Source organism: Meriones unguiculatus, chromosome 5, assembly GCF_030254825.1.
Source record: "Meriones unguiculatus strain TT.TT164.6M chromosome 5, Bangor_MerUng_6.1, whole genome shotgun sequence".
Classification (NCBI taxonomy): Eukaryota; Metazoa; Chordata; class Mammalia; order Rodentia; family Muridae; genus Meriones; species Meriones unguiculatus.
In genome coordinates, this window is record NC_083353.1 from 74,711,658 (window position 1) to 74,855,836 (window position 144,179).

Below are 144,179 nucleotides of genomic sequence, written 5' to 3' on the forward strand. Positions count from 1 at the left end.
CGTTGAAAACGAATATTTGTGTTCCCAGGTGATTTCATTGGAAGCGAATTTTTTGTCTTCTGGGGTAATATCGTTGGAAGAGAATTTTTTGTGTTCTCCGGTTTTTTCGATGGAAGCAAATTTTTGAAATACGGGGTCATTTCGTTGGAAGCGTATTTTCTGTGCTCTGGAGTCACTTCGTTGGAAGCGAATTTTTTGTGCTCTGGGGTGATTTCGTTGAAAGGGAATTTTTGCGTTCTAGGGTGATTTCGTTGGAAGCGAATATTTTGTGCTCTGGGATGATATTTTTGGAAGCGAAAATTTGTGTTCTCAGGAGATTTCGTTGTAAAAGAATTTTTTGTCTTCTGGGGTAATATCGTTGGAAGAGAATTTTTTGTGTTCTCCGGTTTTTTCGATGGAAGCAAATTTTTGAAGAAGGGGTCATTTCGTTTGTAGCGTGTTTTCTGTGCTCTGGAGTCGTTTCTTTGGAAGCGAATTTTTTGTGTTCTGGGGTGATTTCTTTGGAAGCGAATTTTTTGTGTTCTGTGGTAATTTCGTTGGAAGCGAATTTTTTGTGCTTTGGGGTGATTTCGTTGGAAGCGAATTTCTTGTGTTCTGGGGTATTTTAGTTGGAAGCTATTTTTTGTGTTTTAAGGTGATTTCGATGGAAGCAAATTTTTGAAGTATGGGTAATTTCATTGGAAGCGAATTTTTTTGTGTTCTCGGGTGATTTCGGTGGTCCCGAATTTCTTGTGTTCTGGGTAGATGTCGTTGGAAGCAATTTTTTTGTGTTCTGGGTTAAGTACGTTGGAAGCAAATTTTTTGTGTTTTGGGGTGATTTCTTTGTAAGCATGTTTTCTGTGCATTGGAGTCATTTCCTTGGAAGCAAATTTTTTGTGTTCTGGGGTGATTTTGTTGGAAGCGAATTTTTTGTGTTCTAGGGTGATTTCTTTGGAAGCAATATTTTGTGCTCTGCGGGAATTTCGTTGGAAGCGAATTTTTTGTGTTCTGGGGGATTTCGATGGAAGTAAAAATTTTCCATTCTGGGGTAATTTCGTTGGAAGCCAATATTTGTGTTCTCGGGTGATTTTTTTGGAAGGGAATTTTTCGTTCTCTGGCTTGATTTGGGTGGAAGTAAATTTATCTATTCTGGGGTAATTTCTTTGAAAGCGAATTTTTTCTGTTCTCGGGTGATTTGCATAGAAGCACATTTTTTGTGTTCTGGGTTGATTTTGTTGGAAGCGAATTTTTTGTGCTCTTGGGTGATTTCATTGGAAGCGTGTTTTCTGTGTTTTGGAGTCATTTCGTTGGAAGGGAAATATTTATGTTCTGTGTGATTTCTTTGGATGCGAATTTTTTGTGTTCTGGGTCGATTTCGTTGGACGCGAATTTTTTGTGTTCTCCGGTGATTTCGTTGAAAGTGAATTTTTTTTTTGCCTTGGGTAAATTCGTTGGAAGCGAATTTTTTGTGCTCTGGGTTGATTTCTTTGGAAGGGAATATTTGTGTTCTCAGGAGATTTCGTTGGAAGCAAATTTTTTGTGCTTTAGGATGATTTCATTGGAAGCTAATATTTGTGTTCCCGGGTGATTTCGTTAGAAACGAATTTTTTCTGTTCTCGGGTGATTTCGATGGAAGCAAATTTTTTGTGTTCTGGGTTGATTTCGTTGGAAGCAAATTTTTTGTGTTCTGGGGCAATTTAGTTGGAAGCGAATTTTTTTGAAGTATGGGGTGATTTCATTGGAAGCGTGTTTTCTGTGCTCTGGAATCATTTCTTTGGAATCAAATTTTTTGTGTTCTGGGGTGATTTCGTTGGAAGCGAATTTTTTGTGTTCTTAGGTGATTTCGATGGAAGCAAATTTTTGAAGTATGGGCTCATTTCGTTGAAAGCAAATTTTTTGTGCTTGGTGTGATTTTGTTGGAAGCGAATTTTTTGTGCTCTGGGGTGATTTCTTTGGAAGCGAATATTTGTCTTCTCAGGACATTTCTTTGCAAGCGAATTTTTTGTGTTCTGGGGTAATTTCGTGGAAGTGAATTTTTTGTGTTCTGGGGTGATTTTGATGGAAGCGAATATTTTGTGTTCTGGGTTGATTTCGTTGGAAGATAATTTTTTGTGTTCTGGGGCAATTTTTTGAAAGCGAATTTTTTTGAATTATGGGGTGATTTTGTTGGAAGCGTATTTTCTGTGCATTGGAGTCATTTCTTTGGAAGCAAATTTTTTGTGTTCTGGGGTGATTTTGTTGGAAGCGAATTTTTTGTGTTCTAGGGTGATTTCTTTGGAAGCAATTTTTTTTGTGCTCTGCGGGGATTTCTATGGAAGCGAATTTTTTGTATTCTGGGGTAATTTCTTTGGAAGCGCATTTTTTCTGTTCTCAGGTGATTTGGATAGAAGCAAATTTTTTGTGTTCTAGTTTGATTTCGTTGGAAGCGAATTTTTTGTGCTCTGGGGTGATTTCATTGGAAGCGTGTTTTCTGTGTTTTGGAGTCATTTTGTTGGAAGGGAAATTTTTGTGTTCTGAGTGATTTCTTTGGATGCGAATTTTTTGTGTTCTGGGTTGATTTCATTGGACACGAATTTTTTGTGTTCTCAGGTGATTTCGTTGAAAGTGAAATTTTTTTCCTTAGGGTTATTTCGTTGGAAGTGAATTTTTGGTGCTCTGGAGTGATTTCTTTGGAAGCGAATATTTGTGTTCTCAGGAGATTTCGTTGGAAAAGAATTTTTTGATTTTAGGGTGATTTCATTGGAAGCTAATATTTGTGTTCCCGGGTGATTTCGTTAGAAGCGATTTTTTTCTGTTCTCGGGTGATTTCGATGGAAGCAATTTTTTTGTGTTCTGGGTTGATTTCGTTGGAAGCGAATTTTTTGTGTTCTGGGGCAATTTAGTTGGAAGTGAATTTTTCTGAAGTATGAGGTGATTTCATTGGAAGCATGTTTTCTGTGCTCTGGAGTCATTTCTTTGGAAGCAAATTTTTTGTGTTCTGGGGTGATTTCCTTGGAAGCGAATTTTTGTGTTCTGGAGTAATTTTTTTGGAAGCGAATTTTTTGTGTTCTCGGGTGATTTCGATGAAGCAAATTTTTCAAGTATGGGCTCATTTCATTGAAAGCGAATTTTTTGTGCTTGGGGTGATTTCGTTGGAAGCGAATATTTGTCTTCTCAGGAGATTTCTTTGCAAGCGAATTTTTTGTGTTCTGGGGTAATTTCGTTGGAAGCGAATTTTCTGTGTTCTCAGGTAATTTCGATGGAAGCAAATTTTTGAAGTATAGGGACATTTCGTTGGAAGCGAATTTTTTATGTTCCTGGGTGATTTCGTTGGATGCAAATATTTGTGTTCCCTGGTGATTTCGTTGGAAGCTAATATTTCATGTTCTGGGGTATTTTTGTTGGAAGCGAATTTTTTTCTGTTCTCGGGTGATTTCAATAGAAGCAAATTTTTCGTGTTCTGGGTTGATTTCTTTGGAAGTAAATTTTTTGTGTGTTGGGGTGATTTCGTTGGAAGCGATTTTTTTGTGTTCTGGGGTGATTTCGATGGAAGCAAACTTTTTCCTTTCTGGGGTAATTTCGTGGGAAGCCAATATTTGTGTTCTCGGGTGATTTTGTTGGAAGGGAATTTTTTGTGCTCTAGGTTGATTTGGTTGGAAGTAAATTTTTTCAATTCTCGGGTAATTTCGTTGTATGTGAATTTTTTGTGTTCTTGGGTGATTTCGTTGAAAGTGAATTTTTTTTGCTTTAGGGTGATTTCGTTGAAAGCGAATTTTTTGTGCTCTGTGGTGATTTCTTTGGAAGCGAATTTTTTGTGTTCTGGGGTGATTTTATTGGAAGCGAATTTTTTTGTGTTCTAGGGTGATTTCGTTGGAAGCGAATTTTTTGTGTTCTCTGGTTTTTTCGATGGAAGCAAATTTTTGAAGTAGGGGGTCATTTCATTGGAAGCGTGTTTTCTATACTCTGGAGCCATTTCGTTGGAAGGGAATTTCTTCTGTTCTGAGGTAATTTCGTTGGAAGCGAATTTTTTTGTTTTCTCGGGTGATTTCGATGGAAGCGATTTTTTTTATGTTGTAGCGTGATTTCGTTGGAAGCTAATATTTTTGTTCTCGTGTGATTTCATTGGATGCGAATTTTTGTTGGTCTGGCGTAATTTCTTTGGAAGCGAATTTTTTCTGTTCTCGGGTGATTTCGATGTAAGCAAATTTTTTGTGTTATGGGTTCATGTCGTTGGTAGCGTATTTTTTGTGTTCTGGGGTAATTTCGTTGGAAGCGAATTTTTGGTGTTCTTGGGTGATTTCGATGGAAGCAAATTTTTGAAGTATGGGATCATTTCTTTGGAAGTGTGTTTTCTGTACTCTGAAGACTTTTCGTTGGCAGCTAATTTTTTGGGCTCTGCGGTGATTTCTTTGGAAGCGAATATTTTGTGTTCTCGGGTGATTTCGTTGAAAGCGAATTTTTTATGTTCTAGGGTAATTTCGTAAAAGCGAATTTTTTGAGCTCTGAGGTGATTTGGTTGGAAGTGAATTTTTTGTCTTCTGTGGTGATTTCGATGGAAGCGAATTTTTTATGTTCTAGGGTGATTTCGTTGGAAGCGAATTTTTTGTGTTCTGGGGTAATTTCATTTGAAGCTTCTTTTCTGTGCTCTGGAGTCATTTCGTTGGAAGCGAATTTTTTGTGCTCTGCGGTGATTTCGTTGGAAGCGCATTTTTTGTGTTCTCTGGGGATTTCGATGGAAGCGTATTTTTGAAATATGGGGTCATTTCATTGGAATCATATTTTCTGTGCTCTGGAGTCTTTTCATTGGAAGTGAATTTTTTTGCTCTGTGGTGATTTCGTTGGAAGCGAATTTTTTGTGTTCTCGGGTGATTTCGTTGAAAGGGAATTTTTGTGTTCTAGGGTGATTTAATTGGAAGCAATTTTTTTCTGATCTGGGATGATATCTTTGGAAGTGAATATTGGTGTTCTCAGGAGATTTCCTTGGAAAAGATTTTTTTCTCTTCTATGGTAATATCTTTAAAAGAGAATTTTTTGTGTACTACGGTCTTTTCGATGGAAGCAAATTTTTGAAGTAGGGGGTCATTTCATTGGAAGCGTGTTTTCGGTGCTCTGGAGTCATTTCGTTGGAAGCGAATTTTTTGTGCTCTGCGGTGATTTCGTTGGAAGCGAATTTTGTGTTCTCAGGAGATTTCATTGCAAGTGAATTTTTTGTGTTCTGGGGTAATATCGTTGGAAGAGAACTTTTGTGTTCTCCGTTTTTTTCAATGGGAGTAAATTTTTGAAGTAGGTGGTCATTTCGTTGGAAGCATGTTTTCTGTGCTCTGGAGTCTTTTCGTTGGAAGCAAATTTTTTGTGCTCTGGGTTGGTTTCATTGGAAGCGAATTTTTTGGGATCTGTGGAGATTTAGTTGGAAGCGAATATTTGTGTTCTCAGAAGATTTCGTTACGAGCGAATTATTTTTTCTGGGGCAATTTCATTGCAAGCGACTTATTTGTGTTCTCCGTTTTTTTCGATGGAAGCAAATTTTTGAAGTAGGGGGTCATTTCGTTGGAAGCGTGTTTTCTGTGCTCTGGAGCCATTTCATTGGAAGCGAATTTTTTCTGCTCTGCGGTGATTTCGTTGGAAGCGAATATTTGTGTTCTCAGGAGATTTCATTGCAAGCGAATTTTTTGTGTTCTGGGGTGATTTCTTTGGAAGCGAATTTTTTGTGTTCTCGGGTGATTTCGATGGAAGCAAATTTTTGAAGTATGGGGTCTTTTCTTTGGAAGCATGTTTTCTGTGGTCTGGAGTCATTTAGTTGGAAGCGAATTTTTTGTGTTCTGGTGTGATTCCGTTGGAAGCGAATATATGTGTTCTCAGACGATTTTGTTGCAAGCGAATTTTTTGGGTTCTGGGGTAATTTCGTTGGAAGCAAATTTTTTATGTTCTCGGATGATTTCAATGGAAGCAAATTTTTGAAGTTTGGGGTCATTTTGTTGGAAACGTGTTTTCTGTGCTCTGGAGTCATTTCGTTGGCAGCGAATTTTTTATGTTTAAGAGTGATTCCTTTGGAAGCGAATTTTTTGTGCTCTGGGGTGATTTCCTTGGAAGCGAATATTTTCTTCTAAGGAGATTTTGTTGCAAGCAAATTTTTTGTGTTCTCAGGTGATTTCGTTGGCAGCGAATATTTGTGTTCTATGAAGATTTCGTTGCAAGCGAATTTTTTATGTTCTCTGGTTTTTTCGATGGAAGTAAATTTTTGAAGTATGGGGTCATTTCTTTTGAAGCATGTTTTCTGTGCTCTGGAGTCATTTCGTTGGAAGGGAATTCTTTTTGCTCTGGGGTGAATTCGTTTGAAGCGAATATTTGTGTTCTTAGGAGATTTCATTGCAAGCGAATTATTTGTGTTCTAAGGTGATTTCGTTGAAAGGGAATTTTTTGTGTTCTCGGGTGATTTCGTTGAAAGGGAATTTTTTGTGTTCTAGGGAGATTTCGTTGGAAGCGAATTTTTTTGTGCTCTGCGATGATTTCTGTGGAAGCGAATATATGTGTGCTCAGAAGATTTCGTTACAAGCGAATTTTTTGTGTTCTGGGGTAATTTCGTTGGAAGCGAATTTTTTGTGTTCTTGGGTGATTTCGATGGAAGCAAATTTTTGAAGTATGGGGTCATTTCGTTGGAAGCGTGTTTTCTGTGCTCTGGAGTAATTTCGTTGGCAGCGAATTTTTTGTGCTCTGGGGTGATTTCGTTGGAAGCGAATATTTTGTGTTCTCGGGTGATTTTGTTGAATGCGATTTTTTTACGTTCTAGGGAAATTTCGTAAAAGCAAATTTTTTGAGCTCTGGGGTGATTTGGTTGGAAGCGAATTTTTTGTCTTTTGTGGTGATTTCGAAGGAAGCGAATTTTTTATGTTCTAGGGTGATTTCGTTGGAAGCGAATTTTTTGTGTTCTGGGGTAATTTCATTTGAAGCTTGTTTTCTGTGCTCTGGAGTCATTTCGTTGGAAGCGAATTCTTTGTGCTCTGGGGTGATTTAATTGGAAACGAATTTTTTGTCTTCTGTGGTGATTTCCATGGAAGCGAATTTTTTATGTACTAGGGTGATTTCGTTGGAATAATTTTTGTGTTCTGTATTCATTTTTTTGGAAGCGTGTTTTCTGTGCTTTGGAGTCATTTCGGTGGAAGCAAATTTTTTCTGCTCTGGGGTGATTTCTTTGGAAGGGAATTTTTTTGTTCTAAGGTGATTTCGTTGGGAGCAAAATTTTGTGCTCTGTGATGATATCTTTGGAAGAGAATATTTGTGTTCTCAGGAGATTTAGTTGGAAAAGTATATTTCGTCTTCTGGGGTAATATGGTTGGAAGCGAATTTTTTGTGTTCCATGGTTTTTTCGATGGACGCAAATTTTTGAAGTAGGGGGTCATTTTGTTGGAAGCATGTTTTCTGTGCTCTGGAGTCATTTCATTGGAAGCGAAATTTTTGTGCTCCGCGGTGATTTCGTTTGAAGCGAATATTTGTGTTCTCAGGAGATTTCGTTGCAAGCGAATTTTTTGTGTTCTAGGGTAATTTCGTTGGAAGCGAATTTTTTGTGTTCTCGGGTGATTTCGTTGAAAGCGAATTTTTTATGTTCTATGGTGATTTCTTTGGAAGCGAATTTTTTGTCTTCTGGGGTCCTTTCATTGGAAGCGTGTTTTCTGTGCTCTGCAGTTATTTCATTGGAACCAAATTTTTTGTGTTCTGGGGTGATTTCGTTGGAAGTGAATTTTTTGTGTTCTGGGTTGATTTCTTTGGAAGCGAATTTTTTTGTGTTCTGGGGTAATTTCGTTGGAAGAGAATATTTTGTATTCTCAGGTGATTTTGATGGAAGCAAATTTTTGAAGTATGGTATCATTTCGTTCGAAACGTGTTTTCTGTGCTCTGGAGTCAGTTCTTTGGAAGCGAATTTTTTGTGTTCTCGGGTGATTTATTTGAAAGCGAATTTTTTATGTTCTAGGGTGATTTTGTTGGAAGCGAATTTTTTGTGCTCAGGAGGTCTTTAGTTGGAAGCGTGTTTTCTTGTGCTCTGGAGTCATTTTGTTGGAAGCAAATTTTTTGTGCTCTGGGGTGATTTTGTTGGAAGCGAATTTTTTGTGTTCTGGGGTAATTTCGTTGGAAGGAAATTTTTTGTTTTCTGGGTTGATTTCGTTGGACACGAATTTTTTTTGTTCTGGGGTGATTTCGTTGAAAGCGAATTTTGAGTGCTCTAGGTTGATTTCTTTGGAAGGGAATTTTTTGTGCTCTGGGTTGATTTCGTTGGAAGCAAATTTTTTCTGTTCTGGGGTAATTTTGTTGGAAGTGATTTTGAAGTATGGGGTGATTTCGTTAGTAGCTTGTTTTCTGTGTTCTGGAGTCATTTTGTTGGAAGCGAATATTTGTGTTCCGGGTGATTTTGTTGGAAGCGAATTTTTTGTGTTCTGTGGTAATTACGTTGGAAGCAAATTTTTTGTGTTCTGGGGTCATTTCCTTGGAAGCGTCTTTTCTGTGCTCTGGAGTCATTTCGTTGGTAGAGAATATTTTGTGCTCTGGAATTGTTTCATTGGAAGCGAATTTTTTTTGTGTTCCTGGGTGACTGTTTGAAGTGTGTTTTCTGTGTTAAGGAGTCATTTCGTTGAAAGCGAATTTTTTGTGCTCTGGGGTGATTTCTTTGGAAGCAAATATTTGTGTTTTCTGGAGCTTTCGTTGGAATCGAATTTTTTGTCTTCTGGGGTAATATCGTTGGAAGAGATTTTTTTGTGTTCTGGGGTGATTTCGTTGGAAGTGAAATTTTTGTGTTCTGGGGTGATTTCGATGGAAGCAAATTTTTTCTGTTCTGGGGTAATTTCGTTGTTAGCAAATATTTGCGTACTCGGGTGATTTTATTGGAAGGCAATTTTTTGTGCTCTGGATTGATATGGTTGGAAGTAAATTTTCTCTATCGTGGGGTAATTTCGTTGGACGCGAATTTTTTGTGTTCTCGGGTGATTTCGTTGAAGGGAATTTTTTGTGTTCTATGGTGAATTCGTTGGAAACGAATTTTTTGTGCTCTGGGATGATTTCTTTGGAAGCGAATATTTGTGTTCTCAGGAGATTTTGTTGGAAGCTATTTTTTTTTGTTCTGGGGTAATTTCTTTGGAAGCGAATTTTTTGTGTTCTTGGGTGATCTCGATGGAAGCAATTTTTTGAAGTATGGGGTCATGTCGTTGGAAGCGTGTTTTCTGTGACCTGGAGTCATTTTGTTGGAACCGAATTTTTTGTGTTCTGTGGAGATTTAGTTGGAAGCGAATATTTGTGTTCTCAGAAGATTTTGTTACGAGCGAATTATTTTTTCTGGGGCAATTTCATTGCAAGCGACTTTTTTGTGTTCTCCGGTTTTTTCGATGGAAGCAAATTTTTGAAGTAGGGGGTCATTTCTTTGGAAGCGTGTTTTCTGTGCTCTGGAGCCATTTCATTGGAAGCGAATTTTTTGTGCTCTAGGATAATTTCGTTGGAAACGAAGTTTTTGTGTTCTCAGGTGATTTCGTTGAAAGGGAATCTTTTGTGTTCTAGGGCGATTTCGTTGGAAGCGATTTTTTTGTGCTCTGGGATGATATCTTTGAAAGCGAATATTTGTGTTCTCAGGAGATTTCGTTGAAAATGAATTTTTTTTGGTCTGGGGTAATATCTTTGGAAGCGAATTTTTTGTGTTCTCGGGTGATTTCGATGGAAGCAAGTTTTTGAAGTATGGGGTCATTTCGTTGGAAGCGTGTTTTCTGTGCCCTGGAGTCATTTCGCTGGAAACGTGTTTTTTGTGCTCTGGGGTGATTTCGTTGGATGCGAATATTTGTGTTCTCAGGAGATTTTGTTAGAAAAGAATTTTTTGTCTTCTGGGGTAATTTCGTTGAAAGAGAATTTTTGTGTTCTCCGGTTTTTTCGATGGAAGCAAATTTTTGAAGTAGGGGGTCATTTCGTTGGAAGTGTGTTTTCTGTGCTCTGGAGTCATTTAGTTGGAAGCGAATTTTTTGTGTTCTGGGGTGATTTCGTTGGAAGCGAATTTTTTGTGTTCTCTGGTTTTTTCGATTGAAGCAAATTTTTGAAGTAGGGGGTCATTTCGTTGGAAGCATGTTTTCATTGCTCTGGAGTCATTCGTTGGAAGCCAATTTTTTGTGCTCTGGGGTGATTTCTTTGGAAGCAAATTTTTTGTGTTCTCGGGTGATTTCGTTGAAAGCGAATATTTGTGTTCCCAGGTGATTTCATTGGAAGCGAATTTTTTGTCTTCTGGGGTAATATCGTTGGAAGAGAATTTTTGTGTTCTCTGTTTTTTTCGATGGAAGCATATTTTTGAAATACGGGGTCATTTCGTTGGAAGCGTGTTTTCTGTGCTCTGGAGTCATTTCGTTGGAAGCGAATTTTTGTGTTCTGGGGTGATTTCGTTGGTAGCAAATTTTTTGTGTTCTCGGGTGATTTCGTTGAAAGGGAATTTTTGCGTTCTAGGGTGATTTCGTTGGAAGCGAATTTTTTGTGCTCTGGGATGATATTTTTGGAAGCGAATATTTGTGTTCTCAGGAGATTTAGTTGGAAGTGAATTTTTTGTCTTCTGGGGTAATATCGTTGGAAGAGAATTTTTTGTTTTCTCCTTTTTTTTCGATGGAAGCAAGTTTTTGAAGTAGTAGGTCATTTTGTTGGAAGCGTGTTTTTTGTGCTCTGGAGTCATTTCGTTGGATGCAAAATTTTTGTGTTCTGTGGTGATTTCTTTGGAAGCAAATTTTTTGTGTTCTGGGGTAATTTCAATAGAAGCAATTTTTGTGTTCTGGGGTAATTACTTTGGAATCGAATTTTTTGTTTTCTGGGGTGATTTCGATGGAAACGAATTTTTTGTGTTCTGGGGTGATTTTGATGGAAGCGAATATTTTGTGTTCTGGGTTGATTTCGTTAGAAGAGAATTTTTTGTGTTCTGGGGCAATTTTGTTGAAAGTGATTTTTTTTTTTGAAGTATGGGGTGATTTCGTTGGAAGCATGTTTTCTGTGTATTGGAGTCATTTCCTTGGAAGCAAATTTTTTGTGTTCTGAGGTGATTTTGTTGGAAGCGAATTTTTTGTGTTCTAGGGTGATTTCTTTGGAAGCAATTTTTTTGTGCTGTGCGGGAATTTCGTTGGAAGCGAATTTTTTTGTGTTCTGGGGGATTTCGATGGAAGTAAAAGTTTTCCGTTCTGGGGTAATTTCTTTGGAAGCAAATTTTTTCTGTTCTCGGGTGATTTGGGTAGAAGCACATTTTTTGTGTTCTGGGTTGATTTTGTTGGAAGCGAATTTTTTGTGCTCTGGGGTGATTTCATTGGAAGCGTGTTTTCTGTGTTTTGGAGTCATTTCGTTGGAAGGGAAATTTTTGTGTTCTGGGTGATTTCTTTGGATGCGAATTTTTTGTGTTCTGGGTTGATTTCGTTGGACGTTAATTTTTTGTGTTCTCAGGTGATTTCGTTGAAAGTGAATTTTTTTTTTGCCTTAGGGTAAATTCGTTGGATGCGAATTTTTTTGTGCTTTAGGATGATTTCATTGGAAGCTAATATTTGTGTTCGCTGGTGATTCCGTTAGAAACGAATTTTTTCTGTTCTCGGGTGATTTCGATGGAAGCAAAGTTTTTGTGTTCTGGGTTGATTTCGTTGGAAGCAAATTTTTTGTGTTCTGGGGCAATTTAGTTGGAAGCGAATTTTTTTGAAGTATGGGGTTATTTCATTGGAAGCGTGTTTTCTGTGCTCTGGAGTCATTTCTTTGGAATCAAATTTTTTGTGTTCTGGGGTGATTTCGTTGGAAGCGAATTTTTGTGTTCTGGGGTAATTTCGTTGGAAGCGAATTTTTTGTGTTCTTAGGTGATTTCGATGGAAGCAAATTTTTGAAGTATGGGCTCATTTCGTTGAAAGCGAATTTTTTGTGCTTGGTGTGATTATGTTGGAAGCGAATTTTTTGTGCTCTGGGGTGATTTCTTTGGAAGCGAATATTTGTCTTCTCAGGACATTTCTTTTCGAGCGAATTTTTTGTGTTCTGGGGTAATTTCGTGGAAGTGAATTTTTTGTGTTCTGGGGTGATTTTGATGGAAGCGAATATTTTGTGTTCTGGGGTGATTTCGTTGAAAGCGAATTTTTTGTGCTTGGTGTGATTTTGTTGGAAGCGAATTTTTTGTGCTCTGGGGTGATTTCTTTGGAAGCGAATATTTGTCTTCTCAGGACATTTCTTTGCAAGCGAATTTTTTGTGTTCTGGGGTAATTTTGTTGGAAGCGAATTTTTGTATCTGGGATGATATCTTTGAAAGCGAATATTTGTGTACTCAGGAGATTTCGTTGGAAAAGAATTTTATGTATTCTGGGGTAATATCGTTGGAAGAGAATTTTTTGTTTTCTCCTTTTTTTTTCGATGGAAGCAAGTTTTTGAAGTAGTAGGTCATTTTGTTGGAAGCGTGTTTTCTGTGCTCTGGAGTCATTTCGTTGGATGCAAAATTTTTGTGTTCTGTGGTGATTTCTTTGGAAGTGAATTTTTTGTGTTCTGGGGTAATTTCAATAGAAGCAATTTTTGTGTTCTGGGATAATTACTTTGGAATCGAATTTTTTGTTTCCTGTGGTGATTTCGATGGAAGCGAATTTTTTGTGTTCTGGGGTGATTTTGATGGAAGCGAATATTTTGTGTTCTGGGTTGATTTTGTTGGAGAGAATTTTTTGTGTTCTGGGGCAATTTTGTTGAAAGTGATTTTTTTGAAGTATGGGGTGATTTCGTTGAAAGCATGTTTTCTGTGTATTGGAGTCATTTCCTTGGAAGAAAATTTTTTGTGTTCTGGGGTGATTTTGTTGGAAGCGAATTTTTTGTGTTCTAGGGTGATTTCTTTGGAAGCAATTTTTTTTGTGCTCTGCGGGGATTTCGATGGAAGCGAATTTTTTGTATTCTGGGGTAATTTCTTTGGAAGCGAATTTTTTCTGTTCTCAGGGGATTTGGATAGAAGCAAATTTTTTGTGTTCTAGGTTGATTTCATTGGAAGCGAATTTTTTGTGCTCTGGGGTGATTTCATTGGAAGCGTGTTTTCTGTGTTTTGGAGTCATTTCGTTGGAAGGGAAATTTTTGTGTTCTGAGTGATTTCTTTGGATGCGAATTTTTTGTGTTCTGGGTTGATTTCATTGGACACGAATTTTTTGTGTTCTCAGGTGATTTCGTTGAAAGTGAAATTTTTTTTCTTAGGGTAATTACGTTGGAAGCGAATTTTTGGTGCTCTGGGGTGATTTCTTTGGAAGCGAATATTTGTGTTCTCAGGAGATTTCGTTGGAAAAGAATTTTTTGGTTTTAGGGTGATTTCATTGGAAGCTAATATTTGTGTTCCCGGGTGATTTCGTTAGAAGCAAATTTTTTCTGTTCTCGGGTGATTTCGATGGAAGCAAATTTTTTGTGTTCTTGGATGATTTCGTTGGAAGCGAATTTTTTGTATTCTGGGGCAATTTAGTTGGAAGTGAATTTTTCTGAAGTATGGGGTGATTTCATTGGAAGCGTGTTTTCTGTGCTCTGGAGTCATTTCTTTGGAAGCAAATTTTTGTGTTCTGGGGTAATTTCGTTGGAAGCGAATTTTTTGTGTTCTCGGGTGATTTCGATGAAACAAATTTTTCAAGTATGGGCTCATTTCATTGAAAGCGAATTTTTTGTGCTTGGGGTGATTTCGTTGGAAGCGAATTTTTTGTGCTCAGGGGTGATTTCGTTGGAAGCGAATTTTTTTGTGTTCTCGGGTGATTTCGATGGAAGCGAATTTTTCATGTTCCTGGGTGATTTCGTTGGAAGCAAATATTTGTGTTCCCTGGTGATTTCTTTGGAAGCTAATTTTTTATGTTCTGGGGTATTTTTTTGAAGCGAATTTTTTTCTGTTCTCGGGTGATTTCGATAGAAGCAAATTTTTCGTGTTCTGGGTTGATTTCTTTGGAAGTAAATTTTTTGTGTGTTGGGGTGATGTCGTTGGAAGCGAATTTTTTGTGCTCTGGGATGATATCTTTGGAAGCGAATATTTTTGTTCTCAGGAGATTTAGTTGGAAAAGAATTTTTTGTCTTCTGGGGTAATCTCGTTGGAAGAGAATTTTTTGTGTTCTCCGGTATTTCGATAGAAGCAAATTTTTGAAATAGGGGGTCATTGCCTTGGAAGCGTGTTTTTGTGCTCTGGAGTCATTTCGTTGGAAGCAAATTTTTTGTGTTCTGGGGTAACTTCGTTAGAAGGGAATTTTTTGTGTTCTGGGGTGATTTCGACTGTAGGAAATTTTTGAAGTATGGGATCATTTCGTTGGAAGTGTGTTTTCTGTGCTCTGGAGTCATTTCTTTTGAAGCGAATTTTTTGTGTTCTGGGGTGAGTTCGATGGAAGCAAATATTTGTGTTCTCAGAAGATTTCGTTGCAAGCGACTTTTTTGTGTTCTGGGGTAATTGGTTTGGAAGCGAATTTTTTGTGTCCTCATGTGATTTCAATGGAAGCAAATTTTTGAAGTATACGGTCATTTCTTTGGAAGCAAATTTTTTCTGCTTTGGGGTGATTTTGTTGGAAGCGAATTTATTGTGCTCTGGGGTGATTTGGTTGGAAGCAAATTTTTTGTCTCTGTGGTGATTTCGATGGAAGCAATTTTTTTATGTTCTAGGGTGTTTTCTATGTTCTGGAGTCATTTCTTTGGAAGCAAATTTTTGGTGTTCTGGGGTCATTTCATTGGAAGCGTATTTTCTGTGCTCTGGAGTCATTTTGTCGGAATCGAATTTTTTGTGCTCTGGGTTGATTATGTTGGAGGCGAATTTTTTGTATTCTCGGGTGATTTCGTTGAAAGGGAATTTTTTGTGTTCGAGGGTGATTTCGTTGGAAGCGAATTTTTTGTGTTCTGGTGTAATTTCGTTGGAATAGAAATTTTTGTGCTCTCAGGATTTTTCGATGGAAGCAAATTTTTGAAGTAGGGAGTCATTTCGTTGGAAGCGTGTTTTCTGTGCTCTGGAGTCATTTCGATGGAAGCGAATTTTTTTGTGCTCTGGGGTGATTTCGTTGGAAGCGCATTTTTTGTGTTCTGGGATAATTTCGTTGGAAGTGAATTTTTTGTGTTCTTGGGTGATTTAGATGGAAGCCAATTTTTGAAGTATGGGATCATTTCCTTGGAAGCGTGTTTTCGGTGCTCTGGAGTCATTTCGTTGGAAGACAATTTTTTGTGCTATGGGGTGATTTTGTTGGAAGCGAAATTTTTGTCTTCTGTGGTGATTTCGATTGAAGCGAATTTTTTATGTTTTAGGGTGATTTCGTTGGAAGCGAATTTTTTGTGCTCTGGGATGATATCTTTGGAAGCGAATATTTGTGTTCTCAGGAGATTTCGTTGGAAAAGAATTTTTTCTTCTGGGGTAATATCGTTGGAAGAGAATTTTTTGTGTTCTCCTTTTTCTTCGATGGAAGCAAATTTTTGAAGTAGGGGGTCATTTCGTTGGAAGCGTGTTTTCTGTGCTCTGGAGTCACTTCGTTGGAAGGGAATTTTTGGTGCTCAGGCGTGATTTCGTTGGAAGCACATTTTTTGTGTTCTCGGGTGATTTCTTTTAAAGAGAATTTTTTGTGTTCTAGGGTGATTTCGTTGGAAGCGAATTTTTTGTGTTCTCGGGTGATTTCGTGGGAAAACAATTTTTTGTCTTCTTGTGTAATATCTTTGGAAGAGAATTTTCTGTGTTCTTATATTATTTCAATGGAAGCAAATTTTTGAAATATGGGGTCATTTCGTTGGAAGAGTGTATTCTGTGCTCTAGAGGGATTTCTTTGGAAGTGAATTTTTTTTGTTCTGGGGTAATATCGTTGGAATAGAAATTTTTGTGTTCTCAGGATTTTTCGATGGAAGCAAATTTTTGAAGTAGGGAGTCATTTCGTTGGAAGCGTGTTTTCTCTACTCTGGAGTCACTTCGTTGGAAGCAAATTTTTTGTGCTCTGGGGTGATTTCGTTGGAGGCGCATTTTTTGTTTTCAGGGATAATTTCGTTGGAAGTGAATTTTTTGTGTTCTCGGGTGATTTCGATGGAAGCCAATTTTTGAAGTATTGGATCATTTCCTTGAAAGCGTGTTTTCTGTGCTCTGGAGTCATTTCGTTGTAATCGAATTTTTTGTGCTCTGCGGTGATTTTGTTGGAAGCGAAATTTTTGTGTTCTCGGGTAATTTTTTTGGAAGCGATTTTCTTGTGTTCTCGGGTAATTTCGTTGGACGTGAATTTTTTGTGTTCTAGGGTGATTTTTTTTGGAAGCGAATTTTTTTGTGCTCTGGGATGATTTCTTTGGAAGCGAATATTTGTTTTCTCAGAAGATTTCCTTGCAAGCGAATTTTTTGTGTTCTGGGGTGATATCGTTGGAAGCGAATATTTTGTGTTCTCGGGTGATTTCAATGGAAACAAATTTTTGAAGTATGGTATCATTTCGTTCGAAGCGTGTTTTCTGTGCTCTGGAGTCATTTTGTTGGAAGCGAATTTTTTGTGTTCTTGGGTGACTTCCTGGAAGCGAATATTCGTGTTCTCAGAAGATTTCGTTGCAAGCGAATTTTTTTGTGTTCTGGGGTAATGTTGTTGGAAGCGAATTTTTTGTGTTCTCAGGTTTTTTCGATGGAAGCAAATTTTTGATGTAGGGGGTCATTTCGTTAGAAGCGTGTTTTCTGTGCTCTGGAGTCACTTCGTTGGAAGGGAATTTTTGTTGCTCTGGGGTGATTTCGTTGGAAGCGAATTTTTTGTGTTCTCGGGAGATTTCGTTAAAAGGGAATTTTTTGTGTTCTGGGGTCATTTCGTTGGAAGCCTGTTTTCTGTGCTCTGGAGTCATTTTGTTGGAAGCGAATTTTTTGTGTTCTCGGGTGATTTCGATGGAACAAATTTTTGAAGTATGGTATCATTTCATTGGAAGGGTGTTTTCTGTGCTCTGGAGTCATTTCGTTGGAATCGAATTTTTTGTGCTCTGGGGTGATTTTGTTGGAAGCGCAATTTTTGTGTTCTCGGGTAATTTCGTTGGAAGCGATTTTCTTGTGTTCTGGGGTAATTTCGTTGGACGTGAATTTTTTGTGTTCTAGGGTGATTTTTTTGGAAGCGAATTTTTTTGTGCTCTGGGATGATTTCTTTGGAAGCAAATATTTGTGTTCTCAGAAGATTTCCTTGCAAGCGAATTTTTTGTGTTCTGGGGTAATTTCATTGGAAGCGAATTTTTTGTGTTCTGGGGTGATTTCCTTGGAAGCGAATTTTTTGTGTTCTGGGGTGATTTTGTTGGAAGTGAATATTTTGTGTTCTCGGGTGATTTCAATGGAAACAAATTTTTGAAGTATGGTATCATTTGTTCGAAGCGTGTTTTCTGTGCTCTGGAGTCATTTCGTTGGAAGCGAATTTTTTGTGTTCTGGGGAGATTTCGTTGGAAGCGAATATTTGTGTTCTCAGAAGATTTCGTTGCAATCGAATTTTTTCTGTTCTCCGGTTTTTCGATGGAAGTAAATTTTTGAAGTAGGAGGTCATTTCGTTGGAAGCATGTTTTCGGTGCTCTGGAGTCATTTCGTTGGAAGCGAATTTTTTGTGCTCTGGGTTGATTTCGTTGGAAGCGAATTTTTTGTGTTCTCGGGTGATTTCTTTGAAAGGGAATTATTTGTGTTCTAGGGTGATTTCGTTGGAAGCGAATTTTTTTGTGCTCTGGGATGATTTCTTTCAAAGCGAATATTTGTGTTCTCAGGAGATTTCGTTGGAAGCGAATATTTTGTGTTCTCGGGTGATTTCAATGGAAGCAAATTTTTGAAATATGGGGTCATTTCGTTGGAAGCCTGTTTTCTGTGCTCTGGAGTCATTTCGTTGGAAGCGAATTTTTTGTGTTCTCGGGTGATTTCGATGGAACAAATTTTTGAAGTATGGTATCATTTCATTGGAAGGGTGTTTTCTGTGCTCTGGAGTCATTTCGTTGGAATCGAATTTTTTGTGCTCTGGGGTGATTTTGTGGGAAGCGCAATTTTTGTGTTCTCGGGTAATTTCGTTGGAAGCGATTTTCTTGTGTTCTGGGGTAATTTCGTTGGACGTGAATTTTTTGTGTTCTAGGGTGATTTTTTTGGAAGCGAATTTTTTTGTGCTCTGGGATGATTTCTTTGGAAGCAAATATTTGTGTTCTCAGAAGTTTTCCTTGCAAGCGAATTTTTTGTTTTCTGGGGTAATTTCATTGGAAGCGAATTTTTTGTGTTCTGGGGTGATTTCCTTGGAAGCGAATTTTTTGTGTTCTGGAGTCATTTCGTTGGAAGCGAATTTTTTGTGTTCTCGGGTGATTTCAATGGAAACAAATTTTTGAAGTATGGTATCATTTCGTTCGAAGCGTGTTTTCTGTGCTCTGGAGTCATTTTGTTGGAAGCGAATTTTTTGTGTTCTTGGGTGACTTCCTGGAAGCGAATATTCGTGTTCTCAGAAGATTTCGTTGCAAGCGAATTTTTTTGTGTTCTGGGGTAATGTTGTTGGAAGCGAATTTTTTGTGTTCTCAGGTTTTTTCGATGGAAGCAAATTTTTGATGTAGGGGGTCATTTCGTTAGAAGCGTGTTTTCTGTGCTCTGGAGTCACTTCGTTGGAAGGGAATTTTTGTTGCTCTGGGGTGATTTCGTTGGAAGCGAATTTTTTGTGTTCTCGGGAGATTTCGTTAAAAGGGAATTTTTTGTGTTCTGGGGTCATTTCGTTGGAAGCCTGTTTTCTGTGCTCTGGAGTCATTTTGTTGGAAGCGAATTTTTTGTGTTCTCGGGTGATTTCGATGGAACAAATTTTTGAAGTATGGTATCATTTCATTGGAAGGGTGTTTTCTGTGCTCTGGAGTCATTTCGTTGGAATCGAATTTTTTGTGCTCTGGGGTGATTTTGTTGGAAGCGCAATTTTTGTGTTCTCGGGTAATTTCGTTGGAAGCGATTTTCTTGTGTTCTGGGGTAATTTCGTTGGACGTGAATTTTTTGTGTTCTAGGGTGATTTTTTTGGAAGCGAATTTTTTTGTGCTCTGGGATGATTTCTTTGGAAGCAAATATTTGTGTTCTCAGAAGATTTCCTTGCAAGCGAATTTTTTGTGTTCTGGGGTAATTTCATTGGAAGCGAATTTTTTGTGTTCTGGGGTGATTTCCTTGGAAGCGAATTTTTTGTGTTCTGGGGTGATTTCGTTGGAAGTGAATATTTTGTGTTCTCGGGTGATTTCAATGGAAACAAATTTTTGAAGTATGGTATCATTTGTTCGAAGCGTGTTTTCTGTGCTCTGGAGTCATTTCGTTGGAAGCGAATTTTTTGTGTTCTGGGGAGATTTCGTTGGAAGCGAATATTTGTGTTCTCAGAAGATTTCGTTGCAATCGAATTTTTTCTGTTCTCCGGTTTTTCGATGGAAGTAAATTTTTGAAGTAGGAGGTCATTTCGTTGGAAGCATGTTTTCGGTGCTCTGGAGTCATTTCGTTGGAAGCGAATTTTTTGTGCTCTGGGTTGATTTCGTTGGAAGCGAATTTTTTGTGTTCTCGGGTGATTTCTTTGAAAGGGAATTATTTGTGTTCTAGGGTGATTTCGTTGGAAGCGAATTTTTTTGTGCTCTGGGATGATTTCTTTCAAAGCGAATATTTGTGTTCTCAGGAGATTTCGTTGGAAGCGAATATTTTGTGTTCTCGGGTGATTTCAATGGAAGCAAATTTTTGAAATATGGGGTCATTTCGTTGGAAGCCTGTTTTCTGTGCTCTGGAGTCATTTCGTTGGAAGCGAATTTTTTGTGTTCTCGGGTGATTTCGAAGGAACAAATTTTTGAAGTATGGTATCATTTCATTGGAAGGGTGTTTTCTGTGCTCTGGAGTCATTTCGTTGGAATCGAATTTTTTGTGCTCTGGGGTGATTTTGTTGGAAGCGCAATTTTTGTGTTCTCGGGTAATTTCGTTGGAAGCGATTTTCTTGTGTTCTGGGGTAATTTCGTTGGACGTGAATTTTTTGTGTTCTAGGGTGATATTTTTGGAAGCGAATTTTTTTGTGCTCTGGGATGATTTCTTTGGAAGCAAATATTTGTGTTCTCAGAAGATTTCCTTGCAAGCGAATTTTTTGTGTTCTGGGGTAATTTCATTGGAAGCGAATTTTTTGTGTTCTGGGGTGATTTCCTTGGAAGCGAATTTTTTGTGTTCTGGGGTGATTTCGTTGGAAGTGAATATTTTGTGTTCTCGGGTGATTTCAATGGAAACAAATTTTTGAAGTATGGTATCATTTGTTCGAAGCGTGTTTTCTGTGCTCTGGAGTCATTTCGTTGGAAGCGAATTTTTTGTGTTCTGGGGAGATTTCGTTGGAAGCGAATATTTGTGTTCTCAGAAGATTTCGTTGCAATCGAATTTTTTCTGTTCTCTGGTTTTTTCGATGGAAGTAAATTTTTGAAGTAGGAGGTCATTTCGTTGGAAGCATGTTTTCGGTGCTCTGGAGTCATTTCATTGGAAGCGAATTTTTTGTGCTCTGGGTTGATTTTGTTGGAAGCGAATTTTTTGTGTTCTCGGGTGATTTCTTTGAAAGGGAATTATTTGTTTTCTAGGGTGATTTCGTTGGAAGCGAATTTTTTTGTGCTCTGGGATGATTTCTTTCGAAGCGAATATTTGTGTTCTCAGGAGATTTCGTTGGAAGCGAATATTTTGTGTTCTGGGGTAATTTCGTTGAAAGCTAATTTTTTGTGTTCTCGGGTGATTTCAATGGAAGCAAATTTTTGAAATATGGGGTCATTTCGTTGGAAGCCTGTTTTCTGTGCTCTGGAGTCATTTCGTTGGAAGCAATTTTTTTGTGTCCCGGGGTGATTTCTTTGGAAGCGAATTTTTTGTGTTCTAAGGTAATTTCATTGGAAGCGAATTTTTTGTGTTCTCCGGTTTTTTCGATGGTAGCAAATTTTTGAAGTAGGGGGACACTTCGTTGGAAGCGTGTTTTCTGTGCTCTGGAGTCATTTCGTTGGAAGCGAATTTTTTGTTCTCTGTGGTGATTTCTTTGGACGTGAATATTTTGTGTTCTCGGGTGATTTCGTTGAAAGGAAATGTTTTGTGTTCTAGGGTGATTTCGTTGGAAGCGAATTTTTTGTGTTCAGGGGTGATTTCGATGTAAGCAAATTTTTTCTGTTCTGTGGTAATTTCGTTGGAAGTGAATTTTTTGTGTTCTCGGGTGTTTTCGATGAAAGGGATTTTTTTGTGTTCCAGGGTGATTTCGGTGGAAGCGAATTTTTTTGTGCTCTGGGATGATTTCTTTGGAAGCAAATATTTGTGTTCTCAGAGATTTCGTTGGAAGCAAATTTTTTGTGTTCTTGGGTAAATTTGTTGGAAGCGAATTTTTTGTGTTCTCGGGTGATTTCGATGGAACTAAATTTTTGAAATATGGGGTCATTTCATTGGAAGCGTGGTTTCTCTGCTCTCGAGTCATTATGTTGGAAGCGAATTTTTTGTGTTCTGGGGTGATTTCGTTGGAAGCGAATATATGTGTTCTCAGAAGATTTCGTTGCAAGCGAATATTTTGTGTTCTGGCGTAATTTCGTTGGAAGTGAATTTTGTGTGTTTTCGGGTGATTTCGATGGAAGCAAATTTTTGAAGATTGGGATCATTTCGTTTGGAGCGTGTTTTCTGTGCTCTGGAGTCATTGCGTTGAAAGCGAATTTTTTTGTGTTCTGGGGTAATTTCCTTTGAAGGGAATTTTTTGTTTTCTCCGTTTTTTTCCAATGAAGCAAATTTTTGAAGCAGGGGGTCATTTCATTGCAAGCGTGTTTTCTGTGCTCTGGAGTCATTTCCTTGGAAGCGAAATATTTGTGTTCTGGGGTGATTTCGTTGGAAGCAAATTTTTTGTGTTCTGGGGCAATTTCGTTGGAAGCGAATTTTTTGTCTTCTGGGGTGATTTCGTTGGAAGCGAATTTTTGGTGGTCTGGGGTGATTTCGTTGGAAGCGTGTTTTCTGTGGTCTGGAGTGATTACTTTGGAAGCGAATATTTGTGTTCTCAGGAGATTTCGTTGGAAGCGAATTTTTTTGTGTTCTGGGGTGATATTGTTGGAAGCAAATTTTTTGTGTTCTGGGGTGATTTCGTTGGAAGCGAATTTTTTGTGTTCTGGGGTAATGTCCTTGGAAGCAGATTTTATGTCCTTTGGAGTAATTTCGTTAGAAGCGAATTTTTCTCTGTTCTGGTGTGATTTCGTTGGAAATGAAGTTTTTGTGATCTGCGGTGATTTCGTTGGAAACGAATTTTTTTGTGCTCTGGGGTGATTTTGAAGGAAGCGAATTTTTTGTGGTCTGGGATGATATTGTTGTTAGCGAATTTTTTGAAGTATGGGGTGATTTATTTGGAAGCGTGTTTCCTGTGCTCTGGAGTCATTTTGATGGAAGCGAATTTTTTGTGTTCTAGGGTGTTTTCATTGTAAACGAATTTTTTGTGCTCTGGGGTGATTTTGTTGGAAGCGAATATTTTGTGTTCCTCGGGTGATTTTGATGGAAGTGAATTTTATGTTTTCTGGGGTAATTTCGTTGGAAGCGAATTTTTTGTGGTCTGGGTTTATTTCGTTGTTAGCTAATTTTTTGAAGTATGGGGTGATTACGTTGGAAGCGTGTTTTCTGTGCTCTGGGGTGATTTCGTTGGAAACAAATTTTTTGTGATCTCGGGTGATTTCGAAGGAAGCGAATTTTTTGTGGTCTGGGATGATATCGTTGTTAGCGAATTTTTTGAAGTATGGGGTGATTTATTTGGAAGCGTGTTTCCTGTGCTCTGGAGTCATTTTGATGGAAGCGAATTTTTTGTGTTCTGGGTTGATTTCTATCGAAGCGATTTTTTTGTGTTCTGGGGAGATTTCCGTGGGAGCGAATTTTTGGCGTTCTGGGGTAATTTTGTTGGAAGAGGGTTTTATGTCCTTTGTAGTCATTTCATTGGAAGCGAATTTTTCTCTGTTCTGGTGTGATTTTGTTGGAAACGCATTTTTTTTGCTCTGGAATGTTTTTGTTGTAAGAGAATGTTTTGCGTTCTGGGGTAATTTCATTGGAAGCGAATTTTTTTGTGTGTGTGTTCTGTGGTGATTTCATTGGAAGGGAATTTTTTGTGATCTGGGGTAATTTTGTTGGAAGCGGGTTTTATGTCCTTTGGAGTCATTTCGCTAAAAGCGAATTTTTCTCTGTTCTGGTGTGATTTCGTTGGAAATGAAGATTTTGTGATCTGGGGTGATTTCGTTGGTAGCGAATTTTTTGTGGTCTGGTATGATTTCTTTGGAAACAAACTATTTGTGTTCTAGGGTGATTTTGATGGAAGCGAATTTTTTGTGTTCTGGGGTCATTTCGTTGGTAGCGTGTTTTCTATGCTCAGGAGTCATTTCGTTGGAAGCGAATTTTTTGTGTTCTCGGTTGATTTCAATGGAAGCAAATTTTTGAAGTATGGTATCATTTTGTTCGAAGTTTGTTTTCTGTGCTCTGGAGTCATTTTGTTGGAAGCGAATTTTTTGTGTTCCAGGGTGATTTCGAGGAAGTGAATTTTTTTGTGCTCTGGGATGATTTCTTTGGAAGCGAATATTTGTGTTCTCAGGATAGTTCGTTGGAAGCTAATTTTTTGTGTTCTTGGGTAATTTCGTTGGAAGCAAATTTTTTGTGTTCTAGGGTGATTTTGATGGAAGCAAATTTTTGAAGTAGGGGGCCATTTTGTTGGAAGCGTGTTTTCTGTGCTCTGGAGTCATTTCATTGGAAGTTAATTTTTTGTGCTCTGGGGCAATTTCGTTGGAAGCGATTATTTTGTGTTCTCGGGTGATTTCGTTGGAAGCCAATTTTTTGTGTTCTCGGGTGTTTTCGATGGAAGCAAATTTTTGAAGTATGGGATCATTTCGTTGGAAGCCTGTTTTCTGTGCTCTAGAGTCATTTCGTTGGAAGCGAATTTTTTGTGTTCTTGGGTGATTTCGTTGGAAGCGAATATTCATGTTCTCTGAAGATTTCATTGCAAGCGAATTTTTTTGTGTTCTGGGGTAATTTCGTTGGAAGCGAATTTTTTGTGTTCTCCGGTTTTTTCGATGAAAGCAAATTTTTGAAGTAGGGGGTCATTTCGTTGGAAGCGTGTTTTCTGTGCTCTGGAGTCACTTCATTGGAAGGGAATTTTTGGTGCTTTGGTGTGATTTCTTTGGAAGCGAATTTTTTGTTTTCTGGGGTAATTACGTTGGAAGCGAATTTTTTGTGTTCTAGGGTGATTTCGTTGAAAGGGAATTTTTAGTGTTCTGGTGTCATTTCGTTGGAAGCGTGTTTTCTGTGCTCTGGATTCATTTCTTTGGAAGCGAATTTTTTGTGTTCTGGGGTGATTTTGTTAGAAGCGAATTTTTGGTGGTCTGGGGTGATTTCGTTGGAAGCGTGTTTTCTGTGGTCTGGGGTGATTACTTTGGAAGCGAATATTTGTGTTCTCAGGAGATTTCGTTGGAAGCGAATTTTTTGTGTTCCTGGGGTGATATTGTTGGAAGCGAATTTTTTGTGTTCTGTGGTGATATAGTTGAAAGTGAATTTTTTGTTTTCTGGGGTAATATTCTTGGAAGCGGGTTTTATGTCTTTTGGAGTCATTTTGTTAGAAGCGAATTTTTCTCTGTTCTGGTGTGATTTCTTTGGAAATGAAGTTTTTGAGATCTGGGGTGATTTCACTGGAAGCGAATATTTTGTGTTCTGGGGTAATTTCTTTGGAAGCAAATTTTTTGTGTTCTGTGGTGATTTCGTTGAAAGGGAATTTTTTGTGTTCTGGGGTCATTTCTTTGGAAGCGTGTTTTCTGTGCTCTGGAGTCATTTCTTTGGAAGCAAATTTTTTGTGTTCTGGGTTGATTTCATTGGAAGCAAATTTTTTGTGTTCTGGGGTGATTTCGTTGGAAGCGTGTTTTCTGTGCTCTGGAGTCTTTTCGTTGGAAGCAAATTTTTTGTGTTCTGCGGTGATTTCAATGGAAGGAAATTTTTTCCATTCTGGGGTAATTTTGTGGGAAGCCAATATTTTTGTTCTCAGGTGATTTATTGGAAGGGAATTTTTTGTGCTCTGGGGTGATTTCGTTGGAAGCAAATTTTTTCTATTCTGGGGTAATTTCGTTGGACGTGAATTTTTTTGTTCTCAGGTGATTTATTGGAAGGGAATTTTTTGTCTTCTGTGGTTATTTTAATGGAAGCCAATTTTTTATGTTCTAGGGTGATTTCTTTGGAAGCGAATTTTTTGTGTTCTCGGGTCATTTCATTGGTAAATTGTTTTCTGTGCTCTGGAGTCATTTCGTTGGAAGCGAATTTTTTGTGCTCTCGGGTGATTTCATTGGAAGCGATATTTTTGTGTTCTCGGGTGATTTCGTTGAAACGGAATTTTTTGTGCTCTGGGATGATATCTTTGGAAGCGAATATTTGTGTTCTCAGGAGTTTTCGTTGGAAAAGAATTTTTTGTCTTCTGGGGTAATATCGTTGGAAGAGAATTTTTTCTGTTCTCCGGTCTTTTCGATGGAAGCAAATTTTGAAATAGTGTGTCATTTCGTTGGAAGCATGTTTTCTGTATTCTGGAGTCATTTTGTTGGAAGCAAATTTTTGGTACTCTGTGGTGATTTCGTTGGAAGTGAATTTTTTGTGTTCTCGGGTGATTTCGTTGAAAGGGAATTTTTTGTGTTCTGTGGTCATTTCTTTGGCCGCGAATTTTTAGTGTTCTGGGGTCATTTAGTTGGAAGCGTGTTTTCTGTGCTCTGGAGTCATTCCGTTGGAAGCGAATATTTGTGTTCTCAGACGATTTCGTTGCAAGCGAATTTTTTGTGTTCTCCTGTTTTATTGATGGAAGCAAAATTTTGAAGTAGGTGGTCATTTCGTTGGAAGCTTGTTTTCTGTGCTCTGGAGTAATTTCGTTGAAAGGGAATTTTTTGTGCTTTGGGCTGATTTCGTTGGAAGTGAATTTTTTGTGTTCTAGTGTGATTTCGTTGAAAGGGAATTTTTTGTGTTCTAGGGTGATTTTGTTGGAAGCGAATTTTTTGTGTTCTGTGGTGATTTCGATGAAAGCGAATTTTTGTGTTGGGGGGTAATTTCGTTGGAAGCGAATTTTTTGTGTTTTCAGGTGATTTCGATGGAAGCAAATTTTTGAAGTATGGTATCATTTCGTTCGAAGCAGGTTTCCTGTGCTCTGGAGTCATTTCGTTGGAGCGAATTTTTTGTGTTCCTGGGTGATTTCGTTGGAAGCGAATTTTTGGTGTTCTGCCGTGATTTCGATGGAAGCAAACTTTTTCTGTTCTCTGGTAATTTCGTTGGAGGTGAATTTTTTTTGTTCTCGTGTGATTTCTTTGAAAGGGAATTATTAGTGTTCTAGGGTGATTTCCTTGGAAGCGAATTTTTTTGTGCTCTGGGATGATTTCTTTTGAAGCAAATATTTGTGTTCTCAGGAGATTTCGTTGGAAGCGAATATTTTGTGTCTGGGGTAATTTCGTTGAAAGCGATTTTTTGTGTTCTCCGGTGATTTCAATGGAAGCAAATTTTTGAAATATGGGGTCATTTCGTTGGAAGTTCGTTTTCTGTGCTCTGGAGTCATTTCGTTGGAAGCAAATTTTTGGTGCTCGGGGGTGATTTCGTTTGAAGTGAATTTTTTGTGCTCTTGGGTGATTTCGTTGAAAGTGAATTTTTTGTACTCTGGAGTCATTTCCTTGGAAGCGATTTTTTTGTGTTCTGGGGAGATTTCGTTGAAAGTGAATTTTTTGTGCTCTGGAGTCATTTCGTTGGAAGCGAATTTTTTGTTTTCTCGGGTGATTTTGTTAAAAGGGAATTTTTTGTGTTCTGTGGTCATTTCGTTGGAAGCCTGTTTTCTGTGCTCTGGAGTCATTTGGTTGGAAGCGAATTTTTTGTGTTCTGGGGTGATTTCGTTGCAGGCGAAGTTTTTGTGTTCTGGGGAAATTTTGTTTGAAGCGAATTTTTTTGTTTTCTCGGGTGATTTCGATGGAAGCATATTTTTGAAATATGGTATCATTTCGTTCGAAGTGTGTTTTCTGTGCTCTGGAGTCATTTCGTTGGAAGCGAATTTTTTGTGTTCTTGGGTGATTTCGTTGAAAGGGAATGTTTTGTATTCTATGGTGATTTCGTTGGAAGCGAATTTTTTGTGTTCTGGGTTGATTTCGTTGGAAGCAAATTTTTTGTGTTCTGGGTTGATTTCGTTGGAAGCAAATTTTTTGTGTTCTGGGGTGATTTCATTGGAAGCGTCTTTTCTGTGCTCTGGAGTCATTTCGTTGGAAGCGAATTTTTTGTGTTCTGCGGTGATTTTGATGGAAGGAAATTTTTTCCGTTCTGGGGTAATTTTGTGGGAAGCCAATATTTTTGTTCTCAGGTGATTTATTGGAAGGGAATTTTTTGTGCTCTGGGGTGATTTCGTTGGAAGCAATTTTTTTCCGTTCTGGGATAATTTCTTTAGAAGCCAATATTTTTGTTCACGGGTGATTTTGTTGGAAGGGAATTTTTTGTGCTCTGGGTTGATTTGGTTGAAAGTAAATTTTTTCTATTCTGGGGTAATTTCGTTGGACGTGAATTTTTTTGGTCTCAGGTGATTTCGTTGAAAGTGAATTTTTTTTGCTTTAGGGTGATTTCATTGGATGCGGATTTTTTGTGCTCTGGGGTGATTTCTTTGGAAGCGAATATTTGTGTTCTCCGGAGATTTTGTTGGAAGCGAATTTTTTTGTGTTATGGGGTAATTTCGTTGGAAGCGAATTTTTTTGTGTTCTCTGGTTTTTTTGATGGAAGCAAATTTTTGAAGTAGGGGGTCATACCGTTGGAAGCGAAATTTTTTGTGTTCAGGGGTGATTTCGTTGGAAGCGAATGTTTTGTGATCTGGGGTAATTTCGTTGGAAGCGAATTATTTTGTGTTCTCAGGTGATTTCGATGGAAGCAAATTTTTGAAGTATGGGGACATTTCGTTGGAAGCTATTTTATGTGCTTTGGGGTGATTTCGTTGGAAGCGAATTTCTTGTGTTCAGGGGTAATTTCGTTTGAAACAAATTTTTTGTGTTCTCGGGTGATTTCGTTGAAAGAGAAGTTTTTGTTTTCGAGGGTGATTTCGTTGGAATAGAATTTTCTGTGTTCTGGGGTGACTTCGATGGAAGTGAATTTTTTGTGTTCTCCAGTTTTTTTGATGTAAGCAAATTTTTGAAGTAGGGGGTCATTTCGTTATAATCGTGGTTTCTGTGCTTTGGAGTCATTTCGTTGGAAGGTAATTTTTTGTGCTCTGGGGTGATTTCGTTGTAAGCGAACTTGTTTGGGCTCTGGGATGATTTCTTTGGAAGCGACTATTTGTGTTCTCAGGAGATTTCATTGGAAGAGAATTTTTTGTGTTCTGTGGTGATTTCTATGGAAGCAAATTTTTTCTGTTCTGTGGTAATTTCGTTGGACGTGAATTTTTTGTTTTCTCTGGTTTTATTGATGGAAGCAAATTTTTGAAGGAGGGTGTCATTTCGTTGGAAGCGTGTTTTCTGTGCTCTGGAGTCATTTCATTGGAAGGGAATTTTTTGTGCTCTGGGGTGATTTCGATGGAAGCGAATTTTTTGTGTTCTGGGGTAATTACGTTGGATGCGAATTTTTTGTGTTCTCGGGTGATTTCGTTGGCCGCGAATTTTTAGTGTTCTGGGTTCATTTCGTTGGAAGCCTGTTTTCTGTGCTATGGAGTCACTTTGTTGGAAGCCAATTTTTTGTACTCTGTGTTGATTTCGTTGGAAGTAAACGTTTTGTGTTCTCGGGTGATTTCGTTGGCCACGAATTTTTAGTGTTCTAGGTTCATTTCGTTGGAAGCCTATTTTCTGTGCGATGGAGTCATTTTGTTGGAAGCGAATTTTTTGTGTTCTGGGGTAATTACGTTGGAAGCGAATTTTTTGTGTTCTCGGGTGATTTCTTTGGCCGCGAATTTTTAGTTTTCTGCGGTCATTTAGTTGGAAGCGTGTTTTCTGTGCTCTGGAGTCATTTCGCAGGAAGCGAATTTTTTTGTGATCTGGGGTGATTTCGTTGGTAGCAAATTTTTTGTGTTCTGGGGTGATTTCGTTGGCAGCGAATTTTTTGTGTTCAGGGGTGATTTCGATGGAAGCAAAATTTTTCTGTTCTGTGGTAATTTCGTTGGACGTGAATTTTTTGTGTTCTCGGGTGATTTGGTTGAAAGGGAATTTTTTGTGTTCCAGGGTGATTTCATTGGAAGCGAATTTTTTTGTGCTCTGGGATGATTTTTTTGGAAGCAAATATTTGTGTTCTCAGGAGGTATCGTTGGAAGCAAATTTATTGTGTTCTGGGGTAATTTCGTTAGAAGTGAATTTTTTGTGTTTTCGATGGAAGCAAATTTTTGAAATATGGGGTCATTTCGTTGGAATCGTCTTTGCTCTGGAGTCATTATGTTGGAAGCTAATTTTTTGTGTTCTGTGGTTATTTCGTTGGAAGCAAATATTCGTGTTCTCAGAAGATTTCGTTGCAAGCGAATTTTTTTGTGTTTTGGGGTAATTTCGTTGGAAGCGAATATTTTGTTTTCTCCGGTTTTTTCGATGGAAGCAAATTTTTGAAGCAGGGGGTCATTTCATTGGAAGTGTGTTTTCTCTGCTCTGGAATCATTTCGTTGGAAGCGAATTTTTTGTGTTCTGGGGTGATTTCATGGAAGCGAATTTTTTCTATTCTCGGGTGATTATGTTGAAAGCGAATTTTTTATGTTCTAGGGTTATTTCGTTGGAAGCGAATTTTTTGTGCTCTGGGGTGATTTGATTGGAAGCTAATATTTGTGTTCTTAGGATATTTCGTTGCAAGCGAATTTTTATGTTCTGGGGTAATTTCGTTGGAAGCGAATTTTTTGTGTTCTCCGGTTTTTCTATGGAAGCAATTTTTTTAAGTAGAGGGTCATTTCATTGGAAGTGTGTTTTCTGTGCTCTGGAGTCATTTCTTTGGCAGTGAATTTTTTGTGCTCTGGGGTGATTTAGTTGGAAGCGAATTTTTTCTATTCTCGGGTGATTTCGTTGAAAGCGAATTTTTTATGTTCTAGGGTTATTTCGTTGGAAGCGAATTTTTTTGTGCTCTGGGATGATATCTTTGGAAGCGAATATTTGTGTTCTCAGGAGTTTTCGTTCGAAAAGAATTTTTTGTCTTCTGGGGTAATATCGTTGGAAGAGAATTTTTTGCGTTCTCCGGTCTTTTTGATGGAAGCAAATTTTGAAATAGTGTGTCAATTCGTTGGAAGTATGTTTTCTGTGCTATGGAGTCATTTCGTTGGAAGTGAATTTTTTGTGTTCTCGGGTGATTCGTTGAAAGGGAATTTTTTGTGTTCTGGGGTCATTTATTTGGAAGCCTGTTTTCTGTGCTCTGGAGTCATTTCGTTGGAAGCGAATTTTTTGTGTTCTGGGGTGATTTCGTTGAAAGCGAATTTTTTGTGGTCTGTGGAAATTTTGTTGGAAGCGAATTTTTTGTGATCTCCGGTTTTTTCGATGGAAGCAAATTTTTGAAGTAGGGGGTCATTTTTTTGGAAGCATGTTTTCTGTGCTCTGGAGTCACTTGGTTGGAAGAGAATTTTTGGTGCTCTGGAGTGATTTCGTTGGAAGCAAATTTTTTGTGTTCTCGGGTGATTTCATTTAAAGGGAATTTTTTGTGTTCTAGGGTGATTTCGTTGGAAGCGCATTTTTTGTTTTCTGGGGTAATTACTTTGGAAGCGAATTTTTTGTGTTCTCGGGTGATTTAATTGAAAGGAAATTTTTAGTGTTCTGGCATCATTTCATTCGAAGCGTGTTTTCTGTGCGCTGGAATCATTTCGTTGGAAGCTAATTTTTTGTGCTCTTGGGTGATTTCGTTGGAAGCAATTTTTTTGGGTTCTAGGGTGATTTCGTTGAAAGGGAATTTTTTGTGTTCTGGGGTCATTTCGTTGGAAGGAATTTTTTTGTGTTCTGGGGTGACTGCGTTGGAAGCGTGTTTTCTGTGCTCTGGAATCATTTCGTTGGAAGCGAATTTTTTCTGTTCTGCGGTGATTTCGATGGAAAGAAATTTTTTCCGTTCTGGGGTAATTTTGTGGGAAGCGAATATTTTTGTTCTCAGTTGATTTATTGGAAGGGAATTTTTTTGTGCTCTGGGGTGATTTCGTCGGAAGTAATTTTTTTCTATACTGGGGTAATTTCGTTGGACGTGAATTTTTTTGTTCTCAGGTGATTTCATTGAAAGTGAATTTTTTGTGTTCTCGGGTCATTTCATTGCTACATTGTTTTCTGTGCTCTGGAGTCATTTCGTTGGAAGCGCATTTTTTGTGTTCTCGGGTGATTTCTTTGGCCGCGAATTTTTAGTGTTCTGGGTTCATTTAGTTGGAAGCGTGTTTTCTGTGTTCTGGAGTCATTTCGATGGAAGCGAATTTTTTGTGCTCTGGGGTGATTTCGTTGGAAGCAAAGTTTTTGTGTTCTGGGTGATTTCGTTGGAAGCGAATTTTTTGTGTTCTGGGTTAATTTCGTTGGAAGCGATTTTTTTGTGTTCTCGGGTATTTTCTATGGAAGCAAATATTTTGTGTTCAGGGGTGATTTTGTTGGAAGCCTGTTTTCTGTGCTCCGGAGTCATTTGGTTGGAAGCGAATTTTTTGGGTTCTGGGGTGAATTGGTTGGAAGCTAATTTTTTGTGTTCTCGGGTGATTTCGTTGAAAGGGAATGTTTTGTGTTTTAGGGTCATTTCGTTGGCAGCGAATTTTTTGTGTTCAGGAGTGATTTCGATGGAAGCAAAATTTTTCTATTTTGTCGTAATTTCGTTGGACGTGAATTTTTTGTGTTCTCGGGTGATTTCTTGAAAGGGAATTTTTTGTGTTCTCGGGTCATTTCATTGCTACATTGTTTTCTGTGCTCTGGAGTCATTTAGTTGGAAGCGAATTTTTTGTGTTCTCGGGTGATTTCTTTGGCCGCGAATTTTTAGTGTTCTGGGGTCATTTAGTTGGAAGCGTGTTTCCTGTGTTCTGGAGTCATTTCGATGGAAGCGAATTTTTTGTGTTCTCGGGTGATTTCTTTGGCCGCGAATTTTTAGTGTTCTGGGGTCATTTAGTTGGAAGCGTGTTTCCTGTGTTCTGGAGTCATTTCGATGGAAGCGAATTTTTTGTGCTCTGGGGTGATTTCGTTGGAAGCAAATTTTTTGTGTTCTGGGTGACTTCGTTGGAAGCGAATTTTTTGTGTTCTCGGGTCATTTCAATGGAAGCAAATTTTTGAAGTATGGTATCATTTCATTCGAAGCGTGTTTTCTGTGCTCTGGAGTCATTTCGTTGGAAGCAAATATTTGTGTTCTCAGACGATTTCGTTGCAAGCGAATTTTTTGTGTTCTCCGGTTTTTTCGATGGAAGCAAATTTTTGAAGTAGGGGCCATTTCGTTGGAAGCTCGTTTTCTGTGCTCTGGAGTAATGTCGTTGGAAGGGAATTTTTTGTGCTTTGGGCTGATTTCGTTGGAAGCAAATTTTTTGTGTTCTGTGGTGATTTCGATGGAAGCAATTTTTTTCTGTTCTGTGGTAATTTGGTTGGACGTGAATTTTTGGTTTTCTCCGGTTTTTTTTCGATGGAAGCAAATTTTTGAAGTAGGGGCCATTTCGTTGGAAGCTCGTTTTCTGTGCTCTGGAGTAATGTCGTTGGAAGGGAATTTTTTGTGCTCTGGAGTCATTTTGTTGGAAGCGAATTTTTTGTGTTCTGGGGTGATTTCGTTGGAATCGAATTTTTGGTGCTCTGGGATGATTTGATTGGAAGCTAATATTTGTGTTCTCAGGATATTTCATTGCAAGCAAATTTTTTGTGTTCTGGGGTAATTTCATTGGAAGCGAATTTTTTGTGTTCTCCTGTTTTTTCGATAGAAGCAAATTTTTTAAATAGAGGGTCATTTCGTTGGAAGCGTGTTTTCTGTGCTCTGGAGTAATTTCTTTGGCAGTGAATATTTTGTGCTCTGGGGTGATTTTGTTGGAAGCGAAATTTTTGTGTTCTCGGGTGATTTCGTTGAAAGGGAATTTTTTGTGTTCCAGGGTGATTTCGTTGGAAGCGAATTTTTTTGTGCTCTGGGATGATTTCTTTGGAAGCAAATATTTGTGTTCTCAGGAGGTATCGCTGGAAGCGAATTTATTGTGTTCCGGGTTAATTTCGTTGGAAGCGAATGTTTTGTTTTCTCCGGTTTTTTCGATGGAAGCAAAATTTGAAGCAGGGGGTCATTTCGTTGGAAGTATGTTTTCTGTGCTCTGGAGTCATTTCGGTGGAAGCGAATTTTTTGTGTTCTGGGGTGTTTTCATGGAAGCAATTTTTTGTGTTCTGGGGTAATTTCATTGGAAGCGAATTTTTTGTGCTCTGGGGTGATTTGATTGGAAGCTAATATTTGTGTTCTCAGGATATTTCGTTGCAATCGAATTTTTATGTTCTGGAGCAATTTCGTTGGAAGCAAATTTTTTGTGTTCTCCGGTTTTTCGATGGAAGCAAATTTTTTAAGTAGAGGGTCATTTCGTTGGAAGCGTGTTTTCTGTGCTCTGGAGTCATTTCGTTGGAAGCGAATTTTTTGTGATCTAGGGTGATTTCGTTTAAAGAGAGTTTTTCTGTTCTAGGGTGATTTCGTTGGAAGCGAATTTTTTGTGCTCTGGGGTGATTTGATTGGAAGCTAATATTTGTGTTCTCGGGTGATTTCATTTAAAGGGAATTTTTTGTGTTCTATTTTGATTTCGTTGGAAGCGCATTTTTTGTTTTCTGGGGTATTTACGTTGGAAGCGAACTTTTTTGTGTTCTCGGGTGATTTCGTTTAAAGGAAATTTTTAGTGTTCTGGCATCATTTCATTGGAAGCGTGTTTTCTGTGCTCTGGAGTCATTTCGTTGGAAGTGAATTTTTTGTGTTCTCGGGTGATTTCGTTGAAAGGGAATTTTTTGTGTTCTGGGGTCATTTCTTTGGAAGCCTGTTTTCTGTGCTCTGGAGTCATTTCGTTGGAAGCGAATTTTTTGTGTTCTGGGGTGATTTCGTTGAAAGCGAATTTTTTCTGTTCTGTGGAAATTTTGTTTTAAGTGAATTTTTGGTGTTCTCTGGTTTTTTCGATGGAAGCAAATTTTTGAAGTAGGGGGTCATTTTGTTGGAAGCATGTTTTCTGTGCTCTGGAGTCACTTGGTTGGAAGAGAATTTTTGGTGCTCTGGAGTGATTTCGTTGGAAGCGAATTTTTTGTGTTCTCGGGTGATTTCATTTAAAGGGAATTTTTTGTGTTCTAGGGTGATTTCGTTGGAAGCGCATTTTTTGTTTTCTGGGGTAATTACGTTGGAATCGACTTTTTTGTGTTCTGGGGTAATTTCGTTGGAAGCAAATTTTTTGTGTTTTCCGGTTTTTCGATGGAAGCAAATTTTTTAAGTAGAGGGTCATTTCGTTGGAAGCGTGTTCTCTGCGCTCTGGAGTTATTTCTTTGGCAGTGAATTTTTTGTGCTCTGGGGTGATTTCGTTGGAAGCGAATTTTTTCTATTCTCGGGTGATTTCTTTGGAAGCGAATTTTTTCTATTCTCGGGTGATTTCGTTGAAAGCGAATTTTTTATGTTCTAGGGTGATTACGTTGGAAGTGAAATTTTTGTGCTCTGTGGTGATTTGGTTAGAAGGGAATTTTTTGTCTTCTGTGGTTATTTCGACGGAAGCCAATTTTTTATGTTCTAGGGTGATTTCGTTGGAAGCGAATTTTTTGTGCTCTGGGATGATATCTTTGGAAGCGAATATTTGTGTTCTCAGGAGTTTTCATTGGAAAAGAATTTTTTGTCTTCTGGAGTAATATCGTTGGAAGAGAATTTTTTTGTGTTCTCCGGTCTTTTCGATGGAAGCAAATTTTGAAATAGTGTGTCATTTCGTTGGAAGCATGTTTTCTGTGCTATGGAGTCATTTTATTGGAAGCGAATTTTTTATGTGCTGGGGTGATTTCGTTGGAAGCGAATATATGTGTTCTCAGAAGATTTCGTTGCAAGCGAATTTTTTGTGTTCTAGGGTAATTTCTTTGGAAGCGAATTCTTTATGTTCTCCGGTTATGTTCTCCGGTTTTTCGATGGAAGCAATTTTTTTAAGTAGGGGGTCATTTCGGTGGAAGCTTATTTTCTGTGCTCTGGAGTCCTTTCGGTGGAAGGGAACTTTTTGTGTTCTGGGGTGATTTCGTAGGAAGCGAATTTTTTGTGTTCTCGGGTGATTTCATTGAAAGGGAATTTTTGCGTTCTAGGGTGATTTCGTTGGAAGCGAATCTTTTGTGCTCTGGGACGATTTCGTTGGAAGCAAATATTTGTGTTCTCAGGAGATTTCATTGCAAGCGAATTTTTTGTGTTCTGGGGTGATTTCATTGGAAGCGAATTTTTTGTGTTCTCGGGTGATTTCCTTGAAAGGAAATTTTGTGTTTTCGGGTGATTTCGTTGAAAAAGCTAATTTTTTGTGTTGTAGCGTGATTTCTTTGGAAGCAATTTTTTTTTTTTTTATTCTGGGGTGATTTCGATGGAAGCAAATTTTTTTCTGTTCTGTGATAATTTCTTTGGACGTGAATTTTTTGTGTTATCGGGGGCTTTTGTTGGAAGCGAATTTTTTTGTGCTCTGGGATGGTTTCTTTGGAAGCGAATATTTGTGTTCTCAGGAGATTTCGTTGGAAAAGAATTTTTTGTCTTCTGGGGTAATCTCGTTGGAAGAGAATTTTTTGTGTTCTCCGGTTTATTCGATGGAAGCAAATTTTTGAAGTAGGGGGTCATTTCGTTGGAAGCGTGTTTTCTGAGCCCTGGAATCATTTCATTGGAACCGAGTTTTTTTGTGCTCTGGGGTGATTTCATTGGAAACAAATATTTGTGTCCTCAGGAGATTTCGTTGGAAAAGAAATTTTTGTCTTCTGAGGTAATTTCGTTGGAAGCGAATTTTTTGTGTTCTCAGATTATTTCAATGTAAGCAAATTTTTGAAGTATGGGATCATTTCGTTGGAAGCTTGTTTTCTGTGCTCTGGATTCATTTCGTTGGAAGCCTATTATTTGTGTTCAGGGGTAATTTCGATGGAAGCTAATTTTTTGCGTTCTCTGGTTTTTTCAATGAAAGCAAATTATTGAAATAGGGGGTCATTTCATTGGAAGCGTGTTTTCTGTGATCTGGAGTCATTTCAATGGAAGCGAATTTTTTGTGTTCTGGGGTGATTTCGTTAGAAGTGAATATATGTGTTCTCAGAAGATTTCGTTAAAAGCGAATTTTTTGTGCTCTGGGGTGATTGCTTTGGAAGCGAATATTTGTGTTCTCAGGAGACTTCGTTGCAAGCGAATTTTTTGTGTTCTTGGGTAATTTCGTTGGAAGTGTATTTTTGTGTTCTCCGGTTTTTTCGATGGAAGCGAATTTTTTAAGTAGGGGGTCATTTCGTTGGAAGCGTGTTTTCTGTGCTCTGGAGTCATTTCGTTGGAAGCGAATTTTTTGTGTTCTCTGGTGATTTCGAAGGAAGCAAATTTTTGAAGTATGAGATCATTTTGTTGAAAGCATGTTTTCTGTGCTCTGGAGTAATTTCGCTGGAAGCGAATTTTTTTTTGTTCTGGAGTTATTTCGTTGGAAGCGAATATTTGTGTTCTCAGAGAATTTCTTTGCAAGCAAATTTTTTGTGTTCTGGGGTAATTTCGTTGGAAGCTAATTTTTTGCGTTCTCCGGTTTTTTCAATGGAAGCAAATTATTGAAATAGGGGGTCATTTCATTGGAAGCGTGTTTTCTGTGATTTGGAGTCATTTCATTGGAAGCGAATTTTTTCTGTTCTGGGGTGATTTCGTTGGAAGCGAATATATGTGTTCTCAGAAGATTTCGTTGAAAGCGAATTTTTTGTGCTCTGGGGTGATTTCTTTGGAAGCGAATATTTGTGTTCTCAGGAGATTTCGTTGCAAGCGAATTTTTTGTGTTCTGGGGTAATTTCGTTGGAAGCGTATTTTTGTGTTCTCCGTTTTTTTCGATGGAAGCGAATTTTTTAAGTAGGGGGTCATTTCGTTTGAAGCGTGTTTTCTGTGCTCTGGAGTCATTTCGTTGGAAGCGAATTTTTTGTGTTCTCTGGTGATTTCGATGGAAGCAAATTTTTGAAGTATGAGATCATTTTGTTGAAAGCATGTTTTCTGTGCTCTGGAGTAATTTCGTTGCAAGCGAATTTTTTTGTTCTGGGGTGATTTCGTTGGAAGCGAATATTTGTGTTCTCAGAAAATTTCGTTGCAAGCGAATTTTTTGTGTTCTGGGGTAATTTCTTTGGAAGCGAATTTTTTATCTTCTCCTGTTTTTCGATGGAAGCAAATTTTTTAAGTAGGGGGTCATTTCGTTGGAAGCTTGTTTTCTGTGCTCTGGAGTCCTTTCGTTGGAAGGGAACTTTTTGCGTTCTAGGGTGATTTCGTTGGAAGCGAATCTTTTGTGCTCTGGGACGATTTCGTTGGAAGCGAATATTTGTGTTCTCAGGAGATTTCGTTGCAAGCGAATTTTTTGTGTTCTGGGGTGATTTCATTGGAAACGAATTTTTTGTGTTCTCGGGTGATTTTTTTGGAAGCGAATTTTTTACGTAGGGGGTCATTTCGTTTGAAGCGTGTTTTCTGTGCTCTGGAGTCATTTCGTTGGAAGCGAATTTTTTGTGTTCTGGGGTGATTTCGTTGGAAGCGAATATTTGTGTTCTCAGAAAATTTCGTTGCAAGCGAATTTTTTATGTTCTGGTGTAATTTCGTTGTAAGCGAATTTTTTATGTTCTCCTTTTTTCGATGGAAGCAAATTTTTTAAGTAGGGGGTCATTTCGTTGGATTCGTGTTTTATGTGCTCTGGAGTCATTTCGTTGGAAGAGAATTTTTTTTGCTCAGGGGTGATTTCATTGAACGCTAATTTTTTGGGTTCTAGCGTGATTTCGTTGGAAGAGAATTTTTTGTGTTCTCGGGTGATTTCGATGGAAGCAAATATTTTCTGTTCTGTGGTAATTTCGTTGGACGTGACTTTTTTGTGTTCTCAGGTGATTTTGTTGAAAGGAAATTTTTTGTGTTCTAGGGTGATTTCGTTGGAAGCGAATTTTCTGTGCTCTGGAGTCATTTCGTTGGAAGCTAATTTATTGTGTTCTCGGGTGATTTCGTTGAAAGGGAATGTTTTGTGTTCTAGGGTGATTTCGTTGGCAGCGAATTTTTTGTGTTCAGGGGTGATTTCGATGGAAGCAAATTTTTGAAGTATGGGGTCATATCATTGGAAGCGTGTTTTCTGTGCTCTGGAGTCATTTCTTTGGAAGCGAATTTTTCGTGCTTGGGTGATTTCGTTCGAAGGGAATTTTTTGTGCTCTGGGATGATATCTTTGGAAGCGAATATTTGTGTTCTCACGAGATTTCGTTTGAAAAGAATTTTTTGTCTTCTCGGGTAATATCATTGGAAGAGAATTTTTTGTCTTCTGTGGTGATTTCGATGGAAGCGATTTTTTTTTTGTTCTATGGTGTTTTCGTTGGAAGCGAATTTTTTGTGTTCTTGGGTGATTTCATTGAAAGGGAATTTTTGTGTTCTAGGATAATTTCGTTGGAAGCGAATTTTTTGTGCTCTGGGACGATTTCGTTGGAAGCGAATATTTGTGTTCTCAGGAGATTTCATTGCAAGCAAATTTTTTGTGTTCTGGGGTGATTTCATTGGAAGCGAATTTTTTGTGTTCTCGGGTGATTTCTTTGAAAGGAAATTTTGTGTTTTCGGGTGATTTCGTTGAAAAAGCTAATTTTTTGTGTTCTAGCGTCATTTCGTTGGAAGCAAATTTTTTTTATTCTGGGGTGATTTCGATGGAAGCAAATTTTTTTCTGTTCTGTGATAATTTCGTTGGACGTGAATTTTTTGTGTTATCGGGTGCTTTCGTTGGAAGCGAATTTTTTTGTGCTCTGGGATGATTTCTTTGGAAGCGAATATTTGTGTTCTCAGGAGATTTCATTGGAAAAGAATTTTTTGTCTTCTGGGGTAATCTCGTTGGAAGAGAATTTTTTGTGTTCTCCGGTTTATTCGAAGGAAGCAAATTTTTGAAGTAGGGGGTCATTTCGTTGCAAGCGTGTTTTCTGTGCTCTGGAGTCATTTCGTTGGATGCGAATTTTTTGTGCTTTGGTGTGATTTCGCTGGAAGCGAATATTTGTGTTCTCAGGAGATTTCGTTGCAAGCGAATTTTTTGTGTTCTGGGGTGATTTCGTTGGAAGTGAATTTTTTCGTGTTCTCAGGTGATTTCGATGGAAACAAATTTTTGAAGTAGGGGGTAATTTCGTTGGAAGCGTGCTTTCTGTGCCCTGGAGTCATTTCGTTGGAAACGACTTTTTTGTGCTCTGGGGTGATTTCATTGGAAACGAATATTTGTGTTCTCAGGAGATTTCATTGCAAGCGAATTTTTTGTGTTCTGGGGTAATTTCTTTGGAAGCGAATTTTTTGTATTCTCTGGTGATATCGTTGAAAGCGAATTTTTTATATTCTAGGGTGATTTCTTTGGAAGCGAGTTTTTTGTGCTCTGGGGTGAGTTCGTTGGAAGCAAATATTTGTGTTCTCAGGAGGTTTCGTTGGAAAAGAAATTTTTGTCTTCTGGGGTAATTTAGTTGGAAGCGAATTTTTTGTGTTCTCAGGTGATTTCCATGGAAGCAAATATTTGAAATAGGGGGTCATTTCGTTGGATTCGTGTTTTCTGTGCTCTGGAGTCCTTTCGTTGGAAGGGAATTTTTTGTGCTCTGGGGTGATTTCGTTGGAAGGAATTTCTTGTAATCTGGGGTAATTTCGTTGGAATCGAATTTTTTGTGTTCTCGGGTGAGTTTGATCGAAGCGAATTTTTTATATTCTTGGATTATTTCTTTGGAAGCGAATTTTTTATATTCTTGGGTTATTTCTTTGGAAGCGAATTTTTTGGTATTCTGGGGTGATTTCGTTGGAAGCGAATGTTTTGTGCTCTGGGGTAATTTCGTTGGAAGCGAATTTTTTGTTCTCTGGGATGATATCTTTGGAAGCGAATATTTGTGTTCTCACGAGATTTCGTTGGAAAAGAATTTTTTGTCTCTGGGGTAATATTGTCGGAAGAGAATTTTTTGTGTTCTCCTGTCTTTTCGATGGAAGCAAATTTTTGAAGTAGGGGATCATTTCTTTGGAAGCGTGTTTTCTGTGCTCTGGAGTCAACTCTTTGGAATCGAAATTTTTGTTCTCTGGGGTGATTTCGTTGGAAGCGAATTTTTTTTTGTTCTCGGGTGATTTCTTTGAAAGGGAATTTTTGTGTTCTAGGGTGATTTCGTTAGAAGCGAATTTTTTGTGTTCTGGGGTGATTTCGTTGGAAGCCAATATTTGTGTTCTTGGGTGATTTTGTTGGAAGGGAATTTTTGTACTCTGGGGTGATTTCTTTGGAAGCAAATTTTTTGTGCTAAGGGTGATTTCTTTGGAAGCGAATATTTGTGTTCTTAGGAGATTTCGTTGGAAGCAAATTTTTTTTCTTCTGGGGTAATATCGTTGGAAGCGAATTTTTTGTGTTCTGGGGTGATTTCGTGGAAGGCAAATTCTTTGTGTCTCCGGTTTTTTCGAATGAAGCAAATTTTTGAAATAGGGGGTCATTTCGTTGGAAGCGTGTTTTTTTACGTGCTCTGGAGTCTTTTCGTTGGACGTGAATTTTTGTGTTTTTCGGTGATTTCGATGGAAGCGAAATTTTTGTTTTCTAGGGTCATTTCCCTGGAAGCGTGTTTTCTGTGCTCTGGAGTCATTTCGTTGGATGCGAATTTTTTGTGTTCTAGGATGATTTCGTTGGAAGAAAATTTTTTGTGTTCTCGGGTGAGTTCGTTGGTAGCGTTTTTTCTGTGTTCTGGAGTCTTTTCGTTCGATGTTTATTTTTGTGTTTTGCGGTGATTTCGATGGAAGCGAAATATTTGTTTTCTGGGGTCATTTCACTGGAAGTGTGTTTTCTGTGCTCTGGAGTCATTTCGTTGGATGCGAATTTTTTGTGTTCTAGGATGATTTCGTTGGAAGCGAATTTTTTGTGTTCTCGAGTGATTCCGTTGGTAGCGTTTTTTCTGTGTTCTGGAGTCATTTCGTTGGAAGCGAAATTTTTGTGTTCTGCGGTGATTTCTTTGGGAGCAAATTTTTTGTGTTCTGGGGTGCTTTTGTTGGAAGCAAATTTTTGTGTTCTGGGGTGATTTCTTTGGAAGCAAAGTTTTGTGTTCTGGGGTGATTTCGATGGAAGCAAAATTTTTGTGTTCTGGGGTGATTTCGATGGAAGCAAATTTTTACTGTTCTGGGGTAATTTCGTTGTTAGCAAATATATACGTACTCAGGTGATTTTATTCAGTTCTGGGGTAATTTCGTTGGAAGCCAATATTTGTGTTCTTGGGTGATTTTGTTGGAAGGGAATTTTTTGTGCTCTGGGTTGATTCGGTTGGAAGTAATTTTTTTCTATTCTGGGTTAATTTTTTTGGATGCGAATTTTTTGTGTTCTTCGGTTTTCGTCGGAAGCGAATATTTGTGTTCTCAGGAGATTTCGTTGCAAGCTAATTTTTTGTGTTTTGGTGTAATTTCATTGGAAGCTAATTTTTTGTGTTCGCTGGTTGTTTCGATGGAAGAAAATTTTTCAAGTAGGCGGTCATTTCGTTGGAAGCGAGTTTTCTGTGCTTTGGAGTCTTTTCATTGGAGGTGAATTTTTGTGTTTTGCGGTGATTTCGATGGAAGCGAATTTTTTATGTTCTAGGGTGATTTCGTTGGAAGCGAAATTTTTGTTTTCTGGGGTCATTTCATTGGAAGTGTGTTTTCTGTGCTCTGGAGTCATTTCGTTGGAAGCGAATTTTTTATGTTCTCCGGTTTTTTCGATGGAAGCAAATTTTGGAATTAGGGGGTCATTTCGTTGGAAGCGTGTTTTCTGTGCTCTGGAGTCATTTTATTGGAAGCGAATTTTTTATGTTCTGGGGTGATTTCGTTGGAAGCAAATATATGTGTTCTCAGAAGATTTCGTTGCAAGCGAATTTTTTGTGTTCTGGGGTAATTTCGTGGGAAGCGAATTTTTTATGTTCTCCGGTTTTTCGATGGAGTCATTTCGTTCGAAGGGAATTTTTTGTGCTCTGGGGTGATTTCATTGAAAGCTAATTTTCGTTGGAAGAGAATTTTTTCTGTTCTGTGATAATTTCGCTGGACATGAATTTTTTGTGTTATCAGATGATTTCGTTGAAAGGGAATTTTTTGTGTTCTAGGTTGATTTCATAGAAAGCGAATTTTTTTGTGCTCTGGGATGATTTCCTTGGAAGCGAATATTTGTGTTCTCAGGAGATTTCGTTGAAAAGAATTTTTTGTGTTCTGGGGTAATTTCTTTGGAAGCGAATTTTTTGTGCTCTGGGATGATATCTTTGGAAGCGAATGTTTGTGTTCTGATGTAATTACGTTAGAAGACAATGTTTTGTGTTTTGGGGTGATTTCATTGGAAGCGTGTTTTCTGTGCTCTGGAGTCCTTTCGTTGGAAGCGAACATTTATGTTCTCAGGAGATTTCATTGCAAGCGAATTTTTTGTGCTCTGGGGTGATTTCATTGGAAGCGAATTTTTTGTGTTCTCGGGTGATTTCGTTGAAAAAGCTAATTTTTTGTGTTCTAGCGTGATTTCGTTGGAAGTGAATTTTTTGTGTTCTGGTGTGATTACATTGGGAACGAATATTTCGTGCTCTGTGGTGACTACGATAGAAGCAAATTTTTTCTATCCTAGGGTAATTTCTTTGAAAGGGAATTTTTTGTGTTCTAGGATGATTTCGTTGATATCGAATTTTTTGTGCTTTAGGGTGATTTCGTTGCAAGCGAATTTTTTGTACTCTGGGGTGATTTCGTTGGAAGCAAATGTTTTCTGCTCTGGGATAATTTCGTTGGACGAGAATATTTTTAAGTATGGGGTGATTTCGTTAGAAGCGTGTTTTCTGTGCTCAGGAGTCATTTCGTTGGAAGCGAATGTTTTATGTTCTGGGGAGATTTCATTGGAAGCGAATTTTTTGTGTTCTCGGGTGATTTCGATGGAATCAAATGTTTGAAGTAGGGGGTCATTTCGTTCGAAGCGTGTTTTCTAGCTATGGAGTCATTTCGTTGGAAGCAAATTTTTTGTGCTCTGGGGTGATTTCGTTGGAAGCGAATTTTTTGTGTTCTGGGGTAATTTCGTTAGAAACGAATTTTTTGTGCTCTGGGGTGATTTTGTTGGAAGAGTGTTTCTTGTGTTCTGGGGTAATTTCGTTGTAATTGAATTTTTTGTGCTCTGGGGTGATCTCGTTGAAAGGAAAAGATTTTGTTCTGGGGTGATTTTGTTGGAAGCGAATTTTTTTGAAGTATGGGTTTCTTTCGTAGGTAGGGTGTTTTCTGTTCTCTAGAGTAATTTTTTGGAAGCAAATTTTTTGTGTTCTGGGGTGATTTCGTTGGAGGCGAATTCTTTGTGTCTCCGGTTTTTTTGAATGAAGCAAATTTTTGAAATAGGGGGTCATTTCGTTGAAAGCATATTTTCTGTGCTCTGGAGTCTTTTCGTAGGATGTGAATTTTTGTGTTCTCGCGTGATTTCGTTGAAAGGGAATTTTTGCGTTCTAGGGTGATTTCTTTGGAAGCGAATATTTTGTGCTCTGGGATGATATTTTTGGAAGCGAAAATTTGTGTTCTCAGGAGATTTCGTTGGAAAAGAATTTTTTGTCTTCTGGGGTAATATCGTTGGAAGAGAATTTTTTGTGTTCTCCGGTTTTTTCGATGGAAGCAAATTTTTGAAGTAGGGGGTCATTTCGTTTGTAGCGTGTTTTCTGTGCTCTGGAGTCGTTTCTTTGGAAGCGAATTTTTTGTGTTCTGGGGTGATTTCTTTGGAAGCGAATTTTTTGTGTTCTGTGGTAATTTCGTTGGAAGCGAATTTTTTGTGCTTTGGGGTGATTTCGTTGGAAGCGAATTTCTTGTGTTCCGGGGTATTTTAGTTGGAAGCTATTTTTTTGTGTTTTAAGGTGATTTTGATGGAAGCAAATTTTTGAAGTATGGGTAATATCATTGGAAGCGAATTTTTTTGTGTTCTCGGGTGATTTCGGTGGTCCCGAATTTCTTGTCTTCTGGGTAGATGTCGTTGGAAGCAAATTTTTTGTGTTCTGGGTTAAGTACGTTGGAAGCAAATTTTTTGTGTTTTGGGGTGATTTCTTTGTAAGCATGTTTTCTGTGCATTGTAGTCATTTCCTTGGAAGCAAATTTTTTGTGTTCTGGGGTGATTTTGTTGGAAGCGAATTTTTTGTGTTCTAGGGTGATTTCTTGGAAGCAATTTTTTGTGCTCTGCGGGAATTTCGTTGGAAGCGAATTTTTTGTGTTCTGGGGGATTTCGATGGAAGTAAAAATTTTCCGTTCTGGGGTAATTTCTTTGGAAGCCAATATTTGTGTTCTCGGGTGATTTTTTTGGAATAGAATTTTTCGTGCTCTGGCTTGATTTGGGTGGAAGTAAATTTATCTATTCTGGAGTAATTTCTTTGGAAGCGAATTTTTTCTGTTCTCGGGTGATTTCGATGGAAGCAAATTTTTTGTGTTCTGGGTTAAGTACGTTGGAAGCAAATTTTTTGTGTTTTGGGGTGATTTCTTTGTAAGCATGTTTTCTGTGCATTGGAGTCATTTCCTTGGAAGCAAATTTTTTGTGTTCTGGGGTGATTTTGTTGGAAGCGAATTTTTTGTGTTCTAGGGTGATTTCTTGGAAGCAATTTTTTGTGCTCTGCGGGAATTTCGTTGGAAGCGAATTTTTTGTGTTCTGGGGGATTTCGATGGAAGTAAAAATGTTCCGTTCTGGGGTAATTTCGTTGGAAGCCAGTATTTGTGTTCTCGGGTGATTTTTTTGGAAGGGAATTTTTCGTGCTCTGGCTTGATTTGGGTGGAAGTAAATTTATCTATTCTGGGGTAATTTCTTCGGAAGCGAATTTTTTCTGTTCTCGGGTGATTTGGATAGAAGCACATTTTTTGTGTTCTGGGTTGATTTTGTTGGAAGCGAATTTTTTGTGCTCTTGGGTGATTTCATTGGAAGCGTGTTTTCTGTGTTTTGGAGTCATTTCGTTGGAAGGGAAATTTTTGTGTTCTGTGTGATTTCTTTGGATGCGAATTTTTTGTGTTCTGGGTTGATTTCGTTGGACGCGAATTTTTTGTGTTCTCAGGTGATTTCGTTGAAAGTGAATTTTTTTTTGCCTTGGGTAAATTCGTTGGAAGCGAATTTTTTGTGCTCTGGGTTGATTTCTTTGGAAGGGAATATTTGTGTTCTCAGAAGATTTCGTTGGAAGCAAATTTCTTGTGCTTTAGGATGATTTCATTGGAAGCTAAGATTTGTGTTCCCGGGTGATTTCGTTAGAAACGAATTTTTTCTGTTCTCGGGTGATTTCGATGGAAGCAAATTTTTTTGTGTTCTGGGGTGATTTCGTTGGAAGCGAATTTTTTGTGTTCTGGGGCAATTTAGCTGGAAGCGAATTTTTTTGAAGTATGGGGTGATTTCATTGGAAGCGTGTTTTCTGTGCTCTGGAGTCATTTCTTTGGAATCAAATTTTTTGTGTTCTGGGGTGATTTCGTTGGAAGCGAATTTTTTGTGTTCTTAGGTGATTTCGATGGAAGCAAATTTTTGAAGTATGGGCTCATTTCGTTGAAAGCGAATTTTTTGTGCTTGGTGTGATTTTGTTGGAAGCGAATTTTTTGTGCTCTGGGGTGATTTCGTTGGAAGCGAATATTTGTCTTCTCAGGACATTTCTTTGCAAGCGAATTTTTTGTGTTCTTGGGTAATTTCGTGGAAGTGAATTATTTGTGTTCTGGGGTGATTTTGATGGAAGCGAATATTTTGTGTTCTGGGTTGATTTCGTTGGAAGAGAATTTTTTGTGTTCTGGGGCAATTTTTTGAAAGCGAATTTTTTTGAATTATGGGGTGATTTTGTTGGAAGCATATTTTCTGTGCATTGGAGTCATTTCTTTGGAAGCAAATTTTTTGTGTTCTGGGGTGATTTTGTTGGAAGCGAATTTTTTGTGTTCTAGGGTGATTTCTTTGGAAGCAATTTTTTTTGTGCTCTGCGGGGATTTCTTTGGAAGCGAATTTTTTGTATTCTGGGGTAATTTCTTTGGAAGCGCATTTTTTCTGTTCTCAGGTGATTTGGATAGAAGGAAATTTTTTGTGTTCTAGGTTGATTTCGTTGGAAGCGAATTTTTTGTGCTCTGGGGTGATTTCATTGGAAGCGTGTTTTCTGTGTTTTGGAGTCATTTCGTTGGAAGGGAAATTTTTGTGTTCTGAGTGATTTCTTTGGATGCAAATTTTTTGTGTTCTGGGTTGATTTCATTGGACACCAATTTTTTGTGTTCTCAGGTGATTTCGTTGAAAGTGAAATTTTTTTCCTTAGGGTTATTTCGTAGGAAGTGAATTTTTGGTGCTCTGGGGTGATTTCTTTGGAAGCGAATATTTGTGTTCTCAGGAGATTTAGTTGGAAAAGAATTTTTTGATTTTATGGTGATTTCATTGGAAGCTAATATTTGTGTTCCCGGGTGATTTCGTTAGAAGTGAATTTTTTTCTGTTCTTGGGTGATTTCGATGGAAGCAAATTTTTTGTGTTCTGGGTTGATTTCGTTGGAAGCGAATTTTTTGTGTTCTGGGGCAATTTAGTTGGAAGTGAATTTTTCTGAAGTATGGGGTGATTTCATTGGAAGCATGTTTTCTGTGCTCTGGAGTCATTTCTTTGGAAGCAAATTTTTTGTGTTCTGGGGTGATTTCCTTGGAAGCAAATTTTTGTGTTCTGGGGTAATTTCTTTGGAAGCGAATTTTTCGTGTTCTCGGGTGATTTCGATGAAGCAAATTTTTCAAGTATGGGCTCATTTCATTGAAAGCGAATTTTTTGTGCTTGGGGTGATTTCGTTGGAAGCGAATTTTTTGTGCTCTGGGGTGATTTCTTTGGAAGCGAATATTTGTCTTCTCAGGAGATTTCTTTGCAAGCGAATTTTTTGTGTTCTGGGGTGATTTCGTTGGAAGCGAATTTTTTGTGTTCTCGCGTGATTTCGTTGAAAGGGAATTTTTGCGTTCTAGGGTGATTTCTTTGGAAGCGAATATTTTGTGCTCTGGGATGATATTTTTGGAAGCGAAAATTTGTGTTCTCAGGAGATTTCGTTGGAAAAGAATTTTTTGTCTTCTGGGGTAATATCGTTGGAAGAGAATTTTTTGTGTTCTCCGGTTTTTTCGATGGAAGCAAATTTTTGAAGTAGGGGGTCATTTCGTTTGTAGCGTGTTTTCTGTGCTCTGGAGTCGTTTCTTTGGAAGCGAATTTTTTGTGTTCTGGGGTGATTTCTTTGGAAGCGAATTTTTTGTGTTCTGTGGTAATTTCGTTGGAAGCGAATTTTTTGTGCTTTGGGGTGATTTCGTTGGAAGCGAATTTCTTGTGTTCCGGGGTATTTTAGTTGGAAGCTATTTTTTTGTGTTTTAAGGTGATTTTGATGGAAGCAAATTTTTGAAGTATGGGTAATATCATTGGAAGCGAATTTTTTTGTGTTCTCGGGTGATTTCGGTGGTCCCGAATTTCTTGTCTTCTGGGTAGATGTCGTTGGAAGCAAATTTTTTGTGTTCTGGGTTAAGTACGTTGGAAGCAAATTTTTTGTGTTTTGGGGTGATTTCTTTGTAAGCATGTTTTCTGTGCATTGGAGTCATTTCCTTGGAAGCAAATTTTTTGTGTTCTGGGGTGATTTTGTTGGAAGCGAATTTTTTGTGTTCTAGGGTGATTTCTTGGAAGCAATTTTTTGTGCTCTGCGGGAATTTCGTTGGAAGCGAATTTTTTGTGTTCTGGGGGATTTCGATGGAAGTAAAAATGTTCCGTTCTGGGGTAATTTCGTTGGAAGCCAGTATTTGTGTTCTCGGGTGATTTTTTTGGAAGGGAATTTTTCGTGCTCTGGCTTGATTTGGGTGGAAGTAAATTTATCTATTCTGGGGTAATTTCTTCGGAAGCGAATTTTTTCTGTTCTCGGGTGATTTGGATAGAAGCACATTTTTTGTGTTCTGGGTTGATTTTGTTGGAAGCGAATTTTTTGTGCTCTTGGGTGATTTCATTGGAAGCGTGTTTTCTGTGTTTTGGAGTCATTTCGTTGGAAGGGAAATTTTTGTGTTCTGTGTGATTTCTTTGGATGCGAATTTTTTGTGTTCTGGGTTGATTTCGTTGGACGCGAATTTTTTGTGTTCTCAGGTGTTTTCGTTGAAAGTGAATTTTTTTTTGCCTTGGGTAAATTCGTTGGAAGCGAATTTTTTGTGCTCTGGGTTGATTTCTTTGGAAGGGAATATTTGTGTTCTCAGAAGATTTCGTTGGAAGCAAATTTCTTGTGCTTTAGGATGATTTCATTGGAAGCTAATATTTGTGTTCCCGGGTGATTTCGTTAGAAACGAATTTTTTCTGTTCTCGGGTGATTTCGATGGAAGCAAATTTTTTTGTGTTCTGGGGTGATTTCGTTGGAAGCGAATTTTTTGTGTTCTGGGGCAATTTAGTTGGAAGCGAATTTTTTTGAAGTATGGGGTGATTTCATTGGAAGCGTGTTTTCTGTGCTCTGGAGTCATTTCTTTGGAATCAAATTTTTTGTGTTCTGGGGTGATTTCGTTGGAAGCGAATTTTTTGTGTTCTTAGGTGATTTCGATGGAAGCAAATTTTTGAAGTATGGGCTCATTTCGTTGAAAGCGAATTTTTTGTGCTTGGTGTGATTTTGTTGGAAGCGAATTTTTTGTGCTCTGGGGTGATTTCGTTGGAAGCGAATATTTGTCTTCTCAGGACATTTCTTTGCAAGCGAATTTTTTGTGTTCTTGGGTAATTTCGTGGAAGTGAATTATTTGTGTTCTGGGGTGATTTTGATGGAAGCGAATATTTTGTGTTCTGGGTTGATTTCGTTGGAAGAGAATTTTTTGTGTTCTGGGGCAATTTTTTGAAAGCGAATTTTTTTGAATTATGGGGTGATTTTGTTGGAAGCATATTTTCTGTGCATTGGAGTCATTTCTTTGGAAGCAAATTTTTTGTGTTCTGGGGTGATTTTGTTGGAAGCGAATTTTTTGTGTTCTAGGGTGATTTCTTTGGAAGCAATTTTTTTGTGCTCTGCGGGGATTTCTATGGAAGCGAATTTTTTGTATTCTGGGGTAATTTCTTTGGAAGCGCATTTTTTCTGTTCTCAGGTGATTTGGATAGAAGGAAATTTTTTGTGTTCTAGGTTGATTTCGTTGGAAGCGAATTTTTTGTGCTCTGGGGTGATTTCATTGGAAGCGTGTTTTCTGTGTTTTGGAGTCATTTCGTTGGAAGGGAAATTTTTGTGTTCTGAGTGATTTCTTTGGATGCAAATTTTTTGTGTTCTGGGTTGATTTCATTGGACACGAATTTTTTGTGTTCTCAGGTGATTTCGTTGAAAGTGAATTTTTTTTCCTTAGGGTTATTTCGTTGGAAGTGAATTTTTGGTGCTCTGGGGTGATTTCTTTGGAAGCGAATATTTGTGTTCTCAGGAGATTTCGTTGGAAAAGAATTTTTTTATTTTATGGTGATTTCATTGGAAGCTAATATTTGTGTTCCCGGGTGATTTCGTTAGAAGTGAATTTTTTTCTGTTCTCGGGTGATTTCGATGGAAGCAAATTTTTTGTGTTCTGGGTTGATTTCGTTGGAAGCGAATTTTTTGTGTTCTGGGGCAATTTAGTTGGAAGTGAATTTTTCTGAAGTATGGGGTGATTTCATTGGAAGCATGTTTTCTGTGCTCTGGAGTCATTTCTTTGGAAGCAAATTTTTTGTGTTCTGGGGTGATTTCCTTGGAAGCAAATTTTTGTGTTCTGGGGTAATTTCTTTGGAAGCGAATTTTTCGTGTTCTCGGGTGATTTCGATGAAGCAAATTTTTCAAGTATGGGCTCATTTCATTGAAAGCGAATTTTTTGTGCTTGGGGTGATTTCGTTGGAAGCGAATTTTTTGTGCTCTGGGGTGATTTCTTTGGAAGCGAATATTTGTCTTCTCAGGAGATTTCTTTGCAAGCGAATTTTTTGTGTTCTGGGGTGATTTCGTTGGAAGCGAATTTTTTGTGTTCTCGCGTGATTTCGTTGAAAGGGAATTTTTGCGTTCTAGGGTGATTTCTTTGGAAGCGAATATTTTGTGCTCTGGGATGATATTTTTGGAAGCGAAAATTTGTGTTCTCAGGAGATTTCGTTGGAAAAGAATTTTTTGTCTTCTGGGGTAATATCGTTGGAAGAGAATTTTTTGTGTTCTCCGGTTTTTTCGATGGAAGCAAATTTTTGAAGTAGGGGGTCATTTCGTTTATAGCGTGTTTTCTGTGCTCTGGAGTCGTTTCTTTGGAAGCGAATTTTTTGTGTTCTGGGGTGATTTCTTTGGAAGCGAATTTTTTGTGTTCTGTGGTAATTTCGTTGGAAGCGAATTTTTTGTGCTTTGGGGTGATTTCGTTGGAAGCGAATTTCTTGTGTTCCGGGGTATTTTAGTTGGAAGCTATTTTTTTGTGTTTTAAGGTGATTTTGATGGAAGCAAATATTTGAAGTATGGGTAATATCATTGGAAGCGAATTTTTTTGTGTTCTCGGGTGATTTCGGTGGTCCCGAATTTCTTGTCTTCTGGGTAGATGTCGTTGGAAGCAAATTTTTTGTGTTCTGGGTTAAGTACGTTGGAAGCAAATTTTTTGTGTTTTGGGGTGATTTCTTTGTAAGCATGTTTTCTGTGCATTGGAGTCATTTCCTTGGAAGCAAATTTTTTGTGTTCTGGGGTGATTTTGTTGGAAGCGAATTTTTTGTGTTCTAGGGTGATTTCTTGGAAGCAATTTTTGTGCTCTGCGGGAATTTCGTTGGAAGCGAATTTTTTGTATTCTGGGGGATTTCGATGGAAGTAAAAATGTTCCGTTCTGGGGTAATTTCGTTGGAAGCCAGTATTTGTGTTCTCGGGTGATTTTTTTGGAAGGGAATTTTTCGTGCTCTGGCTTGATTTGGGTGGAAGTAAATTTATCTATTCTGGGGTAATTTCTTCGGAAGCGAATTTTTTCTGTTCTCGGGTGATTTGGATAGAAGCACATTTTTTGTGTTCTGGGTTGATTTTGTTGGAAGCGAATTTTTTGTGCTCTTGGGTGATTTCATTGGAAGCGTGTTTTCTGTGTTTTGGAGTCATTTCGTTGGAAGGGAAATTTTTGTGTTCTGTGTGATTTCTTTGGATGCGAATTTTTTGTGTTCTGGGTTGATTTCGTTGGACGCGAATTTTTTGTGTTCTCAGGTGATTTCGTTGAAAGTGAATTTTTTTTTGCCTTGGGTAAATTCGTTGGAAGCGAATTTTTTGTGCTCTGGGTTGATTTCTTTGGAAGGGAATATTTGTGTTCTCAGAAGATTTCGTTGGAAGCAAATTTCTTGTGCTTTAGGATGATTTCATTGGAAGCTAATATTTGTGTTCCCGGGTGATTTCGTTAGAAACGAATTTTTTCTGTTCTCGGGTGATTTCGATGGAAGCAAATTTTTTTGTGTTCTGGGGTGATTTCGTTGGAAGCGAATTTTTTGTGTTCTGGGGCAATTTAGTTGGAAGCGAATTTTTTTGAAGTATGGGGTGATTTCATTGGAAGCGTGTTTTCTGTGCTCTGGAGTCATTTCTTTGGAATCAAATTTTTTGTGTTCTGGGGTGATTTCGTTGGAAGCGAATTTTTTGTGTTCTTAGGTGATTTCGATGGAAGCAAATTTTTGAAGTATGGGCTCATTTCGTTGAAAGCGAATTTTTTGTGCTTGGTGTGATTTTGTTGGAAGCGAATTTTTTGTGCTCTGGGGTGATTTCGTTGGAAGCGAATATTTGTCTTCTCAGGACATTTCTTTGCAAGCGAATTTTTTGTGTTCTTGGGTAATTTCGTGGAAGTGAATTTTTTGTGTTCTGGGGTGATTTTGATGGAAGCGAATATTTTGTGTTCTGGGTTGATTTCGTTGGAAGAGAATTTTTTGTGTTCTGGGGCAATTTTTTGAAAGCGAATTTTTTTGAATTATGGGGTGATTTTGTTGGAAGCATATATTCTGTGCATTGGAGTCATTTCTTTGGAAGCAAATTTTTTGTGTTCTGGGGTGATTTTGTTGGAAGCGAATTTTTTGTGTTCTAGGGTGATTTCTTTGGAAGCAATTTTTTTGTGCTCTGCGGGGATTTCTATGGAAGCGAATTTTTTGTATTCTGGGGTAATTTCTTTGGAAGCGCATTTTTTCTGTTCTCAGGTGATTTGGATAGAAGGAAATTTTTTGTGTTCTAGGTTGATTTCGTTGGAAGCGAATTTTTTGTGCTCTGGGGTGATTTCATTGGAAGCGTGTTTTCTGTGTTTTGGAGTCATTTCGTTGGAAGGGAAATTTTTGTGTTCTGAGTGATTTCTTTGGATGCAAATTTTTTGTGTTCTGGGTTGATTTCATTGGACACGAATTTTTTGTGTTCTCAGGTGATTTCGTTGAAAGTGAAATTTTTTTCCTTAGGGTTATTTCGTTGGAAGTGAATTTTTGGTGCTCTGGGGTGATTTCTTTGGAAGCGAATATTTGTGTTCTCAGGAGATTTCGTTGGAAAAGAATTTTTTGATTTTATGGTGATTTCATTGGAAGCTAATATTTGTGTTCCCGGGTGATTTCGTTAGAAGTGAATTTTTTTCTGTTCTCGGGTGATTTCGATGGAAGCAAATTTTTTGTGTTCTGGGTTGATTTCGTTGGAAGCGAATTTTTTGTGTTCTGGGGCAATTTAGTTGGAAGTGAATTTTTCTGAAGTATGGGGTGATTTCATTGGAAGCATGTTTTCTGTGCTCTGGAGTCATTTCTTTGGAAGCAAATTTTTTGTGTTCTGGGGTGATTTCCTTGGAAGCAAATTTTTGTGTTCTGGGGTAATTTCTTTGGAAGCGAATTTTTCGTGTTCTCGGGTGATTTCGATGAAGCAAATTTTTCAAGTATGGGCTCATTTCATTGAAAGCGAATTTTTTGTGCTTGGGGTGATTTCGTTGGAAGCGAATTTTTTGTGCTCTGGGGTGATTTCTTTGGAAGCGAATATTTGTCTTCTCAGGAGATTTCTTTGCAAGCGAATTTTTTGTGTTCTGGGGTAATTTCGTTGGAAGCGAATTTTTTGTGTTCTCAGGTAATTTCGATGGAAGCAAATTTTTGAAGTATAGGGACATTTCGTTGGAAGCGAATTTTTTATGTTCCTGGGTGATTTCGTTGGATGCAAATATTTTTGTTCCCTGGTGATTTCGGTGGAAGCTAATTTTTCATGTTCTGTGGTATTTTTGTTGGAAGCGAATTTTTTTCTGTTCTCGGGTGATTTCAATAGAAGCAAATTTTTCGTGTTCTGGGTTGATTTCTTTGGAAGTAAATTTTTTGTGTGTTGGGGTGATTTCGTTGGAAGCGATTTTTTTGTGTTCTGGGGTGATTTCGATGGAAGCAAACTTTTTCCATTCTGGGGTAATTTCGTGGGAAGTCAATATTTGTGTTCTCGGGTGATTTTGTTGGAAGGGAATTTTTTGTGCTCTAGTTTGATTTGGTTGGAAGTAAATTTTTTCAATTCTCGGGTAATTTCGTTGTATGTGAATTTTTTGTGTTCTCGGGTGATTTCGTTGATAGTGAATTTTTTTGCTTTAGGGTGATTTCGTTGAAAGCGAATTTTTTGTGCTCTGTGGTGATTTCTTTGGAAGCGAATTTTTTGTGTTCTGGGGTGATTTTATTGGAAGCGAATTTTTTGTGTTCTAGGGTGATTTCGTTGGAAGCGAATTTTTTGTGTTCTCTGGTTTTTTCGATGGAAGCAAATTTTTGAAGTAGGGGGTCATTTCATTGGAAGCGTGTTTTCTGTACTCTGGAGCCATTTCGTTGGAAGGGAATTTCTTCTGTTCTGAGGTAATTTCGTTGGAAGCGAATTTTTTTATGTTCTCAGGTGATTTCGATGGAAGCGATTTTTTTATGTTGTAGCGTGATTTCGTTGGAAGCTAATATTTTTGTTCTCGTGTGATTTCATTTGGATGCGAATTTTTGGTGGTCTGGCGTAATTTCTTTGGAAGCGAATTTTTTCTGTTCTCGGGTGATTTCGATGTAAGCAAATTTTTTGTGTTATGGGTTCATGTCGTTTGACGCGAATTTTTGGTGTTCTTGGGTGATTTCGATGGAAGCAAATTATTGAAGTATGGGATCATTTCTTTGGAAGCGTGTTTTCTGTACTCTGAAGTCTTTTTGTTGGCAGCTAATTTTTTGGGCTCTGCGGTGATTTCTTTGGAAGGGAATATTTTGTGTTCTCGGGTGATTTCGTTGAAAGCGAATTTTTTATGTTCTAGGGTAATTTCATAAAAGCGAATTTTTTGAGATCTGGGGTGATTTGGTTGGAAGTGAATTTTTTGTCTTCTGTGGTGATTTCAATGGAAGCGAATTTTTTATGTTCTAGGGTGATTTCGTTGGAAGCGAATTTTTTGTGTTCTGGGGTAATTTCATTTGAAGCTTCTTTTCTGTGCTCTGGAGTCATTTCGTTGGAAGCGAATTTTTTGTGCTCTGCGGTGATTTCGTTGGAAGCGAATTTTTTGTGTTCTCTGGGGATTTCGATGGAAGCATATTTTTGAAATATGGGGTCATTTCATTGGAATCATATTTTCTGTGCTCTGGAGTCTTTTCTTTGAAAGCGAATTTTTTGTGCTCTGTGGTGATTTCGTTGGAAGCGAATTTTTTGTGTTCTCGGGTGATTTCGTAGAAAGCGAATTTTTTTGTTCTAGGGTGATTTAATTGGAAGCAATTTTTTTCTGATCTGGGATGATATCTTTGGAAGTGAATATTGGTGTTCTCAGGAGATTTCGTTGGAAAAGATTTTTTTGTCTTCTGGGGTAATATCTTTAAAAGAGATTTTTTTGTGTACTACGGTCTTTTCGATGGAAGCAAATTTTTGAAGTAGAGGGTCATTTCGTTGGACGCGTGTTTTCTGTGCTCTGGAGTCATTTCTTTGGAAGCGAATTTTTTGTGCTCTGCGGTGATTTCGTTGGAAGCGAATATTTTCTTCTCAGGAGATTTCGTTGCAAGCAAATTTTTTGTGTTCTCGGGTGATTTCGTTGGCAGCGAATATTTGTGTTCTCAGAAGATTTCGTTGCAAGTGAATTTTTTGTGTTCTCCGGTTTTTTGGATGTAAGTAAATTTTTGAAGTATGGGGTCATTTCTTTTGAAGCATGTTTTCTGTGCTCTGGAGTAATTTCGTTGGAAGGGAATTTTTTTTGCTCTGGGGTGAATTCGTTTGAAGCGAATATTTGTGTTCTTAGGAGATTTCATTGTAAGCGAATTATTTGTGTTCATAGGTGATTTCGTTGAAAGGGAATTTTTTGTGTTCTCGGGTGATTTCGTTGAAAGGGAATTTTTTGTGTTCTAGGGAGATTTCTTTGGAAGCGAATTTTTTGGTGCTCTGCGATGATTTCTGTGGAAGCGAATATATGTGTGCTCAGAAGATTTCGTTGCAAGCGAATTCTTTCTGTTCTGGGGTAATTTCGTTGGAAGCGAATTTTTTGTGTTTTTGGGTGATTTCGATGGAAGCAAATTTTTGAAGTATGGCGTCATTTCGTTGGAAGCGTGTTTTCTGTGCTCTGGAGTCATTTCGTTGGCAGCGAATTTTTTGTGCTCTGGGGTGATTTCGTTGGAAGCGAATATTTTGTGTTCTCGGGTGATTTCGTTGAAAGCGAATTTTTTATGTTCTAGGGTAATTTCGTAAAAGCGAATTTTTTGAGCTCTGGGGTGATTTGGTTGGAAGCGAATTTTTTTTCTTCTGTGGTGATTTCAAAGGAAGCGAATTTTTTATGTTCTAGGGTGATTTCGTTGGAAGCGAATTTTTTGTGTTCTGGGGTAATTTCATTTGAAGCTTGTTTTCTGTGCTCTGGATTCATTTCGTTGGAAGCGAATTCTTTGTGCTCTGGGGTGATTTCATTGGAAACGAATTTTTTGTGTTCTCGGGTGATTTCGATGGAAGCGAAAGTTTTATGTTCCTGGGTGATTTCGTTGGAAGCAAATATTTGTGTTCTCTGGTGATTTCGTTGGAAGCTAATTTTTTATATTCTGGGGTATTTTTGTTGGAAGCGATTTTTTTTCTGTTCTCGGGTAATTTCGATAGAAGCAAATTTTTCGTGTTCTGGGTTGATTTCTTTGGAAGTAAATTTTTTGTGTGTTGGGGTGATTTCGTTGGAAGCGAATTTTTTTGTGTTCTCTGGGGATTTCGATGGAAGCGAATTTTTGAAATATGGGGTCATTTCGTTGGAATCATGTTTTCTGTGCCCTGGAGTCATTTCTTTGGAAGCAAATTTTTTGTGCTCTGTGGTGATTTCGTTGGAAGCGAATTTTTTGTGTTCTCGGGTGATTTCGTTGAAAAGGAATTTTTGTGTTCTAGGGTGATTTAATTGGAAGCAATTTTTTTCTGATCTGGGATGATATCTTTGGAAGGGAATATTGGTGTTCTCAGGAGATTTCCTTGGAAAAGATTTTTTTGTCTTCTGGGGTAATATCTTTAAAAGAGAATGTTTTGTGTACTACGGTCTTTTCGATGGAAGCAAATTTTTGAAGTAGGGGGTCTTTTCATTGGAAGCGTGTTTTCGGTGCTCTGGAGTCATTTCGTTGGAAGCGAATTTTTTGTGCTCTGTGGTGATTTCGTTGGAAGCGAATATTTGTGTTCTCAGGAGATTTCATTGCAAGCGAATTTTTTGTGTTCTGGGGTGATTTCGTTGGAAGCGAATATTTGTGTTCTCAGGAGATTTCGTTGGAAGCGAATTTTTTGTGTTCTGGGGTGATTTCGATGGAAGCAAATTTTTGAAGTATGTGGTCATTTCGTTGGAAGCGTGTTTTCTGTGCTCAGGAGTCATTTGGTTGGAAGCGAATTTTTTGTGCTCTGGGGTGATTTCTTTGGAAGAGAATTTTTTGTGTTCTCGGGTGATTTCGATGGAAGCAAATTTTTGAAGTATGGGATCTTTTCTTTGGAAGCGTGTTTTCTGTGCTCTGGAGTCATTTATTTGGAAGCGAATTTTTTGTGTTCTGGTGTGATTCCGTTGGAAGCGAATATATGTGTTCTCAGACGATTTTGTTGCAAGCGAATTTTTTGGGTTCTGGGGTAATTTCGTTGGAAGCAAATTTTTTATGTTCTCGGATGATTTCAATGGAAGCAAATTTTTGAAGTTTGGGGTCATTTTGTTGGAAGCGTGTTTTCTGTGCTCTGGAGTCATTTCGTTGGCAGCGAATTTTTTATGTTTAAGAGTGATTCCTTTGGAAGCGAATTTTTTGTGCTCTGGGGTGATTTCCTTGGAAACGAATATTTTCTTCTAAGGAGATTTCGTTGCAAGCAAATATTTTGTGTTCTCAGGTGATTTCGTTGGCAGCGAATATTTGTGTTCTATGAAGATTTCGTTGCAAGCGAATTTTTTGTGTTCTGGGGTAATTTCGTTGGAAGCGAATTTTTTGTGTTCTTGGGTGATTTCGATGGAAGCAAATTTTTGAAGTATGGGGTCATTTCGTTGGAAGCGTGTTTTCTGTGCTCTGGAATCATTTCGTTGGCAGCAAATTTTTTGTGCTCTGGGGTGATTTCGTTGGAAGCAAATATTTTGTTTTCTCGGGTGATTTTGTTGAATGCGAATTTTTTATGTTCTAGGGTAATTTCGTAAAAGTGAATTTTTTGAGCTCTGGGGTCATTTGGTTGGAAGCGAATTTTTTGTCTTCTGTGGTGATTTCGAAGGAAGCGAATTTTTTATGTTCTAGGGTGATTTCGTTGGAAGCGAATTTTTTGTGTTCTGGGGTAATTTCATTTGAAGCTTGTTTTCTGTGCTCTGGAGTCATTTCGTTGGAAGCGAATTCTTTGTGCTCTGGGGTGATTTCATTGGAAACAAATTTTTTGTCTTCTGTGGTGATTTCCATGGAAGCGAATTTTTTATGTACTAGGGTGATTTCGTTGGAATAATTTTTGTGTTCTGTATTCATTTTTTTGGAAGCGTGTTTTCTGTGCTTTGGAGTCATTTCGGTGGAAGCAAATTTTTTCTGCTCTGGGGTGATTTCTTTGGAAGGGAATTTTTTTGTTCTAAGGTGATTTCGTTGGGAGCAAAATTTTGTGCTCTGGGATGATATATTTGGAAGAGAATATTTGTGTTCTCAGGAGATTTCGTTGGAAAAGAATATTTCGTCTTCTGGGGTAATATGGTTGGAAGCAAATTTTTTGTGTTCTCTGGTTTTTTCGATGGACGCAAATTTTTGAAGTAGGGGGTCATTTCGTTGGAAGCATGTTTTCTGTGCTCTGGAGTCATTTCAGTGGAAGCGAATTTTTTGTGATCCGCGGTGATTTCGTTTGAAGCGAATATTTGTGTTCTCAGGAGATTTCGTTGCAAGCGAATTTTTTGTGTTCTAGGGTAATTTCGTTGGAAGCGAATTTTTTGTGTTCTCGGGTGATTTCGTTGAAAGCGAATTTTTTATGTTCTATGGTGATTTCTTTGGAAGCGAATTTTTTGTCTTCTGGGTCCTTTCATTGGAAGCGTGTTTTCTGTGCTCTGCAGTTATTTCATTGGAACCAAATTTTTTGTGTTCTGGGGTGATTTCGTTGGAAGTGAATTTTTTGTGTTCTGGGTTGATTTCTTTGGAAGCGAATTTTTTTGTGTTCTGGGGTAGTTTCGTTGGAAGAGAATATTTTGTATTCTCAGGTGATTTCGATGGAAGCAAATTATTGAAGTATGGTATCATTTCGTTCGAAACGTGTTTTCTGTGCTCTGGAGTCAGTTCTTTGGAAGCGAATTTTTTGTGTTCTCGGGTGATTTATTTGAAAGTGAATTTTTTATGTTCTAGGGTGATTTTGTTGGAAGCGAATTTTTTGTGCTCAGGAGGTCTTTAGTTGGAAGCGTGTTTTCTTGTGCTCTGGAGTCATTTCGTTGGAAGCAAATTTTTTGTGCTCTGGGATGATATTTTTGGAAGCGACTATTTGTGTTCTCAGGAGATTTAGTTGGAAGCGAATTTTTTGTCTTCTGGGGTAATATCGTTGGAAGAGAATTTTTTGTTTTCTCCTTTTTTTTCGATGGAAGCAAGTTTTTGAAGTAGTAGGTCATTTTGTTGGAAACGTGTTTTCTGTGCTCTGGAGTCATTTCGTTGGATGCAAAATTTTTGTGTTCTGTGGTGATTTCTTTGGAAGCGAATTTTTTGTGTTCTGGGGTAATTTCAATAGAAGCAATTTTTGTGTTCTGGGGTAATTACTTTGGGATCGAATTTTTTGTTTTCTGGGGTGATTTCGATGGAAACGAATTTTTTGTGTTCTGGGGTGATTTTGATGGAAGCGAATATTTTGTGTTCTGGGTTGATTTCGTTGGAAGAGAATTTTTTGTGTTCTGGGGCAATTTTGTTGAAAGTGATTTTTTTTTTTGAAGTATGGGGTGATTTCGTTGGAAGCATGTTTTCTGTGCATTGGAGTCATTTCCTTGGAAGCAAATTTTTTGTGTTCTGGGGTGATTTTGTTGGAAGCGAATTTTTTGTGTTCTAGGGTGATTTCTTTGGAAGCAATTTTTTTGTGCTCTGCGGGAATTTCGTTGGAAGCGAATTTTTTGTGTTCTGGGGGATTTCGATGGAAGTAAAAATTTTCCGTTCTGGGGTAATTTCGTTGGAAGCCAATATTTGTGTTCTCGGGTGATTTTTTTGGAAGGGAATTTTTTGTGCTCTGGCTTGATTTGGGTGGAAGTAAGTTTATCTATTCTGGTGTAATTTCTTTGGAAGAGAATTTTTTCTGTTCTCGGGTGATTTGGGTAGAAGCAAATTTTTTGTGTTCTGTGTTGATTTTGTTGGAAGCGAATTTTTTGTGCTCTGGGGTGATTTCATTGGAAGCGTGTTTTCTGTGTTTTGGAGTCATTTCGTTGGAAGGGAAAATTTTGTGTTCTGGGTGATTTCTTTGGATGCGAATTTTTTGTGTTCTGGGTTGATTTCGTTGGACCCGAATTTTTTGTGTTCTCAGGTGATTTCATTGAAAGTGAATTTTTTTTTTGCCTTAGGCTAATTTCGTTGGAAGCGAATTTTTGGTGCTCTGGGGTGATTTCTTTGGAAGCGAATATTTGTGTTCTCAGGAGATTTCGTTGGAAAAGAATTTTTTGGTTTTAGGGTGATTTCATTGGAAGCTAATATTTGTGTTCCCGGGTGATTTCGTTAGAAGCAAATTTTTTCTGTTCTCTGGTGATTTCGATGGAAGCAAATTTTTTGTGTTCTGGGTTGATTTCGTTGGAAGCGAATTTTTTGTGTTCTGGGGCAATTTAGTTGGAAGTGAATTTTTCTGAAGTAATGGGTGATTTCGTTGGAAGCAATTTTTTTGTGCTCTGGGGTGATTTCGTTGGAAGCGAATTTTTTTGTGTTCTCGGGTGATTTCGATGGAAGCGAATGTTTCATGTTCCTGGGTGATTTCGTTGGAAGCAAATATTTGTGTTCCCTGGTGATTTCGTTGGAAGCTAATTTTTTATGTTCTGGGGTATTTTTGTTGGAAGCGAATTTTTTTCTGTTCTCGGGTGATTTCGATAGAAGCAAATTTTTCGTGTTCTGGGTTGATTTCTTTGGAAGTAAATTTTTTGTGTGTTGGGGTGATGTCGTTGGAAGCGAATTTTTGTGTTCTGGGGTAACTTCGTTTGAAGCGAATTTTTTGTGTTCTGGGGTCCTTTCATTGGAAGCTTGTTTTCTGTGCTCTGGAGTCATTTGGTTGGAAGAGAATTTTTTGGGTTCTGGGGTGAATTGGTTGGAAGCTAATTTTTTGTGTTCTCGGGTGATTTCGTTGGCCGCAAATTTTTAGTGTTCTGGGGTCATTTCGTTGGAAGCGTGTTTTCTGTGCTATGGAGTCATTTTGTTGGAAGCCAATTTTTTGTACTCTGTGTTGATTTCGTTGGAAGTGAATTTTTTGTGTTCTCGGGTGATTTCGTTCAAAGGGAATTTTTTGTGTTCTGGGGTCATTTCCTTGGACACCTGTTTTCTGTGCTCTGGAGTCATTTCGTTGGAAGCGAATTTTTTGTTTTCCTGGGTGATTTCGTTGGAAGCGAATTTTTTGTGTTCTGTGGAAATTTTGTTGGAAGCGAATTTTTTGTGTTGTCCGTTTTTTTCGATGGAAGTAAATTTTTTAAGTAGGGGGTCATTTTGTTGGAAGCGTGTTTTCTGTGCTCTGGAGTCACTTGGTTGGAAGAGAATTTTTGGTGCTCAGGGTTGATTTCGTTGGAAGCGAATTTTTTGTGTTCTCGGGTGATTTCATTTAAAGGGAATTTTTTGTGTTCTAGGGTGATTTCGTTGGAAGCGTGTTTTCTGTGCTCTGGAATCATTTTGTTGGAAGCGAATTTTTTGTGTCCTGCGGTGATTTCGATGGAAGGAAATTTTTTCCGTCCTGGGGTAATTTTGTGGGAAGCGAATATTTTTGTTCTCAGGTGATTAATTGGAAGGGAATTTTTTGTGCTCTGGGGTGATTTCGTCGGAAGCAAATTTTTTCTATTCTAGGGTAATTTCTTTGGACGTGAATTTTTTTGTTCTCTGGTGATTTCATTGAAAGTGAATTTTTTTTGTTCTCAGGTCATTTCATTGCTATATTGTTTTCTGTGCTCTGGAGTCATTTCGTTGGAAGCGATTTTTTTGTGTTCTTGGGTGATTTCTTTGGCCGCGAATTTTTAGTGTTCTGGGGTCATTTAGTTGGAAGCGTGTTTTCTGTGTTCTGGAGTCATTTCGATGGAAGCGAATTTTTGTGCTCTGGGGTGATTTCGTAAAAGCAAATTTTTTGTGTTCTGGGTGATTTCGTTGGAAGCGAAATTTTGTGTTCTGGGGTAATTTCGTTGGAAGCGAATTTTTTGTGTTCTCGGGTATTTTCGATGGAAGCAAATTTTTTGTGTTCTGGGGTGATTTCGTTGGAAGCCTGTTTTCTGTGCTCTGGAGTCATTTGGTTGGAAGCGAAGATTTGGGTTCTGGGGTGAATTGGTTCAAAGCTAATTTTTTGTGTTCTCGGGTGATTTCGTTGGCCGCGAATTTTTAGTGCTCTGGGGTCATTTCGTTGGAAGCGTGTTTTCTGTGCTATGGAGTCATTTTGTTGGAAGCCAATTTTTTGTACTCTGTGTTGATTTCGTTGGAAGTGAATTTTTTGTGTTCTCTGGTGATTTCGTTGAAAGGGAATTTTTTGTGTTCTGGGGTCATTTCTTTGGACGCCTGTTTTCTGTGCTTTTGAGTCATTTCGTTGGAAGCGAATTTTTTGTTTTCCGGGCTGATTTCGTTGGAAGCGAATATTTTGTGTTCTCCGGTTTTTTCGATGGATGTAAATTTTTGAAGTAGGGGGTCATTTTGTTGGAAGGGTGTTTTCTGTGCTCTGGAGTCACTTGGTTGGAAGAGAATTTTTGGTGCTCTGGGTTGATTTCGTTGGAAGCGAATTTTTTTTGTTCTGGGTGATTTCATTTAAAGGAAATTTTTTGTGTTCTAGGGTGATTTCGTTGGAAGCGCATTTTTTGTTTTCTGGGGTATTTACGTTGGAAGCGAATTTTTTGTGTTCTAGGGTGATTTCGTTTAAAGGAAATTTTTAGTGTTCTGGCATCATTTCATTGGAAGCGTGTTTTCTGTGCTCTGGAGTCATTTCGTTGGAAGCGAATTTTTTGTGCTCTTTGGTGATTTCGTTGGAAGCAAATTTTTTGGGTTCTCGTTTGATTTCGTTGAAAGGGAATTTTTTGTGTTCTGGGCTCATTTCGTTGGAAGCGTGTTTTTTGTGCTCTGGAGTCATTTCGTTGGAAGGGAATTTTTTGTGCTCTGGGGTGATTTCGTTGGAAGCGAATATTTTGTGTTCTCGGGTGATTTCGTTGAAAGGGAATTTTTTGTGTTCAAGGTTGAATTCGTTGGAAGCGAATTTTTTGTCTTCTGGAGTAATTACGTTGGAAGCGAATTTTTTGTGTTCTCCGGTGATTTCTTTGGCCGCGAATTTTTTGTGTTCAGGGGTGATTTCGATGGAAGCAAAATTTTTCTGTTGTGTGGTAATTTCTTTGGACGTGAATTTTTTGTGTTCTCGGGTGATTTGGTTGAAAGGGAATTTTTTGTGTTCCAGGGTGATTTCGTTGGAAGCGGATTTTTTTGTGCTCTGGGATGATTTCTTTGGAAGCAAATATTTGTGTTCTCAGGAGGTATCGTTGGAAGCGAATTTATTGTGTTCTGGGGTAATTTCGTTAGAAGCGAATTTTTTGTTTTCGGGTGATTTCGATGGAAACAAATTTTTGAAATATGGGGTCATTTCGTTGGAAGCGTGTTTTCTCTGCTCTGGAGTCATTATGTTTGAAGCTAATTTTTTGTGTTCTGGGGTAATTTCCTTGGAAGCGAATATTTTGTTTTCTCCGTTTTTTTCGATGGAAGCAAATTTTTGAAGCGGGGGTCATTTCGTTGCAAGCGTGTTTTCTGTGCTCTGGAGTCATTTCTTTGGAAACAAATTTTTGGGTTTCTGGAGTGATTTTGGTGGAAGCGAATTTCTTGTGTTCTGGGGTAATTTCTTTGGAAGCGAATTTTTTTGTGTTCTGGGGTAATTTTGTTGGAATCAAATTTTTTGTGTTCTGGGTTAATATTGTTGGAAGCGAATTTTTTGTGTTCTGGGATGATTTCGTTGGAAGCCTGTTTTCTCTGTTCTGGCTTCATTTCCATGGAATGGAAATTTTTGTGTTCTGTGGTGATTTCTTTGGAAGCAAATTTTTTGTGTTCTGGGATGTTTTCGTTGGAAGCGAATTTTTTGTATTCTGTTGTAATTAACTTGGAAGCCAATTTTTTGTGTTCTCGGTTGATTTCTTTGAAAGAGAATTTTTTGTGTTATAGGGTGATTTCGTTGAAAGGAAATTTTTGTGTTCTGGGGTGATTTCTTTGGAAGCAAATTTTTTGTGTTCTGGGATGATTTCATTGAAAGTGAATTTTTTGTATTCTGTTGTAATTAACTTGGAAGCCAATTTTTTGTGTTCTCGGTTGATTTCATTGAAAGAGATTTTTTTGTGTTCTAGGGTGATTTCGTTGAAAGAAAATTTTTGTGTTCTGGGGTAATTTCTTTGGAAGTGAATTTTTTGTGTTCTGGGGTGATTTCGATGGAAGCAAATTTTTTCTGTCCTGGGGTAATTTCATTGGAAGCCAATATTTGTGTTCTCGGGTAATTTTGTTGGAAGGGAATTTTTTGTGCTCTGGGTTGATTTGGTTGGAAGTAAATTTTCTCTCTTTTTGTGATAATTTCTTTGGACGCGAATTTTTTTGTTCTCGGGTGATTTTGTTTATAGGGAATTTTTTTGTGTTCTGGGGTGATTTAGTTGGAGGCGAATTTTTTGTGTTCTCGGGTGATTTCGTTGGAAGCAAATTTTTGAAGTATGGGGTCATTTCGTTGGAAGCGTGTTTTCTGTACTCTAGAGAAATTTCGTTGGAAGCGAATTTTTTGTTCTCTGGGGTGATTTAGTTGGAAGCGAAATTTTTGTGTTCTAGGGTGATTTCTTTGGAAGCGAATTTTTGTGTTCTTGGGTGATTTTGTTGGAAGCGAATTTTTGTGTTCTGGGGTAATTTCTTTGGAAGTGAATTTTTTTTGCTCTGGGGTGATTTCGTCGGAAGCCAATTTTTTGTGTTCTCGGGTGATTTCGATGGAAGCAAATTTTTGAAGTACGGGATCATTTCGTTGGAATCGTGTTTTCTGTGCTCTGGAGTCATTTCTTTGGAAGCGAATTTTTTGTCTGCTGGAGTAATTTCGTTGGAAGCGAAATTTTTGTGTTCTGGGGTGATTTCTTTGGAAGCAAATTTTGTGTGTTCCGGGGTGATTTCTTTGGAAGCCTATATATGTGTTTTCGGGTGATTTTGTTGGAAGGGAATTTTTGTGTTCTGGGTTGATTTGGTTGGAAGTAAATTTTTTCTATTCTGCAGTAATTTCCTTGGACACCAATTTTTTGTGTTCTCGGATGATTTCGTTGAAAGTGAATTTTTCTTGTTCTAGGGTGATTTCGTTGGTAGCGAATTTTTTATGTTCTAGGGAGATATCGTTGGAAGCTAATATTTGTATTCTCGGGTGATTTCGTTGGAAGCGAATTTTTTGTGTTGTGGGTTGATTTCGTTGGAAGCGAGTATTTGTGTTCTCGGGTGATTTCGTTGGAAGCGAATTTTTTGTGTTCTGGGGTAATTTCATTGGAAGCGAGTTTTTTGTGTTCTTGGGTGATTTCGAAGGAAGTGAATTTTTTGTGTTCTGGGTTGATTTCATTGGAAGCGAATTTTTTGTGTTCTGGTGTGATTTCATTGGGAACGAATTTTTTGTGCTCTGGGGTGATTAGGATAGAAGCGAATTTTTTCTGTTCTGGGGTAATTTCGTTGGAAGTGAATATTTTGAAGTATGGGGTGATTTCGTTAGAAGCGTGTTTTCCGTGCTCTGGAGTCACTTCGTTGGAAGCAATGTTTTTCTCTTTTGGGGTAATTTCGTTGGAAGCACATTTTTTGTGTTCTCGGGTGATTTCGATGGTAGCGTGTTTTCTGTGGTCTGGAGTCATTTCGTTGGAAGCAAATTTTTTCTCTTCTGGGGTAATTTCGTTGGAAGCGAATTTTTGAGTTCTGGGGTGATTTCTTTGGAAGCAAATTTTTGTGTTCTGGGGTAATTTCATTGGAAGCCAATATTTGTGTTCCTGGGTGATTTTGTTGGAAGGGAATTTTTTGTGTTCTAGGGTTATTTTGTTGGAAGCGAATTTTTCGTGTTCTGGGGTGATTTCGTTGGAAGCGAACTTTTTGTGTTCTGGGGTGATTTCTTTGAAAGCAATTTTTGTGCTCTGGGGTCATTTCGTTGGAAGCGAATTTTTTGTGTTCTCGGGTGATTTCGTTGGAAGCGAATTTTTTGTGTTCTGGGGTAATTTTGTTGGAAGCCTGTTTTTTGTGTTCTTGGGTGATTTCGAAGGAAGCGAATTTTTTGTGTTCTGGTGTGATTTCATTGGGAACGAATTTTTTGTGCTCTGGGGTGATTAGGACAGAAGCGATTTTTTTCTGTTCTGGGGTAATTTCGTTGGAAGTGAATTTTTTGTGTTCTGGGTTGATGTCGTTGAAAGCGAATTTGTTGTGCTCTCGGTTGATTTCGTCGGAAGCGAATAGTTGTGTTCTGGGGTAATTACGTTAGAAGAGAATATTTTTTGTTCTTGGGTGATTTTGTTGGAAGCGAATATTTGTGTTCTCAGGAGATTTCATTGCCAGCAAATTTTTTCTGTTCTGGGGTAATTTTGTTGGAAGTGAATATTTTGAAGTATGGGGTGATTTCGTTAGAAGCATGTTTTCTGTGTTCTGGACGCATTTCGTTGGAAGCAAATTTTTTCTCTTCTGGGGTAATTTCGTTGGAAGCGAATTTTTTGTGTCTCGGGTTATTTCGTTGGAAGCGTGTTTTCTGTGTTCAGGAGTCATTTCGTTGGAGGCGAAATTTTTGTGTTCTGGGGTGATTTCTTTGGAAGCGAATTTTTTGTGTTCTGGGGTGATTTCGTTGGAAGCAAATTTTTGTGTTCTGGGGTAATTTTGTTGGAAGCCAATTTAGTGTTTTCGGGTGATTTTGATGGAAGCAAATTTTTTATGTTCTAGGGTGATTTCGTTGCAAGCAAATTTTTTTGTGTTCTGGGGTAATTTCGTTGGAAGCGAATTTTTTGTGTTCTGGGTTGATTTCGTTGGACGCGAATTTTTTGTCTTCTAGGGTGATTTCGTTGAAAGCGAATTTTTGTGCTCTAGGGTGAGTTCGTTGGAAGCGAATTTTTTGTGCTCTGGGGTGATTTCGTTGGAAACAAATTTTTTTCTGTTCTGGGGTAATTTCGTTGGAAGTGAATATTTTGAAGAATGGGGTGATTTCGTTAGAAGCGTGTTTTCCGTGCTCTGGAGTCATTTCGTTGGAAGCAATGTTTTTCTCTTTTGGGGTAATTTCGTTGGAAGCACATTCTTTTGTGTTCTCGGGCGTTTTCGATGGTAGCGTGTTTTCTGTCGTCTGGAGTCATTTCGTTGGAAGCAAATTTTTTCTCTTCTGGGGTAATTTCGTTGGAAGCGAATTTTTGAGTTCTGGGGTGATTTCTTTGGAAGCAAATTTTTGTGTTCTGGGGTAATGTCATTGGAAGCCAATATTTGTGTTCCTGGGTGATTTTGTTGGAAGGGAATTTTTTGTGTTCTAGGGTTATTTTGTTGGAAGCGAATTTTTCGTGTTCTGGGGTGATTTCATTGGAAGCGAATTTTTTGTGTTCTGGGGTAATTTCGTTGGAAGCCAATATATGTGTTCCTCGATGATTTTGTTGGAAGGGAATTTTTTGTGCTCTGGTGTGATTTCTTTAGGGCAAATTTTTTCTATTCTGATGATTTCGTTGGACACGAATTTTTTGTGTTCTAGGGTGATTTTGTTGAAAGCGAATTTTTTGTGCTCTACGGTGATTTCGTTGGAAGTGAATTTTTTGTGCTCTGGGGTGATTTCGGTGGAAGCAAATTTTTTCTGTTCTGGGGTAATTTCGTTGGAAGTGAATTTTTTGAAGAATGGGGTGATTTCGTTAAATGCGTGTTTTTTGTGCTCTGAAGTCATTTCATTGGAAGCAAAATTTTTGTGTTCTGGGGTGATTTCTTTGGAAGTGAATTTTTTATGTTCTGGTGTGATTTCGTTGGAAGCAAATTTTTGTGTTCTGGGCTAATTTCATTGGAAGCAATTTTTTTGTGTTCTGGGGTGATTTCGATGGAAGCAAATTTTTTCTGTACTGGGGTAATTTCCTTGGAAGCCAATATTTGTGTTCCTGCGTGATTTTGTGGGAAGGAAATTTTTTTTGCCCTTGGTTGATTTGGTTGGAAGTAATTTTTTTCTATTCTGGGGTAATTTCGTTGGACACCAATTTTTTGTGTTCTGGGTGATTTGGTTGAAAGCGAATTTTTGTGTACTAGGGTGAGTTCGTTGGAAGCGAATTTTTTGTGCTCTGGGGTGATTTCGTTGCAAGCGAATGTTTTGTGTTCTGGGGTAATTTCGTTGGAAGAGAATATTTGTGTTTGCGTGTTTTCTGTGCTTTGAATTCACCCGAGAACACAAAAAAATTCGCTTGCAACGAAATCTTCTGAGAATACAAATATTCGCTTCCAACGAAATCACCTCAGAACACAAAAAATTCGCTTCCAAAGAAATTACCCTAGAACACAAAAAATTCCCTTTCAAAGAATTCACCGAGAACACAAAAAATTCAAGTCCAACGAAATTACAACAGAACAGAAAAAATTTGCTTGCAACGAAATCTTCTGAGAACACATATATTCGCTTCCAATGAAATCACCCCAGAACACAAAAAATTCGATTCCAACGAAATTACCGAGAAAATAAAAATTTCGTTTCCAACGTATTCTCCTGGGAACACAAATATTCGCTTCCAACGAAATCACCCCAGAGCACAAAAAACTCGTTTCCAACGAAATGACTCCAGGGCACAGAAAACACGCTTCAAATGAAATGACCCCCTACTTCAAAAATTAGTTTCTATCGAAATCACATGAGAACACAAAAAATTTTCTTCCAACGAGTTCACCCCAGAGCACAAAAAATTCGCTTCCAACGAAATGACTCCAGAGCACAGAAAACACGCTTCCAAAGAAATGACCCCATACTTCAAAAATTTGCTTCCATCGAAAAAACCGGAGAACACAAAAAATTCTCTTCCAACAATATTACCCCACAAGACAAAAAATTCTTTTCCAATGAAATCTCCTGAGAACACAAATATTCGCTTCCAAAGGTATCATCCCAGAGTAGAAAATATCGCTTCCAACGAAATCACCCTAGAACACAAAAATTCCCTTTCAACGAAATCACCCAAGAACACAAAAAATTCGCTTCCAACGAAATCACCCCAGAACACAAAAAATTCGCTTCCAACGAAATGACTCCAGAGCACAGAAAACACGATTCTAACAAAATGACCCCCTATTTCAATAATTTGCTTCCATCGAAAAAACCGGAGAACACAAAAAATTCACTTCCAAAGAAATTACCCAGAAAACAAAAGTTTCTTTTCCAACGTATTCTCCTGGGAACACAAATATTCGCTTCCAAAGAAATCACCCCAGAGCACAAAAAACTCGTTTGCAACGAAATGACTCCAGGGCACAGAAACACGCTTCAAATGAAATGACCCCCTACTTCAAAAATTAGTTTCTATCGAAATCACATGAGAACACAAAAAATTTGCTTCCAACGAAATTACCCCTGAACACAAAAAATTCGCTTGCAACGAAATCTACTCAGAACACAAATATTTGCTTCCAACGAGATCACCCCAGAGCACAAAAAATTCGCTTCCAACGAAATGACTCCAGAGCACAGAAAACAGGCTTCCAAAGAAATGACCCCATACTTCAAAAATTTGCTTCCATCCAAAAAACCGGACAACACAAAAAATTCACTTTCAACGAAATTACACCAGAAGAGAAAAAATTCGTTTGCATCGAAATCTTCTGAGAACACAAATATTCGCATCCAACGAAATCACCACAGAACACAAAAAATTCGCTTCCAAACAAATCACACTATAACACAAAAAAATTCCCTTTCAACGAAATCACCCGAGAACACAAAAAATTCGATGCCAACGAAATTACCCCAGAACACAAGAAATTCCTTCCAACGAAATCACCACAGAGCACAAAAAATTCGCTTCCAATGAAATTAACCCATAACAGAAAAAATTTGCTCCAACAAAATCACCCCAGAGCACAAAAAATTTGCTTCCAACAAAATGACTCCATAGCACAGAAAACATGCTTCCAACGAAATGACCTTATACTTCAAAAATTTGCTTTCATCGAAATCACCCGAGAACACAAAAAATTCGCTTCTAACGAAATTACCCGAGAACACAAAAATTCGCTTGCAACGAAATTTTCTGAGAACACCTATATTCGCATCCAACGAAATCACCACAGAACACGAAAAATTCGCTTCCAACGAAATAACTCCAGAGCACAGAAAACAAACATCCAACGAAAGGACCCCATATTTCAAAAATTTCCTTCAGTCGAAATCACCCAAGAACACATAAAATTCGCTTCCAACAATATTACCCCAGAACACAAAAAATTCTTTTACAACGAAATCTCCTAATAACACAAATATTTGCTTCCATAGAAATCATCCCAGAAAAAAAAAAAAAATTCGCTTCCAAAAAAATCATCCTAGAACACAAAAAATTCGCTTCCAACGGAATCACCTCAGAACACAAAAAATTCGCTTGCAACGAAATCTCCTGAGAACAGAAATATTCACTTGCAATGAAAAAACCCCAGAGCACAAAAATTCGCTTCCAACGAAATGACTCGAGAGCACAGAAAACACACTTCTAACGAAATGACCCCCTACTTCAAAAATTTGCTTCCATCGAAAAAACCGGAGAACACAAAAAATTCTCTTCCAACGAAATTACCCCAGAAGACAAAAAATTCTTTTCCAGCAAAATCTCCTGAGAACACAAATATTCGCTTCCAAAGGTATCATCCCAGAATAGAAAATATCGCTTCCAACGAAATCACCCTAGAACACAAAAATTCCCTTTCAACGAAATCACCCAAGATCACAAAAAATTCGCTTCCAACGAAATCACCCCGGAGCACAAAAAATTCACTTCCAACGAAATGACTCCAGAGCACAGAAAACATGCTTCCAAAGAAATGACCCCATATTTCAAAAATTTGCTTCCATCGAAATCACCCAAGAACACAAAAAATTCGCTTCCAATGAAATTAACCCAGAACACAAAAAATTCGCTTCCAATGAAATCTCCTGATAACACAAATATTTGCTTCCAAAGGAATCATCCAGAGCACAAAAATTTTGCTTTCAAGGAAATCACCTGAGAACACAAAATATGCGCTTCCAACGAAATTACCCCAAACACAAAAAATTAGATTTAAAGGAAATCACCTGAGAACACAAACAATTCGCTTCCAACAAAATCACCCCAGATCACAAAAAATTCACTTCCAATGAAATGACTCCAGAGCACAGAAAACACACTTCCAATGAAAGGACCCCAGCACACAAAAAGGTCACTTCCAACGAAATCACAGTAGAACATAAAAAATTTGCTTTCAACAAAATCACCCGAGAACACAAAAAACTCGCTTCCAACCAAATCAACCCAGAACATAAAAAATTCGTTTCCAAAGAAATGACTCCAGAGCACAGAAAACACGCTTCCAACGAAATGACCCCATATTTCAAAGATTTGCTTCCATCGAAATCACCCTAGACACAAAAAATTCACTTATAACGAAATTACCCCAGAACACAAAAAATTTGCTTCCGTTGAAATCTCTTGAGAACACAAATATTCGCTTCCAAAGAAAGCATCCCAGAGCACGAAAACTTCGCTTACCACGAAATCACCCTACAACACAAAAAATTCCCTTTCAACGAAATCACCTGAGAAGACAAAAAATTCGCTTCCAAAGAAATCAACTCAGAGCACAAAAAATTTGCTTCCAACGAAATGACTCCATGGCACAGAAAACACGCTTCCAACGAAATGACCCCCTACTTCAAAAATATGTTTCCATTGAAATCACCTGAGAACACCAAAAATTCGCTTCCAACGAAATTACAACAAAACACAAAAAATTCGCTTGCAACGAAATCTCAAGAGAACACAAATATTCGCTTCCAACGAAATAACCGCAGAGCATAAAAAATTCGCATCCATCGAAATTACCCCAGAACACAAAAAATTCTTTTCCAATGAAATCTCCTGAGAACACAAATATTCGCTTCCAAAGAAATCACCCCAGAGCACAGAAAACACGCTTCCAACGAAATGATCGCCTATTTCAAAAATTTGCTTCCATCGAAAAATCCTGAGAACACAAAAAATTCTCTTCCAACAATATTACCACAGAAGACAAAAAATTCTTTTCCAATGAAATCTCCTGAGAACACAAATATTCGCTTCCAAAGAAAACATCCCAGAGCACAAAAAGTTCGCTTCCAACGATATCAACTCAGAGCACAAAAAATTCGCTTCCAACGAAATGACTCCAGGGCACAGAAAACACGCTTCCAACGAAATGACCCCATTCTTCAAAAATTTGCTACCATGCAAATCACCCCAGAACACAAAAAATTCGCTTGCAATGAAATCTCGTGAGAAGACAAATTTTGGCTTCCATCGAAATCACCTCAGAAAATCACAAAAAATTCTCTTTCAACGACATGACTCCAGAACACTTAAAACACGCTTCCAACGAAATGACCCACTACTTCAAAAATTTGCTTCCATCGAAAACACCGGAGAACACAAAAAATTTTCCTCCAACGATATTACCCCAGAAGACAAAAAATTCTTTTCCAACGAAATCTCCTGAGAACACAAATATTCACTTCCAAAGATATCATCCCAAAGTAGAAAAAATTCACTTCCAACGAAATCACCCTAGAACACAAAAATTCCCTTTCAACGAAATCACCCGAGAACACAAAAAAGTCGCTTCCAACGAAATGACTCAGGAGTACAGAAAACACGCTTCCAACGAAATGATCCCATACTTCAAAAATTTGCTTCCATGGAAATCACCCGAGAACACAAAAAATTTGCTTGCAACGAAATCTTCTGAGAACACAAATATTCACTTCCAATGAAATTACCCCAGAGCACAAAAAATTATTTTCGAACGAAATGACTCTAGAGCACAGAAAACATGCTTCCAAAGAAATGACCCCCTACTTAAAAAATTTGATTCCATCGAAAAAACCGGAGAAAACCAAAAATTCGCTTCCAACGAAATTACACCAGAACACAAAAAATTCGCTTACAACAAAATCTTCTGAGAACACAAATATTCGCTTCCAACGAAAACATCCCAGAACACAGAAAATTCGCTTCCAACGAAATCACCCTACAACACAAAAAATTCCCTTTCAACGAAATCATCCGAGAACAAAAAAAAATTCGCTTCCAACGATATCACCCCAGAGCACAAAAAATTCGCTTTCAAAGAAATGACTCCAGAGCACAGAAAAAACGCTTCCAATGAAATGACCCCAGAACACAAAAAATTCGCCTCCAACTAAATCACCCTAGAACATAAAATATTCGCTTCTATCGAAATCACCACAGAAGACAAAAAATTCACTTCCAACGAAATCACCCCAGAGCACAAAAATTTGCTTCCAACGAAATGAGTCCAGAGCACAGAAAACACGCTTCCAACGAAATGACCCCATACTTCAAAAATTTGCTTCTATTGAAATCACCCGAGAACACAAAAAATTCGCTTCCAACGAAATTACCCCAGAATACAAAAAATTCGCTTCCAACGATATCTCCTGATAACACAAATATTCGCTTCCAAAGAAATCATCCCAGAGCACAAAAAAATTCGCATCCAAAAATATCACCCTAGAACACAAAAAATTCCCTTTCAAAGAAATCACCGGAGAACACAAAAAATTCACGTCTAACGAAATTACCACAGAACAGAAAAAATTTGCTTCCATCGAAATCACCCCAGAACACAAAAAATTCGCTTCCAACGAAATGACTCCAGAGCACAGAAAACATGCTTCCAACAAAATGACCCCATACTTCAAAAATTTGCTTTCATTGAAATCACCAGAGAAGAGAAAAAATTCGCTTCTAACACATTACCCCAGAACACATAAAATTCACTTGCAACGAAATCTTCTGAGAACACATATATTCGCTTCCAACGAAATCACCCCAGAACACAAAAAATTGACTTCCAACGAAATGACTCCAGAGCACAGAAAACACGATTCCAACGAAATGACCCCACACTTCAAAAATTTGCTTCCATCGAAATCACGCGAGAACACAAAAAAATCGCTTCCAACGAAACCTCCTGAGAAAACAAATATTTGCTTCCAAAGAAATCATCCCAGAGCACAAAACAATTTGCTTCCAACGAAATCACCCTAATACACAAAAATTCCCTTTCAACAAAATCACCCGAGAATACATAAAATTCGCTTATAATGAAATCACACCAGAGCACAAAAAATTCGCTTGCAATGAAATCTACTGAGAACATAAATATTCACTTCCAATGAAAGGACTCCAGAGCACAGAAAACACGATTCCAACGAAATGACCCCCTATTTCAAATATTTGCTTCCATCGAAATCACTCGAGAACACAAAAAATTCGCTTCCAACGAATTTACCCCAGAAGACAAAAATTTCTTTTCCAACGAAACCTCCTGAGAACAAAAATATTCGCTTCCAACGAACTCACCCCAGAGCACAAAAAACTCGCTTCCAACGAAATCACCCTACAACACAAAAAATTCCCTTTCAACGAAATCAACAAAGAACACAAAAAATTCTCTTTCAACGAAATCACCCCAGAACACAAAAAATTTGCTGCCAACAAAATCACCTCGAACACAAATAATTCGCTTTCAACAAAATCACACCAGAGCACAAAAATTAGCTTCCAACAAAATGACTCCAGAGCACAGAAAACACGCTTCCAAAGAAATGACCCCAGAACACAAAAAATTCGCTACCAACAAAATCACCTCGAACACAAATAATTCGCTTTCAACAAAATCACCCGAGAAAAAAAATTCACTTCCAACGTAATCACCACAGAGCACAAAAAATTCGCTTCCCGTAAAATGACCCTAGAACATAAAAAATTCGCTTCAATCGAAATTACCAGAGAAGACAAAATATGCGCTTACAACCAAATCACCCCAGAGCACAAAAAATTCTCTTCCAACGAAATGACCCCCAACGTCAAAAATTTTCTTCCATCGAAAAACAGTAAAACACAAAAAATTCACTTCCAACGAAATTACCCAAGAAAACAAAAAATTCGCTTGCAACCAAATCTCTGGAGAAGACAAATATTCGCTTCCAAAGAAATCATACCAGAGCACAAAAAATTCTCTTACAACGAAGTCACTCCAGAGCACAGAAAACACGCTTCCAACTAAATGATCCCATACTTCAAAAATTTGCTTCCATTGAAATCACCAGAGAACACAAAAAATTCGCTTCCAACGAAATGACTCCAGAGCACAGAAAACACGCTTCCAACGAAATGACCCTCTACTTAAAAAATTTGCTTCCATCGAAAAAACAGGAGAACACAAAAAATTCGCTTCCAAAGAAATGACCCCAGAACACAAAAAATTCGCTTGAACGAAATGTCCTGAGAACACAGATATTCGCTTCCAAAGAAATCATCCCAGAGCAAAAAAAGTTCGCTTCCAACGAAATCACCCTAGAACACAAAAAATTCCCTTTCGATGGAATCACCCGAGAAAACAAAAAATTCATGTCCAACGAAATCACCCTAGAACACAAAAAATTTCCTTTCAACGAAATCAAACTAGAACACAAAAAATTCGCTTCCAACAAAATCACCCCAAAGCACAAAAAATTCCCTTCCAACGATCTGACCCCAGAGCACAGAAAACAAGCTTCCAACGAAATGTCCCTCTACTTCAAAAATTTGCTTCCATCGAAATGACCCCAGAACACAAAAAATTCGCTTCCAACGAAATCACCTCAGAACACAAAAAATTCGCTTCCAACGAAATGACTCCAGAGCACAGAAAACACGCTTCCAACGAAATGACCCCCTGCTTCAAAAATTTGCTTCCATCAAAAAAACCGGAGAAAACCAAAAATTTAGGTCCAACAAAATTACCACAGAACAGAAAAAATTTGGTTCCATAGAAATCACCACAGAGCACAAAAAAATTTGCTTCCAACAAAATCACCCTAGAACACAAAAAATTCCCTTTCAACGAAATCACACTAGAACACAAAAAAATTTGCTTCCAACGAAATCAGCCAAAAGCACAAAAATTCCGTTCCAACGAAATTACTCCAGAGCACAGAAAACAAGCTTCCAAAGAAATGACCCCCTACTTCAAAAACTTGCTTCCATCGAAAAAACCTGAGAACACAAAAAATTCGCTTGCAACAAAATCGTCTGAGAACACAAATATTTGCTTCCAACGAAATGACCCTCTACTTAAAAAATTTGCTTCCATCGAAAAAACCGGAGAACACAAAAAATTCGCTTCCAAAGAAATTACCCCAGAACACAAAAAATTCGCTTGCAACGAAATGTCCTGAGAACACAAATATTAGCTTCCAAAGAAATCACCCCAGAGCACAAAAAATTCGCTTTCAAAGAAATGACTTCAAAGCACAGAAAACATGCTTCCAGTGAAATGACCTCATATTTCAAAAATTTGCTTCCATCGAAATCACTTGAGAATACAAAAAATTCACTTCCAACGAAATTACCCCAGAACAAAAAAAATTCGCTTGCAACGAAATCTCCTGAGAACACAGATATTCGCTTCCAAAGAAATCATCCCAGAGCAAAAAAAGTTTGCTTCCAACGAAAACACCCTAGAACACAAAAAATACCCTTTCGATGAAATCACCCGAGAAAACAAAAAATTCATGTCCAACGAAATCACCCTAGAACACAAAAAATTTCCTTTCAACGAAATCAAACTAGAACACAAAAAATTCGCTTCCAACGAAATCACCCCAAAGCACAAAAAATTCCCTTCCAACGATCTGACTCCAGAGCACAGAAAACAAGCTTCCAACGAAATGTCCCCCTACTTCAAAAATTTGCTTCCATCGAAATGACCCCAGAACACAAAAAATTCGCTTCCAACGAAATTACCCCAGAACACAAAAAATTTGCTTCCAACGAAATCACCCCAGAACACAAAAAATTGCTTACAACGAAATGACTCCAGAGCACAGAAAACACGCTTCCAACGAAATGACCCCCTGCTTCAAAAATTTGCTTCCATCAAAAAAACTGGAGAAAACCAAAAATTTAGGTCCAACAAAATTACCACAGAACAGAAAAAATTTGGTTCCATAGAAATCACCACAGAGCACAAAAAATTTGCTTCCAACAAAATCACCCTAGAACACAAAAAATTCCCTTTCAAAGAAATCACACTAGAACACAAAAAATTCGCTTCCAACGAAATCAGCCCAAAGCACGAAAAATTCCGTTCCAACGAAATTACTCCAGAGCACAGAAAACAAGCTTCCAAAGAAATGACCCCCTACTTCAAAAATTTGCTTCCATCGAAAAAACCTGAGAACACAAAAAATTCGCTTGCAACAAAATCGTCTGAGAACACAAATATTCGCTTCCAACGAAATGACTCCAGAGCACAGAAAACACGCTTCGAACGAAATGATACCATACTTCAAAAATTTGCTTCAATTGAAAAGACCCGAGAACACAAAAAATTCGCTTCCAACGAAATGACTCCAGAACATAGAAAACACACTTCCAACGAAATGACCCCAGAACACAAAAAATTTACTTCCAACGAAATGACCCCAGAACACAAAAAATTTACTTCCAACGAAATGACCCCAGAACACAAAAAATTGCTTCCAACGAAATTACCCCAGAACACAAAAAATTTGCTTCCATGAAATCACCCCAAAACATAAAAAATTCGCTTCCAACGAAATGACTCCAGAGCATAGAAAACACACTTCCAACGAAATGACCCCCGGCTTCAAAAATTTGCTTCCATTGAAAAAACCGTAGAAAACAAAAAATTCGCTTCCAACGAAATCTTTTGAGAACACGAATATTCGCTTCCAACGAAATCACCCCAGAACACAAAAAATTCGCTTTTAAACGGAATGACTCCAGAGCACAGAAAACACGCTCCCAAAGAAATGATCCCATACTTCAAAAATTTGCTTCCATTGAAATCACCCGAGAACACAAAAAATTCGCTTCCAACGAAATCACCCCAGAACACAAAAAATTAGTTTCCAACATAATGACTCCAGAGCAGAGAAAACACGATTCCAACGAAATGACCCCATATTTCAAAAATTTGCTTCTATCGAAATCACCCGAAAACACAAAAAATTCGCTTCCAACGAAATTACCCCAGAACACAATAAATTCGCTTCAAACGATCTCTCCTGAGAACACAAATATTTGCTTCCAAAGAAATCATCCCAGAGCACAAAAAAATTCGCTTCCAACAAAATCACCCTGGAACACAAAAAATTCCCTTTCAACGAAATCACCCGAGAACACAAAAATTTCGCATCCAACAAAATAACCTCAGAGCACAAAATATTCACTGCCAAAGAAATGACTCCAGAGCACAGAAAACACGCTTCCAACGAAATGACCCTCTATTTAAAAAATTTGCTTCCATCGAAAAAACCGGAGAACACAAAAAATTCGCTTCCAACGAAATTACCCCAGAACACAAAAAATTTGCTTGCAATGAAATATCCTGAGAACACAAATATTAGCTTCCAATCAAATCACCCCAGAGCACCAAAAATTCGATTCCAACGAAATCACCCCAGAACACAAAAAATTCGCTTCCAACGAAATGACTCCAGAGCACAGAAAAAACGCTTCCAACGAAATGACCCCCTGCTTCAAAAATTTGCTTCCATCAAAAAAACCGGAGAAAACCAAAAATTCACGTCGAACCAAATTACCACAGAACAGAAAAAAATTGCTTCCATCGAAATCACCACAGAACACAAAAAATTCGCTTCCAACAAAATTACTCTAGAACACAAAAAATTCCCTTTCAACGAAATCACACCAGAACACAAAAAATTCGCTTCCAACGAAATCAGCCCAAAGCACAAAAAATTCCCTTCCGACGAAATTACTCCAGAGCACAGAAAACGAGCTTCCAACGAAATGGCCCCTACTTCAAAAATTTGCTTCCATCGAAAAAACCGGAGAACACAAAAAATTCGCTTGCAACAAAATCGTCTGAGAACACAAATATTCGCTTCCAACGAAATGACTCCAGAGCACAGAAAACACGCTTCGAATGAAATGATACCATACTTCAAAAATTTGCTTCCATTGAAATGACCCGAGAACACAAAAAATTCACTTCCAACGAAATTACCCCAGAACACAAAAAAATTGCTTCCAACGAAATGACCCCAGAACACAAAAAATTCGCTTCCAACGAAATGACCCCAGAACACAAAATATTTGCTTCCATGAAATCACCCCAGAACACAAAAAATTCGCTTTCAACGGAATGACTCCAGAGCACAGAAAACATGCTCCCAACGAAATGATCCCATACTTCAAAAATTTGCTTCCATCGAAATCACACGAGAACACAAAAAATTCGCTTCCAACGAAATTACGCCAGAACACAAAAAATTTGCTTGCAACAAAATCTTCTGAGAACAATATATTTGCTTCCAAAGAAATCATCCCAGAGCACAAAAAAATTAGCTTCCAATGAAATCACCCTGGAACACAAAAAATTCCCTTTCAACCAAATCACCCGAGAACACAAAAAATTCACGTCCAACGAAATTACCACAGAATAGAAAAATTTTGCTTCCATCGAAATCACCCGTGAACACAAAAAACTCGCTGCGAACGAAATCACCCTAGAACACAAAACATTCCCTTTCAACGAAATCACCCGAGAACACAAAAAATTAGCTTCCAACGAAATGACTCCAGAGCACAGAAAACATGCTTCAAACGAAATGACCCCAGAACACAAAAAATTCGCTTCCAACGAAATCACCCCAGAGCACAAAAAATTCCCTTCCAACGAAATGACTCCAGAGCACAGAAAACATGCTTCCAACGAAATGACCCCCTGCTTCAAAAATTTGCTTCCATCAAAAAAACCGGAGAAAACCAAAAATTTAGGTCCAACAAAATTACCACAGAACAGAAAAAATTTGGTTCCATAGAAATCACCACAGAGCACAAAAAAATTTGCTTCCAACAAAATCACCCTAGAACACAAAAAATTCCCTTTCAACGAAATCACACTAGAACACAAAAAATTTGCTTCCAACGAAATCAGCCAAAAGCACAAAAATTCCGTTCCAACGAAATTACTCCAGAGCACAGAAAACAAGCTTCCAAAGAAAGGACCCCCTACTTCAAAAACTTGCTTCCATCGAAAAAACCTGAGAACACAAAAAATTCGCTTGCAACAAAATCGTCTGAGAACACAAATATTTGCTTCCAACGAAATGACCCTCTACTTAAAAAATTTGCTTCCATCGAAAAAACCGGAGAACACAAAAAATTCGCTTCCAAAGAAATTACCCCAGAACACAAAAAATTCGCTTGCAACGAAATGTCCTGAGAACACAAATATTAGCTTCCAAAGAAATCACCCCAGAGCACAAAAAATTCGCTTTCAAAGAAATGACTTCAAAGCACAGAAAACATGCTTCCAGCGAAATGACCTCATATTTCAAAAATTTGCTTCCATCGAAATCACTTGAGAATACAAAAAATTCACTTCCAACGAAATTACCCCAGAACAAAAAAAATTCGCTTGCAACGAAATCTCCTGAGAACACAGATATTCGCTTCCAAAGAAATCATCCCAGAGCAAAAAAAGTTCGCTTCCAACGAAAACACCCTAGAACACAAAAAATACCCTTTCGATGAAATCACCCGAGAAAACAAAAAATTCATGTCCAACGAAATCACCCTAGAACACAAAAAATTTCCTTTCAACGAAATCAAACTAGAACACAAAAAATTCGCTTCCAACGAAATCACCCCAAAGCACAAAAAATTCCCTTCCAACGATCTGACTCCAGAGCACAGAAAACAAGCTTCCAACAAAATGTCCCCCTACTTCAAAAATTTGCTTCCATCTAAATGACCCCAGAACACAAAAAATTCGCTTCCAACGAAATTACCCCAGAACACAAAAAATTTGCTTCCAACGAAATCACCCCAGAACACAAAAAATTGCTTCCAACGAAATGACTCCAGAGCACAGAAAACACGCTTCCAACGAAATGACCCCCTGCTTCAAAAATTTGCTTCCATCAAAAAAACTGGAGAAAACCAAAAATTTAGGTCCAACAAAATTACCACAGAACAGAAAAAATTTGGTTCCATAGAAATCACCACAGAGCACAAAAAATTTGCTTCCAACAAAATCACCCTAGAACACAAAAAATTCCCTTTCAACGAAATCACACTAGAACACAAAAAATTCGCTTCCAACGAAATCAGCCCAAAGCACGAAAAATTCCGTTCCAACGAAATTACTCCAGAGCACAGAAAACAAGCTTCCAAAGAAATGACCCCCTACTTCAAAAATTTGCTTCCATCGAAAAAACCTGAGAACACAAAAAATTCGCTTGCAACAAAATCGTCTGAGAACACAAATATTCGCTTCCAACGAAATGACTCCAGAGCACAGAAAACACGCTTCGAACGAAATGATACCATACTTCAAAAATTTGCTTCAATTGAAAAGACCCGAGAACACAAAAAATTCGCTTCCAACGAAATGACTCCAGAACATAGAAAACACACTTCCAACGAAATGACCCCAGAACACAAAAAATTTACTTCCAACGAAATGACCCCAGAACACAAAAAATTTACTTCCAACGAAATGACCCCAGAACACAAAAAATTGCTTCCAACGAAATTACCCCAGAACACAAAAAATTTGCTTCCATGAAATCACCCCAAAACATAAAAAATTCGCTTCCAACGAAATGACTCCAGAGCATAGAAAACACACTTCCAACGAAATGACCCCCGGCTTCAAAAATTTGCTTCCATTGAAAAAACCGTAGAAAACAAAAAATTCGCTTCCAACGAAATCTTTTGAGAACACGAATATTCGCTTCCAACGAAATCACCCCAGAACACAAAAAATTCGCTTTTAAACGGAATGACTCCAGAGCACAGAAAACACGCTCCCAAAGAAATGATCCCATACTTCAAAAATTTGCTTCCATTGAAATCACCCGAGAACACAAAAAATTCGCTTCCAACGAAATCACCCCAGAACACAAAAAATTAGTTTCCAACATAATGACTCCAGAGCAGAGAAAACACGATTCCAACGAAATGACCCCATATTTCAAAAATTTGCTTCTATCGAAATCACCCGAAAACACAAAAAATTCGCTTCCAACGAAATTACCCCAGAACACAATAAATTCGCTTCAAACGATCTCTCCTGAGAACACAAATATTTGCTTCCAAAGAAATCATCCCAGAGCACAAAAAAATTCGCTTCCAACGAAATCACCCTGGAACACAAAAAATTCCCTTTCAACGAAATCACCCGAGAACACAAAAATTTCGCATCCAACAAAATAACCTCAGAGCACAAAATATTCACTGCCAAAGAAATGACTCCAGAGCACAGAAAACACGCTTCCAACGAAATGACCCTCTATTTAAAAAATTTGCTTCCATCGAAAAAACCAGAGAACACAAAAAATTCGCTTCCAACGAAATTACCCCAGAACACAAAAAATTTGCTTGCAATGAAATATCCTGAGAACACAAATATTAGCTTCCAATCAAATCACCCCAGAGCACCAAAAATTCGATTCCAACGAAATCACCCCAGAACACAAAAAATTCGCTTCCAACGAAATGACTCCAGAGCACAGAAAAAACGCTTCCAACGAAATGACCCCCTGCTTCAAAAATTTGCTTCCATCAAAAAAACCGGAGAAAACCAAAAATTCACGTCCAACCAAATTACCACAGAACAGAAAAAAATTGCTTCCATCGAAATCACCACAGAACACAAAAAATTCGCTTCCAACAAAATTACCCTAGAACACAAAAAATTCCCTTTCAACGAAATCACACCAGAACACAAAAAATTCGCTTCCAACGAAATCAGCCCAAAGCACAAAAAATTCCCTTCCGACGAAATTACTCCAGAGCACAGAAAACGAGCTTCCAACGAAATGGCCCCTACTTCAAAAATTTGCTTCCATCGAAAAAACCGGAGAACACAAAAAATTCGCTTGCAACAAAATCGTCTGAGAACACAAATATTCGCTTCCAACGAAATGACTCCAGAGCACAGAAAACACGCTTCGAACGAAATGATACCATACTTCAAAAATTTGCTTCCATTGAAATGACCCGAGAACACAAAAAATTCACTTCCAACGAAATTACCCCAGAACACAAAAAAATTGCTTCCAACGAAATGACCCCAGAACACAAAAAATTCGCTTCCAACGAAATGACCCCAGAACACAAAATATTTGCTTCCATGAAATCACCCCAGAACACAAAAAATTCGCTTTCAACGGAATGACTCCAGAGCACAGAAAACATGCTCCCAACGAAATGATCCCATACTTCAAAAATTTGCTTCCATCGAAATCACACGAGAACACAAAAAATTCGCTTCCAACGAAATTACGCCAGAACACAAAAAATTTGCTTGCAACAAAATCTTCTGAGAACAATATATTTGCTTCCAAAGAAATCATCCCAGAGCACAAAAAAATTAGCTTCCAATGAAATCACCCTGGAACACAAAAAATTCCCTTTCAACCAAATCACCCGAGAACACAAAAAATTCACGTCCAACGAAATTACCACAGAACAGAAAAATTTTGCTTCCATCGAAATCACCCGTGAACACAAAAAACTCGCTGCGAACGAAATCACCCTAGAACACAAAACATTCCCTTTCAACGAAATCACCCGAGAACACAAAAAATTAGCTTCCAACGAAATGACTCCAGAGCACAGAAAACATGCTTCAAACGAAATGACCCCAGAACACAAAAAATTCGCTTCCAACGAAATCACCCCAGAGCACAAAAAATTCCCTTCCAACGAAATGACTCCAGAGCACAGAAAACATGCTTCCAACGAAATGACCCCCTGCTTCAAAAATTTGCTTCCATCAAAAAAACCGGAGAAAACCAAAAATTTAGGTCCAACAAAATTACCACAGAACAGAAAAAAATTGGTTCCTTCGAAATCACCACAGAGCACAAAAAATTTGCTTCCAACAAAATCACCCTAGAACACAAAATATTCCCTTTCAACGAAATCACACTAGAACACAAAAAATTCGCTTCCAACGAAATCAGCCCAAAGCACAAAAAATTCCGTTCCAACGAAATTACTCCAGAGCACAGAAAAAAAGCTTCCAACGAAATGACCACCTACTTCAAAAATTTGCTTCCATCGAAAAAACCTGAGAACACAAAAAATTTGCTTGCAACAAAATCGTCTGAGAACACAAATATTCGCTTCCAACGAAATGACTCCAGAGCACAGAAAACACGCTTCGAAGAAAATGATACCATACTTCAAAAATTTGCTTCCATTGAAATGACCCGAGAACACAAAAAATTCACTTCCAACGAAATTACCCCAGAACACAAAAAATTCGCTTCCAACGAAATGACTCAGAGCATAGAAAACACACTTCCAACGAAATGACCCCAGAACACAAAAAATTCACTTCCAACGAAATGACCCCAGAACACAAAAAATTTACTTCCAACGAAATGACCCTAGAACACAAAAAATTGCTTCCAACGAAATTACCCCAGAACACAAAAAATTTGCTTCCATGAAATCACCCCAAAACACAAAAAATTCGCTTCCAACGAAATGACTCCAGAGCATAGAAAACACACTTCCAACGAAATGACCCCCGGCTTCAAAAATTTGCTTCCATTGAAAAAACCGGAGAAAACAAAAATTTCACTTCCAACGAAATCTTCTGAGAACACGAATATTCGCTTCCAACGAAATGACCCCAGAACACAACAAATTCGCTTTTAAACGGAATGACCCCAGAGCACAGAAAACACGCTCCCAAAGAAATGATCCGATACTTCAAAAATTTGCTTCCATTGAAATCACCAGAGAACACAAAAAATTAGTTTCGAACATAATGACTCCAGAGCAGAGAAAACACGGTTCCAACGAAATGACCCCATATTTCAAAACTTTGCTTCTATCGAAATCACCCGAAAACACAAAAAATTCGCTTCCAACGAAATTACCCCAGAGCACAATAAATTCACTTCAAACGATCTCTCCTGAGAACACAAATATTTGCTTCCAAAGAAATCATCCCAGAGCACAAAAAAATTCGCTTCCAACGAAATCATCCTGGAACACAAAAAATTCCCTTTCAACGAAATCAGCCGAGAACACAAAAATTTCGCTTCAAAAAAAATCACCCCAGAGCACAAAATATTCACTGCCAAAGAAATGACTCCAGAGCACAGAAAACACGCTTCCAACGAAATGACCCTCTATTTAAAAAATTTGCTTCCATCGAAAAAACCGGAGAACACAAAAAATTCGCTTCCAACGAAATTACCCCAGAACACAAAAAATTTGCTTGCAATGAAATATCCTGAGAACACAAATATTAGCTTCCAATCAAATCACCCCAGAGCACCAAAAATTTGCTTCCAACGAAATCACCCCAGAACACAAAAAATTCGCTTCCAACGAAATGACTCCAGAGCACAGAAAACATGCTTCCAACGAAATGACCCCCTGCTTCAAAAATTTGCTTCCATCAAAAAAACCAGAGAAAACCAAAAATTCACGTCCAACCAAATTGCCACAGAACAGAAAAAAATTGCTTCCATCGAAATCACCCCAGAACACAAAAAATTCGCTTCCAACGAAATCAGTCCAAAGCACAAAAAATTCCCTTCCAACAAAATTACTCCAGAGCACAGAAAACGAGCTTCGAACGAAATGGCCCCCACTTCAAAAATTTGCTTCCATCGAAAAAACCGGAGAACACAAAAAATTCGCTTGCAACGAAATCGTCTGAGAACACAAATTTACGCTTCCAACGAAATGACTCCAGAGCACAGAAAACACGCCTCGAACGAAATGATACCATACTTCAAAAATTTGCTTCCATTGAAATGACCCGAGAAAACAAAAAATTCACTTCCAACGAAATTACCCCAGAACACAAAAAATTGCTTCCAACGAAATGACCCCAGAACACAAAAAATTTGCTTCCCTTTAAACGAAATCATCTGAGAACACAAAAAATTTGCTTCCAACAAAATCACCCGAGAGCACAAAAAATTCCCTTCCAACGAAATGACTCCAGAGCACAGAAAACACGCTTCGAATGAAATGATACCATACCAACGAAATGACCTGCTACTTCAAAAATTTGCTTCGATCGAAAAAACCGGAGAACACAAAAAATTCACTTCCATCGAAATCACCCCAGGACACAGAAAATTCACTTTCAACGAAATTACCCGAAAACCCAAAAATTTTGCTTCCAAAGAAATCACCAAAGAGCACAAATAATTCGCTTCCAACAAAATTACTCCAGAGCACAGAAAACACGCTTCCAATGAAATGATGCCAGAACACTAAAAATTTCCGTTCAACGAAGTCACCCGAGAACACAAAAAATTCGCTTCCAACGTAATTACCCCAGAAAACAAAAAATGCGCTTCCAACGAAATTACCCTAGAACACAAAAAATTTCCTTTAAATGAAATCACCCGAGAACACAAAAAATTCGCTTCTAACGAAATCAACCCAGAGCACCAAAAATTCTCTTCCAACCAAGTGACTCCAGAGCACAGAAATCACGCTTCCAACAAAATGACCCCCTACTTCAAAAATTTACTTCCATCGAAAAAACCGGAAAACACAAAAAATTCGCTTCCAACAAAATTTCCACAGAACACAAAAAATTCGCTTCCAAAGAAATCACCCCAGAACACAAAAAATTCGCTTCCAACGAAATGACTCCAGAGCACTCAAAACAGGCTTCCAAAGAAATGACTCCAGAACACAAAAAATTCACTTCCAACGAAATCACCACAGAGTACAAAAAATTCGCTTCCAACAAAATGACTCCTTAGCACAGAAAACATGCTTCCAACGAAATGACCCCAGAACAATAAAAATTCGCGGACAACGAAATCACCCGAGAACACAAAAAATTCGCTTCCAACGTAATTACTCCAGAACACAAAAAATTGGCTTCCAACGAAATCACCCTAGAACACAAAAAATTCCCTTTAAACGAAATCATCTGAGAACACAAAAAATTTGCTTCCAACAAAATCACCCGAGAGCACAAAAAATTCCCTTCCAACGAAATGACTCCAAGCACAGAAAACACGCTTCCAATGAAATGATGCCAGAACACTAAAAATTTCCTTTCAACGAAGTCACCCGAGAACACGAAAAATTCGCTTCCAACGTAATTACCCCAGAAAACAAAAAATGTGCTCCCAACGAAATTACCCTAGAACACAAAAAATTCCTTTTAAATGAAATCACCTGAGAACACAAAAAATTCGCTTCTAACGAAATCAACCCAGAACAACAAAAATTCTCTTCCAACCAAGTGACTCCAGAGCACAGAAAACACGCTTCCAACAAAATGACCCCCTACTTCAAAAATTTACTTCCATCGAAAAAACCGGAGAACACAAAAAATTCGCTTCCAACAAAATTTCCACAGAACACAAAAAATTCGCTTCCAACGTAATTACTCCAGAACACAAAAAATTGGCTTCCAACGAAATCACCCTAGAACACAAAAAATTCCCTTTAAATGAAATCATCTGAGAACACAAAAAATTCGCTTCCAACAAAATCACCCAAGAGCACAAAATATCCCTTCCAACGAAATGACTCCAGAGCACAGAAAACACGCTTCCAACGAAATGACCCCCTGCTCCAAAAGTTTGCTTCAATCAAAAAAACCGGAGAAAACCAAAAATTCAGGTCCAACAAAATTACCACAGAACAGAAAAAATTTGGTTCCATCGAAATCAACACAGATAACAAAAAATTCGCTTTTAAACGGAATGACTCCAGAGCACAGAAAACATGCTCCCAAAGAAATGACCCCAGAACACAAAAAATTCCCTTTCAACGAAATCACACGAGAACACAAAAAATTCACTTCCAACGAAATCAACACAGAGTACAAAAAATTCCCTTCCAACAAAATGACTCCATAGCACAGAAAACACGCTTCCAACGAAATGACCCGAGAACACAAAAAATTCACGTCCAACGAAATTACCACAGAACAGAAAAAATTTGCTTCCATAGAAATCACCACAGAACACAAAAAATTCACTTCCAATGAAATCTCCTGAGAACACAAATATTCGCTTCCAAAGAAATCATCCCAGAGCCCAAACAAGTTCGCTTACAACGAAATCACCCCAGAGCGCAAAAAATTCCCTTCCAACGAAATGACTCCAAAGCACAGAAAACACGATTATAACGAAATGACCCCCTACTTCAAAAATTTGCTTACATTGAAATAACCGGAGAACACAAAAATTCACTTCCATCGAACTCACCCCAGAACACAGAAAATTCTCTTACAACGAAATCACCATAGAACACAAAAACTTCCCTTTCAACGAAATCACCTGAGAACACAAATATTCGCTTCCAATGAAATCACCCCAGAACACAAAATATTCGCTTCCAACGAAATCACCATAGAAGACAAAAAATTCGCTTCCAACCAAATCACTCCAGAGCACAAAAAATTTGCTTCCATCGAAAATTCCTGAGCACACAAAAATTTCTCTTCCAATGAAATCACCCCAGAACACAAAAAATTTGCTTTCAATGAAATGACCCCATTCTTCAAAAATTTGCTTCCATCTAAATCACCCGAGAACACAAAAAATTCGCTTCCGAAGAAATCAACCCAGAGCACAAAAAATTCGCTTCCAAAGAAATGACTCCAGAGCATAGAAAACACGCGTCCAACAAAATGACCCCATACTTCAAAAATTTGCTACCATCGAAATCACCCCAGAACACAAAAAATTTGCTTCCAACGAAATTTCCCCAGAAGACAAAAAATTCTTTGCAACGAAATCTCCTGAGAAAACAAATATTCGTTCTCAAAGATATCATCCCAGAGCACAAAAATTTCTCTTCCAAAGAAATCACCCTACAACACAAAAATTACCTATCATTGAAATCCCCCGAGAACACAAAAAATTCGCTTCCAAAGAAATCACCCCAGAACACAGAAAATTCGCTTGCAATGAAATCTCCTGAGAATACAAAAAATTCGCTTCCAAACAAATCACCCCAGAGCACAAAAAATTCGCTTGCAACGAAATCTCTGAGAACACAAATATTCATTTCCAATGAAATCAACACAGAACACAAAATATTCGCTTCCATCGAAATCACCCCAGAACACAAAAAATTTGCTTCAAACGAAATTACCCCTGAACACAAGAAATTCGCTTCCAACGAAATCACCCCAAAGCACATAAAATAGCTTCCAACGAAATGTCCCCATACTTCAAAAATTTGCTTCCATCGAAATCACCTGAGAACAAAAAATATTTCGCTTCCAACGAAATTACCACAGAACACAAAAAATTTCGCTTCCAACGAGATGACCCCCTACTTCAAAAATTTGCTTCCATCAAAAAAACCGGAGAAAAGAAAAAAATTCGCTTCCAACGAAATTACCCCAGAACACAAAAAATTCACTTCCAACAAAATCTCCTGAGGACACAAATATTCGCTTCCAAAGAAATCACCCCAGAGCACAAAAAATCCGCATCCAATGAAATCACCCTAAAGCAAAAAAAAATCACTTTCAACGAAATCACCTGAGAACAAAAAATTCACGTCCAACGAAATTACCCCAGAATAGAAAAAATTTACTTCCAACCAAATCAACCCAGAGCACAAAAAATTCCCTTCCAACAAAATCACCCGAGAACAAAAATATTGGCTTCTAAAGAAATTACCCCAGAATGGAAAAAAATTCTTCCAACGAAATCACCCCAGAGCACAAAAAATTCCCTTCCAATAAATCACCTGAGAACAAAAATATTGGCTTCCCACAAAATTACCCCAGAACGGAAAAAATTTCCTTCCCTCGAAATCACCGCAGAACACAAAAAATTTGCTTCCAACGAAATGACTCCAGAGCACAGAAAACATGACTCCAACGAAATGACCCCCTACTTCAAAAATTTGCTTCCATCGAGAAAACCTGAGAACACAAAAAATACGCTTCCAACGAAAACACCCTAGAACACAAAAAATTCGCCTCAACTGAAATCATTCCAGAACACAAAAAATTCGCTTGCAACGAAATCAACCCAGAACACAAAAAAATTTGCTTCCATCGAAAACACAAAAAATTCGCTTCTAACGAAATTACCCCAGAACACAATAAATTCGCTTCCAACGATACCTCCTGAGAACACAAATATTTGCTTCCAAAGAAATCATCCCAGAGGACAAAAAAATTCGCTTCCAATGAAATCACCCTGGAACACAAAAAATTCCCTTTCAACCAAATCACCCGAGAACACAAAAAATTCATGTCCAAGGAAATTACCACAGAACAGAAAAATTTTGCTTCCATCGAAATCACCCCTGAACACAAAAAATTCGCTGCCAACGAAATCACCCCAGAACACAAAAAATTTCCTTCAAACGAAATGACTCCAGAGCACAGAAAACACGATTCCAACGAAATGACCTGCTACTTCAAAAATTTGCTTCGATCGAAAAAACCGGAGAACACAAAAAATTCACTTCCATCGAAATCACCCCAGGACACAGAAAATTCACTTACAACAAAATCACCCTAGAACACAAAAAATTCCCTTTCAATGAAATCACCCGAGAACACAAAATATTCGCTTCCAACGCAATCACACCAGAGCACAAAAAATTCCCTTCCAACGAAATGACTCCAGAGCACAGAAAACATGCTTCCAACAAAATGACCCCCTACTTCAAAAATTTGCTTCCATCGAGAAAACCTGAGAACACAAAAAATACACTTCCAACGAAAATACCCTAGAACACAAAAAATTCGCCTCCACTGAAATCATCCCAGAACACAAAAAATTCGCTTCCAACGAAATCAACACAGAACACAAAAAATTTGCTTCCAACGAAATCACCCTAGAACACAAAACATTCCCTTTCAACGAAATCACAGGAGAACACAAAAAATTCGCTTCCAAAAAATGACTCCAGAGCACAGGAAACCCGCTTCGAACGAAATGATACCATATTTCAAAAATTTGCTTCCATCGAAATCACCCGAGAACACAAAAAATTCGCTTCCGACGAAATTACCCCCGAACACAAAAATTCGCTTCTAACGAAATCACCCCAGGACACAAAAAATCCGCTTCCAACAAAATGACTCCAGAGCACAGAAAACACGCTTCGAACGAAATGATACCATACTTCAAAAATTTCTTTCCATTGAAATCATCTGAGAACACAAAAAATTCGCTTCCAAAGAAATGACTCCAGAGCACAGAAAACTCGTTTTGAACGAAATGACCCCTTACTTCAAAAATTTGCTTCCATTGAAGAAACAGGAGAACACAAAAAATTCTCTTCCAACGATATTACCCCAGAAGAGAAAAAATTCTTTTCCACCGAAATCTCCTGAGAACACAAATATTCGCTTCCAAAGATATCATCCCAGAGCACAAAAAATTCGCTTCCAACGAAATCACCCCAGAACACAAAAATTCCCTTTTAGAGAAATCACCTGAGAAAACAAAAAATTCGCTTCCAACGAAATCACCCCAGAGCACAAAAAATTCGCTTCCAATGAAATGACTTCAGAGCAAAGAAAACACGCTTCTAACGATATGACCCCCAACTTCAAAAATTTGCTTCCATCGAAAAAACCGGAGAACACAAAAAAATTCTCTTCCAACCATATTACCCCAGAAGACAAAAAATTCTTTTCCAAAGAAATCTCCTGAGAACAAAAATATTCGCTTCCAACGAAATCACCCTAGAACACAAAAAATTCCCTTTCAACGAAATCACCGGAGAACACAAAAAATTCGCTTCCAACGAAATTACCCCAGAACACAAAAAATTCGCTTCCAACGAAATCACCCCAGAACACAAAAAATTTACTTCCAACGAAATGACTCCAGAGCACAGAAAACACGCTTCCAACGAAATGACCCCCTACTTCAAAAATTTGCTTCCATCGAAAAATCCTGAGCACACAAAAATTTCTCTTCCAACGAAATCACCCCAGAACACAAAAAATTTGCTCCAACGAAATGACCCCAGTCTTCAAAAATTTGCTTCCATCTAAATCACCCGAGAACACAAAAAATTCGCTTCCGAAGAAATCAACCCAGAGCACAAAAAATTCGCATCCAACAAAATGACTCCAGGGCACAGAAAACAGGCTTCCAACGAAATGACCCACTACTTCAAAAATTTGTTTCCATCAAAATCACCTGAGAACACCAAAAATTCGCACCAAAAAAATTAGCCCAGAAAACAAAAAATTCGCTTGCAACGAAATCTCCTGAGAACACAAATATTCGCTTCCAACAAAATCACCCCAGAGCACAAAAAATTCGCTTCCAAAGAAATGACTCCAGAGCATAGAAAACACGCGTCCAACAAAATGACCCCATACTTCAAAAATTTGCTACCATCGAAATCACCCCAGAACTCAAAAAATTTGCTTCCAAGGAAATTTCCCCAGAAGACAAAAAATTCTTTTGCAACGAAATCTCCTGAGAAAACAAATATTCGTTCTTAAAGATATCATCCCAGAGCACAAAATTTACTCTTCCAAAGAAATCACCCTACAACAAAAAAATTCCCTTTCATTGAAATCCCCCGAGAACACAAAATTTCGCTTCCAACGAAATTAGCACAGAACAGAAAAAATTTGCTTCCAACGAAATCACCCGAGAACACAAAAAATTCGCTTCCAACGAAATCAACCCAGAACACAAAAAATTCGCTTGCAACGAAATCTCCTGAGAACACAAAAATTCGCTTCCAACGAAATCACCACAGAGCACAAAAAATTCGCTTCCAACGATATTACCCCAGAACACAAAAATTATTTTCCAGCGAAATCTCCTGAGAACACAAATATTCGCTTCCAAAGATATCATCCCAGAGCACAAAAAATTCGCTTCCAACGATATTACCACAGAAGACAAAAATTCTTTTCCAACAAAATCTCCTGAGAAACAAATATTCGCTTCCAAAGATACCATCCCAGAGCACAAAAAATTCGCTTCCAAAGAAATCACCCTAGAACACAATAATTCCCTTTCAACGAAAACACCCGAAAACACAAAAAATTCGCTTCCAAACAAATTACCACAGAACAAAAAAAAATTTGCTTCCATCGAAATCACCCGAGAACACAAAAATTCCCTTTCAATGAAATCACACGAGAACACAAAAAATTTGCTTCCAACGAAATCAACCCAGAACACAAAAAATTCGCTTCCAACGAAATGACTCCAGAGCACAGAAAACACGCTTCCAACGAAATGACCCCCTACTTCAAAATGTGCTTCCATCAAAAAAACCGGTGAACACAAAAAATTCTATTCCAAAGATATTACCCCAGAATAAATAAAATTCTTTGCCAACGAAATCTCCTGAGTACACAAATATTTGCTTTCAAAGATATCATCCCAGATACAAAAATTCGCTTCCAACAAAATTACCCTAGAACAAAAAAATTCCCTTTTAACGAAATCACCCGAGAACACAAAAAATTCGCTTTCAACGAAATCACCCTAGAGCACAAAAAATTCGCTTCCAACGAAATGACTCTAGAGCACAGAAAGCACGCTTCCAATGAAATGACCCCAGAACACAAAAAATTCGCCTCCAACGAAATCAACCCAGAGCACAAAAAATTCACTTCCAACGAAATGACTCCAGAGCACAGAAAACACGCTTCCAACGAAATGACTGCCTACTTCAAAAGTTTACTTCCATCGAAAAAACCGGAGAACAGAAAAAATTCACTTGCAACGAAATCTTCTGAGAACACAAATGTTCGCTTCCAACGAAATCTCCCCAGAACACAAAATATTCGATTCCATCGAAATGACTCCAGAGCAAAGAAAACACGCTTCAAAGAAAATGATACCATACTTCAAAATTTTTTTCCGTGGAAATCACCCGAAAACACAAAAAATTCGCTTCCAAAGAAATGACTCCAGGGCAGAGAAAACTCGCTTCGAACGAAATGACCCCTTACTTCAAAAATTTGCTTCCATTGAAGAAACCGGAGAACACAAAAAATTCTCTTCCAATGATATTACCCCAGAAGAGAAAAAATTCTTTTCCAACGAAATCTCCTAAAAACACAAATATTCGCTTCCAAAGATATCATCCCTGATCACAAAAAAATTCGCTTCCAACGAAATCATCCCAGAACACCAAAAATTCCCTTTCAACGAAATCACCTCAGAACACAAAAAATTCGCTTCCAACGATATTAACCCAGAGCACAAAAAATTCGCTTCCAACGAAATGACTCCAGAGCTCTGAAAACATGCTTCCAACGAAATGACCTCCTACTTCAAAACTTTGCTTCCATCGAAAAGTCCTGAGAGCACAAAAATTTCTATTCCATCGAAATTACCCCAGAACACAAAAAATTCGCTTCCAACGAAATCTCCTGAGAACAAAAACATTCGCTTCCAAAGAAAACATCCCACAGCACAAAAAATTAGCTTCCAATGAAATGACTCCCTACTTCAAAAATTTGCTTCCATCGAAAAGTCCTGAGAGCACAAAAATTTCTATTCCATCGAAATTACCCCAGAACACAAAAAATTCGCTTCCAACGAAATTACCACACAATAGAAAAAAAATTTCCTTCCATCGAAATCACCCCAGAACACAAAAAATTCGCTTCCAAGGAAATCATGCTAGAACACAAAAAATCAGTTTTCAACGAAATCACCCCAGAAAACAAAAAATTCACTTCCAACGAAATCACCTCAGAACACAAAAAATTCACCTCCAACCAAATGACTCCAGAGCACAGAAAACATGCTTCCAACGAAATGACCCCCTACTTCAAAAATTTGCTTCCATCGAGAAGACTGGAGAACACAAAAAATTCTCTTCCAACAATAGTACCCCAGAAGACAAAAAATTCTTTTCCAACAAAATCTCCTGATAACACAAATACTTGCTTCCAAAGATATCATCCCAGCACACAAAAACTTCGCTTCCAAAGAAATCATCCTAGAACACAAAAATTCCCTTTCAAGGAAATCACCCGAGAACACAAAAAATTTGCTTCCAACGAAATCACCTCAGAAAACAAAAATTCCCTTTCAAAGAAATCACCCGAGAACAAAAAAAATTCGCTTCCAACGAAATGACTCCAGAACACAGAAAACACGCTTCCAACGAAATGACCCCCTACTTCAAAAATTTGTTTCTATCGTAAAACCGGAGAACACAAAAAACTCTTTTCCACAGAAATCTCCTGAGAACACAAATATTCGCTTCCAAAGATATCATCCCAGAGCACAAAAAATTCCCTTCCAACGAAATCACCCTAGAACACAAAAATTCCCTTTCAAAGAAATCGCCCGAGAACACAAAAAATTCGCTTCCAACGAAATCACCCCAGAGCACAAAAAATTCGCTTCCAACAAAATGACTCCAGAGCACAGAAAACACGCTTCCAACGAAATGACCCCCTACTTCAAAAAATTGCTTCCATCGAAATAACCAGACAACTCAAAAAATTCTCTTCCAACGATATTACCCCAGAAGACAAAAATTCTTTTCCCAAGAAATCTCCTGAGAACACAAATATTCACTTCCAAAGATATCATTCCAGAGCACAAAAAAATTCCCTTTCAACGAAATCTCCCGAGAACACAAAAAATTCACGTCCAACGAAATTACCACAGAACAGAAAAAATTTCCTTCCTTTGAAATTACCCCAGGACACAAAAAATTTGCTTCCAACGAAATCATGCTAGAACACAAAAAATTAGTTTTCAACGAAATCACCCCAGAACAGAAAAAATTCGCTTGGAACGAAATCTCCTGAGAACAAAAATATTCGCTTCCAACGAAATCACCACAGAGCACAAAAAATTTGCTTCCAACGAAATGACTCCAGAGCACAGAAAACATGCTTCCAACGAAATGACCCCATACTTCAAAAATTTGCTTCCATCGAAAAGTCCGGAGAACACAAAATATTCTCTTCCAACGATATTACCCCATAACACAAAAAATTCATTTCCAACGAAATCTCCTGAGAACACAAATGTTTGCTTCCAAAAATCATCCCAGAGCAGAAAAAAATTCACTTCCAACAAAATCACCCTAGAACATAAAAAATTCCCATTCAAAGAATTCTCCTGAGAACACAAAAAATTCACGTCCAAAGAAATTACCACAGAACAGAAAAAATTTCCTTCCTTCGAAATCACCACAGAACACAAAAATTCGCTTCCAACGAAATCATGCTAGAACACAAAAAATTATTTTTCAACGAAATCACCCGAGAACACAAAAAATTTGCTTCCAACGAAATGACTCCAGAGCACAGAAAACATGCTTCCAACAAAATGAAACCGTACTTCAAAAATTTGCTTCCATAGATATCACCCGAGAACACAAAAAATTCGCTTCCAACGAAATGAACCCAGAAGACAAAAAAATCGCTTGCAACGAAATCTCCTGAGAAGACAAATATTCGCTTCCAACAAATCACCCCAGAGCACAAAAAAATTTGCTTCCAACGAAATGAACCACTTCTTCAAAAATTTGCTTCCATCGAAAAAAAAGGAGAACACAAAAAATTCTCTTCCAATGATATTACCCCAGAAGACAAAAAAGTTTTTCCAACGAAATCTCCTGAGAACAAATATGTTCGCATTCAAAGATATCATCCCAGAGCACGAATAATTTAATTCCCACGAAATCACCCTAGAACAAAAAAATTCCCTTTCAAAAAAATCACCTGAGAACACAAAAAATTCGCTTCCAACGAAATGACTCCAGAGCACAGAAAACATGCCTCCAACGAAATGATCCCATACTTCAAAAATTTGCTTCCATGGAAATCACCCAAGAACCCAAAAAATTCACTTCCAAAGAAATTACCCCCGAAGACAAAAATTTCTTTTCCAACGAAATCTACTGAGAACACAAATATTCGCTTCCAAAGATATCATCCCAGAGCACAAAAAATTCGCTTCCAATGAAATCACCCTAGAACACAAAAATTCCCTTTCAAAGAAATCACCTGAGAACACAAAAAATTCGCTTCCAACGAAATCACCCCAGAACACAAAAATTCGCTTCCAACGAAATCTCCTGAGAACACAAATATTCGCTTCCAACGAAATCACCCCAGAGTACAAAAAATTGGCTTCCAACAAAATGCCTCCATTGAACAGAAAACACGCTTCCAACGAAATCACCCGAGAACAGAAAAAATTCGGTTCCAACAAAATTACCCCAGAACACAAAAAATTCGCTTCCAATGAAATCGCCCCCGAAAACAAAAAACTCGCTTCCAACGAAATGACTCCAGAGCACAGAAAACACGCTTCCAACAAAATGACCCCATACTTCAAAAATATGCTTCCATCGAAATCACCCAAGAACACAAAAAATTCTCTTCTAACGATATTACCCCAGAAGACAAAAAATTCTTTTCCAACGAAATGTCCTGAGAACACAAATATTCGCTTCCAAAAATATCATCCCAGAGCACAAAAAATTTGAATCCAATGAAATCACCCTAGAACACAAAAATTCCCTTTCAAAGAAATCACCCAAGAACACAAAAAATTTGCTTCCAACGAAATCACCCCAGAACACAAAAAATTCTCTTCCAAAGAAATGACTCCAGACTACAGAAAACTCGCTTCCAACTAAATGACTCCCTACTTCCAAAATTTGCTTCCATCGAAAAAACCGGAGAACACAAAAAATTCTCTTCCAACGATATTACCCCAGAAGACAAAAAATTCTTTTCCAACGAAATCTCCTGATAACACAAATACTAGCTTCCAAAGATATCATCCCAGCGCACAAAAACTTCGCTTCCAAAGAAATCACCCTAGAACACAAAAATTCCCATTCAAGGAAATCACCCGAGAACACAAAAATTCCCTTTCAATGAAATCACTCGAGAACACAAAAAATTCGCTTGCAACAAAAACTCCTGAGAACACAAATATTCGCTTCCAACGAAATCACCCCAGAGTATAAAAAATTCGCTTCCAACGAAATGACTCCAGAGCACAGAAAACACGCTTCCAACGAAATCACCCGAGAACACAAAAAATTCACTTCTATTGAAATCACCACAGAAGACAAAAAATTTGCTTCCAAACAAATCACCCCAGAGCACAAAAAAGTTACTTCCAACGAAATCACCCTAGAACATAAAAAATTTGCTTCCAACGAAATCACCCCAGAACACAAAAAATTTGCTTCCAAAGAAATGACTCCAGAGCACAGAAAACTCGCTTCCAACGAAATGACTCCCTACTTCAAAAATTTGCTTATATCGAAAAAAACCGGAGAACACAAAAAATTCTCTTACAACGATATTACCCCAGAAGACAAAAAATTCTTTTCCAACGAAATCTCCTGATAACACAAATACTTGCTTCCAAAGATATCATCCCAGCGCAAAAAAACTTCACTTCCAAAGAAATCACCCTAGAAAACAAAAATTCCCTTTCAAGGAAATCACCTGAGAACACAAAAAATTCGCTTCCATCGAAATCACCCCAGAACACAAAAAATTTGCTTCCAATGAATTTATCCCAGAACACAAAAAATTCCCTTTCAACGATATCACCCGAGAACACAAAAAATTCCCTTCCAACGAAATCACCGCAGAACACAAAAACTTTGATTGCAACGAAATCTCCTGAGAACACAAATATTTGCTTCCAACAAAATCACCTCAGAGCACAAAAAATTCGCTTCCAACAAAATGACTCCAGAGCACAGAAAACACGCTTCCAAAGAAATGACCTCCTATTTCAAAAATTTGCTTCCATCAAAAAGACCGGAGAACACAAAAAAATTCTCTTCCAACGATATTACCCCAGAAGACAAAAAATTCTTTTCCAACGAAATCTCCTGATAACACAAATACTTGCTTCCAAAGATATCATCCCAGCGCAAAAAACTTCGCTTCCAAAGAAATCACCCTAGAACACAAAAATTCCCTTTCAAGGAAATCACCTGAGAACACAAAAAATTCGCTTCCAACGAAATCACCCCAGAACACAAAAATTCACTTGTAACGAAATCACCCCAGAACACAAAAAATTCGCTTCCAAGGAAATTACCCCAGAACACCAAAAATTCACTTGCAACAAAATCACCCTAGAACATAAAAAATTTGCTTTCAACGAAATCACCCGAGAACACAACAAATTCGCTTCCGAAGAAATTACCCCAGAACACAAAAAATTCGCTTGCAACTAAATCACCCTAGACCATAAAAAACTCGCTTCAAACGAAATCACCTGAGAACACAAAAAATTCGCTTCCAACGAAATCACCCAAAACACAAAAATTTCGCTTCCAATGAAATGACTCCAAAGCACAGAAAACACACCTCCAACGAAATTATACCATCCTTCAAAAATTTGCTTCCGTCAAAATCACCCAAGATCACAAGAAATTCGCTTCCAACGAAATTACCCCCGAAGACAAAAATTTCTTTTCCAACGAAATCTCCTGAGAACACAAATATTCGCTTCCAAAGATACCATCCCAGAGCACAAAAAATTCGCTTCCAACGAAATCACCCTAGAACACAAAAATTCCCTTTCAACCAAATCACCCGAGAACACAAAAAATTCGCTTCCAAAGAAATCACCTCAGAACACAAAAAATTCACTTCCAAAGAAATGATCCCATATTTCAAAAATTTGCTTCCATCGAAATCACCCATGAACAGAAAAAATTCGCTTCCAACGAAATTACCCCAGACCACAAAAAATTCGCTTCCAAAGAAATCACCCCAGAACAAAAAAAATTCGCTTCCAACGAAATGACTCCAGAGCACAGAAAACAAGCTTCCAACGAAATGACCCCATACTTCAAAAATTTGCTTCCATCGAAATGACCGGAGAACACAAAAAATTCTCTTCTAACTATATTACCCCAGAAGACAAAAAATTCTTTTCCAACGATATCTCCTGAGAACACAAATATTCGCTTCCAAAGATATCATCCCAGAGCACAAAAACTTCTCTTCCAAAGAAATCACCCTAGAACACAAAAATTCCCTTTCAACGAAATCATCCGAGAACACAAAAAATTCGCTTGCAAGGAAATCTCCTGAGAACACAAATATTCGCTTCCAACGAAATCACCACAGAATACAAAAAATTTGCTTCCAACAAAATGACTCCACAGCATAGAAAACACGCTTCCAACGAAATCACCCGAGAACACAGAAAATAAGCTTCTATTGAAATCACCACAGAAGACAAAAAATTCGCTTGCAAACAAATCACCGCAGAGCACAAAAAAGTTGCTTCCAATGAAATCACCCTAGAACATAAAAAATTTGCTTTCAACGAAATCACCCGAGAACACAACAAATTCGCTTCAAACGAAATCACCCGAGAACACAAAAAATTTGCTTCCAACGAAATCACGACAGAGCACAAAAAATTCGCTTCCAACGAAATGACTCCAGAGCACAGAAAACATGCTTCCAACGAAATCAGCCGAGAACACAGAAAATTCGCTTCTATTGAAATCACCACAGAAGACAAAAAATTAGCTTCCAAACAAATCACCCCAGAGCACAAACAATTCGCTTCCAACAGAATCACCCTGGAACATAAAAAATTTCCTTTCAACGAAATCACCCGAGAACATAACAAATTCGCTTCCGAAGAAATTACCCCAGAACACAAAAAAAATCGCTTGCAACGAAATCACCCAAAATACAAAAATTTCGCTTCCAATGAAATGACTCCAAAGCACAGAAAACACACCTCCAACGAATTTATCCCATACTTCAAAAATTTGCTTCCATAGAAATCACCCAAGAACACAAAAAATTCGCTTCCAACGAAATTACCCCCGAAGACAAAAATTTCTTTTCCAACAAAATCTCCTGAGAACACAAATATTCGCTTCCACAGATACAATCCCAGAGCACAAAAAATTCGCTTCCAACGAAATCACCCTAGAACACAAAAATTCCCTTTCAAAGAAATCACCCAAGAACACAAAAAATTCGCTTCCAACGAAATCACCCCAGAACACAAAAAATTCGTTTCCAAAGAAATGACTCAGGGGCACAGAAAACACGCTTCCAACGAAATGACTCCCTACTTCAAAAACTTGCTTCCATCTAGAAGACTGTAGAACACAAAAAATTCTCTTCCAACGATATTACCCCATAAGACAAAAAATTCTTTTCCAACGAAATCTCCTGATAACACAAATACTTGCTTCCAAAGATATCATCCCAGCGCAAAAAAATTCGCTCCAAAGAAATCACCCTAGAAAACAAAAATTCCCTTTCAAGGAAATCACCCGAGAACACAAAAAAATTGCTTCCAACGAAATCACCCCAGAACACAAAAAATTCACTTGCAACGAAATCACCCCAGAACACAAAAAATTCGCTTCCAAGGAAATTACCCCAGAACACCAAAAATTCGCTTGCAACAAAATCACCCTAGAACATAAAAAATTTGCTTTCAACGAAATCACCCCAGAACACAACAAATTCGCTTCTGAAGAAATTACCCCAGAACACAAAAAATTCGCTTGCAACGAAATCACCCTAGACCATAAAAAACTCGCTTCAAACGAAATCACCCGAGAACACAAAAAAATCGCTTGCAACGAAATCACCCAAAACACAAAAATTTCGCTTCCAATGAAATGACTCCAAAGCACAGAAAACACACCTCCACCGAAATTATACCATCCTTCAAAAATTTGCTTCCATCGAAATCACCCAAGAACACAAGAAATTCGCTTCCAACGAAATTACCCCCGAAGAGAAAAATTTATTTTCCAACGAAATCTACTGAGAACACAAATATTCGCTTCCAAAGATACCATCCCAGAGCACAAAAAATTCGCTTCCAACGAAATCACCCTAGAACACAAAAATTCCCTTTCAACGAAATCACCCGAGAACACAAAAATTTCGCTTCCAACCAAATTACCCCATAAGACAAAAAATTCTTTTCCAGCGAAATCTCCTGAGAACACAAATATTCGATTACAACGAAATCATCCCAGAGCACAAAAAATTCGCTTCCAACGAAATGACTCCAGAGCACAGAAAACATGCTTCCAATGAAATGATCCCTACTTCAAAAATTTGCTTCCATCGAAAAACCCGGAGAACACAAACAATTCTTTTCCAACGATATTACCCCAGAAGACAAAATATTCTTTTCCAACGAAAACTCCTGAGAACACACATATTCGCTTCCAAAGATATCATCCCAGAGCACAAAAAAATCATTTCAATGAAATCACCCCAGAACACAAAAATTCCCTTTCAAAGAAATCACGTGAGAACACAAAAAATTCGCTTCCAACGAACTTACCCCAGAACACAAAAAATTCACTTGCAACGAAATCTCCTGAGAACACAAATATTCGCTTCCAAACTTATCATCCCAGAGCAAAAAAAAATCGCTTCCATCGAAATCACCCCAGAACACAAAAATTCCCTTTCAACGATATCACCCGAGAACACAAAACAGTCACTTCCAAAGAAATCACCCCAGAGCACAAAAAATTCGCTTCCATCGAAATGACCCCCTACTTGAAAAAATTGCTTCCATCGAAAAAACCGGAGATCACAAAAAATTCTCTTCCAACGATATTACCCCAGACGACAAAAAATTCTTTTCCAACGAAATCTACTGAGAACACAAATAATCGCTTCCAAAGATATCATCCCAGAGCACAAAAAAATCATTTCAACGAAATCACCCCAGAACACAAAAGTTCCCTTTCAAGGAAATCACCCGAGAACACAAAAAATTCTCTTCCAACGAGATTACTCCAGAAGACAAAAAATTCTTTTTCAACGAAATCTCCTGAGAACACAAATATTCGCCTCCAAAGATATCATCACAGAGCACAAAAAAATCATTTCAACGAAATCACCGCAGAACACAAAAATTCCCTTTCAAAGAAATCACGTGAGAACGCAAAAAATACGCTTCCAACGAAATTACCCCAGAACACAAAAAATTCACTTGCAACGAAATCTCCTGAGAACACAAATATTCGCTTCCAACGAAATCACCCCAGAGTACAAAAAATTGGCTTCCAACAAAATGCCTCCATTGAACAGAAAACACGCTTCCAACGAAATCACCCGAGAACAGAAAAAATTCGGTTCCAACAAAATTACCCCAGAACACAAAAAATTCGCTTCCAATGAAATCGCCCCCGAAAACAAAAAACTCGCTTCCAACGAAATGACTCCAGAGCACAGAAAACACGCTTCCAACAAAATGACCCCATACTTCAAAAATATGCTTCCATCGAAATCACCCAAGAACACAAAAAATTCTCTTCTAACGATATTACCCCAGAAGACAAAAAATTCTTTTCCAACGAAATGTCCTGAGAACACAAATATTCGCTTCCAAAAATATCATCCCAGAGCACAAAAAATTTGAATCCAATGAAATCACCCTAGAACACAAAAATTCCCTTTCAAAGAAATCACCCAAGAACACAAAAAATTTGCTTCCAACGAAATCACCCCAGAACACAAAAAATTCTCTTCCAAAGAAATGACTCCAGACTACAGAAAACTCGCTTCCAACTAAATGACTCCCTACTTCCAAAATTTGCTTCCATCGAAAAAACCGGAGAACACAAAAAATTCTCTTCCAACGATATTACCCCAGAAGACAAAAAATTCTTTTCCAACGAAATCTCCTGATAACACAAATACTAGCTTCCAAAGATATCATCCCAGCGCACAAAAACTTCGCTTCCAAAGAAATCACCCTAGAACACAAAAATTCCCATTCAAGGAAATCACCCGAGAACACAAAAATTCCCTTTCAATGAAATCACTCGAGAACACAAAAAATTCGCTTGCAACAAAAACTCCTGAGAACACAAATATTCGCTTCCAACGAAATCACCCCAGAGTATAAAAAATTCGCTTCCAACGAAATGACTCCAGAGCACAGAAAACACGCTTCCAACGAAATCACCCGAGAACACAAAAAATTCACTTCTATTGAAATCACCACAGAAGACAAAAAATTTGCTTCCAAACAAATCACCCCAGAGCACAAAAAAGTTACTTCCAACGAAATCACCCTAGAACATAAAAAATTTGCTTCCAACGAAATCACCCCAGAACACAAAAAATTTGCTTCCAAAGAAATGACTCCAGAGCACAGAAAACTCGCTTCCAACGAAATGACTCCCTACTTCAAAAATTTGCTTATATCGAAAAAAACCGGAGAACACAAAAAATTCTCTTACAACGATATTACCCCAGAAGACAAAAAATTCTTTTCCAACGAAATCTCCTGATAACACAAATACTTGCTTCCAAAGATATCATCCCAGCGCAAAAAAACTTCACTTCCAAAGAAATCACCCTAGAAAACAAAAATTCCCTTTCAAGGAAATCACCTGAGAACACAAAAAATTCGCTTCCATCGAAATCACCCCAGAACACAAAAAATTTGCTTCCAATGAATTTATCCCAGAACACAAAAAATTCCCTTTCAACGATATCACCCGAGAACACAAAAAATTCCCTTCCAACGAAATCACCGCAGAACACAAAAACTTTGCTTGCAACGAAATCTCCTGAGAACACAAATATTTGCTTCCAACAAAATCACCTCAGAGCACAAAAAATTCGCTTCCAACAAAATGACTCCAGAGCACAGAAAACACGCTTCCAAAGAAATGACCTCCTATTTCAAAAATTTGCTTCCATCAAAAAGACCGGAGAACACAAAAAAATTCTCTTCCAACGATATTACCCCAGAAGACAAAAAATTCTTTTCCAACGAACTCTCCTGATAACACAAATACTTGCTTCCAAAGATATCATCCCAGCGCAAAAAAACTTCGCTTCCAAAGAAATCACCCTAGAACACAAAAATTCCCTTTCAAGGAAATCACCTGAGAACACAAAAAATTCGCTTCCAACGAAATCACCCCAGAACACAAAAATTCACTTGTAACGAAATCACCCCAGAACACAAAAAATTCGCTTCCAAGGAAATTACCCCAGAACACCAAAAATTCACTTGCAACAAAATCACCCTAGAACATAAAAAATTTGCTTTCAACGAAATCACCCGAGAACACAACAAATTCGCTTCCGAAGAAATTACCCCAGAACACAAAAAATTCGCTTGCAACTAAATCACCCTAGACCATAAAAAACTCGCTTCAAACGAAATCACCTGAGAACACAAAAAATTCGCTTCCAACGAAATCACCCAAAACACAAAAATTTCGCTTCCAATGAAATGACTCCAAAGCACAGAAAACACACCTCCAACGAAATTATACCATCCTTCAAAAATTTGCTTCCGTCAAAATCACCCAAGATCACAAGAAATTCGCTTCCAACGAAATTACCCCCGAAGACAAAAATTTCTTTTCCAACGAAATCTCCTGAGAACACAAATATTCGCTTCCAAAGATACCATCCCAGAGCACAAAAAATTCGCTTCCAACGAAATCACCCTAGAACACAAAAATTCCCTTTCAACCAAATCACCCGAGAACACAAAAAATTCGCTTCCAAAGAAATCACCTCAGAACACAAAAAATTCACTTCCAAAGAAATGATCCCATATTTCAAAAATTTGCTTCCATCGAAATCACCCATGAACAGAAAAAATTCGCTTCCAACGAAATTACCCCAGACCACAAAAAATTCGCTTCCAAAGAAATCACCCCAGAACAAAAAAAATTCGCTTCCAACGAAATGACTCCAGAGCACAGAAAACAAGCTTCCAACGAAATGACCCCATACTTCAAAAATTTGCTTCCATCGAAATGACCGGAGAACACAAAAAATTCTCTTCTAACTATATTACCCCAGAAGACAAAAAATTCTTTTCCAACGATATCTCCTGAGAACACAAATATTCGCTTCCAAAGATATCATCCCAGAGCACAAAAACTTCTCTTCCAAAGAAATCACCCTAGAACACAAAAATTCCCTTTCAACGAAATCATCCGAGAACACAAAAAATTCGCTTGCAAGGAAATCTCCTGAGAACACAAATATTCGCTTCCAACGAAATCACCACAGAATACAAAAAATTTGCTTCCAACAAAATGACTCCACAGCATAGAAAACACGCTTCCAACGAAATCACCTGAGAACACAGAAAATAAGCTTCTATTGAAATCACCACAGAAGACAAAAAATTCGCTTGCAAACAAATCACCGCAGAGCACAAAAAAGTTGCTTCCAACGAAATCACCCTAGAACATAAAAAATTTGCTTTCAACGAAATCACCCGAGAACACAACAAATTCGCTTCAAACGAAATCACCCGAGAACACAAAAAATTTGCTTCCAACGAAATCACGACAGAGCACAAAAAATTCGCTTCCAACGAAATGACTCCAGAGCACAGAAAACATGCTTCCAACGAAATCAGCCGAGAACACAGAAAATTCGCTTCTATTGAAATCACCACAGAAGACAAAAAATTAGCTTCCAAACAAATCACCCCAGAGCACAAACAATTCGCTTCCAACAGAATCACCCTGGAACATAAAAAATTTCCTTTCAACGAAATCACCCGAGAACATAACAAATTCGCTTCCGAAGAAATTACCCCAGAACACAAAAAAAATCGCTTGCAACGAAATCACCCAAAACACAAAAATTTCGCTTCCAATGAAATGACTCCAAAGCACAGAAAACACACCTCCAACGAATTTATCCCATACTTCAAAAATTTGCTTCCATAGAAATCACCCAAGAACACAAAAAATTCGCTTCCAACGAAATTACCCCCGAAGACAAAAATTTCTTTTCCAACAAAATCTCCTGAGAACACAAATATTCGCTTCCACAGATACAATCCCAGAGCACAAAAAATTCGCTTCCAACGAAATCACCCTAGAACACAAAAATTCCCTTTCAAAGAAATCACCCAAGAACACAAAAAATTCGCTTCCAACGAAATCACCCCAGAACACAAAAAATTCGTTTCCAAAGAAATGACTCAGGGGCACAGAAAACACGCTTCCAACGAAATGACTCCCTACTTCAAAAATTTGCTTCCATCTAGAAGACTGTAGAACACAAAAAATTCTCTTCCAACGATATTACCCCATAAGACAAAAAATTCTTTTCCAACGAAATCTCCTGATAACACAAATACTAGCTTCCAAAGATATCATCCCAGCGCAAAAAAATTCGCTCCAAAGAAATCACCCTAGAAAACAAAAATTCCCTTTCAAGGAAATCACCCGAGAACACAAAAAAATTGCTTCCAACGAAATCACCCCAGAACACAAAAAATTCACTTGCAACGAAATCACCCCAGAACACAAAAAATTCGCTTCCAAGGAAATTACCCCAGAACACCAAAAATTCGCTTGCAACAAAATCACCCTAGAACATAAAAAATTTGCTTTCAACGAAATCACCCCAGAACACAACAAATTCGCTTCCGAAGAAATTACCCCAGAACACAAAAAATTCGCTTGCAACGAAATCACCCTAGACCATAAAAAACTCGCTTCAAACGAAATCACCCGAGAACACAAAAAAATCGCTTGCAACGAAATCACCCAAAACACAAAAATTTCGCTTCCAATGAAATGACTCCAAAGCACAGAAAACACACCTCCACCGAAATTATACCATCCTTCAAAAATTTGCTTCCATCGAAATCACCCAAGAACACAAGAAATTCGCTTCCAACGAAATTACCCCCGAAGAGAAAAATTTATTTTCCAACGAAATCTACTGAGAACACAAATATTCGCTTCCAAAGATACCATCCCAGAGCACAAAAAATTCGCTTCCAACGAAATCACCCTAGAACACAAAAATTCCCTTTCAACGAAATCACCCGAGAACACAAAAATTTCGCTTCCAACCAAATTACCCCATAAGACAAAAAATTCTTTTCCAGCGAAATCTCCTGAGAACACAAATATTCGATTACAACGAAATCATCCCAGAGCACAAAAAATTCGCTTCCAACGAAATGACTCCAGAGCACAGAAAACATGCTTCCAATGAAATGATCCCTACTTCAAAAATTTGCTTCCATCGAAAAACCCGGAGAACACAAACAATTCTTTTCCAACGATATTACCCCAGAAGACAAAATATTCTTTTCCAACGAAAACTCCTGAGAACACACATATTCGCTTCCAAAGATATCATCCCAGAGCACAAAAAAATCATTTCAATGAAATCACCCCAGAACACAAAAATTCCCTTTCAAAGAAATCACGTGAGAACACAAAAAATTCGCTTCCAACGAACTTACCCCAGAACACAAAAAATTCACTTGCAACGAAATCTCCTGAGAACACAAATATTCGCTTCCAAACTTATCATCCCAGAGCAAAAAAAAATCGCTTCCATCGAAATCACCCCAGAACACAAAAATTCCCTTTCAACGATATCACCCGAGAACACAAAACAGTCACTTCCAAAGAAATCACCCCAGAGCACAAAAAATTCGCTTCCATCGAAATGACCCCCTACTTGAAAAAATTGCTTCCATCGAAAAAACCGGAGATCACAAAAAATTCTCTTCCAACGATATTACCCCAGACGACAAAAAATTCTTTTCCAACGAAATCTACTGAGAACACAAATAATCGCTTCCAAAGATATCATCCCAGAGCACAAAAAAATCATTTCAACGAAATCACCCCAGAACACAAAAGTTCCCTTTCAAGGAAATCACCCGAGAACACAAAAAATTCTCTTCCAACGAGATTACTCCAGAAGACAAAAAATTCTTTTTCAACGAAATCTCCTGAGAACACAAATATTCGCCTCCAAAGATATCATCACAGAGCACAAAAAAATCATTTCAACGAAATCACCGCAGAACACAAAAATTCCCTTTCAAAGAAATCACGTGAGAACGCAAAAAATACGCTTCCAACGAAATTACCCCAGAACACAAAAAATTCACTTGCAACGAAATCTCCTGAGAACACAAATAATCGCTTCCAAAGATATCATCCCAGAGCACAAAAAAATCATTTCAACAAAATCACCCGAGAACACAAAAAATTCTCTTCCAATGAAATTACCCCAGAACACAAAAAATTCACTTGCAACGAAATCTCCTGAGAACACAAATATTCGCTTCCAAAGATATCATCCCAGAGCACAAAAAATTCGCTTCCAACGAAATCACCCTAGAACACAAAAATTCCCTTTCAACGAAATCACCCGAGAACACAAAAATTTCGCTTCCTACGAAATGACTCCAGAGTACAGAATACATGCTTCCAACGAAATGACTACATACTTCAAAATTTGCTTCCATCGAAAAAACTGGAGAACACAAAAAATTCTCTTCCAATGGAATTACCCCAGAACACAAAAAATTCACTTGCAAAGAAATCTCCTGAGAACACAAATATTCGCTTCCAAAGATATCATCCCAGAGCAAAAAAAATTCGCTTCTAAAGAAATCACCCCAGAACACAAAAATTCCCTTTCAACGATATCACTCGAGATCACAAAAAATTCGCTTCCAACGAAATGACTCCAGAGCAACGAAAACATGCTTCCAACGAAAAGACACCCTACTTCAAAATTTGCTTCCATCGAAAATACCGGAGAACACAAAAAATTCTCTTCCAACGATATTACCGCAGAAGACAAAAAATTCTTTTCCAACGAAATCTCCTGAGAACACAAATATTCGCTTCCAACGAAATCACACCAAAGCACAAAAAATTCGCTCCCAACGAAATGACTCCAGAGCACAGAAAACACGCTTGCAAAGAAATGACCCCCTACTTCAAAAATTTGCTTCCATCAAAAAAACCGGAGAACACAAAAAATTCTCTTCCAACGATATTACCCCAGAAGACAAAAAATTCTTTTCCAACGAAATCTCCTGAAAACACAAATATTCGTTTCCAAAGATATCATCCCAGAGCACAAGAAAATTCGCTTCCAACAAAATCACCCGATGACACAAAAAATTCACGTCCAACGAAATTATCACAGAACAGAAAAATTTGCTTTGATCGAAATCACCCCATAATACAAAAAATTTGCTTCCAACCAAATCATGCTAGAACACAAAAAATTAGCTTTTTCAACGAAATCACCCGAGAACACAAAAAATTCACTTGCAATGAAATCACCCGAGAGCACAAAAAATTCCCTTGAAAGGAAATGACTCCAGAGCACAGAAAACACGCTTCCAACGAAATGACGCCCTACTTCAAAAATTTGTTTCCATCGAAATCACCTGAGAACACAAAAAATTCACTTCCAACGAAATCACCTCAGAACACAAAAAATTCGCTTGCAACGAAATCTCCTGAGAACACAAATATTCGCTTCCAGCGAAATCACACCAAAGCACAAAAAATTCGCATCCAACGAAATGACTCCAGTGCACAGAAAACACGCTTGCAACGAAATGACCCCCTACTTCAAAAATTTGCTTCCAATGAATAAACCGGAGAACACAACGAAATTTTCTGAGAACACAAATATTCGCTTCCAACGAAATCACCACAGAACAAAAAAATTCGCTTGCAAAGAAATTTTCTGAGAACACAAATATTCGCTTCCAACGAAATTACCCCAGAACACAAAAAATTCGCTTGCAACGAAATTTTCTGAGAACACAAATATTTGCTTCCATCGAAATCACCAGAGAACACAAAAAATTCGCTTCCAACGAGATTACCCCAGAAGACAAAAAATTCTTTTCCAACGAAATCTCCTGAGAACACAAATATTCGCTTCCAAAGAAATCATCCCAGAGCACAAAAAAATTCGCTTCCAACGAAAGCACCCGATAACACAAAAAATTCACGTCCAACGAAATTATCACAGAACAGAAAAAAATTTGCTTCCATCGAAATCACCCCAGAATAAAAAAAATTTGCTTCCAACGAAATCACGCTAGAACACAAAAAATTACCTTTTTCAACGAAATCACCCGAAAACACAAAATTTCCTTTCAAAGAAATCACGTGAGAACACAAAAAATTCGATTCCAATGAAATCACCCCAGAACACAAAAAATTCACTTGCAATGAAATCTCCTGAGAACACAAAAATTTGCTTCCAACGAAATCCAGAAGACAAACCCCAGAAGACAAAAACTTCTTTTCAAACGAAATCTCGTGAGAACACAAATATTCGCTTCCAAAGATATCATCCCAGAGCACAAAAAATTCCCTTCGAACGAAATCACCCAAGAGCACGAAAAATTTGCTTCCAAAGAAATGACTCCAGAGCACAGAAAACATGCTTCCAATGATATGACCCCATACTTCAAAAATTTGCTTCCATCGAAATCACCCCTGAACACAAAAAATTCGCTGCCAACGAAATCACCCTAGAACACAAAACATTCCCTTTCAACGAAATCACCCGAGAACACAAAAAAAATAGCTTCCAACGAAATGACTCCAGAGCACAGAAAATTCGCTTCCAACGAATTCACCCTAGAACACAAAAAATTTCCTTTCAACAAAATCACCTGAGAACACAAAAAATCACGTCCAACGAAATTACCACAGAACAGAAAAATTTTGCTTCCATCGAAATCACCCGAGAACACAAAAAATTCTCTTCCAAAGAAATCACGCTAGAACCCAAAAAATTAGCGTTCAATGAAATCACCCCTGAGCACAAAAAATTCTCTTCCAACGAAATGACTCCAGAGCACATAAAACACGAATCCAACGAAATGACCCCCTACTTAAAAAATTTGCTTCCATCGAAAAACCGGAGAACATAAAAAATTAGCTTTCAAAGAAATTACCCCAGAACACAAAAAATTCACTTGCAACGAAATTTTCTGAGAACACAAATATTCGCTTCCAACGAAATCACCCCAGAACAAAAAAATTCGCTTGCAACGAAATTTTCTGAGAACACAAATATTCACTTCCAACGAAATTACCCCAGAACACAAAAAATTCGCTTGCAACGAAATTTTCTGAGAACACAAATATTTGCTTCCGACGAAATCACCCCAGAACACAAAAAATTTGCTTCCAACGAAATTACTCCAGAGCACAGAAAACATGCTTTCAACAAAATGATCTCATACTTCAAATATTTGCTTCCAACGAAATCACCAGAGAACACAAAAAATTCGCTTCCAACGAAATGACTCCAGAGCACAGAAAACACGCTTCAAACGAAATGACCCCCTACTTAAAAAATTTGCTTCCATCGAAAAAACCAGAGAACACAAAAATACGCTTCCAACGAAATTACCCCAGAACACAAAAAATTCGCTTACAACGAAATCTCCTGAGAACACAAATATTCGCTTCCAAAGAAATCACCCCAGAGCACAAAAAATTCGCTTTCAACGAAATCTTCTGAGGACACATATATTCGCTTCCAACGAAAACACCCGATAACACAAAAAATTCACGTCCAACGAAATTATCACAGAACAGAAAAAAATTTGCTTCCATCGAAATCACCCCAGAATAAAAAAAATTTGCTTCCAACGAAATCACGCTACAAAACAAAAAATTAGCTTTTTCAAATAAATCACCCGAAAACACAAAATTTCCTTTCAAAGAAATCACGTGAGAACACAAAAAATTCGCTTCCAATGAAATCACCCCAGAGCACAAAAAATTCGCTTCCAATGAAATCACCCTAGAACGCAAAAATTCCCTTTCAATGAAATCACCCGAGAACACAAAAAAAATCGCTTCCTACGAAATCACCCCAGAGCACAAAATATTCACTTCCAACGAAAGGACTCCAGAGCACAGAAAACACGATTCCAACGAAATGTCCCCCTATTTCATATATTTGCTTCCATCGAAATCACCAGAGAACACAAAAATTTCGCTTCCAATGAAATTACCCCAGAAGACAAAAATTTCTTTTCCAATGAAACCTCCTGAGAACACAAATATTCGCATCCAACGAACTCACCCCAGAGCACAAAAAATTCGCTTCCAAAGAAATCAACCTAGAATAAAAAAATTCGCTTTCAACGATATCACCTGAGAACACAAAAAATTCGCTTTCAAAGAAATTACCCCAGAACACAAAAAATTCGCCTGCAACGAAATCTTCTGAGAACACATATAATCGCTTCCAACGAAATCACCCCAGAACACAAAAAATTCGCTTCCAATGAAATGACTCCAGAGCACAGAAAACACGCTTCCAATGAAATGACCCCCTATTTCAATAATTTGCTTCCATTGAAAAAACCGGAGAACACAAAAAATTCGCTTCCAACGAATTTAACCCAGAACACAAAAAATAGGCTTCAAACGAAATGACTCCAGAGCACAGAAAACGAGCTTCCAACGAAATGATCCCATACTTCAAAAATTTGCTTCCATTGAAATCACCCGAGAACACAAAAAATTCCCTTCCAACGAAAGGACTCCAGAGCACAGAAAACACGATTCCAACGAAATGACCCAATATTTCAAATATTTGTTTCCATCGAAATCACCCGAGAACACAAAAAATTCGCTTCCAACGAAATTACCCCAGAACACAAAAAATCGCTTCCAACGAAATCTCCTGGGAACAGAAATATTCGCTTCCAAAGAAATCATCCCAGAGCACAAAAAATTCGCTTCCAAAGAAATCACCATAGAACACAAAAAATTCCCTTTCAACGAAATCACCCGAGAACACAAAAAATTCACGTCCAACGAAATTACCACAGAACAGAAAATATTTGCTTCCATCGAAATCACCCCAGAACACAAAAATTCTCTTCCAAAGAAAACACGCTAGAACACAAAAAAATTAGCTTTCAATGAAATCACCCCAGAGCACAAAAAATTCCCTTCCAACGAAATGACTCCAGAGCACATAAAACACGATTCCAACGAAATGACCCCCTACTTCAAAAATTTGCTTCCATCGAAAAAAACGGAGAACATAAAAAATTCTCTTCCAAAGATATTACCTCAGAAGACAAAAAATTCTTTTCCAACGAAATCTCCTGAGAACACAAATATTCGCTTCCAAAGAAATCACCCCAGAGCACAAAAAATTCCCTTCCAACGAAATAACTCCAGAGCACAGAAAACACTATTCCAACGAAATGACCCCCTACTTCAAAAATTTTCTTCCATCGAAAAACCAGAGAACATAAAAAATTCGCTTCCAACGAAATTTCCCCAGAACACAAAAAATTCGCTTGCAACGAAATTTTCTGAGAACAAAAATATTCGCTTCCAACGAAATCTCCCCAGAACACAAAAAATTTGCTTCCAACGAAATTACTCCAGAGCACAGAAAACACGCTTTCCACGAAATGACCCAATATTTCAAAAATGTGCTTCCATCGAAATCACCCAGGAACACAAATAATTCGCTTCCAACAAAATTACCCCAGAACACAAAAAAATTCGCTTCCAACGAAATCTCCTGAAAACACAAATATTCGCTTCCAAACAAATCATCCCAGAGTACAAAAATATTCGCTTCCAACAAAATCACCCTCTAACACAAAAAATTCCCTTTCAACGAAATCACCTGAGAACACAAACGATTCACATCCAACAAAATTACCATAGAACAGAAAAAATTTGCTTCCATCGAAATCACCCAGGAACACAAAAAATTCGCTTCCAAGGAAATCATGCTAGAACACAAAAAATCAGTTTTCAACGAAATCACCCAAGAACACAAAAAATTCGCTTCCAACGAAATCACTCCAGAGCACGAAAAAATTTGCTTCCAAAGTAATCAACCCAGAACACAAAAAATTCTCTTCCAACCAAGTGACTCCTGAGCACAGAAAACACGCTTCCAACAAAATGAACCCCTACATCAAAAATTTGCTTCAATCAAAAAAACCGGAGAACATAAAAAATTCTATTCCAACGATATTACCCCAGAAGACAAAAAATTCTTTTCCAACGAAATCTCCTGAGAACACAAATATTCGTTTCCAAAGATATGATCCCAGAGTACGAAAAATTCGCTTCCAAAAAATTACCCTAGAACACAAAAAATTCGCTTGCAATGAAATCTCCTGTGAACACAAATATTCGCTTCCAACGAAATCACCCAAGAGCACGAAAAATTTGCCTGCAACGAAATCTCCTGAGAACACAAATATTGGCTTCCAACGAAATCACCCCACAGCACAAAAAATTCGCTTCCAACGAAATCACCCCAGAACACAAAAAATTCGCTTGCAAAGAAATCTCCTGTGAACACAAATATTCACTTCCAACGAAATCACCCAAGAGCACGAAAAATTCGCTTCCAAAGAAATCACACTAGAACACAAAAAAATAGCTTTCAATGAAATCACCCCAGAGCACAAAAAATTTCCTTCCAACGAAATGACTCCAGAGCACATAAAACACGACTTCAACGAAATGACCCCCTACTTAAAAAATTTGCTGCCATCGAAAACCGGAGAACATAAAAAATTCGCTTCCAACGAAATTACCCAAGAACACAAAAAATTCGCTTTCAACGAAATTTTCTGAGAATACAAATATTCGCTTCCAAAGAAATCACCCCAGAACACAAAAAATTCGCTTCCAACGAAATGACTCCAGAGCACAGAAAACACGCTTCCAACTAAATGATCCCATACTTCAAAAATTTGCTTCCATCGAAATCACCAGGGAACACAAAAAATTCGCTTCAATAGATATCATCCCAGAGCACAAAAAATACGCTTCCAACAAAATCCCCCTTGAACGCAAAAATTCGCTTTCAAAGAAATCACCCGAGAACACAAAAAATTTGCTTCCAACAAAATTACTCGAGAACACAAAAAATTCGCATGCAACGAAATCTCCTGAGAACACAAAAATTAGCTTCCAACGAAATCACCCCAGAGTACAAAAAATTTGCTTCCAACGAAATGACTAAAGGGCACAGAAAACACGCTTCCAACCAAATGACCCCCTACGTCAAAAATTTGCTTCCATCAAAAAAACCAGAGAACACAAAAAATTCTCTTCCAACGATATTACCCCAGAAGACAAAAAATTCTTTTCCAACGAAATCTCCTGAGAACACAAATATTTGCTTCCAAAGATATCATCCCAGAGCACAAAAAATTCGCTTCCTACGAAATAACCCTATAACACAAAAATTCACTTTCAACGAAATCAACTGAGAACACAAAAATTTCGCTTCCAACAAAATCACCCCAGAGCAGAAAAAATTCACTTCCAACGAAATCACCCGAGAACACAAAAAATTCGTTTCCAACGATATGACCCCATACTTCAAAAATTTGCTTCCATCAAAATCACCCGAGAACAGAAAAAATTCGCTTCCAACGAAATCACCCCAGAGCACAAAAAATTCGCTTCCAACGAAATGAATCCAGAGTACAGAAAACCCGCTTCCAACGAAATGACCCCAACTTCAAAAATTTGTTACCATCGAAATCACCCCAGAACACAAAAAATTCGATTCCAACGAATTTATCCCAGAACACAAAAAATTCTTTTCCAACGAAATCTCCTGAGAGCACAAATATTCGCTTCCAAAAATATCATCCCAGAGCATAAAAAATTCGCTTCCAACGAAATCACCGTAGAACATAAAATATTCGCTTCCATCGAAATCACCACAGAAGACAAAAAATTCGCTTCCAACCAAATCACCCCAGAGCAGAAAAAATTCACTTCCAACGAAATCACCCTAGTACATAAAGAATTCGCTTCCAAATAAATCACCCCAGAGCACAAAAAATTCGCTGCCAACGAAATGACTCCAGAGCACAGAAAACACAGTTCCAACGAAATGATCCCCTACTTGAAAATTTGCTTCCATCGAAAAACCCGTAGAATACAAAAAATTCGATTCCAAAGAAATTACCCCAGAACACAAAAAAATCCCTTCCAACGAAATCTCCTGGGAACACAAATATTCGATTCCAAAGAAATCATCCCACAGCACAAAAAATTCGCTTACAACGAAATCACCCGAGAACACAAAAAATTCCCTTTCAACGAAATCACCCGAGAATACAAAAAATTCACGTCCAATGAAATTACCACAGAACAGAAAATGTTTGCTTCCATCGAAATAACCCCAGAACACAAAATATTCGCTTCCAACCAAATCACGCTAAAACACAAAAAAATTAGCTTAAAATGAAATCACCCCAGAGCACAAAAAATTCCCTTCCAAGGAAATGACTCCAGAGCACAGAAAACATGCTTCCAACGAAATGACCCCCTACTTCAAAAATTTGCTTCCATCGAAAAAACCAGAGAAAATAAAAAATTCGCTTCCAACGATATTACCGCAGAAGACAAAAAATTCTTTTTCAAAGAAATCTCCTGAGAACACAAATATTTGCTTCCAAAGATATCTTCCCAGAGCACAAAAAATTCGCTTCCAACGAAATCACCCTATCACACAAAAATTCCCTTTCAATGAAATCACCCGAGAACACAAAAAATTCGCTTCCAACGAAATCACCCCAGAGCACAAAAAATTCGCTTCCAACGAAATCAACCTAGAACAACAAAATTCGCTTCCATCGAAATCACCACAGAACACAAAAAATTCCCTTCCATTCAAATCACCCCAGAGCAGAAAAAATTCACTTCCAACGAAATCACCCTAGTACATAAAAAATTTGCTTTCAACGAAATCACCCGAGAACACAAAAAATACGTTTCCAACGATATGACCCCATACTTCAAAAATTTGTTCCATCAAAATTACCCGAGAACACAAAAAATTCGCTTCTAACGAAATCACCCCAGAGGACAAAAAATTCGCTTCCAACGAAATGAATCCAGAGTACAGAAACCCGCTTCCAACGAAATGACCCCTTACTTCAAAAATTTGTATCCATCGAAATCACCCCAAAACACAAAAAATTCGCTTCCAACGAAATCACCCGAGAACACAAAAAAATTCCCTTCCAACAAAATCACCCCAGAATACAAAAAATTCGCTTGCAACGAAATCTCCTGAGAACACAAATATTTGCTTCCAACAAAATCACCCCCGAGCACAAAATTTCGCTTCGAACGAAATGACTCCAGAGCACAGAAAATACGCTTCCAACGAAATAATCTGCTACTTCAAAAATTTGCTTCCTTCGAAAAAACCAGAGAACACAAAATATTCTCTTCCAACAATATTACCCCAGAAGACAAAAAATTCTTTTCCAACGAAATCTCCTGAGAACACAAATATTCGCTTCCAATGAAATCACCCCAGAGCACAAAAAATTCACTTCCAACGAAATCACTCCAGAGCACAGAAAACACGCTTCCAACGAAATTACCCCATATTTGAAAAATTTGCTTCCATCGAAATCACCCGAAAACACAAAAAATTCGCTTCCAAAGAAATTACCCCAGAAAACAATAAATTCGCTTCCAACCATATCTCCTGGGAACACAAATATTCGCTTCCAAAGAAATCATCCCAGAGCACAAAAAAATTCGCTTCCAACAAAATCACCCTAGAAAACAAAAAATTACCTTTCAACGAAATCACCCGAGAACACAAAAAATTCACGTCCAACGAAATTCACTGAACAGAAAAAAAATTGCTTCCATCGAAATCACCCCAGAAGACAAAAAATTCGCTTCCAACAAAATCACGCTAGAACACAAAAATTAGCTTTCAATGAAATCACCCGAAACACAAAAAATTGGCTTCCAAAAAATCACCCCAGAGCACAAAAAATTCCCTTCCAACGAAAACACCCTAGAACATAAAAAATTCGCTTCCAACAAAATCACCCAAGGGCACGAAAAATTCGCTTCCAAAGAAATGACTCCAGAGCCCAGAAAACACGCGTCCAACGATATGACCCCATACCTCAAAAATTCGCTTCCAACGAAATTAACCCTGAACACAAAAAATTTGCTTGCAACGAAATCACCCAGAACACAAAAAGTTCGCTTCCTACGAAATGACTCCTTAGCAAAGAAAACACGCTTCCAACGAAATGACCCCCTACTTCAAAAATTTGCTTCCACCGAAAAGACCGGAGAACACAAAAAATTCTTTTCCAACGAAATCTCCTGAGGACACAAATATTCTCTTCCAAAGGTATCCTCCTAGAGCACAAAAAAATTCGCTTAAAATGAAATCACCCCAGAACAAAAAAATTCGCTTGCAACGAAATCTCCTGTGAACACAAATATTCGCTTCCAATGAAATCACCCCAGAGCACAAAATATTCGCTTCCAACGAAATCACTCCAGAGCACAGAAAACACCCTTCCAATGAAATGACCCCATACTTAAAAATTTGCTTCCATTGAAATCACCCGAGGACACAAAAAATTCGCTTCCAACGAAATTACACTAGAACACAAAAAATTCGCTTGCAACCAAATCTTCTGAGAACACACATATTCGCTTTCAATGAAAGCACACCAGAACACAAAAAATTCACTTCCAACGAAATGACTCCAGGGCACAGAAAACACGCTTACAATGAATTGATCCCATATTTGAAAAATTTGCTTCCATCGAAATCACCCGAGAACACAAAAAATTCGCTTCCAACGAAATTACCCCAGAACAGAATTAATTCACTTCCAAAGAAATCTCCTGGGAACACAAATATTCGCTTCCAAAGAAATCATCCTAGAGCACAAAAAATTCGCTTCCCACGAAATCACACTAGAACACGAATATTAGCTTTCAATGCAATCACCCGAGAACACAAAAAATTGGCTTCCAACAAAATCCCCACAGAGCACAAAAAATTCCCTTCCAACGAAATGACGCCAGAGCACAGAAAACACGATTCCAACGAAATGACCCCCTACTACAAAAAATTTGCTTCCATCGAAAAACCAGAGAACATAAAAAAGTTGCTTCCAAAGAAATAACCCCAGAACACTAAAAATTTGCTTGCAACGAAATTTTCTGAGAACACAAATATTCGCTTCCAACGAAATCACCCCAGAACACAAAAACTTCGCTTCCAAGAAAATTACTTCTGAGCACAGAAAACACGCTTCCAACGAAATAATACCTTACTTCAAAAATTTGCTACCATCGATATCACCCGAGAACACAAAAAATTCGCTTCCAACGAAATGACTCCAGAGCACAGAAAACACACTTCCAACGAAATGACCTATTACTTAAAAAATTCGCGTCCATCGAAAAAACCGGAGAACACAAAAATACGCTTCCAATGAAATTACCCCAGAACACAAAAATTCACTTTCAACAAAATCCCCCGAGAACACAAAAAATTTGCTTCCAACGAAATCACCATAGAACACAAAATATTCCCTTTCAACGAAATCACCCGAGAACACAAAAAATTCACGTCCAACGAAATTACCACAGAACAGAAATAATTTGCTTCCATCGAAAACACCGCAGAACAGAAAAAATTCGCTTTTAATGAAATCACGCTAGAACACAAAAATTAGCTTTCAATGAAATCACCAGAGAACACAAAAAATAGCCTTCCAACGAAATCACCCCATAGCACGAAAAATTCCCTTCCAACGAAATGACTCCAGAGCACAGAAAACACGATTCCAACGAAATGACCCCCTACTTCAAAAACTTGCTTCCATCGAAAAAACAGGAGAAGACAAAAAATTCTTTTCCCACGAAATCGTCTGAGAACACAAATATTCGCTTCCAAAGATATCATCCCAGAGCACAAAAAATCGCTTCCAAAGGAATCACCCTAGAACGCAAAAATTCCCTTTCAAGGAAATTACCCGAGAACACAAAAAAATCGCTTCCAACAAATTAACCCCAGAACACAAAAAAATCGCTTGCAACGAAATCTCCTGAGAACACAAATATTCGCTACCAAAGATATCATCCCATAACACAAAAAATTCGCTTCCAACGAAATCACCCCAGAACACAAAAAATTCACTTCCAACGAAATGACTCTAGAGCACAGAAAACATGCTTCAAACGAAATGATCCCATACTTCAAATATTTGCTTCCATCGAAATCACCTGAGAACAGAACAAATTTGCTTCCAACGAAATTACCCCAGAAGACAAAAAATTCGCTTCCAACGAAATCACCCGAGAACACAAAAAATTCGCTTCCAACAAAATCACCACACAGCACTAAAAATTTGCTTCCAACGAAATGACTCCAGAGCACAGAAAACACGCTTCCAACGAAATGACTCCCTACTTCAAAAATTTGCTTCCATCGAGAAGACTGGAGAACACAAATAATTCTCTTCCAACGGTATTACCCCAGAAGACAAAAAATTCTTTTCCAACGAAATCTCCTGATAACACAAATACTTGCTTCCAAAGATATCATCCCCGCGCACAAAAACTTCGCTTCCAAAGAAATCACCCTAGAACACAAAAATTCCCTTTCAAGGAAATCACCTGAGAACACAAAAAATTCAATTGCAACGAAATCTCCTGAGAACACAAATATTCGCTTCCAATGAAATCACTACAGAACACGAAAAATTTGCTTCCAACGAAATGACTCCAGAGCACAGAAAACACGCTACCAACGAAATGACCCCCACTTTCAAAAATTTGCTTCCATCCAAAAGTCCGGGGAACACAAAAAATTTTCTTCCAACAATATTACCCCAGAACACAATAAATTCTCTTCCAACGAAATCTCATGAGAATACAAATTTTTGCTTCCAAAAAATCATCCTAGAGCACAAAAAAATTTGCTTCCAACGAAATCACACTAGAACACAAAAAATTCCCTTTCAATGAAATCTCCCGAGAACACAAAAAATTCACGTCCAACGAAATTACCACAGAACAGAAAAAAAATTCCTTCCATCGAAATCACCCCAGAACACAAAAAATTCGCTTCCAAGGAAATCATGCTAGAACACAAAAATCAGTTTTCAACGAAATCACCCAAGAACACAAAAAATTCGCTTCCAACGTAATTACCCCAGAAGACAAAAAATTCGCTTCCAATGAAATCACCTCAGAACACAAAAAATTCACTTCCAACGAAATGACTCCAGAGCACAGAAAACATGCTTCCAACGAAATGATCCCATACTTCAAAAATTTGATTCCATCGAAATCACCCGAGAACAGAAAAAATTCGCTTCCAACGATATTACCCCAGAAGACAAAAAATTCTTTTCCCACGAAATCTCCTGAGAACACAAATATTCGCTTCCAAAGATATCATCCCAGAGCACAAAAAATCGCTTCCAAAGAAATCACCCTAGAACGCAAAAATTCCCTTTCAAGGAAATTACCCGAGAACACAAAAAATTCACTTCCAACAAAATCATCCCAGAAGACAAAAAATTCGCTTGCAACGAAATCTCCTGAGAACACAAATATTCGCTTCCAACGAAATCACCCCAGAGCACAAAAAAATTCGCTTCCAACGAAATGAACCCCTACTTCAAAAATTTGCTTCCATCGAAAAAAACGGAGAACACAAAAAATTCTCTTCCAACAATATTACCCTAGAAGACAAAAAATTTTTTCCAACGAAATCTCCTGAGAACACATATATTCGCTTCCAAAGATATAATCCCAGGGCACAAAAAATTCGATTCCAACGAAATCACCCGAGAACAAAAAATTCCCTTTCAAAGAAAACACCCGAGAACAAAAAAAATTCGCTTCCAACGAAATGACTCCAGAACACAGAAAACACGCTTCCAACGAAATGACCCCCTACTTCAAAAATTTGCTTCTATCGTAAAACCGGAGAACACAAAAAACTCTTTACCACCGAAATGTCCTGAGAACACATATATTCGCTTGCAACGATATCATCCCAGAGCACAAAAAGTTCGATTCCAAAAAATCACCCTAGAACAAAAAAATTCCCTTTCAAAAAAATCTCCTGAGAAAAACAAATATTCGCTTCCAACGAAATCACCTCAGAGCACAGAAAATATGCTTCCAACGAAATGACCCCCTACTTCAAAAATTTGCTTCCATAGAAAAAAACAGAGAACTCAAAAAATTCTCTTCCAACGATATTACCCCAGAAGACAAAAATTCTTTTCCCACGAAATCTCCAGAGAACACAAATATTCACTTCCAAAGATATCATCCCAGAGCAAAAAAATTTCGCTTCAAACGAAATCACCCTACAACGCAAAAATTCCCTTTCAATGAATTGAAAGGAGAACACAAAAATTCACTTTCAACGAAATTACCACAAAACACAAAAAATTCGCTTGCAACGAAATCTCCTGAGAACACAAATATTCGCTTCCAACGAAATCACCCAAGAGCACAAAAAATTCGCTTCCAACGAAATGATTCCATAGCACAGAAAACACGCTTCCAACAAAATGACCCCCTACTTCCAAAATTTGCTTCCATCGAAAAAACCGGAGAACACAAAAAATTCTCTTCCAACGACATTACCCCAGAAGACAAAAAATTCTTTTCCAACGAAATCTCCTGAGAACACAAATATTCGCTTCCAAAGATATCATCCCAGAGCACAAAAAATTCGCTTCCAACGAAATGACTCCAGAGCACAGAAAACACGCTTCCAACGAAATCACCCGAGAACACAGAAAATTCGCTTCTATTGAAATCACCACAGAAGACAAAAAATTCGCTTCCAAACAAATCACCCCAGAACACAAAAAAGTTGCTTCCAACGAAATCACCCTAGAACATAAAAAATTTGCTTTCAACGAAATCACCCGAAAACACAACAAATTCGCTTCCAACGAAATGACTCCTGAGCACAGAAAACACGCTTCAAACGAAATGACCCCATACTTCAAAAATTTGCTTCCATCGAAATCAGTCAAGAACACAAAAAATTCGCTTCCAACGAAATTACCCCAGAAGACAAAAATTACTTTTCCAACGAAATCTCCTGAGAACAGAAATATTCGCTTCCAACAAAATGACCCGAGAACACAAAAAATTCACTTCCAACGAAATTTCCCCAGAACACAAAAAATTCGCTTGCAACGAAATCTCCTGAGAACACAAATATTCGCTTCCAACGAAATCACCCCAGAGCACAAAAAAATCGCTTCCAACGAAATCACCCGAGAACACAGAAAATTCGCTTCTATTGACATCACCACAGAAGACAAAAAATTCGCTTCCAAACAAATCACCCCAGAGCACCAAAAAGTTGCTTCCAACGAAATCACCCTAGAACATGAAAAATTTGCTTTCAACGAAATCACCCGAAAACACAACAAATTCGCTTCCAACGAAATTACCCCAGAACACAAAAAATTTGCTTGCAACGAAATCTTCTTAGAACACAAATATTTGCTTCCAAAGATATCATCCCAGAGCACAAAAACTTCCCTCCCAAAGAAATCACCCTAGAACACAAAAATTCCCTTTCAACGTAATCACCCGAGAACACAAAAAATTCGCTTGTAACGAAATCTCCTGAGAACACAAATATTCGCTTCGAACGAAATCACCCCAGAGTACAAAAAATTCGCTTCCAACGAAATGACTCCAGAGCACAGAAAACACGCTTCCAACGAAATCACCCGAGAACACAGAAAATTCGCTTCTATTGACATCACCACAGAGGACAAAAAATTCGCTTCCAAACAAATCACCCCAGAGCACAAAAAAGTTGCTTCCAACGAAATCACCCTAGAACATGAAAAATTTGCTTTCAACGAAATCAACCGAGAACACAACAAATTCGCTTCCAAAGAAATTACCCCAGAACACAAAAAATTCGCTTGCAACGAAATCACACTAGACCATAAAAACTCACTTCAAACGAAATCACCCGAGAACACAAAAAATTCGCTACCAACGAAATCACCCAAAACACAAAAATTTCGATTCCAATGAAATGACTCCAAAGCACAGAAAACACGCCTCCAACGAAATTATCCCATACTTCAAAAATTTGTTTCCATCGAAATCACCCAAGAACACAAAAAATTCGCTTCCAACGAAATCACCTCAGAACATAAAAAATTCGCTTCCAAAGAAATGATCCCATACTTCAAAAATTTGCTTCCATCGAAATCACCTGAGAACACAAAAATTCGCTTCTGACGAAATCACCACAGAACACAAAAAATTCGCTTCCAATGAAATGACTCCAGAGCACAGAAAACACGCTTCCAACAAAATGACCCCATACTTCAAAAATTTGCTTCCATCAAAAAGACTGGAGAACACAAAAAATTCTCTTCTAACGATATTACCCCAGAAGAGAAAAAATCCTTTTCCAACGAAATCTCCTGAGAACACAAATATTGCTTCCAAATATATCATCCCAGAGCACAAAAAATTCGATTCCAACGAAATCACCCTAGAACACAAAAATTCCCTTTCAAACATATCACCCAAGAACACAAAATATTCGCTTCCAACGAAATCACCCGAAAACACAAAAAATTCGCTTCCAACAAAATCACCACACAGCACAAAAAATTTGCTTTCAACGAAATGACTCCAGAGCACAGAAAACACGCTTCCAACGAAATGACTCCCTACTTCAAAAATTTGCTTCCATCGAGAAGACTGGAGAACACAAATAATTCTCTTCCAACGATATTACCCCAGAAGACAAAAATTCTTTTCCAACGAAATCTCCTGATAACACAAATACTTGCTTCCAAAGATATCATCCCAGCGCACAAAAATTTCGCTTCCAAAGAAATCACCCTAGAACACAAAAATTCCCTTTCAAGGAAATCACCTGAGAACACAAAAAAATTCACTTGCAACAAAATCTCCTGAGAACACAAATATTCGCTTCCAATGAAATCACCACAGAACACAAAAAATTTGCTTCCAACGAAATGACTCCAGAGCACAGAAAACACGCTACCAACGAAATGACCCCCTCTTTCAAAAATTTGCTTCCATCCAAAAGTCCGGAGAACACAAAAAATTCTCTTCCAACAATATTACCCCAGAACACAAAATATTCTCTTCCAATGAAATCTCATGAGAATACAAATGTTTGCTTCCAAAAAATCATCCTAGAGCACAAAAACATTTGCTTCCAAAGATATCACCCTAGAACACAAAAATTCCCTTTCAACGAAATCTCCCGAGAACACAAAAAATTCATGTCCAACGAAATTACCACAGAACAGAAAAAATTTCCTTCCATCGAAATCACCCCAGAACACAAAAAATTCGCTTCCAAGGAAATCATGCTAGAACACAAAAAAACAGTTTTCAACGAAATCACCCAAGAACACAAAAAATTTGCTTCCAACGAAATTACACCAGAAGACAAAAAATTCGCTTCCAATGAAATCACCTCAGAACACAAAAAATTCAGTTCCAACGAAATGACTCCAGCGCACAGAAAACATGCTTCCAACGAAATGATCCCATACTTCAAAAATTTGCTTCCATCGAAATCACCCGAGAACACAAAAAATTCGCTTCCAAATATATTACCCCAGAAGACAAAAAATTCTTTTCCCACGAAATCTCCTGAGAACACAAATATTCGCTTCCAAAGATATCATCCCAGAGCACAAAAAGTTCCCTTCCAACGAAAGGACTCCAGAGCACAGAAAATAAGCTTCCAACGAAATGACCCCCTACTTAAAAAATTTGCTTCCAAATAAATCACGCTACAACACAAAAAATTAGCTTTTTCAACGAAATCACCCGAAAACACAAAATTTCCTTTCAAAGAAATCACTCGAGAACACAAAAAATTCGCTTCCAAAGAAATCACCCTAGAACGCAAAAATTCCCTTTCAATGAAATCACCCGAGAACACAAAAAATTCGCTTCCTACGAAATCACCCCAGAACACAAAAAGTTCCCTTCCAACGAAAGGACTCCAGAGCACAGAAAATAAGCTTCCAACGAAATGACCCCCTACTTAAAAAATTTGCTTCCATCGAAAAACCGGAGAACATAAAAAATTCGCTTCCAAAGAAATTACCCCAGAACACAAAAAATAGGCTTCCAACGAAATGACTCCAGAACACAGTAAACAAGCTTCCAACGAAATGATCCCATACTTCAAAAATTTGCTTCCATTGAAATAATCTGAGAACACAAAAAATTCGCTTCCAACGAAATTACCTCAGAAGACAAAAATTTCTTTTCCAACGAAATCTCCTGAGAACACAAATATTCGCTTCCAAAGAAACCATCCCAGAGCACAAAAAAATTCGCTTCCAATAAAAGCCCCCGATAACACAAAAAATTCACGTCCAAAGAAATTATCACAGAACAGAAAAAAATTTGCTTCCATCGAAATCACCGCAGAATAAAAAAAATTTGCTTCCAACGAAATCACGCTACAACACAAAAAATTAGCTTTTTCAACGAAATCACCCGAAAACACAAAGTTTCCTTTCAAAGAAATCACAAGAGAACACAAAAAATTCGCTTCCAACGAAATCACCACAGAGTACAAAAAATTCGCTTCCAACGAAATGACTAAAGGGCACAGAAAACACGCTTCCAACGAAATGACCCCCTATGTCAAAAATGTGCTTCCATCAAAAAAACCAGAGAACACAAAAAATTCTCTTCCAACGATATTACCCCAGAAGACAAAAAATTCTTTTCCAACGAAATCTCCTGAGAACACAAATATTTGATTCCAAAGTTATCATCCCAGAGCACAAAAAATTCGCTTCCAACGAAATAACCCTATAACACAAAAATTCCCTTTCAACGAAATCAACCGAGAACACAAAAATTTCGCTTCCAACAAAATCACCCCAGAGCACAAAAAATTCGCTTCCAACGAAATCAACCTAGAACAAAAAAATTCGCTTCCATCGAAATCACCACAGAAGACAAAAAATTCGCTTCCAACCAAATCACCCCAGAGCAGAAAAAATTCACTTCCAACGAAATCACCCGAGAACACAAAAAATTCGTTTCCAACGATATGACCCCAGAATTCAAAAATTTGCTTCCAACAAAATGACCCGAGAACAGAAAAAATTCGCTTCCAAAGAAATCACCCCACAGCACAAAAAATTCGCTTCCAACGAAATGAATCCAGAGTACAGAAAACCCGCTTCCAACGAAATGACCACCACTTCAAAAATTTGTTTCCATCAAAATCACCCCAGAACACAAAAAATTCGCTTCCAACGAATTTATCCCAGAACACAAAAAATTCTTTTCCAATGAAATCTCCTGAGAGCACAAATATTCGCTTCCAAAAATATCATCCCAGAGCATAAAAAATTCGCTTCCAACGAAATCACCATAGAACATAAAATATTCGCTTCCAACCAAATCACCCCAGAGCAGAAAAAATTCACTTCCAATGAAATCACCCTAGTACATAAAAAATTCGCTTCCAAATAAATCACTCCAGAGCACAAAAAATTCGCTGCCAACGAAATGACTCCAGAGCACAGAAAACACAGTTCCAACGAAATGACCGCCTACTTAAAAAATTTGCTTCCATCGAAAAACCCGTAGAATACAAAAAATTCGCTTCCAACGAAATTACCCCAGAACACAAAAAAATTGCTTCCAACGAAATCTCCTGGGAACACAAATATTCGCTTCCAAAGAAATCATCCCAGAACACAAAAAATTCGCTTACAACGAAATCACCCGAGAACACAAAAAATTCCCTTTCAACGAAATCACCCGAGAACACAAAAATTCACGTCCAACGAAATTACCACAGAACAGAAAATATTTGCTTCCATCGAAATAACCCCAAAACACAAAAAATTCGCTTCCAACGAAATCACGCTAGAACACAAAAAAAATTAGCTTAAAATGAAATCACCCCAGAGCACAAAAAATTCCCTTCCAAGGAAATGTCTCCAGAGCACATAAAACATGATTCCAACGAAATGACCCTCTACTTAAAAAATTTGCTGCCATCGAAAAACCGGAGAACATAAAAAATTTGCTTCCAAAGAAATTACCGCAGAACACAAAAAATTCGCTTGCAACGAAATTTTCTGAGAACACACATATTCGCTTTCAACGAAAGCACACCAGAACACAAAAAATTTGCTTCCAACGAAATGACTCCAGGGCACAGAAAACACGCTTACAATGAATTGACCCCATATTTGAAAAATTTGCTTCCATCGAAATCACCTGAGAACACAAAAAATTCGCTTCCAACGAAATTACCCCAGAACAGAATAAATTCGCTTCCAACGAAATCTCCTGGGAACACAAATATTCGCTTCCAAAGAAATCATCCTAGAGCACAAAAAAATTCGCTTCCCACGAAATCACACTAGAACACAAAAATTAGCTTTCAATGAAATCACCCGAGAACACAAAAAATTGGCTTCCAACAAAATTCCCCCAGAGCACAAAAAATTCCCTTCCAACGAAATGACTCCAGAGCACAGAAAACACGATTCCAACGAAATGACCCCCTACTTCAAAAATTTGCTTCCATCGAAAAACCAGAGAACATAAAAAAGTTGCTTCCAAAGAAATGACCCCAGAACACTAAAAATTTGCTAGCAACGAAATTTTCTGAGAACACAAATATTCGCTTCCAACGAAATCACCCCAGAACACAAAAACTTCGTTTCCAACGAAATTACTCCTGAGCACAGAAAACACGCTTCCAACAAAATAATCCCTTACTTCAAAAATTTGCTACCATCGATATCACCCGAGAACACAAAAAAATTCGCTTCCAACGAAATGACTCCAGAGCACAGAAAACACACTTCCAACGAATTGACCCCCTACTTAAAAAATTCGCTTCCATCGAAAAAACCGGAGAACACAAAAATACGCTTCCAACGAAATTACCCCAGAACACAAAAATTCCCTTTCAACGAAATCACCCGAGAACACAAAAAATTCGCTTCCAACGAAATCACCCTAGAACATAAAAAATTCGCTTCCATCGAAATCACCACAGAAGCCAAAAAATTCGCTTCCAACCAAATCACCCCAGAGCAGAAAAATATTCACATCCAACGAAATCACCCTAGAACATAAAAAATTCGCTTTCAACGAAATCACCCGAGAACACAAAAAATTCGCTTCCAACAAAATCACCCCAGGGCACGAAAAACTCGCTTCCAAAGAAATGATTCCAGAGCACAGAAAACACGCTTCCAACGATATGACCCCATACTTCAAAAATTTGCTTCCATCGAAATCACCTGAGAACACAAAAAATTCGCTTCCAACGAAATTAACCCTGAACACAAAATATTTGCTTGCAACGAAATCACCCCAGAAGACAAAAAGCTCGCTTCCTACGAAATGACTCCTTAGCACAGAGAACACGCTTCCAATGAAATGACCCCCTACTTCAAAAATTTGCTTCCACCGAAAAGACCGGAGAACACAAAAAATTCTCTTTCAAAGATATTACCCCAGAAGACAAAAAATTCTTTTCCAATGAAATCTCCTGAGAACACAAATATTCTCTTCCAAAGATATCCTCCTAGAGCACAAAAAATTCGCTTCCAACGAAAACACGCCAGAGCACAAAAAATTCGCTTCGAACGAAATGATTCCAGAGCACAGAAAACACGCTTCCAACGAAATGACCCCCTATTTCGAAAATTTGCTTCCATCGAAATCAACCGAGAACACAAAAAATTCTCTTCAAACGATATTACCCCAGAAGACAAAAAATTCTTTTCCAACAAAATCTCCTGAGAGCACACATATTCGCTTCCAAAGATATCATTCCAGAGCACAAAAAATTGGCTTCGAACGAAATCACCCTAGAGTACGAAAAATTCACTTCCAAAGAAATGACTCCAGAGCACTGAAAACATGCTTCCAACGATATGACCCCATATTTCAAAAATTTGCTTCCATCGAAATCATCCGAGAACACAAAAATTTCGCTTCCAACGAAATTACCCCAGAACACAAAAAAATCGCTTCCGACGAAATTTCCTGGGAACACAATATCTGCTTCCAAAGAAATCCTCACAGAGCACAAAAAAATTCGCTTCCAACGAAATCACCCTAGAACACAAAAAATTCCCTTTCAACGAAATCACCCGAGAACACAAAAAATTCACGTCCAACGAAATTACCACAGAACAGAAATAATTTGCTTCCATCGAAATCACCCCAGAACACAAAAAATTCGCTTCTAATGAAATCACGACAGAACACAAAAATTAGCTTTCAATGAAATCACCCGAGAACACAAAAAATAGGCTTCCAACGAAATCACCCCAGAGCACAAAAAATTCCCTTCCAATGAAATGACTCCAGAGCACAGAAAACATGATTCCAACGAAATGACCCCCTACTTCAAAAACTTGCTTCCATCGAAAAACCGGAGAAGATAAAAAATTCGCTTCCAACGAAATAACCCCAGAACACAAAAAAATTGCTTGCAACGAAATTTTCTGAGAACACAAATATTCGCTTCCAACGAAATCACCCCAGAACACAAAAAATTAGCTTCCAACGAAATTACCCCAGAGCACAGAAAACATGCTTCCAACGAAATGAACCCTAACTTCAAAAATTTGCTTCCATCGAAATCACCCGAGAACACAAAAAATTCGCTTCCAACGAAATGACTCCAGAGCACAGAAAACACACTTCCAACGAAATGACCCCCTACTTAAAAAATTCGCTTCCATCGAAAAAACCGGAGAACACAAAAATACGCTTCCAACGAAATTACCCCAGAACACAAAAAATTCGCTTGCAACGAAGTCTCCTGTGAACACAAATATTCGCTTCCAAAGCAATCACCCCAGAGCACAAAAAATTCGCTTTCAACGAAATCTTCTGAGAACACATATATTCGCTTCCAACGAAATCACCCCAGAACACAAAAAATTCGCTTCCATTGAAATGACTCCAGATCACAGAAAACACGCTTCCAATGAAATGACCCCCTATTTCAATAATTTGCTTCCATTGAAAAAACCGGAGAACACAAATATTAGCTTCCAACGAAATTACCCCAGAACACAAAAAATTTACTTGCAACGACATTTTTGGGGAACACAAATATTCGCTTCCAACGAAATCACTCCAGAACAAAAAAAATTCGCTTCCAGCGAAATTACTCCAGAGCACAGAAAACATGCTTTCAACAAAATGATCTCATACTTCAAAAATTTGCTTCCTTCAAAATCACCAGAGAACACAAAAAATTCGCTTCCAACGAAATGACTCCAGAGCACAGAAAACACGCTTCTAACGAAATGACCCCCTATTTCAATAATTTGCTTCCATTGAAAAAACCAGAGAACACAAAAAATTAGCTTCTATCGAAATTACCCCAGAACAGAAAAAATAGGCTTCCAACGAAATGAATCCAGAGCACAGAAAACAAGCTTCCAACGAAATGATCCCATACTTCAAAAATTTGCTTCCATTGAAATAATCTGAGAACACAAAAAATTCGCTTCCAACCAAATTACCTCAGAAGACAAAAATTTCTTTTCCAACGAAATCTCCTGAGGACACAAATATTTGTTTCCAATGAAATCACCCCAGAGCACAAAAAAACTCGTTTCCAACGAAATGATTCCAGGGCTCAGAAAACACGCTTCCAACGAAATGACCCCCTACTTCAAAAATTTGCTTCCATCGAATAAACCAGAGAACACAAAAAATTCTCTTCCAACGAGATTACCCCAGAAGACAAAAAATTCTTTTCCAACGAAATCTCCTGAGAACACAAATATTCGCTTCCAAAGAAACCATCCCGAGCACAAAAAAATTCGCTTCCAACAAAAGCTCCCGATAACACAAAAAATTCACGTCCAAAGAAATTATCGCAGAACAGAAAAAAATTTGCTTCCATCGAAATCACCCCAGAATAAAAAAAATTTGCTTCCAAATAAATCACGCTACAACACAAAAAATTAGCTTTTTCAACGAAATCACCCGAAAACACAAAATTTCCTTTCAAAGAAATCACTCGAGAACACAAAAAATTCGCTTCCAATGAAATTACCCCAGAACACAAAAAATTCGCTTGCAATGAAATCTCCTGAGAACACAAATATTCGCTTCCAAAGAAATTGTCCCAGAGCACAAAAGATTCGCTTCCAAAGAAATCACCCTAGAACGCAAAAATTCCCTTTCAATGAAATCACCCGAGAACACAAAAAATTCACTTCCTACGAAATCACCCCAGAACACAAAAAGTTCCCTTCCAACGAAAGGACTCCAGAGCACAGAAAATAAGCTTCCAACGAAATGACCCCCTACTTAAAAAATTTGCTTCCATCGAAAAACCGGAAACATAAAAAATTCGCTTCCAAAGAAATTACCCCAGAACACAAAAAATAGGCTTCCAACGAAATGACTCCAGAACACAGTAAACAAGCTTCCAACGAAATGATCCCATACTTCAAAAATTTGCTTCCATTGAAATAATCTGAGAACACAAAAAATTCGCTTCCAACGAAATTAACTCAGAAGACAAAAATTTCTTTTCCAACGAAATCTCCTGAGGACACAAATATTTGTTTCCAATGAAATCACCCCAGAGCACAAAAAACTCGTTTCCAACGAAATGATTCCAGGGCTCAGAAAACACGCTTCCAACGAAATGAACCCCTACTTCAAAAATTTGCTTCCATCGAATAAACCGGAGAACACAAAAAATTCTCTTCCAACGAGATTACCCCAGAAGACAAAAAATTCTTTTCCAACGAAATCTCCTGAGAACACAAATATTCGCTTCCAAAGAAACCATCCCAGAGCACAAAAAAATTCGCTTCCAACAAAAGCCCCCGATAACACAAAAAATTCACGTCCAAAGAAATTATCACAGAACAGAAAAAAATTTGCTTCCATCGAAATCACCCCAGAATAAAAAAAATTTGCTTCCAACGAAATCACGCTACAACACAAAAAATTAGCTTTTTCAACGAAATCACCCGAAAACACAAAGTTTCCTTTCAAAGAAATCACAAGAGAACACAAAAAATTCGCTTCCAACGAAATCACCCCAGAGTACAAAAAATTCGCTTCCAACGAAATGACTAAAGGGCACAGAAAACACGCTTCCAACGAAATGACCCCCTATGTCAAAAATGTGCTTCCATCAAAAAAACCAGAGAACACAAAAAATTCTCTTCCAACGATATTACCCCAGAAGACAAAAAAATTCTTTTCCAACGAAATCTCCTGAGAACACAAATATTTGATTCCAAAGTTATCATCCCAGAGCACAAAAAATTCGCTTCCAACGAAATAACCCTATAACAAAAAATTCCCTTTCAACGAAATCAACCGAGAACACAAAAATTTCGCTTCCAACAAAATCACCCCAGAGCACAAAAAATTCGCTTCCAACAAAATCAACCTAGAACAAAAAAATTCGCTTCCATCGAAATCACCACAGAAGACAAAAAATTCGCTTCCAACCAAATCACCCCAGAGCAGAAAAAATTCACTTCCAACGAAATCACCCGAGAACACAAAAAATTCGTTTCCAACGATATGACCCCATACTTCAAAAATTTGCTTCCAACAAAATGACCCGAGAACAGAAAAAATTCGCTTCCAAAGAAATCACCCCACAGCACAAAAAATTCGCTTCCAAAGAAATGAATCCAGAGTACAGAAAACCCGCTTCCAACGAAATGACCACCACTTCAAAAATTTGTTTCCATCAAAATCAACCCAGAACACAAAAAAATTCGCTTCCAACGAATTTATCCCAGAACACAAAAAATTCTTTTCCAATGAAATCTCCTGAGAGCACAAATATTCGCTTCCAAAAATATCATCCCAGAGCATAAAAAATTCGCTTCCAACGAAATCACCATAGAACATAAAATATTCGCTTCCAACCAAAGCACCCCAGAGCAGAAAAAATTCACTTCCAATGAAATCACCCTAGTACATAAAAAATTCGCTTCCAAATAAATCACTCCAGAGCACAAAAAATTCGCTGCCAACGAAATGACTCCAGAGCACAGAAAACACAGTTCCAACGAAATGACCGCCTACTTAAAAAATTTGCTTCCATCGAAAAACCCGTAGAATACAAAAAATTCGCTTCCAACGAAATTACCCCAGAACACAAAAAAATTGCTTCCAACGAAATCTCCTGGGAACACAAATATTCGCTTCCAAAGAAATCATCCCAGAACACAAAAAATTCGCTTACAACGAAATCACCCGAGAACACAAAAAATTCCCTTTCAACGAAATCACCCGAGAACACAAAAATTCACGTCCAACGAAATTACCACAGAACAGAAAATATTTGCTTCCATCGAAATAACCCCAGAACACAAAAAATTCGCTTCCAACGAAATCACGCTAGAACACAAAAAAAATTAGCTTAAAATGAAATCACCCCAGAGCACAAAAAATTCCCTTCCAAGGAAATGTCTCCAGAGCACATAAAACATGATTCCAACGAAATGACCCTCTACTTAAAAAATTTGCTGCCATCGAAAAACCGGAGAACATAAAAAATTCGCTTCCAAAGAAATTACCGCAGAACACAAAAAATTCGCTTGCAACGAAATTTTCTGAGAACACACATATTCGCTTTCAACGAAAGCACACCAGAACACAAAAAATTCGCTTCCAACGAAATGACTCCAGGGCACAGAAAACACGCTTACAATGAATTGACCCCATATTTGAAAAATTTGCTTCCATCGAAATCACCTGAGAACACAAAAAATTCGCTTCCAACGAAATTACCCCAGAACAGAATAAATTCGCTTCCAACGAAATCTCCTGGGAACACAAATATTCGCTTCCAAAGAAATCATCCTAGAGCACAAAAAAATTCGCTTCCCACGAAATCACACTAGAACACAAAAATTAGCTTTCAATGAAATCACCCGAGAACACAAAAAATTGGCTTCCAACAAAATTCCCCCAGAGCACAAAAAATTCCCTTCCAACGAAATGACTCCAGAGCACAGAAAACACGATTCCAACGAAATGACCCCCTACTTCAAAAATTTGCTTCCATCGAAAAACCAGAGAACATAAAAAAGTTGCTTCCAAAGAAATGACCCCAGAACACTAAAAATTTGCTAGCAACGAAATTTTCTGAGAACACAAATATTCGCTTCCAACGAAATCACCCCAGAACACAAAAACTTCGTTTCCAACGAAATTACTCCTGAGCACAGAAAACACGCTTCCAACAAAATAATCCCTTACTTCAAAAATTTGCTACCATCGATATCACCCGAGAACACAAAAAAATTCGCTTCCAACGAAATGACTCCAGAGCACAGAAAACACACTTCCAACGAAATGACCCCCTACTTAAAAAATTCGCTTCCATCGAAAAAACCGGAGAACACAAAAATACGCTTCCAACGAAATTACCCCAGAACACAAAAATTCCCTTTCAACGAAATCACCCGAGAACACAAAAAATTCGCTTCCAACGAAATCACCCTAGAACATAAAAAATTCGCTTCCATCGAAATCACCACAGAAGCCAAAAAATTCGCTTCCAACCAAATCACCCCAGAGCAGAAAAATATTCACATCCAACGAAATCACCCTAGAACATAAAAAATTCGCTTTCAACGAAATCACCCGAGAACACAAAAAATTCGCTTCCAACAAAATCACCCCAGGGCACGAAAAACTCGCTTCCAAAGAAATGATTCCAGAGCACAGAAAACACGCTTCCAACGATATGACCCCATACTTCAAAAATTTGCTTCCATCAAAATCACCTGAGAACACAAAAAATTCGCTTCCAACGAAATTAACCCTGAACACAAAATATTTGCTTGCAACGAAATCACCCCAGAAGACAAAAAGCTCGCTTTCTACGAAATGACTCCTTAGCACAGAGAACACGCTTCCAATGAAATGACCCCCTACTTCAAATATTTGCTTCCACCGAAAAGACCGGAGAACACAAAAAATTCTCTTTCAAAGATATTACCCCAGAAGACAAAAAATTCTTTTCCAATGAAATCTCCTGAGAACACAAATATTCTCTTCCAAAGATATCCTCCTAGAGCACAAAAAATTCGCTTCCAACGAAAACACGCCAGAGCACAAAAAATTCGCTTCGAACGAAATGATTCCAGAGCACAGAAAACACGCTTCCAACGAAATGACCCCCTATTTCAAAAATTTGCTTCCATCGAAATCAACCGAGAACACAAAAAATTCTCTTCAAACGATATTACCCCAGAAGACAAAAAATTCTTTTCCAACAAAATCTCCTGAGAGCACACATATTCGCTTCCAAAGATATCATTCCAGAGCACAAAAAATTGGCTTCGAACGAAATCACCCTAGAGTACGAAAAATTCACTTCCAAAGAAATGACTCCAGAGCACTGAAAACATGCTTCCAACGATATGACCCCATATTTCAAAAATTTGCTTCCATCGAAATCATCCGAGAACACAAAAATTTCGCTTCCAACGAAATTACCCCAGAACACAAAAAAATCGCTTCCGACGAAATTTCCTGGGAACACAATATCTGCTTCCAAAGAAATCCTCACAGAGCACAAAAAAATTCGCTTCCAACGAAATCACCCTAGAACACAAAAAATTCCCTTTCAACGAAATCACCCGAGAACACAAAAAATTCACGTCCAACGAAATTACCACAGAACAGAAATAATTTGCTTCCATCGAAATCACCCCAGAACACAAAAAATTCGCTTCTAATGAAATCACGACAGAACACAAAAATTAGCTTTCAATGAAATCACCCGAGAACACAAAAAATAGGCTTCCAACGAAATCACCCCAGAGCACAAAAAATTCCCTTCCAATGAAATGACTCCAGAGCACAGAAAACATGATTCCAACGAAATGACCCCCTACTTCAAAAACTTGCTTCCATCGAAAAACCGGAGAAGATAAAAAATTCGCTTCCAACGAAATAACCCCAGAACACAAAAAATTTGCTTGCAACGAAATTTTCTGAGAACACAAATATTCGCTTCCAACGAAATCACCCCAGAACACAAAAAATTAGCTTCCAACGAAATTACCCCAGAGCACAGAAAACATGCTTCCAACGAAATGAACCCTAACTTCAAAAATTTGCTTCCATCGAAATCACCCGAGAACACAAAAAATTCGCTTCCAACGAAATGACTCCAGAGCACAGAAAACACACTTCCAACGAAATGACCCCCTACTTAAAAAATTCGCTTCCATCGAAAAAACCGGAGAACACAAAAATACGCTTCCAACGAAATTACCCCAGAACACAAAAAATTCGCTTGCAACGAAGTCTCCTGAGAACACAAATATTCGCTTCCAAAGCAATCACCCCAGAGCACAAAAAATTCGCTTTCAACGAAATCTTCTGAGAACACATATATTCGCTTCCAACGAAATCACCCCAGAACACAAAAAATTCGCTTCCATTGAAATGACTCCAGATCACAGAAAACACGCTTCCAATGAAATGACCCCCTATTTCAATAATTTGCTTCCATTGAAAAAACCGGAGAACACAAATATTAGCTTCCAACGAAATTACCCCAGAACACAAAAAATTTACTTGCAACGAAATTTTCTGAGAACACAAATATTCGCTTCCAACGAAATCACTCCAGAACAAAAAAAATTCGCTTCCAGCGAAATTACTCCAGAGCACAGAAAACATGCTTTCAACAAAATGATCTCATACTTCAAAAATTTGCTTCCTTCAAAATCACCAGAGAACACAAAAAATTCGCTTCCAACGAAATGACTCCAGAGCACAGAAAACACGCTTCTAACGAAATGACCCCCTATTTCAATAATTTGCTTCCATTGAAAAAACCAGAGAACACAAAAAATTAGCTTCTATCGAAATTACCCCAGAACACAAAAAATAGGCTTCCAACGAAATGAATCCAGAGCACAGAAAACAAGCTTCCAACGAAATGATCCCATACTTCAAAAATTTGCTTCCATTGAAATAATCTGAGAACACAAAAAATTCGCTTCCAACCAAATTACCTCAGAAGACAAAAATTTCTTTTCCAACGAAATCTCCTGAGGACACAAATATTTGTTTCCAATGAAATCACCCCAGAGCACAAAAAAACTCGTTTCCAACGAAATGATTCCAGGGCTCAGAAAACACGCTTCCAACGAAATGACCCCCTACTTCAAAAATTTGCTTCCATCGAATAAACCAGAGAACACAAAAAATTCTCTTCCAACGAGATTACCCCAGAAGACAAAAAATTCTTTTCCAACGAAATCTCCTGAGAACACAAATATTCGCTTCCAAAGAAACCATCCCAGAGCACAAAAAAATTCGCTTCCAACAAAAGCCCCCGATAACACAAAAAATTCACGTCCAAAGAAATTATCACAGAACAGAAAAAAATTTGCTTCCATCGAAATCACCCCAGAATAAAAAAAAAATTTGATTCCAACGAAATCACGCTACAACACAAAAAATTAGCTTTTTCAACGAAATCACCCGAAAACACAAAATTTCCTTTCAAAGAAATCACCCGAGAACACAAAAAATTCGCTTCCAATGAAATCACCCCAGAACACAAAAAATTCGCTTGCAATGAAATCTCCTGAGAACACAAATATTCGCTTCCAACGAAATCGTCCCAGAGCACAAAAGATTCGCTTCCAATGAAATCACCCTAGAACGCAAAAATTCCCTTTCAATGAAATCACCCGAGAACACAAAAAATTCGCTTCCTAGGAAATCACCCCAGAACACAAAAAGTTCCCTTCCAACGAAAGGACTCCAGAGCACAGAAAATAAGCTTCCAACGAAATGACCCCCTACTTAAAAAATTTGCTTCCATCGAAAAACCGGAGAAGATAAAAAATTCGCTTCCAAAGAAATTACCCCAGAACACAAAAAATTCGCTTGCAACGAAATTTTCTGAGAACACAAATATTCGCTTCGAACGAAATCACACCAGAACAAAAAAATTGGCATGCAACGTAATTTTCTGAGAACACAAATATTCGCTTCCAACGAAATCACCCCAGAACACAAAAAATTCGCTTCCAACGAAATGACTCCAGAGCACAGAAAACAGGCTTCCAAAGAAATGACCCCAGAACGCAAAAAATTCCCTTTCAACGAAAACACCCGAGAACACAAAAAATTCACTTCCAACGAAATCACCACAGAGTACAAAAAATTCGCTTCCAACGAAATGACTCCATAGCACAGAAAACATGCTTCCAACGAAATGACACACTATTTCAAAACTTGCTTCCATCGAAAAGACCGAAGAACACAAAAAAATTCTCTTCCAACGATATTACTCCAGAAGACAAAAAATTCTTTTCCAATGAAAACTCCTGAGAACACAAATATTCGCTTCCAAAGATATCATCCCAGAGCACAAAAAATTCGCTTTCAACGAAATCACCCTAGAACATAAAAAATTGGCTTCCATCGAAATAACCACAGAAGACAAATAATTCCCTTCTAACCAAATCACACCAGAGCACAAAAAATTCACTTCCAACGTAACAACCCTAGAACATAAAAAATTCGCTTTCAACGTAAACACCCGAGAATAGAAAAAAATTGCTTTCAAAGAAATCACCCGAGAATAGAAAAAATTCGCTTCCAACGAAATCACCCCAGAGCACAAAAAATTCACTGCCAAAGAAATAAATCCAGAGCGCAGAGAACACGCTTCCAACGAAATGACCCTCTACTTAAAAAATTTGCTTCCATCGAAAAACCGGAGAACAAAAAAAATGCGCTTCCAACGAAATCACCCTAGAACACAAAAAATTCCCTTTAAATGAAATCACCCGAGAACACAAAAAATTCGCTTCCAACGAAATCACTCCAGAGCACCAAAAATTCTCTTCCAACCAAGTGACTCCAGAGCACAGAAAACATGCTTCCAACAAAATGACCCCCTACTTCAAAAATTTGCTTCCATCGAAAAAACCGGAGAACACAAAAAATTCACTTCCAACAAAATTTCCACAGAACACAAAAAATTCGCTTTCAACGAAATCACCCCAGAAAACAAAAAATTCGCTTCCACGGAAATGACTCCAGAGCACAGAAAACAGGATTCCAAAGAAATGACCCCAGAACACAAAAAATTCCCTTTCAACGAAATCACCCGAGAACACAAAAAATTCACTTCCAACGAAATCACCAAAGAGTACAAAAAATTCGCTTCCAACGAAATGACTCCATAGCACAGAAAACATGCTTCCAACGAAATGACACACTATTACAAAATTTGCTTCCATCGAAAAGACCGGGGAACACAAAAAATTCTCTTCCAACGATATTACCCCAGAAGACAAAAATTCTTTTCCAACGAAAACTCCTGAGAACACAAATATTGGCTTCCAAAGATATCATCCCAGAGCACAAAAAATTCGCTTCCAACGAATTCACCCTAGAACATAAAAAATTGGCTTCCATCGAAATAACCACAGAAGACAAAAAATTCCCTTCTAACCAAATCACCCCAGAGAACAAAAAATTCGCTTCCAACGAAATCACCTAGAACAAAAAAATTCGCTTTCAACGAAATCACCCGAGAATAGAAAAAATTCGCTTCCAAAGAAATCATCCCAGAGCACAAAAAATTCACTGCCAAAGACATGACTCCAGAGCACAGAAAACACGCTTCTAACGAAATGACCCTCTACTTAAAAAATTTGCTTCCATCGAAAAACCGGAGAACACAAAAAATTTGCTTCCAACGAAATTACCCCAGAACGTAAAAATTCGCTTACAACGAAATATCCTGAGAAGACAAATATTAGCTTCCAATCAAATCACCCCAGAGTACAAAATATTCGCTTCCAACGAAATTACCCCAGAACACAAAAAATTGCTTCCATGAAAACACCCCTGAACACAAAAAATTCGCTTCCACCGAAATGACTCCAGAGCACAGAAAACATACTTCCAACGAAATGACCCCCTGTTTCAAATTTTGCTTCCATCGAAAAAACCGGAGAAAACAAAATATTCGCTTCCAACGAAATTAACCCGGAACACAATAAATTCGCTTCCAATGATACCTCCTGAGAACACAAACATTTGCTTCCAAAGAAATCATCCCAGAGCACAAAAAAATTCGCTTCCAACGAAATCACCCTGGAACACAAAAAATTCCCTTTCAACGAAATCACCCGAGAACACAAAAATTTCGCTTCCAACAAAATCACCCCAGAGCACAAAATATTCACTGCCAAAGAAATGACTCCAGAGCACAGAAAACACGCTTCCAACGAAATGACCCTCTATTTAAATAATTTGCTTCCATCGAAAAAACCGGAGAACACAAAAAATTCGCTTCCAACGAAATTACCCCAGAACACAAAAAATTTGCTTGCAATGAAATATCCTGAGAACACAAATATTAGCTTCCAATCAAATCACCCCAGAGCACCAAAAATTCGATTCCAACGAAATCACCCCAGAACACAAAAAATTCGCTTCCAACGAAATGACTCCAGAGCACAGAAAACACGCTTCCAACGAAATGACCCCCTGCTTCAAAAATTTGCTTCCATCAAAAAAACCGGAGAAAACCAAAAATTCACGTCCAACCAAATTACCACAGAACAGAAAAAAATTGCTTCCATCGAAATCACCACAGAACACAAAAAATTCGCTTCCAACAAAATCACCCTAGAACACAAAAAATTCCCCTTCAACGAAATCACACCAGAACACAAAAAATTCGCTTCCAACTAAATCAGCCCAAAGCACAAAAAATTCCCTTCCAACGAAATTACTCCAGAGCACAGAAAACGAGCTTCCAACGAAATGGCCCCTACTTCAAAAATTTGCTTCCATCGAAAAAACCGGAGAACACAAAAAATTCGCTTGCAACGAAATCGTCTGAGAACACAAATATTTGCTTCCAACGAAATGACTCCAGAGCACAGAAAACACGCTTCGAATGAAATGATACCATACTTCAAAAATTTGCTTCCATTGAAATGACCCGAGAACACAAAAAATTCACTTCCAACGAAGTCACCCAGAACACAAAAAATTTGCTTCCAACGAAATCACCCCAGAGCACAAAAAATTCGCTTCCATCGAAATGACTCCAGAACACAGGAAACACGCTTCCAACTAAATGACCCCAGAACACTAAAAATTCGCGGCCAAAGAAATCACCCGAGAACACAAAAAATTCGCTTCCAACTAAATGACTCCAGAGCACAGAAAACAATGTAGCAATGAAATGACCCGAGAACACAAAAAATTCACTTTCAATGAAATCACCTGAGAACAAAAAAATTCACGTCCAACGAAATTACCCCAGAATAGAAAAAATTTGCTTCCGACAAAGTAACCCCAGAGCACAAAAAATTCCCTTCCAATAAATCACCTGAGAACAAACATATTCGCTTCCCACAAAATTACCCCAGAACGGAAAAAATTTCCTTCCATCGAAATCACCGCAGAAAACAAAAAATTCGCTTCCAACGAAATGATTCCAGAGCACAGAAAACACGCTTCCAACGCAGTCACCCCAGAGCACAAAAAAATTCCTTCCTACGAAATGACACCAGAACACAAAAAATTCCCTTTCAACGAAATCACCCTAGAACCCAAAAAAATTGCTTCCAACGAAATCACCCAAGAGCACAAAAAATTAGCTTCCAACGAAATGATTCCAGAGCACAGAAAACACGCTTCCAATGAAATGATGCCAGAACACTAAAAATTTCCTTTCAATGAAATCACACGAGAACACAAAAAATTCGCTTCCAAAGTAATTACCCCAGAAAACAAAAAATGCGCTTCCAACGAAATCACCCTAGAACACAAAAAATTCCCTTTAAATGAAATCATCCGAGAACACAAAAAATTTGCTTCCAACGAAATCACTCCAGAGCACCAAAAATTCTCTTCCAACCAAGTGACTCCAGAGCACAGAAAACATGCTTCCAACAAAATGACCCCCTACTTCAAAAATTTGCTTCCATCGAAAAAAACAAAGAACACAAAAAATTCGCTTCCAACAAAATTTCCACAGACCACAAAAAATTCGCTTTCAACGAAATCACCCCAGAACACAAAAAATTCGCTTCCAACGAAATGACTCCAGAGCACAGAAAACAGGCTTCCAAAGAAATGACCCCAGAACACAAAAAATTCCCTTTCAACGAAATCACCCGAGAACACAAAAAATTCACTTCCAACGAAATGACTCCATAGCACAGAAAACATGCTTCCAACGAATTGACACACTATTTCAAAATTTGCTTCCATCGAAAAGACCGGAGAACGCAAAAAATTCTCTTCCAACGATATTACCCCAGAAGACAAAAAATTCATTTCCAACGAAAACTCCTGAGAACACAAATATTCGCTTCCAAAGATATCATCCCAGAGCACAAAAAAATTCTCTTCCAATGAAATAACCCTAGAACATAAAAAATACGCTTTCAACGAAATCACCCGAGAATAGAAAAAATTCGCTTCCAACGTCACCCCAGAACACAAAAAAATTCGCTTGCAACGAAATCTTCTGAGAACACGAATATTCGCTTCCAACGAAATCACCACAGAACACAAAAAAATTAGCTTCCAACATAATGACTCCAGAGCAGAGAAAAGACGATTCCAATGAAATGACCCCATATTTCAAAAATTTGCTTCCATCGAAAACACAAAAAATTCACTTCTAACTAAATTACCCCAGAACACAATAAATTTTCTTCCAACGATACCTCCTGAGAACACAAATATTTGCTTCCAAAAAAATCATCCCAGAGCACAAAAAAATTCGCTTCCAATGAAATCACCCTGGAACACAAAAAATTCCCTTTCAACCAAATCACCCGAGAACACAAAAAATTCACGTCCAACGAAATTACCACAGAACAGAAAAATTGTGCTTCCATCAAAATCACCCCTGAACACAAAAAATTCGC